The sequence below is a fragment of the Cucumis melo genome, chromosome 11 (genome assembly GCF_025177605.1).
Source record: "Cucumis melo cultivar AY chromosome 11, USDA_Cmelo_AY_1.0, whole genome shotgun sequence".
Taxonomy (NCBI): Eukaryota; Viridiplantae; Streptophyta; class Magnoliopsida; order Cucurbitales; family Cucurbitaceae; genus Cucumis; species Cucumis melo.
In genome coordinates, this window is record NC_066867.1 from 9474734 (window position 1) to 9618912 (window position 144179).

Here is a 144179-nt window from a genome sequence, read left to right on the forward strand (position 1 = left end):
GCCAAACCATATGTCATGAATGAATCAAGTACCTTCTGTTTGAGATTTTTAAGTGGAATTGAAACTCAATTTTCTTGGGATGACGAAACGATGATAACATTCCCAAGGATGAGATAGTTGGTGAGTTTGAAGTGTTTTTGCAGAAGATACAACCATTAGGCACGACAAGTTTAAGATCTCTATCACAAGAAGAGAAGCGCTAGATCCATTGGTACATCTTGAACAATGTAGATGAAATTGCTGAGTACTGCAAGTACTTCCAACTCTAAATACTTCACTAGCGCTTTATGTTTTCTTAAGTTATAATCGTCACAAACTCACAACAATGAACTTTAGGAAAGACTTGAGGTTGATACATTGTCAGACATCAACGAGCATTTTCTGATTAGTTTAAAGATCAGGTATGGAGTACATAAATCCATTTGGAATTTCCCTAAGCTTATTTCATAGACGTATATAGTTGTTAACAAAACAATTTCATATCATCAAAACACGTGAGAGGGACAACCTTTTGCATGATTTCTTCTCACTTGTGATGGGACCTTCATTTGATGTTCAATCCTACACTAGATGCATCAAGGGTGGGATACAATTTTACACGATAGATTACGATTCCCGATGCATAACACTAAATAGTGGACTCATAGTAGTTGGTAAAAGCATTACGAGTTGAAGCGACGATAATAATTATTACGGTGTATTAGAAGAGGTTCTTTCTGTGGCATATGCGATGGGCCGTCGTGTTTGGCTATTGAAGTGTAGATGGTTTGCATGAACAAGAACAAAAATCATAAAGCACACGTGGAATTGGGATACAAATCTATCAACACAACCACAACACCGATGCTAAGTCGTTTCTATAACAACAACACAAGCTCGCTAAACAGCAAGGTCATTCGATCGACCATATGGAGTTATTCAGGGAAACACCATATAGAGTTATTCAGGGAAACATACTCTTGGGGGTGGATAGTTGTTTCACAGGTAGATGTGAATGTGCATGTAAGTTTATAAGTTGTCAATTGTCCTATTTCACACAACAGTTGATTTACACATTTTATTTAATTAACAAAAAGTTTATTTGCAGAATCAAATGCTGGAAATCCAGTTCCAGCCTACCCGAGAGTGTTCTCAACCACTCATTGGGGATGAGATATGCAAGATCATTTTGGGTAGACAGTCGGGCTACTCAAAAGGTCTTGGACGGGGCCCAAGCCAAAGTTTCGACACGCTACAAGTAGTTTTTCATCTCCATCTGTTGAGCGAGAGTTGGCCCACGTCAAGGAGGTTAACAATGAGCTAAAAACTCGTCTTGAGGTAGTAGAAGAAGAGAGTAACAGGAAGCATGAAGAAAGTACTCGTCTGATAGCAGCATAGGTTCACCATTTGGAAAAACAGGCGTGCTATATGCAAGAACAGACTCGATAGATGGAAGAAATGAGGAAGATAATTGAAGACCTCTCTCGAACTTCGAAATGACCTTTATTTTATTGAGGTACGTAATTTTCAACTGTTACATTCTTTAATTTCATATTATTTGTGATATATATTTAAACTTAATTTCGTATTATTGTAGGTTTGAATGCATGGAAAACTTTCACTTCATGGCACACCTACATAGAAAATGTGTTTAGTTTTATGTTTTTAGGGTTTAGGTTTTTCATTTTTATTATGTATGTAATTTATGTACTGGAACATGTACTTTTGAATTATTTTTAATGTAAATTTCATTATATTTACGTTTACTATTTTTAGTATTTGAATAAATTTAAATTGAATTCAATTTTAATTTGCAAAAGAAAATAATAAAATTAAATAAAAGAAATTTAAAAAATATTATAATAAGGATTCCGCGATGCACATTATGCGTCACAATGGTCGTTCTGATGATGCGACATCGGCAAACTGTCTGCCGACGTAGCATCGATGGTTCATGTACGCCGACGCACCTGACGACATCGACAGAAACCTATTTGCCATGTCGCCACCAGACATCAGCAGTTCTCCAATGCCGACATGTTAACCATGTCGGTGAACAATGCATCGACAGTAACCTTGTGCCGACGTCAGCCCATTAACATGTACTTGAGAATAATATTGAAACCTTATTAGAGCGAACTCGAGAATAGGGAAAATAATCTCCCTCATGCAATTAAAATAAATCCTACTAAATTTATTTCGATTTTTTCAAAACTATAACAAACCAACAAAATATTTGCACTTTATAGAACAATCTCAAAAAACGAAAAAAGTCCACATGTCACAATAGGAAATGCCAAAAATACCCCAGTCAACACGCATTTATCGGTCACATGCGCGTGTGAGTAATCTTTTTCTAAGCGATCGTGTACTATAGTCTAAACAAATGGTCTATGGTCGTTTAGTTCATGATACACGATAGTGTAGTTTTTTTTAACAATGAACAAAAAACTTCTATTTTAAATGATCGTGTTGACAATACTAAACAATCATGTTAATTGTGGTAAGCAAACGTTTAGATTATACCTATACAATCTTATAGTTCTTTTTAAACGATGGGCAAAGGGCTTCACATCTAAATGATCATGTTGACCATGCTAAACGATCGTATTGACTATGGTAAGCTATTGTTTTGACTATATCCACACGATTGTGTAGTTCTTTTTATCCCTAAACCCTAAACCCTATAATTTTCTCTAGTGATGAAGAGGAAGAAGAAGGGGATGTTGAGAATGATGGTTTATGGGAGAACGAGTTGGACGATTTGAAAAAGTGGGAACTATTTGAGAACTGCAGTTTTGTAGTTAAAGTGAAGGAGTTGCCTTCTTTCATCACACAAGTTGTTGCTTATTATAGAATGGAATATGTTGTGAGCCCTCTTCTCTTACTAGCATTGATTAGTTCGAGAATTTTATAAAAGAATGAACCCTAAGACTGATACCTCAGTGGTCCGAAGGGTGTTGGTAAACTTTTTAGCAAGAGACATCAATGAAGAGTATTCCTTACAAGATGAGGATGTAGAAGACAATTTTATTAGGATGTATGTGCCTATTGAGGCTCAAATTCAAAAAGCTTTGAAAGTTGTTGAAGAGCTAGAGGTTAAATAGGTCAGGTTTTATCTCCCACACGTGTTGTCAAGCCATGAAGCCTTTGGAAATTCAAAAGCAGCTTTATATTAGGCTTCGTTTCTTCAAACATAGGGTGATGCCAACAACTCTTCGCACCACAGTCTCACTTGAATGGATGATAACACCAAAAATGTGCTATTTAGCTTCACTTAATTCAAGGTTGTTCCTATGTTTTATGTGTTTATTTGATTATTTTATAGGTTTTGATCATTAGAGAGATAAAATCGAGCATTACGAAGAAAATAGAGCTAACATATAGACCAATTTGAAGCCCTAACGAACTCGAGAAAAGAAATAAACTCACTTTCATGCATATTTATCACAAGCATCACAAAGAGAAACATTTAGCATATCTGTTAATTTTTTTGGGATTTGTTTGTATAATTTAAGGAAGCGTAAGTTGATTTTCATTATAAAGAAATGTCCCATGGTACAAGGTCTTGTCAAAGAAATGGGAGTTGTAGGTGAATTGAAAGGAAGAGTGAAAGCCATGTAGTGGCCTTGGGAAACAAAATGTTTTTGTTTTGGATAGAAGGTAAAAACTCAAAATTTTCTCTCTCACTTTCGTCTCTCTTTTCTTCGATTGATTTGAGGTTTCTTATGAGGCTTTTTAATAATGAATCTTACTTTTGTATGTAGTGATAAAGAGATTAAGAAGATGAATGACACAGGAAATTTTACATGGTTCAACCAAGAAGATACCTAAGTCCATGGTAAGGTTTTTTCACATCATGAAGATAAGTACACTCTTTAATTTTTCCTTTCCTTAAAAAAATGAAAAAACTAATTTGAATCTCTCCTTTTATATTTGTAAAGAGATGTCAGTTACAGGATTAATATTATCATAGAAAATTGTATAACCAAAATAGTTGTTGAATTCTATTGAAAAAAGAGACGAAAAACAAACACAAGTTTTACGTGGAAATCCTAGTTCAGGAAAAAAATCATGGTGTAAATCTCTCTTATTATTTCCTTATATTAACAAATGATGCAACGGGGAAAATAAATAGACTACAGTGAGGGATAAAAAAAGGAAAAAAGATTAGCTCGAATCTTCCTTTAGGCCAAGTCCATTAAATCTAACATTCCCCTTTAAGTCGGAACGTAGATATCAAGGAGACCCAACTTGCTTACACAAAACTCAAAGTTCTATTTGAGAAGTCCCTTAGTGAGGACATTAGCAACCTATTGGCTCGAAGGAATGTATATAATGCATATGCTACCATTTTCTAGTCTTTCTTTGATGCAGTATCGATCAATCTCAGCATTTTCAGTTCTATCTTGTTGAACTAGATTGTTGACGATGCTAATAGCTGCCTTGTTATCATAGAATAATTTCATTGTTATCTCACAATTCTGATGAAGTTCAGACAAAACTTTCAAAAGCAAAATTTTCTCACATATCTCCAAACTTATAGCCCTCTACTCGGCCTCAGCACTGCTTTGGTCACGATCCCTTGCTTCTTACTCCTCCAAGTTACAAACAAGATTTCCCCATGCAAAAGTATAATAACACAAGGTAGATTTTTTGTCAACAACAGACCTTGTTCAGTCTGAATCAGTATAAGCCTCAATAGTTTTCTTGTGGGTCTTTCTGAACATCAATCCTTTACCATGAGTCATTTTTAAGTATCTCAGAATTCTTTTTACAGCCTTTATGTGTTCCTCACAGAGAGCTGTTAGATATTTTATTTATTCATACACATCCTCTTCGCAAATCACATGCGAGATGGAGTATGTGAATTGATTTCACGCCTCTCATCTACTTAATAATAATTTTGTTAGTTTATCATTTAATATTCTATTTATGTGACTTGCAACACGTGGAGACAAGGTTATATGATAACAAAAAATGCTAACTTTGCCTTTAGGCAAGGATCATGTTATAAAAGGTACACTTCCTTGCCATCCGTTCTAACTCTGCGTTGAGTACAAGTTTTTCTCTCACTTGCCCAAGTGTTATCAAAGCGAGAGGTTTCTTGGGTAAGCTAGAATCAAACACAGGGAATTTCTATCAAACTTAGTTATAATGACTACTTCAACTTCAAGTGATAAAAATCAAGACAGTATAAAAGAAAAGTATACTAATACTAATATTTACACTGAAGATTCTGTAAAAGGTGGAATGGAATGGAATGATCATCGACTATGAACTATCTTGCATTAAGAATGTGTAGGAAATTCTCCGCATTGTAGGTGATTTAAGCCATGTGATATGCCCCCTTGATGGGATATAGATCGTTTAACCATCTTTTAATTAAGGCGAGCAACCACTCGTCGCCTAAACACCATACTTGTTCTCCTTCCAAAACACAAATGATCAGGATTAATCACGTGATTTATATCTAGGTTTTTTACTTATAAGCATGATATTTCTTCTTTATTTAAGGCGAGTAACCTCTCAGCATCTAAACACCAAACTATTCTCCTTTTGAGACATAAATGATGAAGGTAAAATGCCATAATGCAATTTATTTCTAAACTCCCTTTTACGCGTGTTTAGCGAGATCTTTGCTACTTGCTGTCTCGAGTAGTTTGCATGATTGCTTGATTCTTTCTCTCGAAGTGAATCAGTCAATTGAATTAAGCTCAAACTAAACACGATGATTCTCATAATTAAAGAGTTCTTATCAAGTACATAACACATACTTCAACCACTTCTAACACTTGAAGAAGATAATCAACAGTAAAGAGATAGGAGAATAACAGTTGATACATATGCATTATATTGATAAATGTAGGCCTCTCGACCATGGTAATAATAACTGTCAAATAATACATTAAAATATATAAAAAAAGGAAAGTAAAGGTATTGAGCAGCATAATGCATTCCTCTGCATTCCTTAGCTCTTTTACAAGTTAGGGGAATGAATGGTGAGCTTCTTTCTCTAATATCTCTATAAGCTCTCACTCATAAGTTGAACGAAGAAGAGGTGAAGGAAAAAGAACTACTACTACCTATGGGGAAAGATTCTAAAACTCATCCTTCCATCGGCTCTAGTCTAGGATCCCCTCAGATACTTGTTCATGGTGAAGTTGGAGGTACTTGTAGACATAATTAAGCAGCAAATTAATTACGCTATATTGCACATTCGTCCTTCATCTACAATTGTCAGCGTAGAAATTAGCTATTTCTTGTACATCAGTTCCAACTACCAGTTTTGTCTTATAGTGAATCATCTCGCGTGATGTGTTGGAATCTTACCAAGCAACTTCCTTATTGCTAAGTTCTTCCATGTGTTCTTCTTGCAATTTGCTTCATTTCTTCTTTTCGCCATCCTGCGTATGAAAACACTTAAAAACATAGTTAATCATGTGTGGTGACTTATGTAAGGTGCATTCTCTTAACATTATAAATTTGTAATAAAAACTACGCATTTTGGTCCTTTATTTCGTATTTTGACTCCATTGTTTTACCTAAAAGACCACAATAACTTGTATATCTAGTTATCAGGAGCCTGCATGAACTGGCTCACAGTACTCCCAGCAAAGGAAATGTTTGGTTAGGCATGGAACAAGTAAATCAACTTATTCACAAGGCGCCGATACTGCTCTTTATCAACTAGAACATGATCACCTGAATTTTCTAGTTTACAGTTAAACTCAGTGGGAGTATCAGCAAGACCAAACCCCTACATAAGTATGTTGGTCAGTAAATGACGGGTATACTTCTTCTGAGATACGAAGATACTTTCTTTAGATCTGGCTACCTCAATTAGAAGGAAAGATTTCAGATTTCCTATGTCTTTTATTTCAAACTCATCACCGATCCTTTTTTTCAGTTGGATGATTTCAACATTGTCATTTCCAGATAGAACGATGTCATCAACATTAGGGGTGTAAATGGGTTTGGGTTGGATTGGGTTGGAGAGCATTTTCAAGCCAACCCATATTTTTGGTTTGGTTCAGTTGGCAACCTAAATTCTATTCCCAACCCAACCCAACCCAACCTTGGGTTGGGTTGTCAGGTTGTATTGTGTTTTTTTTTCATTCCTAATGTTTATAAAGTTTAAAATTGTTGTACATGTTATATCGATAAATACACACATCCAAAAATTCAAACATCCATAAATTCAAAGTTTCGAACATTCATAAATATTAAATAAATAATAAAATATATGTAATATAACGATAAATATAAATTAATATATATATATATATATTAATTTGCGTTCGGTTGGGTTGAACCAAATTTTTTAACCTCCAACCCGAGACCCAACCCAACCCAATGAAAACCAAAATTTTCAATCCAACCCAACCCACATTTTAAACTAACCCAACTCAACCCATATAATATGGGTTGGATAGTCCAGGTTGTTGGGTTGTTCGGATTGTTCGGGTTATTCTTACACATTTAATCAACATAAATAATCAATACTACAATCTTCCCAGTCTTGAAGACCTTTGTAAACAAAGTATGGTCAAAGTGCCCCTGACTACACTCTAGGGACTTGACAAAGGTAGTAAACCTACTAAACCATGTTCTAGGTACCTGTTTCATACCATATAAAGATATTTTAAGTTTACACACATGATGGCATACCATATAAAGATATTTTAAGTTTACACACATGATGGTTGAGCTGAGCTTTAAACCCTAGGGGGGGGGGAGCTCATGTAGACTTTCTCCACTAGGTCCCCATTTAAAAATGTATTCTTAACATCCAACTGATAAAGAGGCAAGTCTTTGTTCACAGCACAGCAGAACTCTAACTGTATTCAATGTAGCAACTGAGGAAAAAGTTTCTGAATAATCAAAACCATATGTTTGAGTAAACCCTTTTGCAACTACCCTTCCCTTGTGTCTGTCAAGGGTTCCATATGCCTTGCATTTGAGAATGAACACTCATTTGTATCGTACAGTTTTATGTCCCTTAGGTAGAGTACATATCTCCTAGGCTTGTTCTTCTCAATGAACCTTATCTCTTCCATGACATCATTTTTCCACTCAAGACACTCTCAAGCAATGTGGATATTTTTTTGTATCACGGTGGAGTCAAGGTTGGCTATGAAGGCTATGAATTTAGGAGATAGGTTCTCATAAGAAAGATAGTTAGCAATAGAGTGCTTAGTACAGGACCCAGTACCCTTCCTTAGTGCAATAGGCAAATCAAGAAACGAATTATACTTACTAATATTTTCTTAACGATCCTCCCTACTTTCATTTTTAGTAACTCTTGCACTGACCTCATTATCATCATTACTGCCCTTTTCATCTAGGATGGCCTTAATATCAACATTACCCTATTCACCTATATTTTCAGAAATAGCTTTCTCGAACTTGCCAGTTTCACTCATTTTACTGTCAATATGTGAGCCAATAGAATTAGTTATACCTTAATCTCGTAATGGTTTAGAACCTTGGACCAGAGCCAACTAATTAGCAGGATACTCAACTTTCTTTCCAAGGTTCCTCCTATAGTAGGTTTTCTAAGGAACTCGATTCATAGGTAAGACCATGTTGTAAGGACTGGGCTAGGTATGGTAACGAGAGTATGACTAGTAGACTCTAAGGATATCACCAAGTTAGAGTTAGACTCTTCACTCTCACTCTCTTCTAAAGTAGGCTAACGGTAAAGAAATGGCGATTCTAAAGAAAGGTGACATCCATAGAGACAAAGTACTTACGAGAAGATTGATGAAAGCATTTATAGTTTTGATGGTGCAGAGGGTAACCAACAAAAACACATGCCTGAGCCCGAGGGGTATACTTAGATGGGTTAGGGCCATGTTATAAACATAGGGTTGTGCACTCGATACCCAAAGAGGAACATCATCAAAGAGGCGGGTAGAAGGTTTGAAGATGTTGGACATGAGAAGGCATTTGGTTAATAAGATGGATTGCAATGAGAACAACATCACCCTAGCTAGGGATAGAAAGGAAAGGAAGTAGATAACATATGAGAATGAGTGACTTCCAAAAGGTGACGGTTTTTGCGATCGACTACCCCATTTTGTTGGGGGTGTAGGCAAAGGAACTTTTGTGGACAATGCCTTTGGAGGACAAAAACTCATTGAGGGTATGGTTTTGGAACTCACGACCATTGTCACTTCACAAAATAGCAATCTTTGTATTGAACTGCATTTCTACAATTGTATAAAGTCTCCTAAAGACACAGGTAACTTCAAATTTTTCGAAGACGAGAAAGACCCAAGTAAGAAGGGTATGGTTAGAAATAAAGGTTACGAACTACCATTTTCTAGATGAGGTAGTTATCTTAGATGGTCCCCAGACTTCACTATGAACAAATGTAAAAGGGTGGGTTGGTTTGTATGGTTGTGAAGGAAACTTGATGTTTTTTAGCTCAAATACATACGTTACAAGATAAGGTAGAAACATCAAGTTTAGAGAAAATATAAGAAAATAAATGATTCGTATGTTGAAAATTAGGGTGGCCTAAACAAAAATGCCGCAGCATACAAACTTATTCAAAAGTAGTAAAATAGGAAGATAAAAGACTAGTCCTAGAAATTCTACTAAAAAGGTATCATCAACAAGGAAGTAGAGTCCCCTACTTTGTCAAGCAATGTCAATCATCTTCCTCGAGCTCAAATCATGAAAAGAGACATAATCAGGAAAGAATTCTACTTTGCAGTTTAATTCATGAGTAAACTTACTTATAGATAACAGATTATAAGAAATTTTGAGCACATGCAAAACATTATGTAAGGAGAGCCATACACAAGGAGAAATCTTCCCCTTCCGAGCAATAGGGGCCAAGGAGACAATTACGGTTCTAATTGTTTCATTGCCAGCACATGGGAAATAGGACACAAATGTTCAAAGGAACTAGTCAAATGATATGTGGTGCCAGAATCTGAGGGTTCTTCACATCAACACTAATAAGACCGAAGGACTGAGGTACACCTGATTGGAAAATGGCACCTAAAGTAGCGGGACTAAGATCGGTCTAGTTTCCATGTGGATTAGGTGGTTGAAAAGGTCCAATAGACACACTCACATATGCCAGCTCTTTGTTCTGTTTGTCGTTGGGAGAGCGTTTCTTACCTCTTGAGGGACGACCATGTAACTTTCAATATTGTTCCTTTGTATGCTACTGTCTTTTGCAATGCTCATAGACAAGAATTGTTTTCCATTGTGCTTGTCATTGTCACTGATAAAAGAGCTCGCACTAAAAGCAACGGAGTCAATAGTAGGAGTTTTCGAAAGACTCATAGCAATTGTACAATCCCCCTTAAGGAAGATTTAAGAACAAACTTCCATTAAGGAAGGAATTGGTCTCTGGCCTAGTATACGCCCTTGAACTATATCAAAATTAGAATTAAGACCGACAAGAAAGTCATAAATCCTATCAATCTTTTCAATTCTAGAGTATTTTAAACCATCATTAAGACTGCTCCTAACTAGGCCAGTTGAATCTAAACAAGATGGATCGATGCATGGACCTTTGGCAGCGGCGAAGACAATGAAAAAATTGCGGAATCAAGTTTCCTAGCGTTGTCTGAAGGTGGCGGAACCATTCATCCATGGCAGTGCTGATCCAAGCATCGACAACAACAATGGCGATGGCACTAATATTAGTGATCATCTCCTCTGCTTGGTTTCCATCACGAGTTTTGTTATATAGGGCTTGATCAACATCTCGATCTGATACCATATATTGAAAAAAGAAATGAAGAACAAACACAAGTTTTACGTGAAAACCCTAGTTCATGGAGTAAAACCACGGTGCAAATCTCTCTTATTATTTTCTTACATTAACACAAATGATACAAGAGGAGAATAAATAGACTAGATTAAGGAATAAAAAAATTAGGTCAAATCTTCCCTTGGGCCAACCCCAATAAACCTAACAAATTTAAATTTTACATGACACGGAGAAACTACTTTACGAATTCACACAAAAAGATATGTTTTTCTCTAATATCTCATATTTTTAGAGAGAACAACTAAGCTACAACCATTGAATAGTTATCTAGAGCAGAGATAAAAAACACAAATCTCATTATAAAGGTCTCTAAAGAATTTACCCTAGTTAGTTACAACGGTTCTAACAACTCCACTTCCTGTGGGTGAAGAATTAATTAACATAACAATAAAAGTCTTATTCCCTACGATTTCAGAATTCAATATGAATTTCCAACAAAACTTTATAGTAAACAAAAGAGAGTTTTCGACTTAAAGGTAAATTTTAAAATTTGTAACACAAAATAGTTTTTTAAGTGTATTTTAAACCATTTTCACAAAAATGAGTTTAAATAAAAATGAGTTTCTTGCAAAACATTTTTTTCTTAAGTTAATTCAAACGGACCTTTAAACTTGGAATCCCACGAAAATAGGATGAGTCGTTGAGTTACATACAAAGCTAAGAAAACATTTTTTTGAAAAACAAAAGAAAGAAACCCATAAAGTCAAACAATCCAAAGGACAGCAAAGACGGCAACCGGTACCTGTGTCGATCCTGAAAGGGGTGGCGACTGGAATTGTGGAGATGGTGAAGAGGTTTGCCAAGTGAAGGGGTTGGGTTTTTGGGTGAAAGGGTTTTGGGTTAGGATATTTTATAAAATACCCCATTTTGAGTTAATGAAAGGATAAACGATGATATTTAAAAAACGTCATGGTTCGTGATGCTTAAAAAGTGCCAAAATAAAGCATGGATCCAGAAGTCCCATCTTTTCTAGCCAAAAACGCGTATTTTTTACATTAATGACACATCTTTTTAGCTAAACCCATTTTTCCTATTTCATTGTGTAACTAAAGCCCAAATTGTAGTAGTGCACAATTACATAGCTCCAATGTCTTCATTTCAATCCCCTAATAAGAATATAGCCCTAATCTAATAGATTAACTAATAAAGTAAATAAATATTAAATTCACAGAGTATAGTAAATTTTCTTACATAGTTTAATTTATTCACTGTCCATGCAATAGTAGTACCAACAACATTGTTAATAATAAGAGTATCAAATGTGTAAGTCTTTATAATAACGAATTAGGTGATTTTACTATGTCAACCCGTGCATGAACTGCATGTAGGCCAAGTGGTAAACACTTGTGAGAAGTGTCGGTTGTAACTACTTCTCCATATTCGACCCAATTTAGTAACAAAAACAAGGATGGAAAGGATCATTAGAGGACCATCTTCCATCAACAACTACTTCTCTAGATTCGACCCAATCTAGCAACAAACACTTGTGAGGTGTGTTGGTTGTAACACTCTTTTTCGTCAATGTTATTAAAGAAATCCCAAACAATAATAATTTTGAATACTAAATGAATAGAAAAATTACATAAAGTATGATAGATGAATTTACTAGTGGAGAATTTAGATTTCGAGTCAGAAACAACGATTGAATGTGGTGGTTATTGTTATTACATTGTTTTAAAATGATTTTTAGAATGAGGAGATTGTTTATTATTGTTTTGTTATGAATAACAAAAAAAATTGAAACTATTTAGAAAATGATCTTTTAAAAAGTATAACAAAGCAGCAAAATACTTACACTATATAAAATAATTTTGAAAATGGAAAAAGCCCACAGGCCCACAGTGGAAAATGCCAAAAATGTCTCGTCAATCATGCCTTCAACAGTGTCAGTAATATGTTTGGTACACGATCGTTTAGATTTGATTATTTAGATTTGAAGCCAAATCTAAATAATTTTTTTTTCAACATTCTCTGTACACGATCATTTAGATTTGGGTAGCCAAGTCTAAACAATCTTTTTTAAGATTTGGTGCACGATCGTTTAGTTTTGTCTACACAATCGTTTATTTTTCAAGATTCTTTGGTACACGATCGTTTAAATTTGGCTAAATGGTTTTTTTAAACATTCTTTTGGTACACGATCATTTAGATTTGTCTACATGATCGTTTATTTTGTAACGCCCGACAATTTCGGTTTCCTTTTTGTTTTGACCATTAATATTAATACTAAGTGTGTTTATTATTAGTATTAAACTAAAGTTTTTATGGATTAATTTTGAAGTTAGGGGGTGAAATAAATTAAAGGCTTAGCAAATAAATGGCCTTGGAAAGGGTCAAAGGTGGTTAATGGAGGAGAGAGGAAAGAGGGTTTTAGGGTTTTCTTTTAATTATTTTTTTTATTTCTTTTAAAAAGAGGCATGGGGAAGTGTGAGACTCTTCACCTTCCCAAAGAAAAGAAAGAAAAAAAAAAATAGAAGAGGAAACCCTAGCCGCCGCCGCACGCCGCCGCACGCCGCCGCACGCCGCCGCACGCCGCCGCACGCCGCCGCCGCCAGCTGAAAGAATAACCCTCGGAGCCGGCCGTAGTAGAGCCGACCCACCGCGCGTCTGCAAGCCGAGTGGAAGCCGAGCCATCCTCCGCGCGTCTGCAGCCGAATCCGCAGCCGCCAGCCGAGCCGGAACCCGCCGCGCCGTTTCGACCTAAGGAAGACCGCCGACGCCGCGCCGCTCCGATCAGGAGGATAGCCGAGCCGCGTCGCGTCGCTTCGATCGAGCCGATCTGTGTAGCCGAGAAGCTCCGTCAGCCGCGTCGATCCGAGAAGCTCCGTCAGCCGCGTCGATCCGAGAAGCTCCGTCAGCCGCGTCGATCCGAGAAGCTCCGTCAGCCGCGTCGCTCCGATCGAGCCGAAGGGAGCCACTTCGATCCGCGCCCAGCCGTCTCCCGCAGCCGCCACTCGAAGCCGATCCGCCGCGCGTGCCTCCAGCCGACGAACGAACCCGGAGCCGCTCCACGCCCGCGCGCCCGAAGCCGAAACCGAAGAGCCGCGTCCGCGTGTGAAGCCGCGCCGCGCGCTTCGGTGTAGCCGAGCCGCGTCTCCCCTGTTGCAAGCCGAGCCGCGTCTCCCCCTGTTGCAAGCCGAGCCGCACGCGAAATCCCTGTACCGAGCCGAGCCGCGTCTGCCCAAGCCGAGCCGGTCCTGTCTTCTTCCAGCCGAGCCGCCAGGACTAAATTGGCTCCATCCACCTATATTTTGGTAAGCTAATTAATTATTGTGGTTTTTCCGGTAAGACTCCATGCTCGGACGTTAGTTAAATTAATTTGGATCTAAATTATATTATTTTCCTCAAGGGACGTCTTGGACCAAGAAATTACTGCAGCGCGGGATTTCTTCAGTAGGGGCTCGAGCACTGCAACCTCCTTCTAGGGTAAGTTAAATTCAATTGAGTCTCGAACCGTTGGTCGTTGGCGACCTATTTACGAATTTTGACTTATTAAACAGTTAGGACTTCGTCGCTTGGAAAGCGTACTGCCTCGCGGTTAGGACTCGACAAGTAGATCTCCAGGTAAGAGATTCTACTACTAGTTTCATGTTTGAAGTATGAGACTGTGTATGCCCTATGTTGCATATTGAGAGTTTGACAGTATGATGCCTGAAATAAATGTTAGTATGATGCAAATGACGATATAGTTGTGCTATAGCCTGTTATGCGTGGCAAGATTTATTATGGTTACGACGAATGTCGGGGCGGAGAGTGTAGAAATGATTTATGTGACATGTTATATGCTGATGCCATGTGTATGTATACTGCAAATTAGGGTACCTGTTAGCTTGATTCTGTTAGAGTCGTACCTGCATGGGTGTCCTTCGGGATCACCACCTATTGAGGACTGTGTGGTCCGACGGGACGCCAGTCTAGCATGATATAGACATGACTCGAGTGACTCGACGGGGTCCTCGCATCCCGACTGTCCTAGGTGTCCCCGGGCACCGAAGACCAGAGTTACGTTCCTACGGGAGCGCATGATTGCACGTGTTCGGGAACGTGCCAGAGATTGGGTACCAGTTATCAGGACTCTAACAGGAAGTTAACAGGCACCTAGTGGGACTAGTAGTGGGTCCCTTACTGAGTATTTTTATACTCATTCTCTCCATTTTATGTTTTCAGGTAGAGGACGGGGCAAGGGCAAGGGCAAGCTGGCGAGCGACCCGAAGTGAGACCGAGGAGGGCCATAGGGACTACCGCTTCCGCTTATTTCTTATTTCAGATTTTAGCATTTGAGTTTGAGTACTTTTTATTTTTCACTATCTTTTATGTAGATAGGGCCCGAGTAGGATTTCAGAACGTTTTTACATTTTTGCATGACTACCTTGTCTATGTTTTTATAAATGAATTTCTTGAACCGTATGCTTTTAATAAAATTTTTAGACTTAAACCACTTGTTCTATATTTAGTAATGACTTCGATTCAGCATAAGGAGTTGGGTCGTTACAGTTGGTATCAGAGCACAGTGTTTTAGGTTCTGTAGACTGACCTACGATGTAAGTCATTTTTGTTTGGTTTTACTTCACCCTATGGCTATACGGTCCTTCGGCACTCGCCAGGTATGTCTAAAGCCTTGCTAATGTTAAGATTACAATTTTGCCTGAATAGTCTAAGACCTAGATATAGGGTGTTAAGTTCTTGTGGTGAGAAGTTTGTTGGTGAATTTTAGGGAGAATGCCGCCACGTAGAGGTACACGCCGAGGAGGTGGTAGGGGAGGCAGAGGAGCCGGTCGTGGCCAGCCGGAGGCGCCACCTGTTGCACCGGCAGTCGACCCAAACGCACCGGTCACCCAGGCGGATCTCGCCGCAATGGAGCAGCGTTATCAGGACATGCTGCAAGCTGCTTTGGCGCCTTTCCTTGCCGCCCAGCAGAACCAGGCCGCCCCTGTTCAGGCCGAGGCCGCCCCTGCTCAGGCCCAGGCCGCCCCTGTTCAGGCTCAGGCCGTCGCTCCTCCAGCCCCTGAGGAAGCTCAACCAGTACCAGTTCAACTGTCGGCCGAGGCGAAACACTTACGGGATTTCAGGAAGTATAATCCCAAGACCTTTGACGGATCCATGGACAACCCCACAAAGGCCCAAATGTGGTTGACGTCCATAGAGACTATTTTCCGGTACATGAAGTGCCCAGAAGACCAGAAGGTGCAGTGTGCAGTCTTCTTCTTGGAGGACAGGGGCACCGCCTGGTGGGAGACCGCGGAGAGAATGCTAGGGGGCGATGTAAGCAAAATAACATGGGAGCAGTTCAAGGAGAACTTCTATGCTAAGTTTTTCTCCGCCAATGTGAAGCACGCCAAGCTGCAAGAGTTCCTAAACTTGGAGCAAGGCGACATGACGGTGGAGCAGTACGACGCCGAGTTCGATATGTTGTCCCGCTTTGCTCCCGATATGGTAAGGGACGAGGCTGCCAGGACGGAGAAATTCGTTAGAGGACTCAGGCTAGACCTTCAGGGCATTGTCAGAGCCCTCCGCCCAGCCACGCATGCTGATGCACTACGTATAGCACTGGATTTGAGCCTGCCTGAGAGAGCCGATGCGTCTAAGGCTGCCGTCAGAGGGTCAGCCTTGGGACAGAAGAGAAAGGTTGAGACGCAGCCTGACGTAGCACCGCAGCGAACACTGAGGTCAGGAGGTGTCTTCCAGAGACACCGACGGGAACTTGCAGCAGCCGGGAGGACTCTGAGAGAGCTACCCGCTTGTACTACCTGCGGGAGAGTCCACGGAGGTCGTTGCTTGGCTGGAAGTGGAGTCTGCTTTAGGTGCAGACAGCCGGGGCACACTGCTGATATGTGTCCTCGGAAACCCTTTGAGACGACACCGCCCCAGCCTTCTGCGGCCCAGCAGGGGAGAGTTTTCGCCACTACCCGGCAGGAGGCCGAGCGAGCTGGCACTGTGGTGACAGGTACGCTCCCAATTTTGGGGCACTATGCTTTTGTGCTATTTGACTCTGGGTCATCCCACTCGTTTATATCCTCCGTTTTCGTTCAGCATGTGGGTTTAGAGGTAGAGCCTTTGGGTAGTGTTTTGTCGGTTTCTACTCCATCTGGGGAGGTCCTGTTATCCAAAGAACAAATAAAGGCATGTCGGGTAGAGATAGCGAATCGTATGTTAGACGTGACCTTGCTAGTGTTAGACATGCAGGATTTTGATGTGATACTAGGCATGGATTGGCTATCAGCCAACCATGCAAATATAGACTGTTATGGCAAGGAAGTTGTCTTCAACCCTCCCTCCGAGGCTAGTTTCAAATTCAGGGGGGCAGGCATGGTATGTATACCCAAGGTCATCTCAGCCATGAAGGCTAGTAAACTACTCAGCCAGGGTACTTGGGGTATTTTGGCAAGCGTAGTGGATGTGAGAGAGCCAGAAGTTTCCCTATCTTCCGAACCAGTGGTAAGAGAGTACCCCGACGTTTTCCCAGACGAACTCCCAGGACTTCCGCCTCCCAGAGAGGTAGACTTCGCCATCGAGTTAGAGCCGGGCACTGCTCCTATCTCGAGGACCCCTTACAGAATGGCTCCAGCTGAGCTAAAGGAGTTAAAGGTCCAGTTACAGGAGTTGCTGGACAAAGGCTTCATCCGGCCCAGTGTGTCGCCTTGGGGAGCCCCAGTATTGTTCGTGAAGAAGAAGGATGGGTCAATGCGCCTTTGTATTGACTACTGAGAGCTGAACAAGGTGACAGTCAAAAACCGCTACCCCTTGCCCAGGATTGATGACCTGTTCGATCAGTTGCAGGGAGCCACCGTCTTCTCCAAGATCGACCTGCGATCAGGCTATCACCAGTTGAGGATTAGGGACGGTGACATCCCCAAGACGGCCTTTCGATCGAGGTACGGACATTACGAATTCGTTGTGATGTCTTTCGGCTTGACTAACGCTCCTGCAGTATTCATGGACCTGATGAACAGGGTGTTTAAGGAGTTTCTAGACTCGTTCGTCATAGTCTTCATTGACGACATCCTCATTTACTCAAAAAACTGAGGCTGAGCACGAGGAGCACTTACACCAAGTTTTGGAGACCCTTCGAGCCAACAAGTTGTATGCCAAGTTCTCCAAGTGTGAATTCTGGTTAAGGAAGGTGACGTTTCTTGGCCACGTGGTTTCCAGTGAGGGAGTTTCAGTAGATCCCGCAAAGATTGAAGCGGTGACCAACTGGACCCGACCGTCCACGGTTAGTGAAATTCGAAGTTTTCTGGGCTTGGCAGGTTACTACAGGAGGTTCGTGGAAGACTTCTCACGTATAGCCAGCCCGTTGACCCAGTTGACCAAGAAGGGAACCCCTTTTGTCTGGAGCCCAGCTTGCGAGAGGAGCTTTCAGGAGCTCAAACAGAAGCTAGTGACTGCACCGGTCCTGACAGTGCCCGATGGTTCGGGAAACTTTGTAATCTATAGTGACGCCTCCAAGAAGGGACTAGGTTGTGTCCTGATGCAGCAGGGTAAGGTAGTTGCTTATGCCTCCCGCCAGTTGAAGATCCATGAGCAGAACTACCCTACCCATGACTTGGAGTTGGCAGCTGTAGTCTTTGCACTGAAGATATGGAGGCACTATCTGTACGGTGAGAAGATTCAGATTTACACCGATCATAAGAGCCTGAAGTACTTCTTCACCCAGAAGGAGTTGAACATGAGGCAGAGGAGGTGGCTTGAGTTGGTGAAAGACTACGACTGCGAGATCCTATACCACCCAGGTAAAGCGAATGTAGTGGCTGATGCGCTAAGTAGGAAAGTTGCACATTCAGCAGCGCTAATCACCAAGCAGACCCCCTTACTCAGGGACTTTGAGAGGGCAGAGATTGCAGTCTCAGTAGGTGAGGTTACCGCACAGTTGGCTCAGTTGACAGTTCAGCCAACCTTGAGGCAAAAGATCATTGCTGCTCAGCTGAATGATCCTTATTTGGCAGAGAAGCGTCGCGTGGTAGAGACAGAGCAAGGTGAAAGCTTCTCCATATCCTCTGACGATGGCCTTATGTTTGAAGGACGCCTGTGTGTGCCGGAAGACAGCGCAGTTAAGACGGAGCTTTTGACTGAGGCTCACAGTTCCCCGTTTACCATGCACCCTGGGAGTACGAAGATGTACCAGGACTTAAGGAGTGTCTATTGGTGGAGGGGCATGAAGAGGGATGTGGCAGACTTTGTCAGTAGATGCTTGGTGTGCCAGCAGGTGAAGGCACCTAGGCAGCATCCAGCAGGGTTGTTGCAACCCTTGAGTGTGCCAGGGTGGAAGTGGGAGAGTGTGTCGATGGATTTTATTACGGGACTGCCCAAGACCCTAAGGGGCTACACGGTGATCTGGGTCGTGGTCGACAGACTCACGAAGTCGGCCCATTTCGTGCCAGGGAAATCCACTTACACTGCCAGTAAGTGGGGGCAGCTATATATGACAGAGATTGTGAGACTACATGGAGTACCCGTATCCATCATTTCAGACAGAGACGCCCGTTTCACATCGAAGTTCTGGAAAGGACTTCAAATTGCATTAGGTACAAGGTTGGACTTCAGCACGGCATTCCACCCTCAGACTGATGGTCAGACAGAGAGATTGAACCAGATTTTAGAAGACATGCTGCGAGCCTGCGTACTAGAGTTTTCAGGAAGTTGGGACTCCCATCTGCATCTGATGGAGTTTGCCTATAACAACAGCTACCAGGCTACTATCGGTATGGCACCGTTCGAGGCTCTGTATGGCAAGTGCTGTAGGTCCCCTGTCTGCTGGGGCGAGGTTGGAGAGCAGAGGATGCTAGGCCCCGAATTAGTGCAGACGACCAACGCAGCCATACAGAAGATCCGAGCTCGTATGCTGACAGCCCAGAGCAGACAGAAGAGTTACGCTGATGTACGACGTAAGGACCTCGAGTTTGAAGTGGGAGATATGGTCTTTCTGAAGGTTGCACCCATGAAGGGTGTTCTGAGGTTCGCGAAGAAGGGGAAGCTGAGCCCACGCTTCGTAGGGCCGTTCGAGATATTGGAGCGGATTGGCCCCGTGGCTTACCGCTTGGCGCTACCCCCATCGTTTGCTGCAGTGCACGACGTATTCCATATCTCCATGCTGAGGAAATATGTCGCAGACCCAACACATGTGGTGGACTTCGAGCCACTGCAGGTTAGCGAGAATCTGAGCTACGAGGAGCAGCCTGTCGAGGTCCTGGCAAGGGAGGTCAAGAAGCTTCGCAGTCGAGAAATTCCACTGGTCAAAATCCTTTGGCAGAACCATGGAGTGGAAGAGGCCACGTGGGAGAAAGAAGAGGATATGAGAGCCCAGTACCCCGAGCTGTTCGAGGATTAGAACTTTCGAGGACGAAAGTTTTTTTTTAGGAGGGAAGATTGTAACGCCCGACAATTTCGGTTTCCTTTTTGTTTTGACCATTAATATTAATACTAAGTGTGTTTATTATTAGTATTAAACTAAAGTTTTTATGGATTAATTTTGAAGTTAGGGGGTGAAATAAATTAAAGGCTTAGCAAATAAATGGCCTTGGAAAGGGTCAAAGGTGGTTAATGGAGGAGAGAGGAAAGAGGGTTTTAGGGTTTTCTTTTAATTATTTTTTTTATTTCTTTTAAAAAGAGGCATGGGGAAGTGTGAGACTCTTCACCTTCCCAAAGAAAAGAAAGAAAAAAAAAAATAGAAGAGGAAACCCTAGCCGCCGCCGCACGCCGCCGCACGCCGCCGCACGCCGCCGCACGCCGCCGCCGCCAGCTGAAAGAATAACCCTCGGAGCCGGCCGTAGTAGAGCCGACCCACCGCGCGTCTGCAAGCCGAGTGGAAGCCGAGCCATCCTCCGCGCGTCTGCAGCCGAATCCGCAGCCGCCAGCCGAGCCGGAACCCGCCGCGCCGTTTCGACCTAAGGAAGACCGCCGACGCCGCGCCGCTCCGATCAGGAGGATAGCCGAGCCGCGTCGCGTCGCTTCGATCGAGCCGATCTGTGTAGCCGAGAAGCTCCGTCAGCCGCGTCGATCCGAGAAGCTCCGTCAGCCGCGTCGATCCGAGAAGCTCCGTCAGCCGCGTCGATCCGAGAAGCTCCGTCAGCCGCGTCGCTCCGATCGAGCCGAAGGGAGCCACTTCGATCCGCGCCCAGCCGTCTCCCGCAGCCGCCACTCGAAGCCGATCCGCCGCGCGTGCCTCCAGCCGACGAACGAACCCGGAGCCGCTCCACGCCCGCGCGCCCGAAGCCGAAACCGAAGAGCCGCGTCCGCGTGTGAAGCCGCGCCGCGCGCTTCGGTGTAGCCGAGCCGCGTCTCCCCTGTTGCAAGCCGAGCCGCGTCTCCCCCTGTTGCAAGCCGAGCCGCACGCGAAATCCCTGTACCGAGCCGAGCCGCGTCTGCCCAAGCCGAGCCGGTCCTGTCTTCTTCCAGCCGAGCCGCCAGGACTAAATTGGCTCCATCCACCTATATTTTGGTAAGCTAATTAATTATTGTGGTTTTTCCGGTAAGACTCCATGCTCGGACGTTAGTTAAATTAATTTGGATCTAAATTATATTATTTTCCTCAAGGGACGTCTTGGACCAAGAAATTACTGCAGCGCGGGATTTCTTCAGTAGGGGCTCGAGCACTGCAACCTCCTTCTAGGGTAAGTTAAATTCAATTGAGTCTCGAACCGTTGGTCGTTGGCGACCTATTTACGAATTTTGACTTATTAAACAGTTAGGACTTCGTCGCTTGGAAAGCGTACTGCCTCGCGGTTAGGACTCGACAAGTAGATCTCCAGGTAAGAGATTCTACTACTAGTTTCATGTTTGAAGTATGAGACTGTGTATGCCCTATGTTGCATATTGAGAGTTTGACAGTATGATGCCTGAAATAAATGTTAGTATGATGCAAATGACGATATAGTTGTGCTATAGCCTGTTATGCGTGGCAAGATTTATTATGGTTACGACGAATGTCGGGGCGGAGAGTGTAGAAATGATTTATGTGACATGTTATATGCTGATGCCATGTGTATGTATACTGCAAATTAGGGTACCTGTTAGCTTGATTCTGTTAGAGTCGTACCTGCATGGGTGTCCTTCGGGATCACCACCTATTGAGGACTGTGTGGTCCGACGGGACGCCAGTCTAGCATGATATAGACATGACTCGAGTGACTCGACGGGGTCCTCGCATCCCGACTGTCCTAGGTGTCCCCGGGCACCGAAGACCAGAGTTACGTTCCTACGGGAGCGCATGATTGCACGTGTTCGGGAACGTGCCAGAGATTGGGTACCAGTTATCAGGACTCTAACAGGAAGTTAACAGGCACCTAGTGGGACTAGTAGTGGGTCCCTTACTGAGTATTTTTATACTCATTCTCTCCATTTTATGTTTTCAGGTAGAGGACGGGGCAAGGGCAAGGGCAAGCTGGCGAGCGACCCGAAGTGAGACCGAGGAGGGCCATAGGGACTACCGCTTCCGCTTATTTCTTATTTCAGATTTTAGCATTTGAGTTTGAGTACTTTTTATTTTTCACTATCTTTTATGTAGATAGGGCCCGAGTAGGATTTCAGAACGTTTTTACATTTTTGCATGACTACCTTGTCTATGTTTTTATAAATGAATTTCTTGAACCGTATGCTTTTAATAAAATTTTTAGACTTAAACCACTTGTTCTATATTTAGTAATGACTTCGATTCAGCATAAGGAGTTGGGTCGTTACATATTTTTTGTACACGATCATTTAGATTTAGCTACCCCAATCTAAACGATATTTTGAGGATTCAATAATTTAATTTGATTTGACTATTTTTTTTGTACACGATCATTTAGATTTGGCTACCCAAATCTAAACGACGTTTTTTTCAAGTCTTTTATATTTAGTACACGATCTTGAACAACCAAATAACATTTTGAAAAAAAAAAAGATCTTTTATATTTGATACATGATCTTGAACCAAATAATAGTTTGGGAAAAAAAAAAGACCGTAGAGGAGGAGCAGAAGAAAGACAATAAAAAGGAATGACAAACCTGAAATATTTAAAAATGCTAACTTCATGAGCGTTTACACATGCCATAAATATTTTAACGGTCTATTGTATTTATGAAATTTTTCCTTTACAAAATATAGTTAAAAAAACCTTAAGTTGACTATAAATGATTTGATAGATTTTACTATATTACATAAATAAGTTTAATATTTTTCTATATTTGAATCTTTTCTATTGCGTTTAGGTTAGTAGATTTTGTTATTAAAGTTAAGCGGTTAGATATTGTTAGGCGCGTAATTATCGATGTCAGAAATAAAATATACAAATACAATAAATATAAAAGAATCTTTCAAAAATGGTAAATTTGTTAAAAGTTTGCAAAATATAAAAACATTTCAAATTCTATCGATGATAGACATTGATAGACACTGATATGCTTCTATCAGTCATATTGATACATAGTAATAAAAGTCTATTAATGTCTATCACTAATAGAATATAAATATTTTTATTTATTTTACTATACTTAAAAATATCTCTAAATAGAATATTATGTATTGATTTTGATAAAGATTTGTTGACAAAGTTATAAATTATGTCATCAAGAGCTATAGGTTTGATTTGAGTGATTTGCATAAATTCAATTTCAAAATGCGATTGGTTTATGTTATAGTTGTGAAATGTACCTTTAATATGCATAATAAAATTTTAGAGAAGAGTTGATTATTCATGAATTTAATTGTTTTTCTTTTCTAAAGTCTTTGTAAATAAACATTTTCTAACTTAATTTTTCCACCAACTTGAATAACTTCTCTTTCAATCCAAATTCTTTATTATGGGTGTTGTGTCACCAAAACACAACCAATAATTGTATAAATATATATTTAGTCAAATGTGTGGGATAAATATATATCTTAGATGAGAACTTTTTTTTTTTTCAATTTGCAAAATTAATTAAAGGTTGGCTACATCTCAATTTTCATTATTCAAAATATACTATTAAGAAAAACATTTTAAAAAATCAACCAGCCATGTAAAACAACCATATGAGAGTTGTGGACTAAAGAACAAAATTAATAGTAAAATATTTGTTGGCTGAAGCAGGAGATTGTTGAAATTAATTTATTCAACCATATTAAGTACTTTTAACAAACTTTAAAATATTTGTCAATTAGATGATTTCCTCTCCTAAAAAGTCAATGTTCAAATTCCTATTTTGAATTTAAATATATATATATATATGAAGAATAAATAATTATTATACATGACAAAACTGCTAAAAATATCTATAAAATATAACAAAATTTTAAGTTCTATCAAAGATATACACTCATATACTTTTATCAATTTTTATATTAATTAATGTGATTGATAAACACTAATAAGTGGTAGAATTTGAAATTTTTCTATATTTTATAAATATTTTGATTTATTTTTTTATTATAAAATGTCTTCTATATTAAATATTTTAAGAATTCAACTAACTCATAGACATTTTGTAAAAGTTAAAAAAAACTTGAAGAAAATTTTTTTGACAAAAACTTGAAAACTAGATAAAATTTAAATTTTATTATAAATATTCTACGTATTATTATTAGATGTCCATAACTTCCTTAGGTTACAAATTCATCCAATAACCTCCTTATCAATTTCCATAATTTTCTTGTCTTCTAATTATGTTTGGTTTTGTAACCATTATTCTCACAATCCTATAAACATAGATTGTAGAGATCATTTGTATACACACCACAATTGAGTTCAATTGTCTTCTCTTCTTCTCTTTTCTATTCTTCCATTTGATTGTTTCTTTGTTCTTTATTTTATAACACGTTATCAACACGAGTCTCTACTACTTTAAAGGTTTTGTAGAAATTGATTTCTATTCTTGTTAAAGACCGGCTAGAATTATCTCCATAATTTTTTAGGTATTTAGAATTTCGTTCAAATATGATGAGTATTTTAATTTTGATGATTTTTTCGTATATGTATGTATTTGGTGTATTCATCATTGATCTTCTCATCACCGTCGTTCATATTTCTTGAATTTAAACATAAAGTTGAAAGAAGATGAATTTAAATATTTGATAACTAAGTATGCAATATATGTTAATTGTAACATTGTTTGCTAAAATACATTCGTTATTAGTTTTACAATTTGATTTGATTGAATTGAAAAACTTTATTCATATTTTCATATGTTCGACAAAAGTTGGTACTTTATCTTCATACTTTGGTAGAATGACTAAATAGAAAAATTTGCAATTGCATAGAGTTAATGAAAAAACAATTTGTGATTGTTGGTTTCAAGTCATGTATGACATTTCATGGTAAAATTTGTGATGTTAAATTTTGAGTGCATGAGATATGTATATCATGACATATGTGTTGAATAAGTATATATTCAAACTTAAATTCTATTTGAAGTATATGTATATATGTGTGTGTGGTTACTATTTTGGACCATAGACAATTTTTTTATTTATTGAGGAATAAAATTTATGTTTGAGAAACTTAAATAACCTTATTTTGAGTGATCCAATTTTAAGTGATCTAAAATAGAAGAGATATTGAATATCAAGTATTTCTTGATTTTAATTTTTTGGTTAGATCTTATAGATTTTTCAAACATACTATATCATTTTAGATGTATGCTATAAATGTTCTAATGTTATTTAGATTAAGGTGGTAAATCATGCCTTATTTTTAAATATAATTCTTATATTTGAAATATTTGATTGAGACGTTTTCTTATCAATTTATATTTTCTAGATCTGTAAATATGCTTGTTATATATATAGAAAGTAAAGTTAAGATATTGTTTTCTTAATTGAATTGCATTCTTCTTAACAAAAATTGTAATAATATTTCTTTTATTTTTCAAATATGAGAATAAGTATTCAATATTATCTTTAATTTTATTTGTTTGTCATGTTTATATCGAAACTTATTTGATTGTTGAATATTTAAATTATTCTCATGTGAACTTTGTGAATCTAAATTTTTTTATATATATTTGATTAAATTCTCTTATATGACAAAGTTTATGAAAGTTATGTATAATAGTCAATTACTTTTTGAGTTAACTCAATGTTGATTTGATGCACCTGAAGTTGCATAAATCAATTAGTGCTCATTGTTTTTGCCGTGCATCACTAATTGAACATATCAAAACATTTTTGCTCTTACAATAACAATTTGATAGAGAAAGTTTGAAACATTATATTATATATTGGGCATATGTTTCTATAAAAAAATGGTAAATTTTGATTAAATAATTTAATAGCATCCCCTAAAGTAAATGTTACAATATTTAGTAAGATCGAAATTATGTTAATAGAGAAGAAGGGTTTATTTGATTAGAACCATATGAGAATTTTATTTTCCAAATATGTTGGAAAAGATACAATAATCTTATACTTGTCGTACATTAAGATTCTATTTGAAAAAATAAAATCCTTAACGATGAAAAGGCCAGAGAGCGATGCATGAAAGCAAATTTGATAAATTATTTGTATCTCTTGAAGAGATCATAGTTTTTATTTTAACCTTATAAATATGATATTATTTGGATATCAAAGATTACTAACAATCTCCGGAAGAGATGATTATTCTTTTTGCCCATTTATATATAGATGAAATATTTGGATTTCCTTTTAATCTCTTAGAGATCTCTAGACAATAAGAATAATCGATATTTATGTGTTGCATATAGTACATCTACACATATTATACTTAAAACTAAACAATACATCTTTAAGATTTGATTGTCTTGATTGATAGTCTTGATAGTCTTGATATACTTTACTATCTTTGTAAATCTATCAAAGAGAAGTTTAGTAAATTGGAAAGATATATGTTGTAATCGATATCATATATAGAGAGGTTTATTATAAGAATAATATATGATATGCATATATTATATATAATCTTCTGCGGGTACATGTATAAAAAATTTGTCTACTTTTACTTCTCAATTATATTACTCACACATTCGTGTAATTGATATATATGCAACAATGAACCTGAAGTTCATTGATCCAAATATAATTTTATTTGACATGAGAGTCATTTTGGGTCAATAATGAAATTAATGTATGATTGGAAATATACATTGACATCCATTGGAGAACTAGAAGATTCTTTCATGTAATAAATTGTCAAGGGGTCTCTTGTTCTCAAGAGGTTAATTATCTAACCCTCACTAGCGAAAATTGAAATTGAAACTCTCATGCTTTTGGGAAGAGATTCATGGTTTATTAATTCTTGTTGGTGCATCCTATTAATGGCCATAAATATACTTATTATTTTGATTTAAGAATGCTAGTGAGTTTGCATCCCAAACATTTGATAATTGATTGAGATAAGTGAATGAACATCTTGTAGCTTATGTTTGAATAGAAAAGTTTTTAAATATGTATGAGATTATGTTTAAGATGATGGAACAATTAAACTCCGGATGGATGATATATTTACTATGAAATTTGCTAGTTCTCATTAATGAGACAACTTTTCCAACATTAGGGGGAGAAATTAAGAAAATGTTGGAAAAATAAATTGTATGAAATGCATATGATCATAATACAGATTACTTTGAACCAGAAGTTCAAAAGATATCTCATTTTGAATAAAATGATATCAAATCAAATGTAGATGCATTTACAGAACATTTATAATTGTAAGAAAGTAACTGAGTTATTGTGGTTACAAAGATATCATCTAAGAATAATATTCTAGTGCAACAAGTTGTTAATACTACACGCTTGGATAATATGAGTTCCAAAGAGAAAGATCCTTGAAAAAGAAATAGTCAATTAATAATCAGTTAAGAATATGGATATTCTAGAAGAGAAATCCTGAATATGAGTACCCAAAAGAATCTTAAAGTAAAAAAAAAATGGTAAAGAGATCTTCATAAAATTATATGTCATAACAAGAAATGGAACTATACTTAAATAACTTGACAACATTTTTGCATACAATGTTGCTCATGATATTATTTATGAAAATAAGTAATATGTACTAAGACATATTGAATAATGTTGCGACGACACAGAAAGGAATGACTTATGTGAAAAGAAACAATCCAATCAAAATAAACTTATGTTTCAAATCGTGAGAACTAGTAATTTAGACATTTAGAAAATGTCGAACATGCAGAATACAAGTAAGTATTTGTTAGAAAAACAAATAGAAAGCGAGAAAAGTTCCATAATAATTATCGCAAAGATTTGGTATTGGTTATATGAGAGATAAATATTCTCCTACGGTGGGATACAATACCATGAGATATCTAACATATCTTACTATGTATGAAAAGCTTAACATACACCTTATGGAATGAGAGTCATTATACATTTATATGAATCTATTAATAATTCTATCCCTGAAGGATTAAAAAGGTTATAAAATCATATGATTCAATAATAAGAGAGTTATAAAATACTCCAGACGTATCATCATCTTATTACTTTTTTGTTGATATAAGGGTATAAAAATAACCCCTATTTGTTCATACGCTTTTAAAAGAAATCACAGTTTGATGATTTGAGTAGAAACTCCTGAAGATATTTCAAAGACACAAGAATTTCTCTAGAAAGAATTTGAGATTATACATTTTGTCTTTTAAAAATAAAGCATAAAGTAAATGAAATCAGACTAGTTATATCATTGAACTTTCCTAGGCTGGTTCATTCACTTGGCCATATGAACAAAAAAAAGTTATAGCATCTGGTATCAGAAAGATAATGAAGAACTTGAGGTCTTGAAGAACCATAATTTTGAGAAATAAGTGCACTTATATCTTTACTAGTTTATACACTATCTATTGTAATATCTTTTGTAATTTTGTAACATAAAAAATAATATTTCTCCAACAATATTGAAGTAGAATTAAACTATCTGTGTTTAATTTAAGAATTATTAGCTTACTGTAATTTATTTTATTCTAATAGGTCTAATTGTGATCTAGTTGATTATGAAAATGCAGGTTATTTATCTAACCCATGCGAGCTAGATCTTACACGAGTTACTTAGTACATATAGAACAATTTTTATATTATGACAGCTTATGAAGCAGATCGGAACAACTACTTTAAATCATTCGGCGATATTGATGATGTACAAAACTAGCCAATTAGGTTCTTATGTGAAGACAAAGCATCAAATGATGACATCAATATTCAATAAAATTCTTCAAAAGACAACCTAGCAAACTTATTTATAAAGGCCTTTAATGTCGCTTGGCGACCGACATCTTTGCGAGCGTTATTAAAGGGCTTTAATGTCGGTTGGGCTTCAATGTCGGTTTATAACCGACATTAAAGACATCTTTAATGTCGGTTATAAACCGACATTAAAGCCCTTCAATGTCGGTTATAAACCGACATCTTTGAAGGTGTTATTGAAGGCCTTTAATGTCGGTTCATCTTTAATGTCGGTGGATAACCGACATTAAATATGCCTTTAATGTCACTTATGATACAACTTTAATGTCGTTTTTCCACCGACATTAAAGATGTCTTTAATTTTTTTTTAACCGACATTAAAGCTGTCTTTAATGTCGTTTTTTCAAATTTATTTTTATTAAATCCTTGCATTATTGTCCATTTTGTATGACACCAAATAGTTAAAAACGAAATCTTTTACTTGTACATATACAAAATGAAATCTTAATAATGTGACATTTATATACAACTTGGATCCAAACACAGAAATTATGAAGCTTAATTATTACACTGATCATCCTTTGGAAAAAAAGAAAGAAAAGTAGAACGCTTCACAAATGACCAACTTCAAGATCTTGTCACAAAGATGAGGGTCTGGCTAATTGTACTCACTTGCAACCATTTCTTCTATTGCAGTCATTTGTTTAGTGATAACTCCCTGTAAAAGACATGAAGATGGATGGTTGAATTGATAAGTAACAATGTTATGACCTAGTTGCTAGTAGAAATATCAAAATATCAAAATATCAGAACAAACAATCTCTCTTCTCATTAACATCTCGTCGATGTGGACCTGCCATTTCTCAAAACAACCCCATATAAATGGTCACAACAAAGCAAGGAATCTTTTCATGAACATGTAAAGCATAAAAGAAAACATATTGTTACGATAATAATAGGATTATTCTTTCCGCAAACAGATGATCCCAACAAGAAGAAAAATATCCAATAACTCGGAAGAAAAATAAAAAACAACAATATCAAGCTAGGACCGATTGCAAGAAAGGAATTTAATAACCAAAACTCCTCAGGACACATTCTGGAGGGTCTCCCAAGGAGCCTATGCTCACCCAAAAAGTTCACAGGAAAGGGGGTCAGATTTAGAATTAGGAGTATAGCAAAGTTTACAAGATAAAGCATAAAATTTTCACTAGCAGGAGGAATTATACAGACCTCTTGAGAAAATACAAGAAAATAGGTGAGGATCACTCTCAGCATCTCGACTGATTTTTTGGCTAGGATATTCAGATTTGCCTCCCAGCAAATTCCAAAATTGTTCAGATTCTGAGCCTTCCTTTTGTGATCTAGATTGCACATTGGGCTGCTGACAATTGAAACTCAAGTTAGAAAGCAATCAGAAAATGTAACGAGGTAAAACAATAAGTAAAATGTGAACCATTTGGTCAAAGAGCCAATTTAAAATGAATTTTGGCCAGTCTGGCTAAACAATACTTGAACTCACATGAGCGAGACTTCTCTTGCCAAAGTGAGATGTTTATAGCTAACCATAGAATGTCATATGGATGTGGAGAGATGCACCAAATTTATATAACCAGGTTTAATTCATACAGAACATATTTGTCAAGAATGTTAAGAAGCCAAACTCTGTGCGCAAGGTGAGAAAAAATTATGCAAACCTTTATCAAATCCAACAACCGCTCAACAAGTTCTTGATTATCTGAGTTTGTAAGGCTTCCAGACCATGTAAAGACATTGGAGCTACTGTTCAATATGTAGGAGTAGGAGGAATTCAAAGACGATGCAACCTGACAAGGGAAAAAAATAATAGAGAAAGGTAAGAAAATATATATAAACATAAATATGTCTATCAATTTAAACTTTCAGGTTCAATGGTGATTAACATGATACCAATGTAGCTTTTGAGTTACATTTAGTTGTGGTTTAACATGATATCAATCAGAGAATTTTCTCTATATATAGTTCACATATTGTGTTTCTTAAATCAAATTAGTGTTTGAACTCACATGTGGAGGAGAGTGAAGAGAATATGAGTACTCTATAAACTTTAATATTTCTGAAAGTTATGTCAAGAGAGAAGACTTACACCATGCTAATGGAGGCAGTAATGGTGTAACCAATGCTAACACCAACCAGATTACCATACTGAGCCAACCCACAAAATTTAACATTGTTACCTCCTGCAGTATATACCCTCGGTCCAGCCACCCAACCGAGCTGCGCTATCGCCCACGCCAACGATAGAACCCCCGACCCTATCACTGCTGTTATTATATGCGCACTAAGCTCCAAACTAACATATCACTGATGTCCCTTCATTATACACACACATATATATATTAGTTTAGTAAAGTAGAATCCAAGTCAAACAAGGGAATTCTGTTAAGTAAGAAGAGATATTGAAAAATCCAAGTCAAGTTTTGGGGGTTCTTCTCGTTCCACTCCTTGTATTCATGATTAATACTGTTACAAACAATGAAGGAGAGAAATTACGCTACTGTACTGATCAACATATATATTAACTATGAATAGGCACACTTGAATCAAATAGCACTCAAAGGGAATAAGAGAACGAGAGAACCAAATATGTATCCCTTGCATAAAATACATAAGTCATTAAATGGGGTCAAATATTGAAGGTGACAGATAAATTATGATTATCTACATCAGATGAACCAAAACGACCAGCTCTGTAGAAAGCAGAAAACCAGCAAACAACGTTTAAGATTCAGTTTCTAAAACAATTGACAATCGGCAAATACTCGCATCGATATGTTTTCTTTTGAAGGAAAAGAAATGGATATGGTATATTCGTCAAAAGAGCCAAATCTAATGGATATGGTATATTCGTCAACGTTGAATTTATTGATATGATGTATACCTACTCAAGAAAGTACAAACCAATTTTGGCAACAAAGAATGGATTATCAATTTTAACGTTAAATTATTGTTAATACAGAATAATCTTTAGGGTAGGTGACACATGAACACATGATAGTGTTGGGTGGTTATCATCATCTCTCCCATTTCTAAGCTTAAATCCTTTCAAACACAAATCTACTGAATCTTGAAGTGACACCTTCTAGACATTACAAGGGGTGTTATTTGAACATCAAAATCATGTAAATCATGTATTCAAATGAACATGATAGCTCATATGAATTTGAAATGGTCAAAATAAAATCCTTGAAATCTACGGCTGTGCTACTTTTCTACTTTAAGGAACTCTTCTTATCTCAGGAAAGACGAATAAAGGCCAAGTAAAATTTGGAAGAGGGAGGCCACTTCATTCTTAATTGAGGCCAGTGTGCAGGCTAGTTACCATAACTATAATCATGGCAATTTTCTGCTCCTTTGCGGCGAGAGTTAATTTAATTGAAAATAAGAAAAAAGCCAATAAATCCGGCACGTCTCCTTCCTACTTAATTTGAGGGGGCTGGTTTGAGACCCACCTTTTGTCCAAAAAGTAGAAATTGGGCACAATGAAATTAAGGTGAACAGTGACTCCGAAAAAGCTGCTTCTTTACACTCCTTTCAAATAATTTCATTTCTATGGAAAAGAAAATGAATATTCAAAAAATCCCATATTGATCTTTACCCTCCTTCTCAAGAAAAGGCAACTTTTCTCTTATTATTCCCCCATTATGAATCCAACTACAAATATATCTATCTACGATTCTAAAAGTTTTTGAATACACAAAATTTCAATGAAAACCTTCCACTTTGAAAATTGAATAAATATTCCACAATGTTAGTATCACAGCTGCGGCCGGAAGCTCTGTTCCTGCAATTGAACCAGTTTTCAACAGTAATTAGACTCACATTACAAATCAGTGCGGGAACGTACGTGGTGGAGCGAAGTTGGGGCGGCCATTCGTGGGGATCTACTGCGCGAAAGTCTGTTATGGACATCAGGGGAGGGAACGTCGTCTGTGGTGGCGCCGACAAGTCGATTGATATCCCTGTGGTGGCGCGGCCAAAGCTTGTACGTGAACGTCGTCTGTGATGGTCGAATGTCGTCTGTGCGTGAACGTCTGGTGGTGGATTGTCAGCCGAAGCTTGTGCGTAACATCATCTGTGCGTGAAATTGGAGGCCGACGAGCTTGGGTGGAGGAAGGACAGGAAGAAGAATGGGAAAAAGAAAAGATCGTATGGGAGGGAAAGACTACCCTAGGGTTTTTGCTGAATTAAATTGGGGAAAAAAAGAGAGAGAAACCATTGACTTTTTACAATATTAAAAAAAAATTAAAAATGAGCTTTAATGTCACTTTTAAAAAAGGGAGAATGTTTAATGTCGGTTTTAAACCGACATTAAAGCTTCTGCTTTAATGTCGGTTTAAAACCGACATTAAACATCCGCTTTTTGAAAAGCGACATTAAAGTTCATTTTTCATTTTTTCCACCCGACATTAAAGCCCACATTTCTTCTAGTGTAAGCACAACATTGAAATGTGACAACTCGGATAATTCAAGCGATGTACTCAAGAGGGGGAGTAAAAATGCTGCATTCTTTTCTTGACTATGGTTTTTTCCATTGGGTTTTCCTAGCAATGTTTTTAATTAGGCAATTATTAAAGTATATAAAATGATGTACTCTTTTTCCTTCATTAGGATTTTTTTCCCACCAGATTTTTTTCCTACTAAGGTTTTAACGGGACCTTTATTTTACATAATATGGACATCTAAATGGGGGAGTATTATGAATATTCTACATATTATTAGGTGTCCATAACCTTCTTAGGTTACAAATTCATCCAATAACATCCCCATCAATTTCCATAACTTTTTTGTCCCCTATTTATGTTTGGTTTTGTAACCATTATTCTCACAACCCTATAAATAGAGGTTGTAGAGATCATTTGTATACACACCACAATTGAGTTCTATTGTCTTCTCTTCTTCTTCTCTTTTCTATTCTTCTATATATTTGTGTAACATCCCAAAAAAATTGTGAGGTTTGTTCTCAACACAATTTTTTTTTTTTTTGTTATTAGGAATTTAATTTATTGGGTGTTAAGTTATTTAAATTTGGAAAGGAAAAGAAAGAGGAGGAAATAAATTTTTCTAAAATAATATTAATATAATATAAAATAAAATAATATAATATAAATTATATTATTATTATATTATTTATTTTCTTTTTAAAAACCTAAAATTTTTCCCATCTTCTTCTTCCTCCAGTCGCGCTTCCCCCCTCCCCCCAACTCTCATCTTCAATCTCTTCTCTTCTCTTCTCCATCCGCTGTCGCAGCCACCGAGTCCCTATATTTTCCCCGTGTGTCGTTCGACGAAGCCCAGTTGCCACTGTCGTGCATCTCCTCATCCGCCAGCCAGATTTACCTTTGTTTCTAAAGTTCGGCAACCTTGTGGTGGAGCGTTTTGCATTGCGTCTCTGATCTTCCTCTATATGTCGACCGCCGGCCATCTTAGTCCCTCTCCGTCCTTCGTCCACTGCATCCTTGATGGAAAAACAACAAAGCACTAGAGACATGCAGCAACGGAATTTAAAGGATCATGCTTTACTCTATATGCATCTAAATGATTTAGAAGTTAACATGCATCTACTATGCGATGGACTTAAACGAAAAGCCAAAAGGTAAACGATGTCCTTACCTTTGTAGTTTTAAACTTCTTCTTTAATCCAACGCTTCTTTGCCTGAATATCACGAATAAGGACAACCACCAAGCTAACCTACTATGCTTAGGACCAAGAACGGAGTTGTGGGACTCCGTTATGCAAAGAGAATTTTAGAGAGAGATGGGGAGTCAATCATTTAGGTGTTTTTTAGAGAAAACCTCATTTTTTTTTCTCATTCGGTAATGAGAAGTTTTATATGAAATTTACATGCAAATTAGTGGCTTTAATGAAATTAGTGGCTTCAAATTCATAATAAATTGCCACATTTCTCATTAACCTTAATTAATAAAGTAATTAGTCAAATGGGCATTTTGGTCATTTAACCAACTTAAGTCAAAGTCAAACTTTGACTTTTCTTAGTCAAAAGTCAACTTTTTGACTTTTTACTAATTTTCCTGTTTTGACTAATTCTAATCTTCCGAGTATGAATTCATATTCATTTTTCTAAAATTCAAATCATATTTGAATATAAATCCGATCAAAGTTCAAAGTTAAAAGTCAACATGTTGACTTTTACAACTTTGACCGTTTCTAAACTTTTTAAGCTTTTAAATATGAATCTATATTCATATTTATTTAAATCATATTTAAACACAAAGCTTAAAGTTTATATCTACCGACTTATATCTAATATAGTTGTCGGTTTCTCTCTCTTTTCTTAATTCAAACAATTCGAATTACTTCAACATACTTGTTCTTAGTTGAATCCATATGAGCTAGTAGGGGAACCTAATGGACCTATAGATCATGGGCTCCAACGATTCGAGATTAACTGGCTAAACTCTTTTAGACCAAAGTTAATCAATATTCGTTAACTAAAGAGTCATTCCACTAAAGACTCTTAGTTGCACTCCCCTCACTATAGATATATTTCTGTCCACCTGATATAACCATGATGAGTAAGTCGATCCTTCACAGGCTGTTCGTAATCTCGGTTGGATCAAAATACCATTTTACCTCCGAGACTACATCTTGTTCCTTAAGACCCACTGATCCACTATTGAACAATTGGTTTAAGGTCCAACTTATAAACCTGAATCCTTCTCGGGCCAATGAGAAGGTGGGGCCCCTTATTCAAGACCTGGATTCAGTCCTTAAGAGAACAACTTATCTACTATCCCAGAAGTGGGTAGGACTGAATTCCTTCTTGCACCCTATGTCCCTAGCTATCTACTCGGTCTTACCCCTAAAATGGGAGGCTTATTAGGCCAGCGATGTTGAGCTGCCCTCACCTATATGTAGATCTAAGGATACTACCGAATGAATAGAAGTTCATAGTTAGCTCAGGATTAAGATCAAGTTACCTAAGTCATCATAAATGAAATAGTTAGTTTATAGTTTACGGTGTTACAACTAAAAATGACTACTTCGTGGTTCCAGTCTTATGCAAACCATTTACATAGGACGCCCCCACTCCCATGTCTCTACATGAACGATTAAGGATTACATCGTTTGTACTTACTACGGAGCGGGCCGCATCCATAGTGTTTATCCAGAATAAGGCGTCCAACCTTATTCATACACTATAGACCATTTGGGCTATTAACTTGAACTTAATCCATGTTTATGTCTCTACATAAAGTTCAAGTATATATGACAAACTAGTAAATAGCCTCGAGACCTTAATTTATTGGTTTTATGATTATAGCATTCAATAATAAATTATATTGAATCAAATAATAAAGTGCGAGTTTTAGGACACAAATTCCACCAATCGTCGCAAGACCCAGCCATCGCTTATGTCTTTATCCGACCCGACCCGAACCTTCCCCTCTTCCCAGTCGAGCCACATTTGTTTCTCCCTTGCTCAATATAGTTTGAATCACTTAGTGTTCTGCTGCTTTTGTCTCATTGTAAGTTTCGAGGTAAGGACAAAATTTTGAGTTTTGTAGTTGTTTCCTTAGCCATTTTAAGTGTAATGGTCGGATTAAAATGTTGGAGTAATTGCTTGAATTACTATTAAATCTTTGAAGGTGTTCGCTGAACTACTATTAAATCTTTGAAGGTGTTAGCGCTCGAATCCCTAGGAATTCCGGCAAGCTTGAATTGGAGTCTGTTTCGCCATTTACTTGGGTAAGCTTGTGAACGTACGTTGATATGTTATAGATGAAAGGATTGGTTTAGAAGAGTAATTGATTTAATGTTGAATTCGTCATGTTATGTTAGGTTAGTTCGTTGGATCTTAGTATTGGTTTAGGAGCGTAGCTAAATCCAAGGTAAGGGCTACTACTACTGGACTAAAAAACGAGATTTAAACATAATAAATGATATGAAAGCATGTTCTAGAGGCTACATTAGATTAAGGGTTATGTGTTCATGTAAAAAGTAGTAATGATATGCTCTTGACTGGTTTTGAACGACACAATTGCTAAGTGTAGTTTGATTTACATTGATGGGTCATGTTGTTGACTTATTATTAATGATGGGGAATTGACTGTTATTCGTAATATGAGTTACCGTTGGTTTGTGTTGTCATTGGTTGGTGTTATCTGGATGTTTTGTATAATCCATGCATACTGCTAAGCTATTTTGTGCATGGACGATGGATTTCGAAACCGTTACGTATAGGTTGTGTATTTATTGATGAGCAGTGCTGCAGACTAAATATAGACTTTATGTAAGGTTTAGATCACTTGTAGTTCATGTTGTTACTTGGGCTGAGATGATGGAATTGTTAGGTGTAAATTTCATAGTGATGTTTTGTGTTGTTGATTGGATTTGGGTAGCATGATTGTTGATGTGATTTGAATGTATGTAGGCTGACAGAGAATACTGTTGATTGACCTAGATTGTTTGACCGATTATGCTTAGAGTCAGAACTGTTAATTGAGCTATATTGTGATGTGACTGTTGTACACTGTTGAGGCTGAACTTAGAGAATAACTGTTAGCCTTATCTATGGGGTAGCATACTCTACAGGCACGGTGTCCTACGGGATCACCCCATGTTGAGTATCATTCGGAACCACTAGACTAATATGTGGATCCGATAGGACCACTAGACTAATACGTGGATTCGAGGGGACCACTAAACCGATATGTGTATCTCACGGGATCACGAGACTCTTATGTTGCAGGGTACCCCTTAATAGAAAGCTAACTGTTGTTTTTCTTAACAGGACCAGTAGTGGGTCCCTTACTGGGTATATTTTATACTCACCTTTTTTATGTTTAACCTTTTCAAGTAAGGGTAACGTACGAGGTAGACAGGCGAGAGGCAAGAAGGATTCGTGAATGCCATACGGGAATGTCAAGTTTTATTGCTTCCGCTAAATGTCTTTGTTATTTTCGTTTGAGGATTTTAAATTTAAGTTTTGGTTAGAACATTTATTCATTTGTTCGTTTGAAATTTCGTAGACTATGTTCTAAAACTTTTGAAATTGATTTAAAATAGGGTCCGAAGACAATTTTATTATATCTTGAGTTTTAAATAAATTTTGAACAGGGTCTTTATTGAGTTTTTATGATTGGATGTTGTGTCTTAGTAGTAAGTAACGACCTCAGCTTAGACTGAAAAGTTGGATCGCTACAATTTGATTGTTTCTTTGTTCTTTATTTTATAACAATTAACCAAATTAAAATAAGAGAATTATAAAAAATGGTAAATTTGAGAAAATATTTATAAAATATAACAAAATTTCATATTTTATCAATGATAGATATTAATAGATACTAATATGCTTCTATCAATCATATTGATAGACACTAATAGAAGTTATCAGTGTCTATCATTGATAGAATCTAAAATTTTGTTATATGTCATAAATATTTTAGTTTTATTTTACTATATTAAAAATATCTCAATTTATCGGAAAGAAAACACCTCTCCTTTTTAATTATTATTCATTCTTGTTGCTTCTATTTCTTTCCTTTCTTGCCTCCAAATCTTGATATATATAAGAGGGAAAGAAGATTAAAGTTGGATTATCAAAATTGTAAAAGCAAGTGAATAAAAAGCATGGATTTTGATCACTTGCTTTACACTTTGCTCTCTCTCATTTCTCTTCTACTTGGCTACTCCTTTTTATTTAAACCTCATCGCTTAAACCTCCCGCCAACTCCACTTTTTGGTCTTCCATTCATAGGTCATCTCCATCTTCTCAAACATCCTGTCCACAAAACATTCCAAACCCTCTCCCAAAAGTACGGCCATGTCTTCTCTCTCAAATTCGGTTCTCGTCTCGTCGTACTTGTATCTTCTCCTTCTGCCATCCAAGAATGTTTCACAAAGAATGATATCATTCTCGCAAATCGGCCATCTTTGAACTCTGGAAAGTACTTAGCATACAACAATACCACCATGGTGGTGTCCTCTTATGGTGAACATTGGCGAAACCTCCGCCGAATTAGTACCCTCGAGATTTTCTCGACAACTCGTCTTAATTCGTTCTCAAGAACTCGGGAAGAGGAAGTCAAACGTTTACTACGTAAATTATGGGGTAATTATAAGTTGGAAGATGAGTTTAGGGTTGTGGAATTGGAGCCCATGTTGTTGGATCTTACATTCAATATTGTAATGAGAATGGTGGGTGGAAAGAAGTTTTGCGAAGAGAAAAATAATAATGTGTTGGAGGATGAGGGATATTGCAAAAGATTTAAAGAGTTGGTGACACAAATAATGGCACATGGTGGATCAACAAATCCAGGGGATTTCATACCTTTATTGAATTGGATTGATCCAAGTGGTTATACGAAAAGGATAATGAAGATTGGAAGAAAAACAGATGAAGTTCTTCAAGGATTAGTTGATGAGATTAGGAATGAAGAAGATGAAGGAAACACTATGATTCAACATTTACTTCGTTTGCAGAAAACCGATCCCGAATATTATAGTGACCAAATTATCAAAGGTCTCGTACAAGTATGTTTTTCTTTCTAAATTAACATCTAAGTTTGATTTTCCAATATATAAACAATTTTTGTCGATCGTCAAAGAGTAACAATATGATCTTTTCATTTTTTATTTTACACTTTTAGTAATTTCTAAAGAGATTTAAGCTTCTAACTACTTGGGTTTTTGTTTCAGAAGTTTTCCTTGTTTCCCATCATTTATTGCATAGAGTTTACAAATTTTCAATTTAAATATTGGAATCCTGAGTCAACATTTAAAAACAAAAGCTTTTTTTTTTCCGACTCATGATGTAATTATTTAGTTTATTTTTAAAAATTAAGTAGTTTTTTAAAACTTGTTATTGGTTTTGGAATTTTGTTAGGAATCCAATCATTGTATTTAAAAAATGCAAATTGGAGTAAGAAAATGGACAGAAAATTAATATACTTAATTTTTAAAGACCAAAAATAAAAAATAAAATAATTAGCCAAGGAAGAATTTAATTTTCAAAACTTAGATTTTTTATTTTGGAAACACCAACAACAAAACATGGAAAGTAATAAAGATAAAAGGAGTGTTTATGAACAATTTTGAGAAACAAGAACTAAAAAGATTTAACTAAGCAAGTGCATTAGATTCTGAGTTTTCAAATTTTGTGAGTTTTCAAATTTTGGTAACAATTTAGCTTCTGTACTTCTTGTATCTTTTATAGATTGATAAATTAATAAGAAATCAATTTTTTTATAAACTATATTTAAAGAGTAAGTTTGTACATGGTAAAAGTTGACAGTTAATTTGATGATCAGATTTTTCATAGTAAAAACTAAAATTAGAAATATACAGCAAATGACTTCTCTTTTTTCCATCCCAAAATACACCATAAGATTAAAGCTAAAATAGTTGCATTCCCTTTTAATCCAGGGCCCTTATGTAGCCAAATGTAAGATCACTTTGATCTAATTTCAAAGAATAAAGTTTGTGTGCATGGATCATTTTCTCAAGAACGTGCATGGATTCACCAAATGCTCAATTACTCTTGCAGGATATATTACTGGCAGGGATTGACACAAGCGCTGTGACATTACAATGGGCGCTATCCCATTTACTTAACAATCCAATCGTCTTAGAGAAGGCCAAAGCCGAAATAGATTCCTATATAGGACAAGAACGCATGGTGAATGAAGCCGATTTATCGAGTTTAAGTTACCTACAAGGAATAATTTCCGAGACTCTTCGGCTAAGTCCAGCTGGTCCTTTACTCGTACCACATTGTTCATCCGAAGACTGCAAAATAGGAGGTTATGACGTTCCACGTAATACAATCGTATTGATTAATGCCTGGGCTATACATCGAGATCCAAATCTATGGGAAGATGCTAGTAGTTTTAAGCCTGAAAGACATGTAAATGCGGCTGGATTTGAGAACTCATACAAATTATTGCCATTTGGAATGGGAAGGAGGGCATGCCCTGGTATGGCTATGGCCCAGCGTGTGATTGGCTTGACTTTGGCATCGTTGGTTCAATGTTTTGAGTGGAAAAGAATGAGTGATTTGTTGGTTGATATGAGGGAAGGTGAAGGGCTCACGATGCCTAAAGTTGAGCCATTAGTGGCCAAGTGTAGACCGCGTTTCATTATGGAAGCAGTTCTTAGTGAAAAAAATGGTCATATTATCATTTGAAACCCTATCAGTTTTTAGTTGAAGCTTGCAAAAGCTGATTAAATTACTTTGTAATCACCAAATGAGTCCATCCATATATGTAAAATAAATGAATACCTTTTCCTTTGTTATTCAAGTTCTTTAAATAGTGTTTGTTCAGTTAATAAATGTATAAAATTTTCGTGGAGACGGAAACTATAGGTGAGCAAACTTTATATTGAGTATTAATTTTTCGCATTTTAGATTAATCCAAAAGCGAGGAAACAGGTAAATCAACAAAAAAAAAAAAAACAGATGATCAGAATTAAAATATATAATATCATAATTATGTTATTGGCATGTTTGTTTAAGTTGTGCTTTTGCTCTTCTTCAACGAGTGTTCGTCGAAAAGTGTCTTAATTAACGTGGGTAATTTCTAGTAGCCTATTGTTAGTATAAAGATCATGTTGATCTTGCAAGTCTTTTTTGTTTCCTTATTGAAAAGATTATTTTGCTTTTTTCACGACGAAAATTTTGATTCATTTTAGGTTTGGTTCAAAATTTTCCTAGAGTTTTCTTTTTTCTATTTTGCTGCATGTTTATTGAGGTTTGTTGTGTTTTTTTTTTTTCTTTTTTTTCTTTTTTTTTTTTTTTTTTTGCTAGAGTTAACAATTTTTGTAATAGAAGATTTTCAAAAGTTTGTCCTCAGTAAAGGTTGTGTGTTCTCACCTTATCATTTATTATTTAGAGAATATTGATTTGGTTTGCATCAAAGTTAGAGAGATTTTTTGTTAATTTAGACGAGCTTAAATTTATAGAGTGGTGTTGAGTTTCACTAGAAGATAGAAAACTGTAAACTACTTGGTAAGTAAGAGTTTTTCATGCTTAAATAGAGCCTAAGGGAGTGTTTGGGCCAAGAAGTGACTTATAATAATCTATGAATTATAATAGTTTGGGTATTATAATAGTTTGGGCTTGGAGTGTTATAGTATGTCTTATATATTATAATTTACATTTAGGACCAGGCTATTATAATATGTTGTCAATAATCTGCGTTTGGGGTGTAGACTTATTATAACCTGTGTTATTATTGTTTGTGTTTGGGGTGTAGACTATTATAGTCTGTATTATTATAAATTGTATTTGGGATGTAGATTATAATAATCTGTGTTATTATAAACTATGTTTGAGGTGGAGGTTATGGAGACTATTATAATTTGAGTTTTTAACCACCGTTCTTTTCCTACATATATACTATACATAAAATACATATTTTTCTTAAATTTATTTTCTTAAATCTTTTTAATTATGATATTAATTTAATAAATTTAACAACAATCTTGATTTTTTACTACTCTTTTTTTCTCTTTGCATGCGTATATGTCGCCACGTATTCAAGACGACGCGGAGCAGCTGAGGTCCTTAAAAATGGTTTAATTTTAAAAACGAAAAAAAAAAAAAGGAATCGCCACCTATCCTTCTTACGGTGTGATTGGACACTGAAATAAAGTAAATCATTTTAAATAAATAAAAAAACTAGTCTACGAAAAAATTAGAGTCGAGTTCAGGAGTCATTTGTGTAGAGGAAGGTGTCAACACCCCGTAAAACCTCTTTAGAAAACGGTGACCAAATTTAATGTCTTGAATAAAATTTATTTTTTTAAAAAATTATGTCTTATTTCATTGCTCACCACTCCAATATTTGAAGCAATGATCCCATAAAATAAATGGGATACACCCGTTAATTAAACTATATCGTGTTAAAATTCCTCACCGTAAGAGAATGAAAAATTATTACAATTTTTCAAATAGTCAAATTTCTTTTTCCTCTCGTAGAGATTCTCTCTAATACAATTTTTTTCTCCCCCTTCCAAATGACCAAAGGTCCCTATTTATAAACCCGGAGTGTGTCACAAATTAGAAAAATTTAATAAGCATGAAATCAAATTAGATATTATGTAATTTTATTAATTTTTATTTTTCTAAAATACTAAAAATGTGATATTGAAAGATTTTGTCTAAAATAAATTTATTTGTTTTTCCGAAAATGATAAATAAAACAAATGTATAAATAAATTCATTTATCTTTTTTCTAAAATGATAAAAATAAGTCAAAATTGATTTGATTTTTTAAAATAATAGATATTCCCATTAATGGTTTTTATTTTCCCTTTTAATAAAAGATTTTTAAAAATTATTATAAGATTTTATATTATTGTTTTTTTTCTTTAAAAAATAAATAAATCTTAGCCAATATTACAATTACTATATTTTAAAGAATAATAAAAAAAAGTTGTAGCATAAAATTAGGTGGCTACAGCGTATATATGGCACATCAAATTAAAAAAAATCTTCAAATGATTTTATTTAATCTTGTTAATTACGATGATCATTTTATAAATTTAGCTTCAATCTTACTTTTTCACTAGTTTTTTTTTTTACATGCACATATATGGTACATGAAATAAAAATTGATAGAGGGAGCTTCCACATTGGTCATCGTTTTTAAAAATGACTAAAAAGTGTCCGGCCTAATTGCTTCTGTTCTAAGCATCATTGTTTTTAATTTTGTCACATGTAAGCACAACTAGCATGCTGTAAGTATTTTTAACCTTTAAAAATGTTTGATGAGTATTAATGTAACTTGAAAAATATTTTTTTAAAAAAATATGGTAAGTACTAACTTTTATAAAAAAAATAAAATCCAAGATAATTTTCTATAATTTAGTTAGAAAACAAAACCTTGATTAGCTAAAATTAAAATATTTGGATACGATTGATAAGAACTCAAAGATTGATATGTTGGTTTTAGGTTTAAACTTAGTTGAATAATTTAATAAACAAAAAATATATATATACTTAATTAAACACAATTCAATATCGAAATTTCTTGAACGGTTTCTTCCATATCCCATAATTGTTAAAGTTGAACTAAAAGAAGAATATATTAAAACAGTATGTAGTTTTAATTTATTTCTTTTGCAAAAAAAAACTCCCTTATTATAAATTAGTTTAATTGAAAAATAAAAAATGAAGAAGAAGAAAAGAGTGATGAATTAAAGGCTTTTTCAATTTTTTATTTTTTATTTTTTTATTTTTGTAAGTGAATATGTTTTTATAAGTGAAGCTGAAACACTACAAGGATTTGGAAAACTCTCGATGCCATAAAGTGTCGGTCTTTGTATCCAAAGTGGTTGGGACAACCTCTCCTGACGTCAGACGCGTCGTCGTGAAGTCCGTCGGGCATAATGCATCAGGGAAGCAATTCCCGATGAGCAAACGCGACAGCGGGGAATGCCTTGTTTCCGACGCCGTCAATGTCAAGATGGATATTGGACATCGACAGTGATGTCCCAACGTCCCCTCCGTGCGTTGGGCGTACATTTCTCCCGACACGACGTCGGAGCAGCTTTTCCCAACGCTTTCTCCATGATGTCGAGAAAATGACGTTATTCTCGACACACATAAAGGTCAAGAGAAATTATTATTATTATTATTATTATTATTATTATTATTATTATTATTATTATTATTATTATTATTATTATTATTATCTTTTTCAATTGTTTTTTCTTATCGTGAGATATTGTTTTGGATTCCGATTCCAAAGACAACAAACAAAATTAATAACAAATTATTAAAATAAAAAATCGTAATTTATAGAATTAAATACTAAATCTGAATGTATAAGAAAAATTACAAATTGTTTAAATTGTTCAAAACAATTACGTGAAAAGGGAAAAACTACATTATCTCCTAATTATTGCCGCATACGTCAAATTCAAAGAATTCCAAACCTACAAATGACATAAAAGTAAATTTAGATATATATCACCGATGAGAAATTAAATAAATTAAAAGTTGAAAAATACGTACCCCAAATGTTCACGGTCCTCTCTATGCCCGACCCATTTCCTCAATCATCTTCCTCTTTTCTTCCATTTTTCGTGCATTTTCTTCCATTTGTTGGCATGCAACTTCGACGTTATTCGTTGTTCTTCGAATTATTTGTTAGCGTTTTCAAGGTTAGCTTTTAGTTCGCTAACCTCTCTAGAGTGTATCTCTTGCTCATATGAAAAGGAAGAACTAGTAGCAGTACTCTTTTAGAACTTGGGGCTTGGGGCCCAAACCAAGACATTTTGAGTAGTTCAGTCGCCTACCCAAAACGGTCTCACATATCTCGTGCCTAGAGAGTGGTTGAGAACCTTTTAGGGTAGATTGGGACTAGAGTTCTAGCATTTGATTCTACACCAAAAGTTTTAAGTTATGAGCTAAGAGTTAAAAGTAGAAAATAAAAGAAAAAGTTTTCATAAACTTACATGCACATCTACTGCCGCCTATAAAATACAACAAGAAATTGGGATTCTCCCGACGAATAAATCAACATCAGAGAAAATAATGACGGGAGGCATGTATTCTCCCAACGCATTATCCCCTACGTGGGTGAAGTTCACATATCCCAACGATGTGAAATCGGCATCGGGCTAAGGTAGACCTCTCCCAACACCAGTAACATGAACATCAGGGAACGTGTGACAATTAAATATATATTTGATTTTTCCCGACGCCTTTTAAGAGACATCGAAATAAGCTTCTGAATTTGTAATGCATGTGAACAAGGCGTTAGGGAAAATTAAATATTATTATTTAATTGTCACACATTTCCCAACGCCACGCAGCAAATGTTATCATTTTGGCTCCAATTGTCAATGTTTTTAGAACAAACGTCAGATGATAGGAAACAATTAAATAATATGTTTTCTTTCCCCTGACACGGCATGCACAACGTCGGGACAGGGACTAATATATCTCGATGCCATTAGTAATGCATCAGGATTATTGTTCAATAGTATTGATGCATTACTAATGGTGTTGGGACTGGACATCTTCTCCCGACATTTTCGTGGTGCGTCAGGAGTGATCTTATAAAAAGAACTCTTTCAGTTCTATAAATCACATAACCGACAAAGAAAGAAAGAAAGAAAATGAGAGAGAGGTCGAGAAGAAAAAGAGAGTTGCCCGCCCATCACTCACCATCGTTCATCCTCTTTCCCTCTATTGCTCCTAACTCCAGTAAATAATTTAGTTTTTGTTTTGGTTTAGTTTAGGTTTATCTTAAGGTTTAGGATTAGTTTAGTTTAGGTTTAGATTTTGTTTTAAATTAGTGTTATGATTTAGGGTTTGAATTTATTTTGTGATTTAGTTTTTGAATTAGTTTTGAAACAAGTTTTAGGATACAATTTGAATTTTATGTGTTTTATGGATTTGAGAATTGAAAATTTGATAATTAAAATTTGTGGGGGGTTGTGTATTGAAATTAAATTTGAGGAATTTGAGGAAGAGGGTGTAACGATTTCAATATTTGTCTTTGTGAAGGTTGTTATTGTTTCATAATTACTGTAATTTGTAGTTGAGATTTTTTTTCGCTTTCATGCAGTTATGGTAGCACTTAGTTCAAACTTAGTTGTTTTTTCTTAGTAGTTTTGTTTGTTGGAATTGTTAGGTAGCTTGTAAATATTGAAGTAATTTATTGTTGATTTGTTATGGCTATCTTGCAGTTATGGTAGCCTATTCAGTGCAAACTTAGTTTTGAATTTGTTAATATTTCTAAGGGTTTGAAGCTGTGTGAGGGGAGGTTGTAAAGTATGCTGGAAGGGGTAGATAGGTTAAAAAGATTGAAGTTGTTTGTGGTTAGTTTGTGGTGGCTATCCTGCAATTATGGTAGCCTATGTAGTTTAAATTTAGCTTTAGTGAAAAGTTTGGGAGATTGAGCATGGCCCCTCCAAGGAAGTAAGTTTAGAGTTTGAGAGGAGGAATATACAACTAATCAAACCTATATATGTTTTAGGTCTTTAACAATGGACAAGGGTTGGATGAAAATTAGGAATAAGTTTTCAGTTGAGTATAAAGAGGGAATAACCCAATTTTTAGAGGTTGCCAAATTTCAAGTCAATGATTAGGTACTCGTATTTGTTTAACTAATGTTTGTTTTTATGTCCACAAGTACTATATCATCATTCCTCAGCGATTTCGAGGAGACAGGTGCTCTGTTTCTCGAGTTCGACAACGAGTTGAACAATGCGGGAGGGTCGTCCTCGGTGGGAGACAATTCGATGAGTCTCAATACTTTAACGATAATTGCAAACACGTAGATTATCTTAACTTGTTTCTTATATGGTCTTCTATACAAGATTTTGATGTTGACTTCTATACAAGATTTTGATGTTGACTTCGTAACTTCTTGATGTAACTTTGTAGTTATAGCTTTGGAATTAACTTTGGACATCCATTGACTTGATGTAACTTCATACTTAATTACAACTTAGGTTGACATTACTTGAACTATTTATGAAATTATTGAAGTTTCTTGACATATATTTCTTGTGATAAAGTTAGTGTTATTGCACGTTGCTTAGTGATAGTTCTTAAACTTATTATATTTGACATTTTATAACAGGTTTAGATAATAAATTGGATATTTTTTATGTAATAAAATACTTTTAATGGCGCTTTCAATAACATCGCAAAAGCATTGCTTTAAAAAAAACTATAGGAATTTTTAATGGCGCACTTCAATATGTCGCAAAAGATTTTTATAAATGTCACAAATTAATCTTTAGCAACAACATTATTTGTCACTAAAACATCACATATAGTGGCGAGTTCAATATGTCACTATAAAAAAATAAATAGTGACATAACATATGTTACAACATTTAGTAATGCGCAAATGTCACTAGAAGTATATCTTTTGCGGTGGGTAATTGTTGGTCACTAAAACTTTTAGCTATGCAGATACATCGACAGTTCTAGCTCTTCGTCGCTAATACTTTTAGCGACATGTTTTTATGTTTTAGTGGCATTTTTTGTGTGTCAGTAAAAATGCAATTTCTTGTTATCTTCCACGTTTCTTCATCTCCTCTTCAAGATTTTCATTCTTCTATTTTTAAACAATTTATCCTTCTTTTTAAATCTTCTATTTCATCTTCATCATTTTCGACAAGATTCTTTGAAGCTACTTCATCTTCCTCATATTCAAGAATACCAAAATCATTTAAATATCATTTTGACATGATTTAAACAATTGTTTACTATGGTCGACACGATCGTTTAAATTTGAAGCCCTTTTTTCCATTATTGCAAAGAAATACATTGTTGATATGATCTAAACGTTCGCTTACCATAGTTAACACGATCGTTTAGATTTGAAGCCCATTTTCCATCGTTTAAAAAGAACTACACGAACGTCCGAATATGATCTAAACGATCGCTTACCATAGTCAACACAATCGTTTAGCATGGTCAACATGATCGTTTAGATTTGAATCCATTTTTCGGCCATCGTTTAAAAAGAACTAAACGATCATATGGATATGATCTAAACGACCACTTACCATAGTCAACATATACATAATCATGTAGATATGATCGTGTGGATATGATCTAATTGATGACTTACCAAATAAAAAAAAAAAGTATCCAAAATCATGTTGATTAGGTAAGCGATCATTTAGCTCATATCCACACGATCGTGTAATTCTTTTTAAACGATGAGAAAAGGGCTTCAAATCTTGTTAACCATGCTAAATGATCGTGTGTTGACTAGGTAATAAGCGATCGTTTAGATCATATCAAAGTGATATTTAAATGATCTTGATATTTTAGAAAAGAAGCTAGGAGAAAGAAAGAGAAGATGAAGAAATAAATAAATAAATAAATAAATAAAGATAGATAGATAGAAAGAAAATATGAAAAAATAAAGGAAGAAAAAGAAGATGAATAAAAACAGAAGAAAAAAAAATCTAGAAGAAGAACTGAAGAAATCTGGAAGAAAAGATGAATAAATTGCAAAAAAGAAAAAAAAAGTGATGAATCGTCCACAATATCAAGGGCAAATTTGGAATTTATGAAAAGATTTTATCGGTTTCTTGGACTTTTTGATTTTTTTACATGAACCGTAAATATTTTGGTGTTTTGTTATATTTATGAAAATTAACCTAATAAGAAATCAATTAAAAAGTCAAGATTGTTTCTTTAGGAACTCGAATCGTGGGAAGGTGATTCCCGGATCCGGACTCCTCAAAATGGGGGAGAAAATCAAGGACAAGTATGTCAATTCTCCGAGGACGGAGATGGGAATGCTCCCTCACTCTGTCTCGACCTCGTTGCCAACTCTAATACAACTTTTTCTCTAATTCTCTAACACTGTCTGATTATCCCCGGTGAAAGATGTTGAATCCTTTGATAATGGATTAAATAAATACCTTAATTTGGTATAATGGTGTTATACAGATCGAACCATTGGGTTTCCTAATTACAATCCCGGGTTAATGATATTAATTGAGGAAGGTTTTGTTTGGTGTTTTCTTTTAAAACAATGTAAGAAAATAAATTGTGAACAAAGTAAAATTATAGACAATGGAAAGGAGAGAGAGTTGTGAAGATTATAATTAAAAGGGCTTAGTTTGGATTTATGTCGACGTTTTTCTCATTAATTTAATTGTTCATCAAACTCTAGATTTACACTTCTTATCTAATCAAGCCTACCCAACATGATTAAGCAACGGTAATCAACCATCTTAATTAATTAATTAGCCAACATGAGTAGATGAGCGCATACCAATTTCTTAAAATTAAAGTCACGCTGCAACATAGAAATAAGAAAAATTGCATCATATGACAAAAAAGTTTAGAAAAACTAGTCCATAGCACCTATTTTTTGCATATTAAAAATATGACAAATAATTAGATATATCATATAGCTATTAGAGAATTATCAAAAGGCTATTAGAGAGTTATCCGTTTTTAAGTTTGCTACTTTTGCAATTTAGAAAATGTAGTGACATGAACTCTATTATCATAAATTTTTTTACTATTTTTACAAACCTCTCTAAAAATAATATATATGAAAATGTAAGAACAAAAGATACCTAAACTACAGTAAAGAACCTGTTAGATTTAGCCTGTTGAAAAAATATATCAGTTATTGGATGATGATGATGAAAAATAAAATTAAAAGTTAGGTAGCTAATCACTTAGGGGGCGTTTGGGGCGAAGAGTTAACTTATAATAATCTGGTATTATAATTGTCTAGAGATTATAATAGTCTGTGTTTAAGGTTCAGACTATTATAGTCTGTGTTTGGGGTGCAGACTATTATAGTCTATGTTTGGGGTGCAGAATATTATAGTTTGTGTTATTATAAGCTGTGTTTGAGGTGAAGATTATTACAATTTGGTTTTTTCACTATTCTTAGTTTTGTCTATATATTGTACATGAAATACACATTTTTCTTCGATTGATTTTATTAAATCTTGTTAATTATAATATTCATTTAATAAATTTAGCTTCAAACTTGGTTTTTCACTTTTTTTTTTCTTTTTTTTTGTCATGCATATATATGGTACATGAAATACACATTTTTCTTCAACTGGTTTTATTAAATCTTGTTAATTAAGATATTCATTTCTTCACTAACATTTTTTGTAAGTCATTGATTACATGTCCTAAAAATAATTTTAGGAGAAAATTTAATTACTAATTATTCATTTTCATTATTTAATTATTAGTATTTTTCATTACTTTGTGTTTTTTTTTTCAAAAATGATTTTTAAAGGAAGTTGTAAGTTTTTAATTTTGTAAAAAAAAATTAAAAAATTTATATAAGTTTTTGCATGATTTTAACCACTACATACCGTCATTTTTTCTAAATGCATTTGGCATACAAATTTATTCTTTTTATGATAGAACTTTATTGTTTTTGTCTCTTTTATCATGCTATCATTCTTTTTATAACACAGGTTTTCTTCTTGAAAAAATGCATTATGATACATATCTTTTCTTCTTCAGATTTATAATACAAATTTGGTTATTCAAATTTTGTTTTAGGCTAAATCTTTTCAGAAACTAGCTTTTTAATGAAAAAAAGTAGAATCGTATTTTTTAAAAATTATTCTTTTGATTTATTTAAAAATAAAAGCTCAAAAAAAAGGTTTTTTTTTTATTATTATTCAATGGAAATACAAGTATACTTTCATTTTACCCCACCTATTTACCAATATTTATTTTTATTATGTTTATTTATTTTTGTAGCAAACATTGTCAAAAATTATTGATTGTCTGGTTTGTTTTTTTCCTTTCTAAAAACTTGAAATAAATTGATAAAACTGTGAATTACTATTTTTCCCAAGTTTAACACAATTGATTTTTCTCATTATGTTTAGGCATTAACCCTTTAAGACAAATTTTCTAAATTTTTGCAAAGAAAATTCTTCTAAGATATTTTTCCTAAGTAATTTTTACTACGTTATTTTTACAAATATATTTTTCGTAACTTATTTTTCCCAACAAGTCATACTCCTAAGTTATTTTTGCAAAGTAGATTTTTTCTAATTTATTTTTCCTAACAAAATTCATTAGATGAATTTTTTTTGGCATAATTGAAATTTGTGAAATATATAATAATCCTTGGAGGAGTGAAGAATGGTGATAAAAAGAAAAATGGGAGAGTGAGAAATAGTGTCATAGAAGAAACTGGAAGAGTGAGTAATAGTGACAAAAGAGAAATAGGGAAATGAGTATGATAGTTCTAATTCTAATCATTGAGTTATAATAACCCTTAGACCAAACATGGAGTGGGCTAAAACAGCTCACTCAACTTCTTCTTAATCTGAGGGCCAAACAGCCACTTACAAGTTTAATTTTCAAAAGAGTTTTAAATTTGTACCGCTAGAACTTTAATAACGGTATAAGTTTAAGGGTTTAATTTTTATCTTGTTTAAAGGTCCAATTTCTACAACGTTCTAACTTTAACATTTGTATAAGGTAAGAGTTAGAAGGAATAATCAAATTTGAAAAAGAAACTAAAGTTATTATACCTTGCAGTTAATTATTAAAAGGGAGATTGTTATGAATAGTACCAAAAATGAAACTATTTGATTTACAAAATATAGCAAAATTTTCAAATAAATTATAGAAAGTTGGATGAATTTTGTTATATTTTTTTAAATAGTTTCAATATTTAGCTATTTTGAAAGATGTCGTTTAATAAAAATTGCACTACCACCTAACTTATTATAAAAACAAAAAAAATGCAATTCCCTATAACAAAAAATAAAAATAAAAAAATAAATTAAAATAATGAAGTTTACTGATTTACCTTTAGAGCTAACAAATCCTATTTCAAATTCAAAAAAAACAAAACTAGTTTTTGCCACCCATTTTGAAATCAAATCCTCTACTTTTCGTAGGAAAATTGGAAGAACTTACGACCCACATATTGAATATTGGCCAAATTGAAGTTTATTGCTATATATTATTCATCGAAAGGAAAGACAAAAGAAAAGAAAAGTGGTTTAATGCTTTGGGGCTGTGTTTTGTACATTGTAATTTGAAAGGTTGTGCTTCTTTTGTGGATGGTGAAAGTCAATGTTGCTTGCACCAAAAGCACTTCCATTCATTTACCCCTCGGTGTTTTTATATGATACCTTTGTCTTCCCTATTCCCAAAAAATACAAATTCCTTTCTTCACATAAATATTCCACAGTTCTCTTTTTGTATAACGAATATCTTAAACTTTTTACAAATAAAAAAATAATAATAATAATATATATTCAAAATAAAGTTTCCTTTAACTCCTCTTGGTTCGTGTTTCTAATTCTATATCACTTCTTTTTCTCTTGCTCATTCTTGGTTTTGTTTGATTCGTATCCATCTTCTCTAATTCAAAAGTTTAAACTAATAGATCAAGGTAAATTTAATTATATATTATCCAACACTTATCTTTACCAATAGACATAAATAAATATTAATTTGGAGAACACCAATGTAGGTCTTCAATCTCACAACCTATCTAGAGCACCTACTCTATCACCAACTTACATAACCAATTGAAAAAAGTACTCCACTTATTGCCTCTAATTATCACGCGTTGTTAGAAGCCTTGTCCCATAGTTTGATCAAGAGAGATATTAGGAGAGAAAATATTAAAAAAGATATAAAATTTTGTGTTGAAACATAACATTTGTACTAATAATATTTAGGTCATACTATGGAACTACCCAACAATAAATCCAACGAAAGGATTTGTAATGCACATTGTCATTGGGAGTGAAGAAAGTGATTAGAAAGTATAATTAAGATTGAATAACGTAAGGGATGAGTGGATGTAGTTTTAAGAAACCTAAATTGGCCTTGGAAATGGGAACAACACACCAACAAAGAGTAGCGTTTAAGCCAAATTCCATTGGGATTCTCTTTCTTCATACTAAACTCTCTCCCGGTCATAATTTCAGTTCCCAAACTCCAAAAATACTATTCGTTGTTACAGTCTGTTATTAATTTACTTTTACCAACTTACGACTTCATTTCATTTAAGATCTTGGTCAACAAAACACATCATTATTGTCTTCTGCTTTTTCTTCTAATCATTTCGGAGATGTTCAAGGCTTGTTTTAAATTGGTTATTATAGTCAATTCACTTTGGAGATGGTTATCATGTTCGTTATCAAACCAAGCCTTAATCATAAGAGTTAAATGTTTAATCTATTAACTTTTGGTTTGGATGTTTGTTTTGTGTGTGTTGAATGAGAGTTTCTGTTGAACTGATTTTTGAACATAATTGATTGTGTTGCTTTTTGAAGATGTATATGGAAAAGGTGAAAAAAGCAATATAAAGGTTATAATTGTGCTGAAGTTTCATTTTCTCAATGCAAAGTGTTGAGGGAAAATAGTGAAATGCCTCAGAGCATGAAGATAGCAGAAGAAAAGGACTCAACATTTGAGATTATACATATCGACAAGTACTATAGAGGGCTAAAAGATGCAAATCATAACCAAAAAAGAAAGAAAAAGCTCTCTTCTTTTTCTTTCCCTTTCTTTTTTTTTTTTTTTTTTCAACTTTCATCTCTGTCACTGTACACAACCCAATATTTTGAATCTACAATGAAAAACAAACAGCACCTAATTAATCAACCTCAGTGTCTACCTTAATAAGGATAAAAGAATTTCCTCACTTTGTACAATACAAACAACAATATTTCAGATTAAGGAATTAGACTATGAACAAAGCCATGGCAAAGATTTCAGCTGACTATGATTTGTTACTTTAGATTTCATCACTTTCGTCATTTGAGTTTGCAGTTTCTTACAAACATGCTCTAACTCCATCACTCTCCATTGGATTCCTTGTATGTGCGCTTTCAGTTTCTCATTCTCTTCTGGAAAATCGAGCTTTCCGTCCAGTTTACAAGGCAAACTTGTGATGGACGTAGAGCTGTTAGCTGTTTGAAGTAAGGTTTTGAGCTTGAGTTCCTCAGAAATCAGGGCTTGTATGGAAGATGTGGATGGAAATCTTATGTTTTCTGAAAGATTTATGCAAGTTTCAGCTGAAAGCTTCTCGTAATCCAATGCACAACACATCTTAACCTTTTCTTCTTCTGACATTTCTGTATGAACCTGTAATCAACATGATTCAGTCAGACCATACGTTCTAAATTAAGGTTTCAAAGCCTAAAAAACTCCCAGGAGATTAAAAATAAAGTTGAAACAATTCAAAAGATATTACCTCTATGTACATATCTATGGCACGGTACATATCATCATGGGAGCTTCGAGCATAATCTGGCAGGGCTTTAGCAAGGGCTAGGAACTTTGAAGGCTTTAAACAAGGGTCAGGAGCTACTTCTGCCATGTACAAATCCATTAACCTAGCTACTCTTTTTAATGGCATCGGAGATGTTCGGTTCATTTTTTCAAGCAAAAACGCTTTGATGAATCTTAGAACAAGATTCACGTCATATAAATAATTCATTCCGGATGGAGATGGAAGTAGTAAATTGTCCAATGATCCTTGATCTAACCTTGCACCAATCATCTTCTCCAACTTATTTCGAATATATTTGTCTATGTTCAATCCCAAAGCAACTCGAAGAATGCTGAAAAGGCTCTTGCAGGAAACAGAACTGTGCTCAAGAACATAGAGCATTTCGACTACTACCTCAACAATCTTACGCTTTTCTTCTCTTGTAGCATTCGAAGACTTCGATTTCTGGTAATAAATAAGGAACCTACCAATGACACCTTCATCAAAATTTCGTTCGAGTATAAATTGAACCAACATTTTAACCAAATCAGGAGTGAAGACTAAAAGTTCCTCAAACCACCATAATCCATTAGAGAACCCTGTCTTTAAGCTTTCAGTACTTTTCGTATCACACGAAAACCGTAATGCCGAGCTATCGGGCGAGGATGTAGATGGACAAGAATTTGCTTCCACAGCTAAGTTCAGCCTTCCAACAAGAGAATCTAAGCATTTCTCAATCACAATTGGAGGGCTAAGAAACAAATCTTGACATCGTTTCAAAGCATTCAAAAGCTCAGACCAACTCCACTCGCTGATATCTTCAATGTATTTCTCTGTTTGTTCTTGTAAATTTTGGGTTCCTGAGATTGAACTGTTCATCTCCATGAATTGTGCTGCAGAATATAATAGAGGGACATTTGAAGGATTCAATTTAAGATTTCCATTGTTGTAACAGAACTTCAATATCAACTCAAATCCCTCTGCCCCTCCAGGAAAATCCTGGAATATCAGCTTCAAATTTCTTGAAGTAGCCTTTGATTTACCAAATAGCTTGCTCAACCTCCCAGAGTACGAAGCTACAATTTTCTACAGAAGTAGCCAAAAGAAAAAGAAAAAAAAAAAAAAAAAAAAAAGAAAGAAAGAAAGAAAGAAAAAAAAAATCAATACAAAATTAAACCAAAAACAAGTAATCAAAAAACATACGCCAGAGAATAGGTAAAGTAAAACAAAAAACAAAAAGACATAACAAAACAAAAAACCCAAAGGAGAATTGAGAAAACCCAGAATCAAAAGGGGGTGAAAAAGGAGCAGAGAATTAATTACCTTATCCACCATGAAAATCTCTTCGCCATTGACATCCACTTCAAGATTACAGCAAACCTCCATCACCCAGAAAAAGGAAAACTCAAGAGAAGAAGTAAAAAGGATAAATGGGTGATTTCAAAATTAGAATTGGAAACAGGAATTGGGTTTGTTGAAGCCGAAAAAGAAGAGTGAAGAAGAAGAAGAAGAAGAAGAAGAAGAGAGTTGGGGTTTATTCTGAAAAGAAAGAAGAAGACAAGAAGTAGAAAATGGGGGGGTGGGGGGGTGGGTTTAGCAGGAATTCAATCAACAACTTCACTGCAAAATGATTCTAAAAACTGAGATATATGATTATAAAGATTCTCAACGCCGGTGGGAAGAAACAAGCAGTAGAAAATGGAAATACAACAACCAAGTCAATAATATTATACAAATTCCAAGAGAAAGAGAGAGATGAGTGCAAGTGAAGTGTGTGTGACCACTGACATTCCTGCCCAAAAGTTAAAAAAAAAAAACAAAAAAAACAAAAAAATTTAATCTTGAGCTAAAAAAAGTAGTTAATAATAAACTCTTGAATGTCCAGCCAGACCCAGAACAAAAATAAATAAGAATTAAGTTCAGAAATAAATAGATATTGATTTTGTAGGGCACAGTGCCCTACCCTCAACTCCCAACTGGGTTTGTTCCCTGGTCCATCGCTAACATTTTTCTTTTAGTTTGGTAAGGGACTTTGGTTTTGAAATATTTATCTATTGAAATGTGCCCATATATGTTCTAAATTTTTTAATTTTCTATCTAAAACATTTTTGATATATTTAAAATTTGGTTAAGTTATAAAACTACCACAGTCTAGCATAATGGCAATTACATATTCTAACTTTCAATAGTAAAAATTAAGTACTCAAATTTGTATAACTAGATCTATAAGCTTGCCATTATTATAGAAATTAAACACTTAAATGATAAAAATTGAATATTTGAACTTAAATAATTATTACAACTTTTATATAAGTATATAAATTTTAGAATCCAATTTCAACACTCATAAGTTTGGGGCCTAATTCTTATAATACTTGTTGGAGATGGACGTGGGTCCCAAACTCCCAGCCCAATTACAATAAAATCCCAAATCACAAGATAGATGCGGAAGTGATAGGATTTATACATTCTCATCTGTTCTGCTCCTAAGCATTTATGAACTTTTATTTATGGACATTGAGAAGTTCATTTGTGTCGCTCTCATAGAAATTGTAGGCCTTAATTTGGACACCATGGGCATGGCCATGGCCATGGGAATACCCTACAAAAATTCTGGTGGAGAAATCATGTAAAATGGGAAATTATAGGAAGTGAAGTAAAGGTTGAATTTTGTAATAATTAGGGTATATTTAGTAAAAGATAAAAAAAAAAAAAGGAGAAAAGATTACACCTAATAAAAACAAGTAAGGAACAACCACACGAAAATGGAGACAGAGACAGGTAAATTAGGAATGCATTGACGGTTGGTTGGGTTCATGTCATGTACTATTTAGAGCCCAGCGAGAGCCATGTGATACTTCAACTTACTCTTTTACCCTCATCCCACGTCTCTATTTTCACTCTCCTATCTTTTCCGCTGTCTAATTGAGGGCGAAGAATTTGAACTAATACATCTAAGTATCAATTTTAGACTAAATTTTAGTGTAGCATGCTTCCCTTTTACAGCAAAACAACTAAATTAACAATATATATTATTAATCGAAGAAATGGGGTAAAAGAAAAGATTGGTTGATACTTAGGGATGGCAACCCGACAACCCTACCCAACCAACCAGAAAATATGGGTTGGGTTGAAAATGTTCCTCAACCCGTTTACACCCGTAATATATAGAATGTCCCTCAAATATTGTTTGATCTTTAAACTCTCATGGAAAATAATTTAGTCTTACGACTTTAGTTTTTTACCATTTAGTCTTTATAGTTTTAATTTCGTAATAATTTAGTTAAGTATATAATTATTTAGCTCTTTTACTTATCGTAACAGTTGAGTTCTATAATCTTTTAGCTCTTTTACTTAAAATTTGTAACAATTGAGTTCTTAATCTAGAAAATAAGTTATCAAAATTTGATGTTCAGTTTTTTTATTAATTTATGATGTAGATTTTGTATTTTATAAAAATTATTGGAATCTAATTAGTCTATCAATTTATTTACGTAAGAGATAAACTATCATAGCTCAATTGACATACCTAGTAACCACAAGATTTTTTATTCAAATCCTCCCCATTTCTGATTGTATTTACATATAGGATTGTTTATAAACTAATAATATATGGTCAAGTTTAGGACTAAGGGTGTGTTTGGTAGCCAAAATCACTTTTACACAAAAATATGATATTTGGCAACCTAACGAAAGTGATTTTAGAAAAATAAGAAATCACTCAAAGTTTCAATTTTGAAGCATTAGCTTTCTAGTGATTGTGGAAATGTGATTAACCGAAAATCACTACTTTCTTTTATATATTTTTTAAAACCTAAAATATTCGAAAATTTTAAGAAGCACCACACTTTTGGTATTACATTTCAAAAGTAGCACTCTTGAAAAACTCGTAATTTTATTTTTCTCGATCAATCTCGACCGAGCTTGACACGAGATTCTTCACAAATTTTAAAAAAATCTTTCAACGTAATTTCTCGGTCCATCCCGATCGTGATCGACACCGAGATTGTGTGTTTTTTTTTAATTTCAAAATAAAGGGTTTCATCAAATGACAAAAATACCATTGTAAGCTCGAACGTTAGATATTCTCACAAAATATTGAACCCTAAACATTGTGCTCATTTTAGCGGAGAACTAAACGAGTTTACTTCCAAAATCAAAAGAATTTCTCTAATTTTTGCTCCGTGAAATTTCAAGAAGTCATCCTCGAACTTAAATCTCCGAATGTGAATTACTTTGAACGATTTGATAGTTTAAGGGGTTAGTTTTTAGTTTATGTTAGATTCTTTTCTACGAAATCTGAGGCGGATGGAAAATTTTTATAGTTGGATGTAAAACATTATTTTAAGTTAATGCATGCAGTTTCCTTCGATGAATCTCAACAATTTCATCAATCTGGACCAGTGCAGAAGAGGAATCTCTGATTAGAGATCTATGAAATTGTCTCAAGATTCATTGAAGGAGTCTCGAGATTGTTGCGTTTCACATATGTATTTTGTGGGATAATCTCGAGGACGATTTCGTCCGAGATTGGACCGAGATAGATCATGGAATGCATATAAAATCCTTATCTTGTAGCATCTTGATGCAATGTTGCCCAAGTTCAATTGGCAATTCATGTTGTTCTCGGTCGAGATTGCCACGAGAGTGCCCCGAGTTTTAGAACAAAAGAATTATTTTTTTTTCTATTATGTGTTTTAAATTGTTTTACAGATGCCTCTGATGACCAAAATCTGCAGTTTTGACTTCTTCCATGCAAACTTGACATGTTGTTGGCATCTATTGAAGATCGTGTCAAGTATAAAAAACAAGTTAACAACCAGACAGCTTTATATGTTTAGGAAAACCTTCTTTGGACACTTCTTGGATTTAAAGTTGGTGTTCAATAGACCTATGTGTCATTACATTTTTTTAAATTAGAGGTCGAGAAGATACATGATAACATATATAATTAATTTTAAAAGGTGATAAGGCCTCCTTCAATCAAGAGGATTTTGACATAATAATGGGGTTGAGGTATAGGCCAAGACATGAGGTTCGGTTTGAACTGAAAAAGACCCTATGATTAAGAAGGTTATATTTAATTTGGAGGATATGACAAACATGAATGGGTCTGAGTTAGACAAGAATCACCCAACTCTTCAATTTGAGGGTGACGAGGATACGGTAAAGATGCTCATATTCTACTTCATCAAGCTTACGATGATAAGCAGAGAGAGGAGGCAATATATAGATTGGACAATGTTGGGCCTAATTAACGATTGAGAAGATTTCATTAGCTACAACTGGGATGAGTTAATATAGTCCATGACCATTGCTAGTTTGAAAGGGGGCACTTAATGAAAAAGTGGTCTTGTACAAGAAGAAACCTACGAATAATAAGTCCTTAGAGTCGTATAGCCTCTATGGCTTCCCTTTGCCTTTCAGATTTCTAATTCTATGCTCATGGTGTTCATTTTCGAGTATTTATATACTTGTGTTAACAATATCATTGTATTTGTAGGTATGGACTTACAAAGTAGTGCTGTCCATCAGTGAGTGAGTTGCTAATAGGTATTCATCATCTACGATACCATGCGACTAAGACTTTGAGCAACTCCTTTATGACCAATAACTCGATCGCAAAAGAGGACTCCATCCGATCCAATCTGGAGTTGACTCGATTCTAAGTGTGTTGCGGACTTAGTGAGGTAAACTATATTTCATAATGTGTCATTGATTCAAGATCAATGCATACAAAATGCTCCTTGTGAATCTCTTCATTATGTGTTCAGACATGATCATTGCATGCAAAATGGTCTCAATGTCCATATTTTCCATATTAAAGTTAAGTCCTTGTCGTGTATAAGTTTTTCTATTGCTTGCCCAAGTATAAGCGAAACAATAGGTTTATCTAGATGATCCAGAGTCAAACACAGGGAACTGATATCAATAATTAATTTTAGACTTTACTCATCAATTAAGCAGTATAAAAGAATAATGAATAATGGATAAATGAATATAAGCGGAACTAAACTACTTATGTACTCTAGAGATTCTATAAAGGGGAATTAGATGGATGTGAAATGGATATGCAAGCTAACTTGTATGAAGAATGGGTGAAGGAATATCTATGCATGATTACGCGATTAGACCATGAAAGTCTTGATGCAATATGGCTCCCATAACAAGTCTATGATTAAGGCGAGTTCCTCTTAGAGTCTTTATACGCCAAACTTATCCTTCTTTGGGGGTGTAAATGACTCAACCTAGTTAAACGAGATATATCTAGAAGGATTATTTATTTATAAAATATATAAGCTTCGCGATTAAGGGCAGCAACCTCTTGGCGCCTATTGCCTGCACTTGTCCTCCTTTTGGGGTACAAAAGATAGAAGTTATCTCACCAAGGTGGAGTTTGTCTCCAAACTCCTCCTGATGCGCGTTAGCCATATCGTTGCTACTTTTCCTCTCTGGTAGTTGGCGATAAGCACTGGCCAGGTGATAAAAATAATTCAACTAACACAATAAGAGTTATAAGCAAAGCAACTTATCAAGAACTTATACAAGACTAATTTGCAAATAACACATTGACAGATGAACAGTAAAGAGATGAATGGATTGAAAAGATATATATTAAAGAATGTAGACCTTCAACCATCGTACAATATGAACAATATATATTACAACGAATACAAAAATGGGAAGAATAGAAAATGGAAAATGTTTACAAGTTAGGGGAAGTGGGAAATGAACTTCCTTTCCTTCAAACTCTAAGCTCTCACTCACAACTTGGTTGAAGAAGAAGAAAATGACTTTTACAGACAACGAAAATGCTACTTCTTTTCGTCACACTCTAGGTTTTGGCCTTTTCGGACCCGACCAGACACAACCATATAGCTTTTTCACACAATCGACCACTTTTAGCATATCCAGACCTCCTTTTCTTAATGGTTATGGGGTTCTTTATATAGGCAACTTTTGACGGGAAACTTCTATCTTTCTAATCATGTCAATGTCGAAAGCCTCCATTGTCAAGTCACATCATCCCCAACTACCATTCTTGTCTTCTAGTGAGTCGTCCTCGTGTAATGATAAAGCTTATTGCCTAGCATTTGTTCTCGCTAGACGCGTTCTTCTCTAGTAGCTCTTGTGCAATATCCTCTGTGATTCACTAATCTCTTCTTTTGCTTTTATTCCTGCATTAAGACACTAAAACGAGGTTAAACAGACATGGATGCTGATGTAAAGTGTATTTCTAAATACTTATACTTTTTTTACATAATTAAAACGTTTTTATACACTTCTTCTACATTTTGGCCTCGTTATTCTATAAAAGAGGCTATAATAATCTGTATTTCTACAAGTTATCAGGAGTTCATATAGTCAAACTTGAACTCAATCTCGTCCATTCTAGAGTCCAAGTGGTCTGCACTGGCTTCTGCCTTAGGCTCCATACATGTTGAAGGGCTACCAATGTTTGAAGTAAAGGCATTGGAGTTATCCTTTCAAGGATGGATGGGAAGTGGAAGTTGATGTTGGGCATGAGGATAGGCGAGAAGTGGAAGTTCATATTGGGCCATGAGGATGGGAATAAGGAGAATCATCCTCTTGAAGAGGAGCAGCAGGGTTATCCTTGTAACCATCTGTAGAAGGGATATCAAGAACCTGATCTAGGTATGCAAGCTCCTCATCCGTCAGTTCAATTGCTTGTATATGAGTCTGAATTTGGAACATCAACCAACAAGTATTAGTTATTAAACCCTAAACTCTAATGCGAAGGTGAAGAATAAAAGAAACCACGATGTACCATTTGGGACCTGAAGACCTATGAATAACTCACCTTCAACCTAGGTGAGTAAGTGCAACTCCATTGCATGATGCGTGGTATTGCATCATGCGAAGCCCTATTATGGCTACCCACCCATGCACTTATGGTCGAAACTGTCTCATCCGTCCAAACCTAAAAGTGTAACAGCAACGTTAACAAAAGAACAATAAGCACAAAGAATACAACTAAAAAAACATAATAAGTTAGAATTTGGTTGATAACCTGAAAGGTAAAGGGGAAACCATATAGGCTATACGTCTCCGGGAGCTTTTTCTTGTGCATGACAACATTTTCCCTCAGTGCCCCTTTCACGCGTTCTTTGTCCAGCTCTAACCCATTCATATTGGGTCTATAGCCCAGGTACAACCATCTTAACCTCAACACTTTATCCTCTTCAAACTGAATGAGATGTCTCGGCCTAAACCTCAATGGTATCAAAATCCTCTCGTCTAATGGAGCCCTTCTGGCTGAGTAATTTAAAAGAGATTACGTCGTCTTGTTTGTTATCGACCTCTCTCAAGAGGATGTAGCGGCAAAGCAGTCCATTAAACATCAGCTTGACATCTAGGAAATGACCGAATAGGATTTTCCTAAGCATATGTATCTGCTTGGGTGTTAGCTTGTTGTTTATGTTTGATACTATATTTGCTAAGTGCGAACAACATGTCAAATTGGATAAGAAAAATTCTTTAGATTTGATTTTTGTGACAAGAGGATTCTAAAAAACAAAAACACACACGTAACAAAGAACAATCAGTATTTTGTGTTAAAACTCGATGACATCTCCGAAAAATCTCGGTTGAGAACAATATGAATTGCATATTGAACTAGAGCAATTGCACTGGGATGCCACGAGATAAGGGTTTTACATGCATTCTATGATATATCTTGGTCCAATCTAAAGCAAAACCATCCCCAAGATTATCCCATAAAATGCATATGAAACGCAATAGATATCGAACTCCTTTAATGAATCTTAGGACAATTTCATCGATCTCGTCTAAGATTTCTCATCTGCGTGGACCCATATTGATGAAATTTTCGAGATTCATAAAATGAAACCAACTAAATTAACTTAAAATTTAGTTCACATTTAACTACATCAGAACACCCAATACAAAATTTCCTATCTGCCTCATATTTCAAACTAAAAAGTAAAAATTAAACCCTAAACTATGGAATCATTCAAAGTAATTTACCTTCAAAGATTTAAGTTCGAGGATGACTTTTTTAAATTTTCCGAAGCAAGAATCAGAGATATTTCTACGATTTTGGGAGCAAACTCGTTTAGTCCCCGGTCGAAATAAGCACAGAGAATATCTAACGTTCAGGCTCTTCCAAAGGTATTTTGGTCACTTGAAATTTAAAAACAAAATCACACAATCTCGATATTGATCTCGGTTGAGATGGACCGAAAAATTACATTGAATTAGTTTTTAAAAGTTTGTGAAGAATCTTGATGTCAATACTAACCGAGAAAAACAAAATTACGAGTTTTCTAAATATGTGCTACTTTTCACATGAAAAACCAAAAGTGTGCTACCTCTCAAAATTTTCCAAAATATCCTGAACTTGGCATCTAATTTCACATTCTCCTTCTCAATTGTAACGCCCAACAAATTCGATATTTCTTTTTGTTTTGGCCATTGTCATCAATATTAAGTGTGGTTATGGGAATTTTTTTAAATTTATTGGAAGAACCTTACCATTTTGATTTTCTCGAGTAATTAAGGTTGGGAATCCATATTTGTTTAGGATAATAAGTATTACTTTTTATTTTATTATTTTATTTTTATTGGAAATAATTAGGGAAGCCTTATTAAACTAAAGTTGGTTGTTTTGGTGAGATTTGGGGAGAGAGAGGAGGGGTTGTTTTGGGCTTTTAAAAGGAAAAGAAAATAGTCATTTTTTTTTATAAAAAGGCCGTGGGACTCGTGCGTAAAGAGCAAGAGAAAAAAAAATCAAAGAAAGAAAGAGGGGAAAAGAAAAAGAAAAAGGAAATTTTTTTTTATTGAAACCCTAGCCGCCGCATGCCGCCGCCGCCGCCGCCGCGAACCCGAGCCGTCAAGCATCCCCCCTCTCTGTTCAGCAGTGCAGCCGAGCCTGCAGTCGAAACCGAGCCGTCGCCGAGCTTCCAGCCGCGTCGAAAGAATTGTCTAAGCCGGTCCGCGCAGCCGAGCGCCGTGTCTGCAGCCGAAACTCGCCGCGCCGCGTCGATCTGAGGAAGAGCAGCCAGCCGCATCGCGTCGCTCCGATCCAGCGCTGAGGAGCCGCAGCCGATTCGCCAGCCAGCCGTGTCCGCAACGCCGTCGCTCACACGCCCAGCCACGCCGCGCCGCTTAGATCCGACGCAGCACAGCCGGAACGTTCGTCAGCCAGCCGCCGCGCCGACTGAAATCCAGCAGCTAAGCCTCGCGCGCCTCCAGCCGTCGAACCCGAACCCGGAACCGCTCCACGCCCGCTCGCCCGAACCCGAAACCGAACCCGCGTCTGTGCCCACACGTGCCCAGCTCTCCCCGCGTGCACGCCGCGCCGCGCCGCCTGCACTGCAAGCCGAGCCGCGCCTCCTTGCTGTCGCGAGCCGAGCCGCACGCGCGCGCCTCCTTGCTGTCGCGAGACGAGCCGCACGCGCAAGATCCTTGCGCCGAGCCGAGCCGATCCCTGTTCTCCTTCCAGCCGAGCCGCCAAGCCTAATTTGGCCCCTTCCACCTAATTTTGGTAATTAAATCAACTATTTTGGCATTATCCAGTAAGATTCAATATTTTTGGGCACTAAATGATTTAATTTGGAATTAAATTAGATTATTTCTCCTTAAGGGACGTCCTGGACCAAGTAACTGCTGCAGCGGGGGATTTCTTCAGTAGGGGCTTGAGCACTGCAACCTCTCTCTAGGGTAAGTCATTTCAAATGAGTCTTGAACCGTTAGTCGTTGGTGACCTAATTACGAATCTTGGCATATTACACAGTTAGGACCTCGTCGCTTGGAAAGCGTACTGCCTCGCGGTTAGGACTCGTCAAGTAAATCTCCAGGTAAGAGATTCTACTACTAGCTCCATGCTTAGAAATATGAGACGATGTATACTCCAATTTTGCATGTTGAGGATTAGACGGTACGATGCCTGAAATCAATGTTAGTATGATGTAAATGACGTTATGGTTATACTATAGCCTGTTATGTGTGGCGAGAGCTGTTATAGCTATACGACGAATGTCGAGACGGAGAGGGCAGAGATGATTTATGTGATATGTTATATGCTGATGCCATGTGTATGTATACTGCAATTAGGGTACCTGTTAGCTTAATCTGTTAGAGTCGTACCTGCATGGGTGTCCTTCGGGATCACCACCTATTGAGGACTGTGTGGTCCGACGGGACGCCAGTCTAGCATGGATATAGATATGACTCGAGTGACTCGACGGGGTCCTCGCATCCCGACTGTCCTAGGTGTCCCCCGGGGCTCCGAAGACCAGAGATACGTTCCTACGGGAGCGCATGTTGCACGTGTTCTGGAACGGGCCAGAGATTGGGTACCAGTTACAGGACTCTGACAGGAAGTTAACAGGCACCTAGTGGGACTAGTAGTGGGTCCCTTACTGAGTATTTTATACTCACTCTCTTCATTTTATGTTTTCAGGTAGAGGATGAGGCAAGGGCAAGGGCAAGCTGGCGAGCGACCCGAAGTGACCGTGGAGGGCCATAGGGACTACTGCTTCCGCTTATCCTTATTTTAGACTTTCGTATTTGAGTTTGAGTACTTTTCATTACTGAGCATCTTTTTATGTAGACAGGGCCCGAGTAGGACTTTAGAATGCATTACACTTTTTTGCATAACTACCTTGTTTAAATTTTCATAAATAAAAAAAATTTCTTAAACCTTATGCGTCTTTAATAAATTTCATGACTTAAACCACTTGTTCTATATTTAGTAATGACTTCGATTCAGTATAAGGAGTTGGGTCGTTACAGTTGGTATCAGAGCACAGTGTTTTAGGTTCTGTAGACTGACCTACGATGTAAGTCATTTTTGTTTTGGTTTTACTTCACCCTATGGCTATACGGTCCTTCGGCACTCGCCAGGTATGTCTAAAGCCTTGCTAATGTTAAGATTACGATTTTGCCTGAATAGTCTAGACCTAGAGATAGGGTGTTAAGTTCTTGTGGTGAAAAGTTTGTTGGTGAATTTTAGGGAGAATGCCGCCACGTAGAGGTGCACGCCGAGGAGGTGGTAGGGGAGGCAGAGGAGCCGGTCGTGGCCAGCCGGAGGCGCCCCCTGCTGCACCGGCAGTCGACCCAAACGCACCGGTCATCCAGGCGGATCTCGCCGCGATGGAGCAGCGTTATCAGGACATGCTGCAAGCTGCTTTGGCGCCTTTCCTTGCCGCCCAGCAGAACCAGGCTGCCCCTGTTCAGGCCCAGGCCGTCGCTCCTCCAGCCCCTGAGGAAGCTCCACCAATACCAGTTCAACTGTCGGCCGAGGCGAAACACTTACGGGACTTTAGGAAGTATAATCCTAAGACCTTTGACGGATCCATGGACAACCCCACAAAGGCCCAAATGTGGTTAACGTCCATAGAGACTATTTTCCGGTACATGAAGTGCCCAGAAGACCAGAAGGTGCAGTGTGCAGTCTTCTTCTTGGAGGACAGGGGCACCGCCTGGTGGGAGACCGCTGAGAGAATGCTGGGGGGCGATGTCAGCAAGATAACTTGGGAGCAGTTCAAGGAGAACTTCTATGCTAAGTTCTTCTCTGCCAATGTGAAGCACGCCAAGCTGCAAGAGTTCCTAAACTTGGAGCAAGGCGACATGACGGTGGAGCAGTACGACGCCGAGTTCGACATGCTGTCCCGCTTTGCTCCCGATATGGTAAGGGATGAGGCTGCCAGGACGGAGAAATTCGTTAGAGGACTCAGGCTAGACCTTCAGGGCATTGTCAGAGCTCTCCGGCCAGCCACGCATGCTGATGCACTACGTATAGCACTGGATTTGAGCCTACCTGAGAGAGCCGATTCGTCTAAGGCTGCCGGCAGAGGGTCAGCCTTGGGGCAGAAGAGAAAGGTGGAGACGCAGCCTGACGTAGTACCGCAGCGAACACTGAGGTCAGGAGGTGTCTTTCAGAGACACCGACGGGAGCTTGCAGCAGCCGGGAGGACTCTGAGAGAGCTACCCACTTGTACTACCTGTAGGAGAGTCCACGGAGGTCGTTGCTTGGCTGGAAGTGGAGTCTGCTTCAGATGCAGACAGCCGGGGCACACTGCTGATGTGTGTCCTCGGAAACCCTTTGAGACGACACTGCCTTAGCCTTCGGCGTCCCAGCAGGGGAGAGTTTACGCCACTACCCGGCAGGAGGCCGAGCGAGCTGGCACGGTGGTGACAGGTACGCTCCCAATTTTGGGGCATTATGCTTTTGTGCTATTTGACTCTGGGTCATCCCACTCGTTTATATCCTCCGTTTTCGTTCAGCATGTGGGTTTGGAAGTAGAACCCTTGGGTAGTGTTTTGTCGGTTTCTACTCCATCTGGGGAGGTTCTGTTGTCCAAAGAACAAATAAAGGCATGTCGGGTAGAGATAGCGAATCGTATGTTAGACGTGACCTTGCTAGTGCTAGACATGCAGGATTTTGATGTGATACTAGGCATGGATTGGCTGTCAGCCAACCATGCAAATATAGATTGTTTTGGCAAGGAAGTTATCTTTAACCCTCCCTCCGGGGCTAGTTTCAAATTCAGGGGGGCAGGCATGGTATGTATACCCAAGGTCATCTCAGCCATGAAGGCTAGTAAACTACTCAGCCAGGGTACTTGGGGCATCTTGGCAAGCGTAGTGGATATTAGAGAGCCAGAAGTTTCCCTATCTTCCGAACCAGTAGTAAGGGAGTACCCCGACGTTTTCCCAGACGAACTCCCAGGACTTCCGCCTCCCAGAGAGGTAGACTTCCCCATCGAGTTAGAGCCGGGCACTGCCCCTATCTCGAGGGCCCCTTACAGAATGGCTCCAGCCGAGCTAAAGGAGTTGAAGGTCCAGTTACAGGAGTTGCTGGACAAAGGCTTCATCCGGCCCAGCGTGTCGCCTTGGGGAGCCCCAGTATTGTTCGTGAAGAAGAAGGATGGGTCGATGCGCCTTTGTATTGACTACCGAGAGCTGAACAAGGTGACGGTCAAAAACCGCTACCCCTTGCCCAGGATTGATGACCTGTTCGATCAGTTGCAGGGAGCCACTGTCTTTTCCAAGATCGACCTGCGATCAGGCTATCACCAGTTGAGGATTAGGGACGGTGACATCCCCAAGACGGCCTTTCGTTCGAGGTACGGACATTACAAGTTCGTGGTGATGTCTTTCGGCTTGACTAACGCTCCTGCAGTGTTCATGGATTTGATGAACAGGGTGTTTAAGGACTTTCTAGACTCGTTCGTCATAGTCTTCATTGACGACATCCTGATTTACTCAAAAACTGAGGCTGAGCACGAGGAGCACTTGCACCAGGTTTTGGAGACTCTTCGAGCCAACAAGCTGTATGCCAAGTTCTCCAAGTGTGAATTCTGGTTAAGGAAGGTGACGTTTCTTGGCCACGTGGTTTCCAGTGAGGGAGTTTCAGTGGATCCCGCAAAGATTGAAGCGGTGACCAATTGGCCTCGACCGTCCACGGTTAGTGAAATTCGAAGTTTTCTGGGCTTGGCAGGTTACTACAGGAGGTTCGTGGAAGACTTCTCACGTATAGCCAGCCCGTTAACCCAGTTGACCAGGAAGGGAACCCCTTTTGTATGGAGCCCAGCATGCGAGCGTAGCTTTCAGGAGCTTAAACAGAAGCTAGTAACTGCACCGGTCCTGACAGTGCCCGATGGTTCGGGAAACTTTGTGATCTATAGTGATGCCTCCAAGAAGGGACTGGGCTGTGTCCTGATGCAGCAAGGTAAGGTAGTTGCTTATGCCTCCCGCCAGTTGAAGATTCATGAGCAGAACTACCCTACCCACGACTTGGAGTTGGCAGCTGTAGTCTTTGCACTGAAGATATGGAGGCACTATCTGTACAGTGAGAAGATTCAGATTTACACCGACCACAAGAGCCTGAAGTACTTCTTCACTCAGAAGGAGTTGAACATGAGGCAGAGGAGGTGGCTCGAGTTGGTGAAAGACTACGACTGCGAGATCCTATACCACCCAGGTAAAGCAAATGTAGTGGCTGACGCGCTGAGTAGGAAGGTTGCACATTCAGCGGCGCTAATCACCAAGCAGACCCCCTTACTCAGGGATTTTGAGAGAGCCGAGATTGCAGTCTCAGTGGGTGAGGTTACCGCACAGTTGGCTCAGTTGTCAGTTCAGCCAACCTTGAGGCAAAAGATCATCGCTGCTCAGTGGAATGATCCTTACTTGGCCGAGAAGCGTCGTATGGTGGAGACAGGGCAAGGCGAAGACTTCTCCATATCCGCTGACGATGGCCTTATGTTTGAGGGACGCCTGTGTGTGCCGGAAGACACCGCAGTTAAGACGGAGCTTTTGACTGAGGCTCACAGTTCTCCGTTTACCATGCACCCTGGGAGTACGAAGATGTACCAGGACTTAAGGAGTGTCTATTGGTGGAGGGGCATGAAGAGGGAAGTGGCAGACTTTGTCAGTAGGTGTTTGGTGTGCCAGCAGGTGAAGTCACCTAGGCAGCATCCAGCAGGGTTGATGCAACTCTTGAGTGTGCCAGGGTGGAAGTGGGAGAGTGTGTCGATGGACTTTATTACGGGACTGCCCAAGACCCTAAAGGGCTACACGGTGATCTGGGTTGTGGTCGACAGACTCACGAAGTCGGCCCATTTCGTGCCAGGGAAATCCACTTACACTGCCAGTAAGTGGGGGCAGTTATATATGACAGAGATTGTGAGACTACATGGAGTACCCGTATCCATCATTTCAGACAGAGACGCTCGCTTCACATCGAAGTTTTGGAAAGGACTTCAACTTGCTTTAGGTACGAGGTTGGACTTCAGCACAGCATTCCACCCTCAGACCGATGGCCAGACAGAGAGGTTGAACCAGATTTTGGAAGACATGCTGCGAGCCTGCGTACTAGAGTTTTCAGGAAGTTGGGACTCCCATCTGCATCTGATGGAGTTTGCCTATAACAACAGCTACCAGGCTACTATCGGTATGGCACCGTTCGAGGCTCTGTATGGCAAGTGCTGTAGATCCCCTGTCTGCTGGGGCGAGGTTGGAGAGCAGAGGATGCTAGGCCCCGAGTTAGTGCAGACTACCAACGCAGCCATACAGAAGATCCGAGCTCGTATGCTGACAGCACAGAGCAGACAGAAGAGTTATGCTGATGTACGACGTAAGGACCTCGAGTTTGAAGTGGGAGATATGGTCTTTCTGAAGGTAGCACCCATGAAGGGTGTTCTGAGGTTCGCGAAGAAGGGGAAGCTGAGTCCACGCTTCGTAGGGCCGTTCGAGATACTGGAGCGGATTGGCCCCGTGGCTTATCGCTTGGTGCTACCCCCATCTTTTGCGGTAGTGCATGACGTATTCCATATCTCCATGCTGAGGAAATATGTCGCAGACCCAACACATGTGGTGGACTTCGAGCCACTACAGATTAGCGAGAACTTGAGCTACGAGGAGCAGCCTGTCGAGGTCCTGGCGAGGGAGGTCAAGAAGCTTTGCAGTCGAGAAATTCCACTGGTCAAAATCCTTTGGCAGAACCATGGAGTGGAAGAGGCCACGTGGGAGAAAGAAGAGGACATGAGAGCCCAGTACCCCGAGCTGTTCGAGGATTAGAACTTTCGAGGACGAAAGTTTTTGTTAGGAGGGAAGATTGTAACGCCCAACAAATTCGATATTTCTTTTTGTTTTGGCCATTGTCATCAATATTAAGTGTGGTTATGGGAATTTTTTTAAATTTATTGGAAGAACCTTACCATTTTGATTTTCTCGAGTAATTAAGGTTGGGAATCCATATTTGTTTAGGATAATAAGTATTACTTTTTATTTTATTATTTTATTTTTATTGGAAATAATTAGGGAAGCCTTATTAAACTAAAGTTGGTTGTTTTGGTGAGATTTGGGGAGAGAGAGGAGGGGTTGTTTTGGGCTTTTAAAAGGAAAAGAAAATAGTCATTTTTTTTTATAAAAAGGCCGTGGGACTCGTGCGTAAAGAGCAAGAGAAAAAAAAATCAAAGAAAGAAAGAGGGGAAAAGAAAAAGAAAAAGGAAATTTTTTTTTTATTGAAACCCTAGCCGCCGCATGCCGCCGCCGCCGCCGCCGCGAACCCGAGCCGTCAAGCATCCCCCCTCTCTGTTCAGCAGTGCAGCCGAGCCTGCAGTCGAAACCGAGCCGTCGCCGAGCTTCCAGCCGCGTCGAAAGAATTGTCTAAGCCGGTCCGCGCAGCCGAGCGCCGTGTCTGCAGCCGAAACTCGCCGCGCCGCGTCGATCTGAGGAAGAGCAGCCAGCCGCATCGCGTCGCTCCGATCCAGCGCTGAGGAGCCGCAGCCGATTCGCCAGCCAGCCGTGTCCGCAACGCCGTCGCTCACACGCCCAGCCACGCCGCGCCGCTTAGATCCGACGCAGCACAGCCGGAACGTTCGTCAGCCAGCCGCCGCGCCGACTGAAATCCAGCAGCTAAGCCTCGCGCGCCTCCAGCCGTCGAACCCGAACCCGGAACCGCTCCACGCCCGCTCGCCCGAACCCAAAACCGAACCCGCGTCCGTGCCCACACGTGCCCAGCTCTCCCCGCGTGCAAGCCGCGCCGCGCCGCTTGCACTGCAAGCCGAGCCGCGCCTCCTTGCTGTCGCGAGCCGAGCCGCACGCGCAAGATCCTTGCGCCGAGCCGAGCCGATCCCTGTTCTCCTTCCAGCCGAGCCGCCAAGCCTAATTTGGCCCCTTCCACCTAATTTTGGTAATTAAATCAACTATTTTGGCATTATCCAGTAAGATTCAGTATTTTTGGGCACTAAATGATTTAATTTGGAATTAAATTAGATTATTTCTCCTTAAGGGACGTCCTGGACCAAGTAACTGCTGCAGCGGGGGATTTCTTCAGTAGGGGCTTGAGCACTGCAACCTCTCTCTAGGGTAAGTCATTTCAAATGAGTCTTGAACCGTTAGTCGTTGGTGACCTAATTACGAATCTTGGCATATTACACAGTTAGGACCTCGTCGCTTGGAAAGCGTACTGCCTCGCGGTTAGGACTCGTCAAGTAAATCTCCAGGTAAGAGATTCTACTACTAGCTCCATGCTTAGAAATATGAGACGATGTATACTCCAATTTTGCATGTTGAGGATTAGACGGTACGATGCCTGAAATCAATGTTAGTATGATGTAAATGACGTTATGGTTATATTATAGCCTGTTATGTGTGGCGAGAGCTGTTATAGCTATACGACGAATGTCGAGACGGAGAGGGCAGAGATGATTTATGTGATATGTTATATGCTGATGCCATGTGTATGTATACTGCAATTAGGGTACCTGTTAGCTTAATCTGTTAGAGTCGTACCTGCATGGGTGTCCTTCGGGATCACCACCTATTGAGGACTGTGTGGTCCGACGGGACGCCAGTCTAGCATGGATATAGATATGACTCGAGTGACTCGACGGGGTCCTCGCATCCCGACTGTCCTAGGTGTCCCCCGGGGCTCCGAAGACCAGAGATACGTTCCTACGGGAGCGCATGTTGCACGTGTTCGGGAACGTGCCAGAGATTGGGTACCAGTTACAGGACTCTGACAGGAAGTTAACAGGCACCTAGTGGGACTAGTAGTGGGTCCCTTACTGAGTATTTTATACTCACTCTCTTCATTTTATGTTTTCAGGTAGAGGACGAGGCAAGGGCAAGGGCAAGCTGGCGAGCGACCCGAAGTGACCGTGGAGGGCCATAGGGACTACTGCTTCCGCTTATCCTTATTTTAGACTTTCGTATTCGAGTTTGAGTACTTTTCATTACTGAGCATCTTTTTATGTAGACAGGGCCCGAGTAGGACTTTAGAATGCATTACACTTTTTTGCATAACTACCTTGTTTAAATTTTCATAAATAAAAAAAATTTCTTAAACCTTATGCGTCTTTAATAAATTTCATGACTTAAACCACTTGTTCTATATTTAGTAATGACTTCGATTCAGTATAAGGAGTTGGGTCGTTACATCAATCCACTCCAATCAATCTCAAGCCTTAGCCATTCCACACGCCACTACCTCTCTCTAACGCTCCTACATTCATTATATTGCTCCTTCACCATTCGACCTCTGGCCTTCTATTTGCTTTCGTTTTCTATTTTTCGTCTTTCATTCAACAACTACCTCTACTTTTATTATCTTCTCCTCTCTCTCAACTTTTGATTCTCTAAGTTTTAGATATATTGTTTCTCTTTGGAAAATGGGGAGATTGTGCTTGATTTGTTGCCCTTGTTTATATTAATCAAATAAAAATAAAGAGAATGTGAGATTTTTATGCAAAATTGATTTTAGAATAATTAAAATTATGCAAAATTGAGAGTGCATAATATAGCTTTATTATTTACGAAAGTTTAGGAACAAAACTTAAAAAGTAAGAGCATTTTTAAATATACGATAATGAAACAAAATATAGCAAAATTTTAGATTGTATCAATAATAAGCATCAATAGATAATAATATATTTTGAAATTTTATTATATTTTCAATAATTTTGACATTTACAATAATTTTCAAAGAAAAAAATACTTAGTATACAACTATATATCACTACTACAAAAACATACTCTCTTGACAGTTTTAAACTATTATTCTTGACGGTTTTAAAACCATCATTGAAGCCAGTGTCAAGAAAGTCAAAGTTCTTGACGGTTGATAAAAACGTAAAGAATAATGAACGTTGACAGTTTTTAACCGTCAAGTATGCAAATTTTCATGACAGTTTAAAACCGTCAAGAGTACAAGTGTTCATGACAGTTTAAAACCGTCAAGAGTATAAGTGCTCATGACAGTTTAAAACCATCAAGAATATGAGTATCCATGACAAAAACCGTCAAGAATATGAATATTTATGACATTTGATAACTGTCAAGAAAGTGATTGTTTACCACATTTAAAAAACCGTCAAGAATTCAATTGTTTATGGCATTTTAAAACCATCAAGCACTTTTATTTTTTTTAATTGTAACTCGATTATATTTTTGTTCCTGTATTATGCTCCCATTTGACTTGTATAGTGCTCCAACAATTATTCCATAAATAGATATAAACGACAATATTCATCAAATATAAAACCTTTTACCATATCATTTCCAAAGCTTTGCAAATATTCCTATTATTTACAAAACCAATATACAATTCCATCAGAGTTTCAGAATGGCTACAACAACAAAGTTTCAGAATAATTTCCCTATCATCCCCCTCTATATGAACAATTCACCTATAAACAAATAACCTATCAACAAAGTTTCAAAATGGTGACCACAACATAAGGTTTCAAAAATATATCAATCAACCCCTCACCCTCCATATGAACAATTAAAAAAATCAGTCACAACAGAAAGTTTCTTGCTTCAAAATCCCAAATAAGTCGCAATCATGTGTACGAACCCAAAAATCAGCCAACTCAACCTACACCTCATCTAACTCGGCATGTGAGTACGGTTTTCGTGTATCAATCTGTAAACATGCAAAATAAATGAATTAGTATTCATGAAGATTATTATACCCACGAAAGAAATAGTTTGATATATAACATACCGAATCCGAGATGACAATGCTTCCCCTATTTACAATTTCTCTCATAAACTTCATGACATAGTATCTACACTCAGTGCTCCCGACTTGTAGTGGACACTATACAACAACAAATTAGGATAACATACTAATCCTAATTGCTAGTAGTCTACAAAATACAATTAATTTAAATATTTATACTTGCTTTTACTGTTCGCCATAAAGTTCGTTTCCTACTTTTATTAATATTCTTTTGCGAGTGAAACATCGCTATTGCTCTATTTTGCAAAGATAAGATTGCACATATTTTAGAATATTGTACATGCATTAAAATAAATTTCTACACAACATTAGGTTTCTTCAAGCCCCCATCATAAATTTCCTCCAAGAAAACAAATAAAGAAAATAAGGAAACATAGTAACAAAAGCTTCCATTTCATCCCTTTTCTTAACAACACTAATCTCCATTTATCAAAATCAGCATGGAATTGTATATTGCATTCTTGGTATATGAAGGGTGAGGGGTTGATTGGTATATTTTTTAAACTTGTCTTTCAATTAGTCATCCTCCTCATCCTCTTATATTTTGATAAACGATGAACATATGTCACCTTCCTCCCTCTACCAAGCTGGATTGGTCGATACAAACAACTTGGTTTTCAATTTAGTCATCTTCCTCATCCTCTTCCTCGTCCTCCCTCATCGTCGTCTTCTTGATGCTCCTACAAGTGGTTTAGTAGTCAAGTTTTATGAAACCTAATTCTACTTTTACCAAATCCACGCCCTTTCTATTGCATTCTTGTTATTGGCGTTGGTTGCAAGGGCACTCCCAAGAGAAAATAGCTCTGGGTATAGTCTTAAGCTTCTACAGAAGTAAAAAATTATTATCTAACCTTTAGTCAGTAAGGATAAAGATAGTTACAATACTTGCACTACAAGAAATAGGGGCTTTTCCGACGCCTAAAAGGACATCGACACAAAGAACGTCGAAAATAAGGTTATTCCCAACGCCGGACAGACGCGTTATGAAAACTGCATCGGAGAAAACTGTGGCGTCGGGAATGGCATTGGGAAAAGGGTATTCGCGATGCTTCGAGCATGCGTCGGCCAAACGGCGTCGGGAATAAGGCCAAATTAAATTTAAAATACACCTTATTTCCGAAGTAATGCACAGTGCGTCAAGAACGACATCGAAAATAAGGGGTTTTCCCGACACATTATTGTGCGTTGGGAAAACCTTTTAATGAGTGTCAGGAATACCCTTATTCCCAACGCCATAAAGGGGATCTCCCGACGTATTTGTGCTGCATCGGGAGATCCCCTTTATAAACGTTTCAGTTTTGTTTTACACATAACTGAAAACGAAAGGGAAAGGGAGAAGAGAGAAACGAAGATTCGTCGCGGTCTGTAGCTCGTCGTCGTCCGTTCCGTCGTCGTTGCCATCCCTCATCGTCTGCCACCTTAGGTAAGTTTAAATATAAAGTTTGTTTAGTTTAAATATAAGTTTTAGGATTTTTTTTTTAAGAAAATTGTTTTAGGATTTTGTTTTTGAATAGATTTTTGTTTGTTAAATGTATTTTTGTATAGAATGTGTGTAATTTGTGGTTGAATTGAAATTTGAAGGATTTAGGATTTAGGATTTATGGTTAAATTGAAAATTCAATTGGGGGAGGGGGGGAGTTTATAGTTAAATTGAAATTTGAAGGATTTAGGGTTTATGGTTTATAGTTAAATTGAAAATTGAATTGGAGGAGGGGGGTTATAGTTAAATTGAAATTTGAAGGGGGTTATACTTAAATTGAAATTTGAAGGGGTGATTTATTAGCTAAATTGAAATTTGAATGGGGGGTTACTACCTAAATTGAAATTTTTGTAGGGGGTTATGGTTGAATTCAAATTTGAATGTGTGTGTGTGGGGGGGGGGGGGGGTATTGCATTTAATTTGAAGGGGGTTTATGTTTTCAATTGAAAATATAATATGTGTGTTAAGATTTGTTTTAGCTATCCTGCAGTTATTGTAGCCTGTTTGTGTTGAATATCTTTGTTGTTGATTTGAGATGGCTATCCTGCAGTTAGCATTTTTTGTTTTGAATTTGCTTCTATTTGGGATGGTTTCAAGGGGTGGTAGTAGGATAGCTTGAAGTATTTTGTTGTTAATAGTTAGATTGTGTTGACTATCCTACAGTTATGGTAGCGTCCGTAGTTTGAAGTTAGTTATGATTTCAAGTTTTAATATGTATAAGAAATAGACAATATAATTGTTTTCATGCATGAGCAATCACGGACGAACAAGACTACTAGACAGAAGCAACCTTATAGTCATAGTAGCGGGTCTAAGTCGTTTCTACAACGACAGTACGAGCTCATTGAGAGAAAAGGAGAGTCGGTCGATCGTGTGGAATTGTTCAAAGAAACACACGTTCGACCTGGGACGTTCGTGTCGCAGGCCGCAGAGGATGCACATGTAAGTTATGCCCTTGTTAATTATTCTCTTTCATTATATATTTTTGCGCGTTACCTAACATAGTTCTTAAATTTGTTGCAGAATCAAATGCTGGAACTCCAATCCCAGCCTACCCTAGGGTAGTCAGCCACTCTCTGAGGATGAGATATGCAATCAGGTGTTAGGTAGACGATCAGGCTACTCAAAAGGCCTTGGTTGGAGACCCAAGCCGAAGGCCCGCAGGACGACGAGTGCGAACAGTTCCTCGACATCTTGTTCACAATCCACACAAAAAGAGATTGAATTACAAGCTAAACTTAATGAAGTTTTGGAATGGATTGAAGTACAAGATAGAAATTACCAAGCGTTAGCTTCACAAGTTGAACGAATGCAAAAGCTGATAGAAGACTTCACTCATGCACAACAGGGACGACCACATGATCTCTAGCTTTGTGGTACGTATATATGTCTTCATTATTCTTAAATTTTTGCAATGATGGTATACAGTGAACATATGGATATATGTACTAAACTTAGTTACTTTTATATCATTGTAGGACCGAAGGTGTAGAATGACGCGTACGCGCCTCGTCAGGAGACTTTTTTATTATGTTTGCGTCTTTTTGTATTATGAGGACTACGTTTTTTGTATTAAACTTACTAATATTTTTTGAACTTATTCGTATTATTAACTTTAAAACATCTTTTTTTAATTTGTGTTTGTATTTCTTAATTTATTAATTTATATTGAATTTGTCTTAATTTAATCCAAAACGTCGGGAAAAATATTTGAGCAATCCGAATGTGGTTGTGAATGTTTGAGGACAATATTTTAGGAAAAAAAATTAGAAATTACATGTTTAAAAAAAATATAAAAATGAATTCTCGACGCAATGAAACGTCGGGACTAGGATGCATTAGACACGTCGGAGAAGAGTTTCTCGATGCACAAAAGACGTCGAAAAAAGCATTCCCAACGCTGCGTCATGCATCGACATAAGGTCTGTTGGGAAAGGAACTCCCAACGCCACTTTGGCCGACGCATGTCACGGTATCGAGAGATGCATTCTTGACATCGTGTTGGTACGACGGGAATGCCTCTCCCAATTCATTTCTTCCAACGTTATTCCCGACGTCGTGAAAAACATCGGCATATCATTTCCTGATGTTTTTTTCACTTTTTTCGATGTTTTTGTGCGTCGGGAGTACCCTCGTCTCTTGTAGTGTTGTAACAATTTAGCCCTTGAACCTTAATAAGAACCAAATTAGTCTCTAAAATTTAGAATGACATGATCAAAATTACTTATAAACTATAAACTAGTTCTTTTAATTAAAATTGACAGTTGATGTTAAATACCTTCATGATAGAGAGTCTTCATACAAATTATAAATCAAAAAGATTAGATGTGTTGCTTATTAAAGACCGTAAACCAAATGGTACAAATTTAAAGGTGCGAGAACTAAACTATTACCAACTAATCCAAATGTGTTCTCTGATCTATAAACTTTTGTTACTTTCAACTTCAAAAAAAAAAATAAAATGACAGTAGAGAGGGATCTTAAATGGCTTACTATGAGCTGAAATGCATAGACTCTAAAAACAAGCGTAATAGCACTTCCTTAATATTTCAATATTATTCTTTTCTATTTATGTGAGAGTCTGAGTCATTTGTGTACATTGTCTACACTCATGGGACCCCTGTCTAACCCTACTACATTCTAAATAAAGCTCATAGTATATTAAATCTAAGGTAAGGCCATGCTGATTCAAAATTAAATATGACCAAGTGCCAGAACAATGAAGAAACAAAGGGTCCATCAACTACGGTTGATTCAATGTTGATCATAGAAAGAACAAGAAGAAAAGAAAAGGTGTGCAGTTCAAAAGATAAGAGATAGAGAAGCAACCTTATGTTGCATAAGCAGCCCAATAGCATATGACGTAGCTAGAGGCGGTTGTCATGAAGATGTCAAAGTCTGAACCAAAAACAAAATTTTATTGGTATCCACAAAAATACACTGCCAATAAATCAATCTTCTGTTGAATATAGTACACGAAAGAAATAGCCCATGACCAATTACTAGGTGAAACATGGTTAAGTTGATAAAGTGAGAACAAACTCAAGAATAATACGACGGTGAAAAAAAGAAAGAAAAGAACATAGATTCAACTAGAAATTGCTACTGAATTCGGTTTCAAAAAACTATCACTCTTTATCTTTTGGAAAAATCTTAAGGAATGTAGCATGTTTTTTCAAGTTAACCCTGACACGATCTGCAAGTTCAATCATACAAATGAACCAAACTTGAAATCCTAGTAAATCCCCAAATATGGATGAATTCACAACAATTTAAATCAAGAGAAAAGTAAAAGAAGATACATGCTTCTTCATATGGAATGTGCAATCAGGTTTGCTGTCATAGTTATTGGATTCAATATCAACATTCAGGTCGATTTCCACTTCTACAGTGCTAGGTTTAACTCTTACCTGTTGAAACTAAAAGAGTACAGTTCAAATTCTTTCAGAATGATAAGGAATTAAAAAAAATGCTCACCTCATCACATCGCCCCTCAAATTCAAAGGGCCTCCAACGTGGTCTGAGAGGATATTGCAATACATATAACTGGAAATAGATGATAAAGATGATAAAGATATTTTTATGCCTTACACATCAAAACCGACAACGTTCGATAGTTACTCAGTTCGAATCGAGCACTTGCTCAGTTACGACATTCGGCGAGCAAGGGAGCGGCAGCGTTCGGATGGTAGCGGCGACCTTTGACAACATTCGGATGGTACTTAGCAAGTAGCAACAGCGTTCGACAGCATTCGAAGGGTAGCAGGTTCGATGACGTTCGGATGGTAGCAGATTCGACGACATTCGGATGGGTGAGTTGTGAGAAGAGGGTAGTGGTAGCGTGTGGGTTGTGAGAAGATCAGCAAGAGGGAAATTGGGGTTGTATGGAGGGAAAGGGAAAAGGTAAAAAATAAAGGAGGAAAATTAGGTGTTTTTTTAAAAAAAAAAAAATTAGTTTTTTGTTTTTTTAGTTATTTAGTAAAACGTCAAGGGAAAGCATCTTACTTGACGTTTAAAAAATGTCAAGAAATTTGAAAATTAACTCCCCTCCACCTTTTTATAAAAATTTTTAAAACGCCAAGAATTTAATAGATAATACTTGATGTTTTAAAAACGTCAACAAAATATATATATATATATATATATATATATATATATATATATAAAGTTTCTCCTAACATGTTTAGTATATTCATGGATTTTTTTACTTCACATGGATTTGAGAATGACATAAAGTCGATCAATATTTACATTAGTTATGAGACAAAAAAGATAAATGAAAGGATAGTTATGTTGGGTAGTAATTTTAGAAACAATAATTAAGTGTATAACAACATTTTAAAAAATTACAAACAGAGCAAAATTTATCATTAATGAACCATAAGGGTTTATAAGCGATAGATCAATTTTGCAACATAATCTATGAATGATAGGAAATTCTGCTAATGATAGACTCCTATCATTGATAAATTTTGATAGATTTTTCTATATTTGTAATATTTTTAAAATATTATTATATACTTCATTATTTTGAATATAATCACTATATTTGTACCTATACCAAATCTTAATGTGATGAGAAAAATTGTTTTAACATTTTAATTTAAAAATAATATCGATTTATTAATTTAAACATTATCTTTATTCTTTTACAAACCTTTTACCAATATAGCCAATTTTAATATTTTTTATCGACATTTTCATGTAATTTGGACCCTAGTAGTTTCGTCCACGTAACATTTAAAATAGTATTTATGTGACAATCTACCATCACATCAAATAAGTATCCTATGGAACCTCCATTTAACGATATTTGTCATATCAACATGCTTTTTTTTAAAAAAAAAAAATGATTTAGACAAAAGACTTATTTTGACAATAAAATTTCACATATATCCTAAAATAACATTTTTATTTTAGTTGATTAGGAATTCACATATTTTTAGGGGCAATTTTATCCTTATAATTAACATTAATTATATAGGTAATTCGAAATTAATAAGTATTTTTTTACCTTCTTTACATTATATTTATCATTATTGTCTAAAATATAACTTTCTTAATTATGTTTTTAATTAATGTAAAATATTTATTATTCCACAAAAAACGTTACCTTATATAATTGATTTTAAATTATAATCAAATCATATATTTAATTATTTTATAATATATCTTTGAATATGAAAATATTTTTCAAAAGTCTATTTCTTAATCAAATCATCTCCGCTTAATTTCTCATCTCCATCGTCTGCCGCCTGCACATTATCCAATTTCTCCACCAATTCCTTTACATCCTCCGCCAGAAATCAATTGAATTTCTTCACCAATTCCATCTAGTTTCGTTATTCGTTCGCCTGCACATTATCTCAATATTTTCATCAATTCCATCCGCCGAAAATAAATTGAATTTCTTCACCAAATCCATCCGCCTACATATTATCTCAATTTTTTTCGTCCTTTTGTTCGCCCCATACATTCGGTTAGTTGTCTTCATCAATTCGTTATATTTTTCTGTACTCCATTAAATCATAGTATTCCTAGCACTGATGGATTTAGTATAGGCCCAGGGGGCTCGAGCCTCCCTCCAACTTTATTGTCTTTATATAATATATATAAAAAAATTATTTAATTTTTAATATTTATAGTTAGCTTAGTTGTTACTTTGATTGTTATTATGCCTTCTGACCCAGGTTTGAATCTTATTTCCTAGAACGTTAATGTTTTATTCCCAAATAATTGTTTTAGACATATACCACTTCATATATATAACAATTCATATATAACATCGTAGATTTCCTAGAACGTTTTAAACTTTGATTCTGTAATATTGCATTTAGATATATACCACTTGATATATACAATTTATATAAATATATGTTGACATACAGTTTCCAAAAAATATGATATACCGGTTATGTTATTTAGTGTATATATACCCCTTCATATATATAATAATACATATAAATTGACTTACATTTTTTGAAGAATAGAATATATTAAATTGATTTATGGATAATATATATGAAATAATACATTGTATATTTTATGAATAAAAAGTTGTATTTTCAATTTGTTAAATTGATTTATGTATTTTATTTGAAATATTCATATTATATTTAAAAAATAATAAGTTATGCTTGAAACAATAGTAACTATGTATGAACGATAGTATATTAAATATAATATATTGAGAAAATTTGATTAATACGCTAAAAATTTATAGAAAAATATGCAAATAAAATAATTGAACTAAGAACTGGAATATGAATATTTCAAATAAAATTATGAAACAACATACTAAAAGTCTAATAATAAAAATGAAAAACTAATTCAATAAGAAAAAACTTGTATCTTTTTTTGTTATGGCCAACACGTCCACAACGACCACATTTAACGCGTCTCTTGAACTCTATTTTAGAAGGAATTCTAATCTTCTTTGATCAAACTGAATGTTTTACATTCGATGGGAGGATGACAACTTCAATTTCTGTATTATTGAATATATGTAGTAGTATCATAAACGTATTATGCAGTAGTATATATGTACCAAATCAAAGAAAATACTAATCGAATCGAGAAAAAAAATAAAGAAAACAATACGAAACATGAAGGAAAAGAACTGAACTATATGTGTCACTAAATATTTGTTATTGTATATATATAGATATATATACTGATAACATCATCTGTGTATGTAGTGATATATAATGAAATTTAACTACAATTTATGTATTATTGAATATGTGCAGTAGTATATATGTAACAAATCACAAAACATAAATATGAATAAGATGTATATATATATATGATAAAAACACATAATAGAAGTATACAAAACAATTGTATATAAATGTATATATTGTTCACGAAAACTTTACTAAACAAAAATATAAATAAGATGATTGTAACATGCGGTAATTATTGAATATATGCAGTAGTATATAAATTAAGTAAAAAAAATTATAAAACATGAGAAAAAATTTGTGTATGTATTATTGAATACATGCAGTAGTATATATGAAACAAATCACAAAACATAAATGTATTATTCAGTAGCATATGTGAAAAATCAAAATAGGAGGAACATTACTGGAATATATGTTACAAAATGGAGGAAGAATGAACAAATTTTTTAAGAAAAAAAATATATGCTACGGAATGGAAGAAGAAAGAACAAATTTTTGAAAGAAAGAAAATATATGCTACGAAATGGAAGAATAAATAATATTAGTATGGGTGGAAAAAAAAGACTAACCATATCGCAAGAAGCAAATCGGAAGGAAAGAAGAAAAAACAAATTTTTTTTTGTAATAGAAATCGGAGAAGAATGTCGACGTGGGAATTGATGATCGTAAGAAAATAACTTTTTGTTGGACATGAAATTGAAAATATTTATTTTGTAGGATAAATAAAAATATTATTACCATATAAGTTAATAATTTATACAATATTTAAATCATTCTAAAAGTAATAAATTTAAATATATATATATATATATATATATATATATATATATATATATGAGTATTAATAATTTAGGAAGTTACAATTGATATAATAAATATGGTCGTTGATAATTAAGGAAAATATTATTCAAGATTAATGAAATTTGGGTAATAAGGTAAATTCGTTCATTTTTTTGTGAAAAAATGTTAGGCTCATTTAAGTTCATTGTGTAATATCATGTAGAAATTTAGACTACTCTAGTTAAAATTCATTTTAAAAATAGTAATTTAAGGTTTGTTAATATTATGAAAATAATTTTTTACTTTGAACTAAAAGATATACGGTACTCATGATAGCACTATAAATTTCTCACCGAAGAATTAAATGAAATGTAAATATATATGTATGTTTAGGTAGTATGGGTATTAAAAAAGACTTGATAACCCAAAAAAATCGATCAACCCAACGCTCAAGTTTAGGTTGGTCATTTGGGTTCAAATAAACAAAAATCTTATGAATTAGGTTGTTTTATGGGTTCACTAAAATAACTCAATCCAATCTGAACTCATTATTAATCTTAAAATGATACATATAATTATTTTAGTTTTATTTAATTTTGTTAATATTTTTTTAAAAAAGAATTATTCTCCAACAAATCCTAAAAATTAGTTTATTTAATCATTGAAAAAAATTATTATATAAATTGAATTTGAGTTTTTATCTTAATTTGATGGATAAAAATAATTAAATCAACATTTTACGTATTAATTTTTTATTCTTTTTAGAATAAAATTTCGATAACTTAAATATTTCACGGTTGGATTGGATTGGGTTTATTTTTCTAATAAAAGTTTTATGGATTGACAAAATTTACAACTTGAACAAATTGAGTTGGATGTAAAGATTAAAGTCGTTCAACTCAACCAAGTCCAACCCACGAACACCTTTAATAGGTAGCTTAAGATGTATTAAGTTTTTATTTTATTTATTTATTTTTGTATTTTCTTATCCTAAGGATGGTGTAGTAGTTTAACAAAGTGGCATTGATTATTATCCTCCTTTTTCAATTTTTTTAAATCATTGTTAAATCATATATTTGAACCTGGAAAGTTCAAAAAGAAAAAAAAAAAAAAAAACGCACCGTTTTGTTGATGAAGTAAAATTTATATTGTGAAAATAATTGGAAGGTGTGTGTATATATAAAGTAATTTTGATGAGGGTTTGGCAACACACAAATAATGCAAATGGAAAAAAAATAAAATCATACAAATCCATGATTGTGTTTGTGTTAGCAATTGCACATTGTGGGTAAGGATTTATATCCGTCTTTGTTTTCCTAATTCTTTTTCCAAATAATTGAAACAATTCCACTTTTTAAACACACCTCTATTATCATCAAAATCTTTCTTATTTTCCTTTTGTTTTTGGAAACATCCAATATGGCATGCTTACCAATAATCAATAATAATAAATGTATGTTATTTCATATTTATATATATGTGTGTGTGTGTCAGAATTAATTTTAAGAAAATGATTATTTTGGGGTGGTTGAATTATTAGAACAAACCTCCATCCACCCTCCAAAAATAAACACTGATGTGATATTTTTGTCGATGGATTTAATTTCGAGGAAATGTCGAGGGATCCTCCTCCAAATATTTTCTATATATTTAACCAAAAATCACAAAAATTGGATTAAGTTCCATGTATGAATTTTTTTCTTCTCACTAACAACACCTTCAATAACATATAATATTTATTAGGGGTATTTTCAATAATATAACAAAACAACAAGTTATTTACACTTTATAGAATAATTTCATAAACGAAAAAAGCTCATAAGGCCACAATGCGAAATACAAAAAATACCCCAATAAACGCGCGATTAATCATCAGAGCGCGCTCGACTAATGTTAATAAACGATTATTAGATGGCATCGTGTAGAATAATATACAATTGATATACGATCTTGTAAATTACCAAATACATAAACGATCAACAATAAACGCTAAACAATAACAAAATACTTTAACGATTATCTTTAACGATCGCGTAAATTATCTTTAACGATTATCTCATACGTGCGTCTGATCAAGTTTGAAAATATAAACGATAATCATACACGATTCTCTACATTATATAAACAATAATCATATATATAAACAATAAGGTAATAAACAGTAAAAGATGACGAAAAAGTTTAAGTATACACGATCATGTAGAGAAATTTCAACGATCGTTTATATAAGTATAAAGGAACATTTACAGAAACTCCAATAACTCGTAATTACAAATATGCCATCAAAATGAAGGGGCTATAAAAAGATGAAGGAACTTGCTCAGACTTTTTCGCTCATCATCTTCCTCGTCAATCATTTATCTCCTGGTAACTACTTCAACAGAAATGTCATTGATCTACTTGCATACAAAAATGTCTGAATCTATGTTCATTTCGATCTATCTCCATCATCTACATATATCTACCACGATCTATATCGCATACAAAAAGGTTTGAGTCTATATTTATTTTGATCTATCTCCATCATCTACATATATCTACCACGATCTATACTGCATACAAAGATGTCTTAATCTATATTCTTTGCAACCAATCTATATCTATCATGATTTCGTCCCCCATACAAAGACATCTGTTTCTATACTTATTGTATATATTTCAAAGAAACCTGTCTAAAACTACCTATCGACGGTAGGGGTCGAGTTATTGATGTGAGATGGATCCAGAAAAAAAGGAGTTCGAATTATAATCCAGAAATGATTCGTGTATATATTTCACAAAAATTTATTTTAGTCTTCTTTTTCACAAATAGATGGTGAGCAAAACTCAACAAGCATCGTGTAGCAAATCAATAAGGTGTAAAGCAAAGACAGAAGAAATAAAAATGAAGAAAGAAAAAGGAATAAAGGTAACAAACTAGAATGTGAATATTTGTCTGTATAGCGTTGTATATTTGTGTACCTTTTTCTTTATAGCGCTTTGCATTTGTAAATTTGTTAAAACTTACCCTTGTTTGAAACATACTATTTATTATGTCATTCAACAGGTGAAACACTATCCAAATGACATTATTATGGAAGATGAACAAAAAAACCTTAGAATTACTGTATACTACAGTTTAGAAATATTGAATCAAATCAAGTCAAAAATAGACAAAACAATTCTTTCTCGAGTTTTGACAAGCAGTCCTTTTGGCCAGTTCCTTAACATTAAAATGGCCAAAATACCAACACAATTCCTGAATTTTCTATTAAGAAAACAATGCCATACAAAAAAAAAACTAATGTCTTTGCTTTTAACTTCAATGGACATATAACAGAATTTAGACTGAAAGACTTTTGTTTTGTGACTGAACTAAAAGGTCACAAATTCCCTGAGTTAAATCTAGGAGAAAGAAAAAAAATGATCTGAAAAATGTCATTTTCCATCATGGTGACTTTATAACAAGAAGAGATATAGAAAGAACTTTCAAAGCGTTGTGAAACGATGAAGACTTATTGAAAGAAAAACTAGTTAACCTCTATACCTTAGAAGCATTTTTAATTCCCAAGCAGCAACACAATCACGTAAATCTCCTACATCTAGACATATTGGATAATGAAGGAATCTTTAAAGGCAATCCATAGTGAAGGTTATCAAACATCCTAACATATCAGTTCTTGAAAAAAACATCGTACAGGACAAGGATGTTGTATACCTTCAAGGATTTCCCCTAGCTTTAGTCTATTGGGCTTTTGAGAAAATACCAAGACTTTCTAATTTAGATGTTGAGTTTGGAAGAAAGCTTGCAATAGAAGGGCCACCAATTGTAACATGGGAATGTTTGGAAACAAGTGATTGAAGGACTCTAAACATCGACATTTTTTAATCTGAGAATGTAAGTAAACTTAGAGCATGCTTTATATATGTCTATCTAGATAGACAATGAAATATTTTCTATCCATGTCTATCTTGAATAGATGATGATATAAATCTATCACTGTTTATCAATACTTTTGCTACTTTTTCACTAATAATCTAATATCATTTTATTTGTAGTTCTCCATGACACCTCTAGACTCATCACAAGAATAGTCTCAAACAATTTTGAGATATTTCAAAAACATTGAGAAGCAAAAAAGAAAAAAAAACAGAGCAACAGGAAAAAAAAGAGAGAAATGAAAAAAAATAATGAAACAAATAAAATATTAAATGAAATAAAAAAATCAGAAAAAATCAAGAAAAGATAGAAACAGAACAAATATTATTAAGACAAGGAATAAAAGAAATAAAAAGCATGTTGACAATGGTTATGACAAAGCTTGAATGTTTCACCACCATCAGCTAAACTTCAACAACAACAGAATGAGAAAGAAATTGCATATACAAACGTCGTGGAGAAAAATAGACTACCTACTTGTAGCCTTGATCTTCTTGATGATGACGAACAAGTTAATACAATGCTGAAGTATGCAACAACACGTTGCTCTACGGTTAGTGCCTTATTCATTATGTACTCCTTTGTTTTGTTTTGTTTAATGTTTAAATTTAACTTTCGAAAATTTCTTGAGAAATCTGTATTCTATTTCACTCTTTATATCCTACACTATCTTATAAAACGTATAAAGGGATCGATTATATTTATTACCACGATCGTTTATATTCAACAATACCATCGTTTAATTTTATGAATACATAGTCGCTTAAATAATATACTTCACAATCGCGTAAATTGTACAACATCATCGTTTAACATTATATGTTTTTCCCATCGTTTAACAATGCGATCAATTACATCATTTAAAAGATCATTTTGACTTAATTACACAATCGTTTATATATATATATATATATATATATTAAACAGTAAGGAATGCGATTCAACATTTTAAAAAAAGGCACGCAAATTTACAATATTGCCCTTTCGTAAAAACAACCAATATATACGTAATACCTTCTTTGTTTTCCGTCACTTCGCAATATGTAAACGCACTGATCACTCAGCTTTTCGTCTCAAAGATTTCCTATTCCATTTTTCTCTTCAATGTCAAAAGGTATTTTGCTGAGCTTTTCATACTATAACGTTACACTTCGTCTTCTTTATATTTCAAACGTTTCAACTTCTGTCTTGAAAACTATCGTTCTATTCTTAAATTCTTATTCTCAAGCGTTTAGGTTTTCGGATTCGTTTAAACTTCTATTCTATAGATTGTTAAATGTTTCAATTTATCATTACTTGTCGATTAATTATATTACGAATGTCTTTCTGTTTGGATTCAACGATCTGTTACATCAAGTAAACGATAATTTAATTTTAGGGTTTATGGTTTAGTGTTTTATAAATGATCGAGTACATAACGAAAGTATATTATGATCATTATTTTCAGGATGGCTGTACCTAACGACAAGTACTCCCAGACATTGTCTCTTGCCAAGTGCACAAGATTAGCAATCTTATTAAGGATAAATTGACCAAGGAACAGTTGTAGATGTTTGACAAAACAATTTTTAGTCCATTGCTGAATGTAAACATGGTCTTCAAAGGCCAGTTAATCCATCATTTCTTGTTGAGGCAGATACCTAAAGAAGCCAACGCAAATGGAATCTGTTTTTCAGTTTTGGAAAAAAACGTTTGTTTCACCCAAAAGGAATTCAACATCATAACTGAATTGTGGCTAACCAATGTAACATTAGAGACAGATTATGATAATAAAAGCGCCTACAAAGCCTTTTATTCGGATCAGAAAATAAGAAAATAATAACATGCTTGGAAGTTGAGGAAATTTTAAAGAATTTTGAGCTTACAAATGATCATGATGCTGTGAAGGTCGCCTTGGCCGTCTTTATTGAAACTGTGATGGTTGGGAAGGATAAGAAAACACAGTTTGATATGGATATTTTGGGAAGAGTTAATGATGAAGAAGTTTTTAAGAACTTTGATTGGTCAACTTTCTTCTACACTCTTCTGCTCAATAGTTTGAAGATAAGTCTATAAGGGAAAAAAGAAACATACAAGTTAAAGAAGACAAAAAGCTCCAAAGCAGTGGCATACTGCAACATCAAAGGCTACGTGCTTGCTTTTCAGGTGATTTTTATTTGTTTATACACTTTAATTAAATACAAACTAAACATCAAAGTTTAACGTATTTGTTTAAATGTTTTAAGTGTGGGCTTATGAAGTACTCTTAATTACAAGTGAGCACCTAGCCACAAGAAACAGTAAGGGATCAATCCCTAGGATATTAAGATGGAATTGTACACAAGCTCCATCTTACAAAATGTTGTAGAAGAACATATTCGACAACAAAAATGTAAGTAAAACTTGTCAGCAATCGTTTAATACAATTACACGATCGTTTAATTCAATTACGCTATCGTTTAATTCAATTACACGATCGTTTAATACAATTACACGATCGTTTACATTTTAACATAAACGATCATTTAGCGTAATGCAATATCGTTTATATTGAATACCATATGTAGTATCATATTATTTTATAAACGATCATTTATATTACCAATTTTTCAATTGTAATATTGCAGCATGTTGTTAAACCTAAACTGAAGCTATCAACCTAAGAGAAAGCTTTCATGGAGAGTCGAATTCGAGGGGATGATAACATGAAAATTGAGGACGATGAAACCATTCCAGATATTAACAACAGTGATACCAATACTCCTGATGATGCAATGAACAATCAATCATTTGAGCAATTAGACTCATCTCCACAACTGTTACCACGAAGAAAACAAAGTCAAACAGTGGCTGACCAGTCTGAAATGCATCCAATCACCAACAAAACGTTGCAGATCAAAGAAGTCCAATGACAAAGAACAACAAAATCATTTGAAATCCTACAAAAAACTAAAGAAGGAAATAAAAGAAGTTCGTAAAGATTTATCCACACTGACTTCTATAGTCTCTAGGATGGATGACACAATTAGAAAGCAATCATTAGAGTTGTCTAAAATGAAGCAGATGCTGAAGAGATTGGTCTAGGTAAACTTTGTTTTCAGAAAGTATTTCGTTTATCAGTTGTTTAAATAAACGATCGCTTAACTAAAATATCTGATCGCCTATCAAATTTCAACGATCGTTTATCAAAGTTACACGATCGTTTAGATAGGATACATCATCGTTTACATTTATATACACGATCGTTTAACAATCCATTTTTTTATTTTATTTTTGTTTTTATTTGTTTATTAGAATCAAAATCAAAATCAATAGAATGATCATACACATTAGAATGACAATGATGATCATCAGAATAGAGAAAATATGATCACCAATGACCAACTATATGTTGAGAACAATATATTGAACATCAAGAGAAAACCCAAAGGTTAACATTTCATTCATTGTTTACTGTTTTATATTGTTGAAAATTCTTTACATTCTAAATAAATAACTGTATTTTTTCTTATTCTCATTTTTTTCTCATTTTGTTTAGGGAACATCAAGAGGAAGGTAGTAATATTAGCATAGACGATAGAGATGCAGACCTTCTATTGACTATAAGACATTTATCGGATAATATAAATGCTCAAAGTCAGAAAGAAAAAGACCTGCCAGAAATGATTACTACCTTTTCACTTATGAGCCAATCTCTTCCACTTTGTGAGATACTACCATCATCAAGTAGTACTCTTAAACAACTTGCAATGGCTCCATTGGATCAAACTGTACAAATTCATGAAGTGCCACAATCAATTTCAATTGTAAATGAAGAATCTCAACTGATATGTATACAGAACAACTATGTAGTCCTTTGAATTAAGAGTTTGTTTCTTATCTAATATTATGCATTGTAGGAAATAATTAAAAAAAAAAAAAAGAAGTAAGCAGTTACTTTGGTTGAGATAGAAAAAGAAAATTAACAAGTAACTGAGAATCAAACAGTTGGAAATGTGCAGCAATCTACCTCAACTGAAAAAATAGAATCTCAATTGGTATGTATACACAACAAAATGTATAGTCTTTTAAATTAATAGTTGGTTACTTGTCTAATATCATACATTACAGGAAAGACCAAAACAATAGGTTGAGATTCAAAAAATTGATGAAGCAGTTACTTTGGTTGAAAATGAACCAGTAACGGAGAAAGAAAGTTCTACAATTGATTTAGAATCTATATTGGTATGTATATAAAAGAACTCTGAAGTACTTTGCATCAATTATTATTTTTTTTATTTTTTCTTTAGTTAACAACATTGTGCATTATAGAAAATAAATGAACAACAAGAACTAATGAAGAGAAGGAAGCTATGTAAAATAGCAGATAAAAAGGTGCCTAATTAAGATTAACAAGTTAATCCACCCAGAACATCTACTGAGGTCATATCAGAACCTACAATACCTGCCCCAGATGTCGAAATTAGAGATGTAGATAGATATGATCCCATGTGGCAAGTGGATCCAAAATTATGGTAGACATACTTATCTTGGAAAAGATATAAAAAAAAAACAAATCATGAAGAAAGGAAAATAGTCTCCACAACCAGAAAGAAAGAATTTTTCAAAAACCTCGAAGAAAACACATGAATACTAGGAGACGTAAATACTCTTTCCAAATTTCATTTTATATATAAAAATGCACGATTGAGTATAATATACTTTATCTAACCAAACGATCGTTTATACATATTACACGATCGCTTAGTAAGGAAAAGAATGTTGTAAACGATCACTTGTATTTGCTAACCGATTTCTTAAACTATCGCTTCTATTCACTAAACGATAGTTTATATACATTACACGATCGTTTAGTAACGAAAAGAATGTTGTAAACGATTGCTTGTATTTGCTAAACGATTGCTTAAATTATTGTTTCTATTCACTAAACAATCGTTTAATTTTTTTTGTAGACCATGGATTTGCTATTGTCTCACTTGCAAAAAAAAAAATATTGCATATCAAACAACTTTGCAAGTATACTTTTAGAGTAATAGATTCCGCGTTTATAGTAAGTTGTTATTCTTTAATTTTTTTTCTATAGAAGTTAAACTGCATAATTATATTTTGACTAATTTTTTTTACTTGTTCTTTAAGACTAGAATCAATAAACAACACTGCGTAGTTTGGCAATGATTTTTTGATACTCATGTGCTGACAACAGACAATAAAAAGTTGAATGGACAGACACAACAACACACTTAAACTATGGACAAAATCAAATTTGAAATACTATTTTAATACAACTCTTGGTGATTTCCAAGATAAAGACGGGTGAGGAGATGTCAACTACGTGATTGGCTGCATCAACATAAGAGAACATTGGTTGGCTATTGCAGCTGATATGAGGAAATGCAAGATCTACGTGTTTGACTCAATGCCAAAATATGTTGAGAAAAAACTTGTTGATGAAGCTCTTGTAATGCCTGCACGATGCATCCTCTCACTCGCAATTGCAATTGGAATGAATCTCCATTCAAAACGTTTCAAATATAGCCCTTGGCCAGTAGTCAGATCGAATACCACATTACAAAAAGGGTGTTCATTAAATTGTGGCATTTTTTGTTCAAAATTTATTGAATGTCTTGTAACAAATGCTGACCATGATTGTCTAACTATGGAAAACATGAAACTGTTTAGACAACAGTATGTACTGGAACTTTGGGCAAATAAATACTTTTGGTAAATAAATATATATTTGGTTCTTGTACTTTTGACTGAATGTTTATATTCGTTTAGATAGATATCACAAAATAATTGTATAAAGATATAAAAATATTCGTGTAAAGAAATGTTCATCGTGCATATATCTTTAAGTGATCGTTTAGTAAAGTTTAAACGATTTTCTTAATATACATAAACAATATTGAACGATTGTTTATATATACCACACTAATATCTAAAGAATATTAAGTAATTTCCTAAACGTACATGTGAAGAATATTAAACGATCGTTTATATGTACCATACTAATGTAAAAGATCGTGCATATATCTTTAAGCGATCGTTTAGTAAAGTTAATACACACAAACAATATTAAGCGATCATTTATATATACCACACTAATATCTAAAGAATATTAAGCGATTTCCTAAACGTACATGTGAAGAATATTAAGCGATCGTTTATATGTATCAACTAATGTAAAAGATCGTGCATATATCTTTAAGCGATCGTTTAGTAAAGTTTAAATGATCTTCTTAATACACATAAACAATATTAAGTGATCGTTTATATATCTAATATCTAAACGATATCAACTCTCCATCAAATTTAATATCAAACGTGTATACATAATAATGAAAAAGAGTGAGTACGCATTTTTCATTATTTGTTCAAACCTTGTCTTGCTTACAAGTCCTACTATTATGTCCTTTACGATTATAATTGGAACATCTGGTTGAACTACTAAATTCGCCAACAAATGGAATTCTTTGTTTTCTTGGTCTTCTAGTCTGCCGTGTTTAAAGACTGGAGGTAATATTTTCATGACAGTAACTACAACTCTCCAATCAAAATAAGATCCAACAGGTTGAATACAACCATTATATGTTGCTGATAGTGTTTCTCTATAATAAAACTTAGATGCATAAAAATAAGTATCTAAATTAAGCATTCGTAGAACAGCAAGAGCATGTGCACAAGGAATTTCTTCAACATCCCATACTCGACAACTACAACATCCCACGTTTAACTTCACAATAAACTGTTGATTTTCATCCATTACTTTGTGTTCAGTCGTACTTATTCGATCAATCTAATACATAACACAAATAAGGATAATTAATAAAATAAGAAGAAATAGATTTCAATCTCTGTACACATCAGATATATATAGATATCAATCTATCAGTGCCTATCTGAGACAGGAATAGATAAGTTGCTATCTTTATCTATTGGATAGACAAAGATAGCAATTTATCTCTAACTATCCGAGATAAAAAAAAAATCTTACTAATAATCTTCTCGACTTTTCATGTTCTAAACGCAGAACATTCTCAGCCCAAGAAGTCAAATGACTCTTCATTGTAGAAGCAGCTTTACTTCGTTCATAAAACCACTTTTGCAATACATCCCTAATTGAACAAAGCATCGTAGCCACAGGTAGTTCTCTAAGATCTTTAAACACTGAATTTACACTTTCTGCACAATTTGATGTCATCATTTTATACCTTCGTCTACGTGAATATGTCCGAGACCACTTCTCAAAATCAACACTACTAAGATAATCTGTAATATTTGAACAAACAGACTCCATGCATCTCATGTGGTACTCAAATTCTTCAACAGTGTAGACATAAACACAGCTAAAGAAATACTTATCAAGTAGTGGATCCTTAAAATGGAGTTTCAAGTTACTTAAAAGATGTTTTGTGCACACACAATACTCAACACCAGGAAACACTCTTAAAACTCCTTTGGAGATGCTAAGATGCCTATCAGAAACAATGACTAAACTAGCCCACTCTGAAAAACTACCTCGTATCTTCTAAAAAAACCATATCCATGATACATCATTTTCAGAATCTACAATGACAAAAGCAAGAAAGAAGATTTGATTGTTACCATCTTGTGATGAGGCTGTTAATAGGATGCCACCAAACTTACACTTCAAAAATGTCCCATCAACAGAAATAATAGATCTACAATATTCCCACCCCTCTATTGATGCACCAAAAGCCATAAAGCAAAACTTGAAATGACCACTATCATCCATTTCTAAATCAGTGCATGTACCTATAATAATTAAAAACACATTTCTATTAGCACAAACAAAAAAGAACAGAAAGAATATGAAAGATTCCAATATTGGTCTTTCTAGATAAACTGTGATATTAGTCTATCCACATCTATCTGAAAATCAATTTAAATTTGATATACAAAATCGATCATACCTGGGTTAGATTCAATCAATTTATCAAAAAATCTTGGAATCAATGCATACGATTCAATTGTCACCATGTAATCCATATATAACAATTCATATATAACTGTGTTACCATTTTTTCTATAATGTTTTTTTTTTCACTTTAGAGTTTTTATAACAAGATTTAGATGGAAAAAGAATCAAAAACTTGAAAGAACCTTAAAACTTTTGTAGACTCAAACTGTAATTGAGCCACGTTTTTTATAGGTATTGTTCTAAAGAAAATTATTCCTTTTGCACGGGCTACAAGCAAAATACAACATCTTACTCTAGTAGAACTACAATCTCTAACTATACTCGAATTTGGTAAAACTTTTGGATATTTGCCTTTCAAATCAACTCAAGAACAAAATAAAGAAAGAAAGAAAGAAAGGAGAGAACACTTTAATTTGGAATGAGATACTACAAGAACCAAAGTTATTGTGTTTATAAGCTAGCAACTTAGGACCCATTTGATAGCATTCTTGTTTCCCAACTATTTTCTGTTACTATTTCTCAATTTTTAAGAAACAAACATGTTTGATAATCATTATGTTTTTTTAATAAGATTTTATTTCTTCTTATAATCTAAAATCTTTAATTGGCTTATTGGTTGGAAGATGTGTTTGTATCCACTTTTGATCTTTAAAGATCCTTGTTCAACTCTCAACTTTGATTAATTTTATATTATATAATTTTTTTACTAAGATAATCATTTATGTTATATTTAAGATTTTATGTTGATAAAAGCTATTGTACTATAGTTATTAATTTTGTAGGAATTTATGTGTATTTAATGATGTTAATGTTCTACAATTTTTTTAAATAAATTATAATGAATTCTAGACATTTAAACTAAAAAAAATTAGCAATAATGTTATAAAAATTAACACAAAAAATGAGAAACAAGAAATGATTATCAAACAAATTTTGTTTTTGTTTCTATTTTTCTTTCAAAAACAGGAAATGGAAATAGTTATCAAACATAATCCAATTTCTGGTTCTAAAATCAAATAAAAAAGAAAAAACCTAAAAAACGAGAAACCGAAAACAAAAAACAAAAACAAGAAAATAAACAGAAAATAAAAAAACAAAAATATTATCTAACAGGCCGTAGGTATCTCTCCAAAATACAACATAAAATCAAATAGATACAAATTTGTAAAATTAAACTTAACTTAGTTGTAACATATTTAACTAAAATTAAACATGACTCATCCAAATTGAAACTACAAATTTAAATTTAATGCATATTAAATTTATAGGAGAAACATGGAATTTGAATCCAATTTAAAAATTGAAATAAATAAATTTAATCCATTTTTATATTTGGATATTCAATTATTTCGTTTTGGATCACTGTGTATACATGAAATAATATAGTGTGGATTTGTAAAGTTTGGAGGAAGGGATTTTATTTTATTCTTGTAATAAAGTTGTGAAGTACGACGTTGAGAGAACTTTGGGCCTGCGCATGACGTCTCCTTATGCCAATTTTTTAATTTTCGTTTTCTTTTTTGGATCCTTTTGTGTTCTTTTTCTATTTAAATTTAATAATATCTTAAAACATTAAAATAAATATGGTTATGTTCACATTATCTTTTATATATCTAATGTAATTATTAATCGTAACCGACCTTAGCTCAGTTGGTAGAGCGGAGGACTGTAGTTGGTATAATCCCATCAGACATAATCCTTAGGTCGCTGGTTCGAATCCGGCAGGTCGGAATTTCCCTTTTCCATCCACCACTCCTTTTTATTTTATTTTTTTCTTTTCAAATTTACTTACATATTTTAGTTCTTTTTCCTCCACTGCATTGTTGGCACAAGAAACTCCCACCCATTTGTTGATTTCGTTGCCTACAACATCGATTCGCTTGTTTAATCTTGACAGTGACCCTTCGACGAGTTAACTTGATATTGAGGGCCAAATTGTCATCTTCTTGATTGTTATCTTAGGTTTGGAAGTGACGATCTTTAAGATAGCCCATTAAGTCACATATCAAGGCTCACTATTCCATTGTTTTTTGTTGTTTTTTGGCTCATTGTATAATTAAAGGCTCGTTCCTCCTATTTTTACTCTTTTTGTTCTTCTAGATAGTGTTTGTTATATGAGGTTTTATTATATATAGTGTGTGTGAGTTTAGAAGTCAAGAGTTTTTCATCCTTGCTTTTCTATATATTTGACGATTGTATTCAATATATATCAAATAGAACGGAAGCCATGGTTTTCTAGTCTTGCGTTTATATCCTCTCTCCATAACACCTGGTCGTATTATAAAAGCGATGTCATAATCATTACTCTTCACATTGTTTACAATTCTCAAGTGCTAATAGACGATTGTGTGAGTCTTGCTTCTTGAGAATATCAGTTTTTGTTCAATGTCTAGGTCATTGGATGATCATTCACGCTCAATGCATTGAAGGGCAATGATTAATCCTGCACAGTGATATATAGGCACATCATGGGGTCGAAACCCACTTTTTTGTTGAGGCCTATGTTATTTGTTGTTTATAAATCAAAGTGGGTCTTGAAGCTTAAGGATGATTTTATATGTAGAGGGATGCACTAATTAATTAGAAACATTGCTCCAACAAGTCCTCAAAGAATGATTAATTTTTCATGCCCAACGATTAGCTGATCTTGCAGGATGACCATCATCCTTTGTGTAAGATGTCAGTCAAGTTCTAGAGGCCAGGTAGGTCATCTTCATCGTAGTTGGTTCAACTTCTTCCCATCTTTGCAAGTGGTGTGATGGATTGCATCTAGTCTTGCAAGTAGGGTGATCAAAATGTCGACTTCCTTCTTGCCGTCCCCACCAGATTAGCCAACCTCAGCTTGTTGATTTCCATACATTGACGCTTCTGCGCCTGCAGGTTTTGCCACTTGGAAACTTAGTACATGTTAGATTAGTCTAGAAGTTCTACAAAGAGATTGTCGATATCTCTTCCAGCTCCATCTTCCAACGTGTGCAAGTTTGATCCCAACGTCCTTTTGAGTAATGCTACTAACAATAGATGCATTTTTATATTTTGTTAAGACCAGAAGTACAAACATAATTTATTAAAATTTAAGAATTCTTTTAAAGAGTATTAATTATTAGCATTCATATTCAAACGACAAGCGTTTTTTTTTATATAGATTTAAGTACATTTCAAATACTTTAGAAAGTTCAACTATACTTTTGTCCAAAACTAATGTCCCAAATTAGTTTTGAATTGTGTTGGAAAGTTTAAAGATAATTTTTAATGGCATGTTTGGAGGAATGGTTACAAAGGGGAGGGTTGGGTTATGTAACCCATCCCTTGTTTGGGAGAAAGGTTATCATAACCCTAGTTTTACCTCGTCAACCCTTTCTCCCCTCTTTTTCAATTCTTCTTCAATTCTTTTTTATATTTCTCATTTATAATTCTTTTTCAACTCTTCCTCACTCCATTTTTCTCTAATTCATAATTTTTATATTTATGAGTTTTGTTAATTTTGATCTTTTTATTTTAAAAATATAGCTTAGCTTTCAGTTATGAATTTGGTACATTTACATTATTAAAATTTTAATTTATTCATTTACTCTTGAATTAGATAATTTATTGTGATTACACAATTAAATTTTTAATTTAATTATCTTCAATCAACTCTATGCTTGAATTCATATCAATATATTTGTGAAATTAAAATTTTGATATCAGTCTCAAGTTCTTTTTTTTTTTTTGTCAATTAGCTTAAATATCTAAGAAATGTCAATTCAATAAAAAAAAAGGTAAATTTTTAACAAACTACCATAAATTGATTACAACAATTAGAAAACCACAAAGACTATTTGATTAAATTAAAAATTGGTGGAGCTGTAATTTCAACAAACCTATTATTTAGAGACAGTTTGTTTGTATTTTCTCACTTTCATAATGTTATTTTGGTTATTAAATTAAGCTTGGTTAAATTAACATAACAAATCTTTTGCTATAGAGGCGGTAGGTTCATGAGTTTTCTACCTAATAATTGTTGCAAAATGACTCAAATAAATATTTTGAAAATGCATAAATCACTATTAAAAAGAATAAAAATTAAAGTTAATATTTTAAAAGTAGACTAAAATAAATCGAGGAGAAACCTAAAATTAGATTCATTGTAATTTTTCACTAGAAAACAAAACTAGAGTTGGTAAAAACGTTAGATTGTTATTTTTTGTTTTCGGTACTTCGTATTTTCAATTGTTATTTGCACTTATTTACATATTTACGAGTTGCGTAACATTCATAAACACCAATTTATTGAAACGTAACATATACTTCAAAAATGTTGAAAATGAACCATGTAGTTAAATAAATTAAGGTAAATTGTTTTACTAAACTTAGAACGATTTGGTAAATTAAATATACTAAATTTGTGTATTGGATTTAGAATATAAAATTTTTAAAAAATTATTCTCACATAATGATTACTTGAAAATTGTTGAAAATGAACTTCATATTTAAAGAAATTAAGGTAAATTGTTTTACGAAAACTATGACAATTTGGTAAATTAAATATATAAAATTTGTGTATTGTATTTATAATACGAATTAATATATATATATATATATATATATATATATATATATATATATAAACAAATTCCATAATTCTACCTATATAACCTTCCTCTCAAACATATTTTATCATATAACACTATTATAACCCTATTCACATAATCTTTCTCTCAAACACATTTTATACTTTATCCATAGTCCTTCTCCCAAACACTCATTATCATAATCATAGGTTTATCATAACCTTAATCTCCATAACTTAACCCTTTCTCCAAACGACTCCTAAATTTTTAGGTTAATTAATTGTATTTTATGACTTTTTTTTTTACAAAAATTAGAAATTTAATGTTGTGTATATGTTAGCCTGAAAGTAAATATATAAATCAACTCATAAGTAATTGTTGGAATATATAAATCAACTTATAACTAATGGAATGAGAATATAATTTAAACAAAAGCATCTTTTTGCAATTATTTGGCATGAAAACGACTTTAATTTTTCCGATTGCGAATGTTTAAGATTAATTTACAAATGTTACGTGGACAAAATAGAAAATTATATTGATCATGCGATAAATCTAAAAAGGCAAAAAGAAGAAAAAAAATGCAAAATTTATAGAGTGCAAACAAAAAAGAAACATGACAGGTACTTGTAGGGACCATAAACACACATAGTTGTGACCGAGAAAGACACTCAAAATTGAAAAGTAAAATGGGAAGTTTTCTTCAAAAAATTTCATAAATATAACAAATTACTAAAATATGTACTATCCTTATAATAAAGTTCATGAAGTTAGTCATTTTTTAAAATATTTTAGGTTTGCCCTTCCGTTTTTTTCTCGTGTTCGCTGCGATTTTTTTCTATCGTTTTTCTTCTTTTTTTCTTCTTTTTTTCCTCTGCGATTTCTTTTCATCATATTTCTTTTTTTCCTTTTATTTTTTTACATCGTTTAGATTTGGGTAACCAAATTCAAACGATTGTGTAAAAAAATGCTAAATCTAAAACATCGTGTATACAAAATCTTAAAAACAATCGTTTAGATTGGAGTAGCCAAATCCAAAACGATCGTATACTAAAATAATCTTGAAAAAATTCATTTAATCAAATTTGAATGATTGTGTCAAATTTTGAAAAAAAAAATCGTCCAAATTTAAACGATCGTATAACCAAATTAAAATATAAAATTAAAAAAACAAATCATTTAGATTTAGCTATCAAAATCTAAATGAATCTAAACGACCAAATCTAAATGATCGTGTAGCAAACAATAGCCAGATCTAAACGATCATGTATAAAATATATTATGCGCGTTGCTGACGGTGTGGTTGACGATACATTTTTGGTATTTTCTATTGTGGATCTGTAGGCTTTTTCCATTTTTGGAATTATTATATCCAGTGTAAATATTTTGTCGTTTTGTTATATTTTTCAAAAGATCCCGATTTTATTTGTACCTTCTATATCTAAAGTATTTCTAAATTGAGCACTCGACTTACTAAATTAAAACTTTAAAAACCAAAGGTTAATTTTCATGAACATAACAAATAAAAAAACTCATGAAGCTGGTCAATTTTTTTGATATTTCCGGTTTTCCCATTCTTTTCATCGTCTTTCTTCCCTTTCTCTTCTACAATTGTTTTTACTTTCCATCGTATTTTTCTCTTCTTCTTTTGTCGTTTTTCTTTTATATATTTTTTGAAATAATGATTTTTTTTTCAATCAATCATAAATCTTGTATTATTTAGTTCAAGGTCCTTTACCAAATATAAAAGATCTTGAAAAAAATCGTTGGAGCTCAAAACACGATCGAACAATCGTGTACCAAAGAATCTTAAAAAAAATCATTTATGTTTGGTAACAAATCTAAACGATCGTATAGACAAAGTATAAACAAGTGTAGATAATTCTAAACAATTGTGTACAAATTTAAACAATCGTGTAGTCAAATCTAAATGATCGCGTAGCCAAGTCTAAATGATTGTGTACCAAAAAATCTTGAAAAAAAATCGTTTAGATTTAGAAACGGCCAAACCTAAACGATCACGTAGCTAAATCTAAGATCATGTACCAAATATATTATGGGCTCGAGTGGCCAATTAATCGTATGTTGACGGAAGTATTTTTTATATTTTTCATTGTGAACCCGTAGTTTTTTCGTTTCAGTTGATTATATTTTTGATCAAAAATCCAAAAACCAAAATGCACCACTTTTGTAAAAGAAAAGATAAAATTAATCTAAGTACAGTCGAACCATTTAAACAGCTCATTATTACAATTGTTCATATCAATATATATTTTGAGTATGCATTATATTAAGGTTTAACCAAATGGCCAAGCCATTGCCATATTATGTGGGCCAATCAAAAAGTAACTAAACCCAAATGAACCAATTATTTGTATATTTTTTTCTTTACCACTATTTCCTCACACCTCACCTCAAGAATTGGTCTTTTTCTTGATCTTATTAATCATAAAGTTAAAAGAGGTGAGGAGGGGAATAAGATAGGAATAATAAATGATTATTTAATATTAATACACGCATAAATCTTGCATCCTATTCCATTAATTCCTTTTGTAATAGTGAAGCCTCATGTTTTCCTACAAAATCTGCCAACTCTCTCATGTGCTACATTCCTTCTTCTGCCCCAAACATACTACTGATCTCTACTGTATTTTCAATTTTGAAATCCGATCCCAAAGCACTTCCTATCATCTGGCTACCATTTCCCTACAGGTGACAGTCTTTTCCATTTTCTCCATTTTGAGGCTAATTAAGAGTTCAGTTGAACTAATCCTTTTAGCAAACAAACAAACCAAACTCAACTTAGATAAAATAACAACCAAAAATATCCATTTTGGTTCCTGTTTTTAGATTTTTTTTCAACTTTTATTTTTTTTTAATGATTCGGAAAAATTTTCTTTTTTCTTTTATAGATTTAAACTATTCTTTTTAAAAAATATTATTCTAAATGATAAAACTATTCAAAATATTTTAAATTATAATAAGATTTTAAATTCTATCGGTATCTAGATTTTATTAGTAATATTAAAAATTGATATAAAATCCAAAATTTTATAGAATATAAAGTCTATCTGAAAAGTTTGGAGCAACGACTATTATAAATACCTTTTACTACCATTAGAACTATTTTAGAGTCTCAATTAACACTATTCAAAACTCTCATTTGTTACGATATTTACTATTTATATTATAGTTTTTACTATTTTACATTCATTCTTTATTACCTACTTCAATGTTATAATAACTGACTTCTTTTCCAAACGTTCCATCAATTTTCAATCTAAAATTTTATTATATTTTATAAATCCTTTTATTCATTTTACTATTTGAAAGGGTTGATTTTTTCTTTTTATTATTAGTTTTATCAAACATGAATGCACTATAGTAATTTTTAATTCTTATTAACAACAAATTCATCCCAATAATTAAAATATTAAAAGGAGCTGATTATTTTAAAGCTATATGCTCTCGTTTTAATTTTTACTGGATTTTTTAATCAAAAACCAAATTGAACCAATCATTTTTTTTTTTGGCTCAAGCAATAGGTAGCACCTTTTAGACTAATCATTAAATATATAGTAAAATGTATGTACGATAGAATCTATCGCTAATGACCTTCTAATAGTAATTTGATAGATTTCTATTAGCTATATAGTCTATCATTACATTAATAATATTAGTGGACTACATAATTTGTAACAACTCCTATTTCTTTTTTCTTTACTTTAAATACAAATAAAAGATTTCTAATTTTATACCGAAAAAACAAAACTAAGAGATAGACTTAGATTTTCGATTTTGTTTTCATTATTATTAATATTGTTATTTTCAATCCAATCTAGCAATTTCCCTTGAGTAACAAATATCTATACCAAAATTATTGCATTGCATGCAATGATTGTAAATAGCAATAAAATCATGAGTAAATGGAAGAGTAAATAGCTGGGATGCAAAAACTATGATTACAGTGAGCATTGTGAAAGGTCAAAAAGTCAAAAAAAAAAAAAAAAAAAAGTCTAGCCAAGAATTAAGGAAATTATGGGCACCTAATTAACTGGGCCATGTCTCTCAACATAAACATGAGCTGTTTTTATGCCCTACTTTACTTGTTCCCAAATGAAAAGAATCCAACATAAAAAGAACCCCCCAGAGTTAAAAGCTTTTGTAGTGTATGTGTAAAGAAGCTTTTCTAAACTTAAAAAGAAAAAAAAAAAAATTGACGAACCACTACTCTTGTTTTTAAAAGGCCATAAATAGTTCGTTTTTCCCTTGCCTTCCACTGCCTTTGCTTTTGATATCCCTCTCATCAATAGTACCATGAAGTTGGTTGGTGTGTTGATTTGCTTGTTGGTTGTGGCGATGGATATTGTTGCCGGGCTGCTCGGGATCGAAGCCGACATAGCTCAAAACAAGGTAGAAATAATGAATTTTGAATTGAGTTTTGCTCAGAAGAAAACCATTTTTATGTGAAAGTGTAATTGTGAGATTATTATTGTTGTGATGTTGTATAGGTGAAGCATCTTCGATTATGGATATTTGAATGTAGAGATCCAAGTGAGCAAGCTTTTAAATTGGGATTAGGAGCAGCAGGGCTTTTGGGATTGGCTCATATTATTGCTAATTTGCTTGGTGGTTGTAATTGCATTTGCTCTCAAGATGAGCTTGAAAAATCTCCTCCAAATAGACAAATCTCCATTGCTTGCCTCGTTTTCACTTGGTATTTTACGTACTTTCTCTCTTTTTCTTTTTCTTTTTCTTTTTTTCCTCAAATTTCAAATTTAATTTAAACTTGTTGTTTTTCTTGAAAGGATAATTCTTGCTGTGGGAATGTCTATGTTGGTGATTGGAGCAATGGGGAACAACAAATCAAGAGCAAGTTGTGGATTCACACACCATCATTTTCTGTCAATTGGTGGGATTTTGTGTTTTGTTCATGGCTTGTTTTGTGTTGCTTATTATGTTACTGCAACTGCTGCTGAGTAATATTGGGAAATGAGAAAAATGTTCAAATGGGAAATTTCTTCTTCTTCTTTCTTTTCTTTTTTTTTTCTTCTTTTAATCTAATTAAAGTTGAATGATGTAAGATATATACTTTGACCCCATTTTCATTTTTATTTATTCTTCTTTTGATTTGGCAAATCAGACAAAAACTTACCTAATCATTCTTCTTTTCTTCACTGTTAAGTATTCTCCACAATTCTCTATACCAGAGTTAATAATATGTGATTCTTTTAATGGCATGTATCACTTGACAAACAGGGAAATTCAGGAGCTTCTCATTTCTTTTATCGATCATACACAGTACACACACTCACTTTTAACCACACCAACATTATATATATCCATTATACTTCAAATTTTTATTTCTTAAAGCAAGCAAAACCACAACCAAATACGCAAACGAAAATAACAAAATTAGAAAAATCTCATTTTATAATTAAAGAAGAACAACTTTAAGAGGAAGTTAAAGTTTCGATATCATGAACAAATATATGTTCTTTCGAGAGAGGTGACAAAAATGTAACCTTAAACATATTTCGCCAATAAAAATAATATCTTTAATAAAAACATCAATATCTATAAGCCAACGACAAGAACTTTTGCTCATGTCAATACAAAACAACTCAGCAAATCTTAATAAAAATGTAAGCTTCTGTTAGACGTTTTCTCACGTGGATAGAAGTTCATCGACGCAAATGTTTCGTTTACACATTTTGACACCACTACAAGAAATCTGGCCTTTAATGTCGGTTTAAAACCGACATTAAAGGCCTTTAATGTCACTTGGCGACCGACATCTTTGCGAGCGTTATTAAAGGCCTTTAATGTCGGTTGGGCTTTAATGTCGGTTTAAAAGCGACATTAAAGGCATCTTTAATGTCGCTTTTAAACCGACATTAAAGGCCTTTAATGTCGGTTTTCAACCGACATCTTTCATAGTGTTATTGAAGCCTTTTAATGTCAGTTGGGCTTTGATGTCGGTTTAAAACCGACATTAAAGAGGCCAACAATGTCGGTTTATAACCGACATTATAGATCCCCAATAATGTCAGTTTAAAAACGACATTAAAGCCTTGTTTTTGGATCCATTTTTACAAATTTATTTTTATTTAATTGCTGCATTATTTTCCATTTTTTATAAATTGACAGCCGATCCGTGTAAATAAATATTTTTTCTCAGGCCAACAAATCAATAAAATTAATATTATTTAGAAACTTTAATATTTGTCTTTTACATTTGCATACACAAAATGAAATCTTATTTAACAAAATACACATTCTACGTAATCTTATTTAACAAAAGCCTTGTTTTTGGACAACTTCTTGATTCACTTCACGCATTCTACGTAATCTGACCACCCTGCAAGCAAAATACACATTATCGGTAACTAAAATATCATCCAACAGACAAAAGGCTTTGAGCTTGCCAAAGAGTATTCAAGGGTAAAAAACTGAAAAACCAGAGTTCAGAAGCTAGAGAGTATTTAATGAAATGTGTTTATGATTAAAATTTTCAAGGGTTAAAAACAAAACAAAAATGTAAAAAATAGAAACCAACTTATTTAACAAAAATATAATAAACTTACCTTCTTTCCACCCTTCATAAAATCTCTCCAGCTTGAAACCTGATAATGACAATACAGTACCAGATTCTTTTGGGATTAGAAATATGGTGGGTTTGTTGTAACTTACCAATATTAAACTTTATGGAAAAATAAAAGGCAGCTGAAAGAGAAACGTACTAGGAAGAAAATATTAGAGAAAGGCAGAGAGAGAGACCGTTACGAATAGCTTTGTCTCGGAAAAACAGAAAGCCCTCTCCCTTGATTCTTCTCCTCCAGTCAGCAAGAAGATCTTTTCCAAAATTCCTTTTATCATACAAGCATTGTAACTGTGTTGTATAAAATCTCAAGGAAACAAAACAGCAATAGAAGACTGGAACGATTGCACTGCATGCAAAGGTTCATAAAAGGCACAAAACAACAGAAACTTCATCAAGAAAATAACCCCACCCCCTTCAAAATCACCAACATGCAAATTGGAAGTTGAAAACTTGAGACAACAAAAAACACCACAGCTACCTGAAAAGATGAAATAACTTCCGGTAAGAAGGTAGAGATTCAAAGACCCAAAAAAGCAAATGGTACAGCAAAGCTGTCATAGCCATGAATTCCTCTTAGAGAACCAAGGGCCTGAACCCAAATAACTACCCAGAAGCCAGACCCATTTTTCTACAGAAGCTAGAAAAAAAGGTGATGAGAAGAGCCTCCCATTTTAAGCCATTGCAATAAATTCCTCTCACTGGGAAAGTTTCAGGCCTAGCACAAAGCTATGGACCTTTCCCTGACATTCCCAAAGATATCTAATGGGTATTAAACAATTGTCTCCTCTAAGTTGACAAAGCTAAAAGGTTCACCTTCTTCTTCTTCTCCCTATCTATTTCCCCATTATCTGACACAAAATCAGATATCAAAAGTTACAGATTTTTCAAACAACCCCATTAAACAAAAATATTCAAGAAACTAAAAACTAAGAAATGAGAAATCCAAAAGAGATGGCTATTATGAATGAGCAGATGGGCTTTGGGTTCGAAGGTGGGGTTACGCCCCAATGCACTCTCCATTCATTAAAATAAAGAAACCCCACATAGAAAATCTCAAATCAGAGCAGAAAGAAAGTAGAAATTAATGGAATTACCCAACAGAATAATAATGAGAATACTAGAGTCCATTATTTTTCATTACTAAATCCATCTTCCAAATGTGTATTATTGAAATAAAGACTATGTAAATAAAGAATGAAGAGCAATTGGAATATTTCTCACAAAGGTAAGTAGTTGCAGTAATGTGCAACAGCAACAAAAATATCAGACATTTAGAATGTGTAATAGAATCCATAAGGAAATGAAAAGAAAGTTCTTGGTTCGATAGGTTTACCACCTTTGTCAAGTCCCAAGGATATAGTCAAGGCCACTATGATCACACTTTGTTCACAAACTCTCCAAGGCTGGAAAAAATTGTTGTTTGCTTGTCTCCAAGGCTGGAATAATCAATTTTAATTGTAGAGGAAATAACATTGCGGAGCTTGAACACATAGCCCCCTCCCTCCTAATTCACTAATTCAATCCAAAAGCCTAAATTGACAGGTAAAAGCAAATTTAATATAATATCTAACGCTTTGCATTTCTTTCTCAAAAGTTAATGATAGAAGTAACATGCTATTAGTATGAGAAACAATAGCAAAGTACCTCAGTTCTTCCCTCACGGATCATATTTAAAGCAGCAACCTCAACTATGTTTGCTAGTTCTGCACCAACCATTCCATCTGTCATACTGGCTACAGCCATGTAATCAACATCTTCAGCCATAGGTTTCTTTCGCGCATGAACCTATAATCACAGAAGAAAAGGGATAAATATTTGTCTTGTAACCTTAAATAATCTTGTTTGTACGTTTACAATCATCAAAGAAGTGAGGAACCAGTGAAACAGCAACACTAGTAAAATTGAAAACTATATTACTTTGAGAATCTCCAAGCGACCAATAAGTCCAGGCTTAGGAATATAAATTTTTCGATCAAATCGTCCAGGCCTCACAAGTGCTGGATCAAGAATATCTGGTCTATTAGTTGAAGCAATAGTGATCACTTCACCCCTGCCTTCAAATCCATCCAAGCAGACAAGAAGCTGAAATGCATAAACCAACAACAACACAGACCATTAAGCACGAAGCAGGACCTTTACAATTTACAAAAGCAGAATCAATAATTCTAGCCCAACCTGATTAAGAGTAGCATCACGTTCTTGCCCTCCAGAACCTTTTATCAAACCACGTTCCCTTCCAACAGAATCTAGTTCATCAATGAAAACAACTGATGGAGCCTATCATGACCAACATAATATTGAAGAAAATGAGAAACCGACAGCACATTTTAAAATTCTACCACATGAATTGGGAAAATTAGAAGACAAGATTGATATTTATAAAAATAGGAAACGGAAATATGAAACCTGATAATAGTTAGAACAGGGATATCATATTAGAATTATCTCTCTCAACCAAGTCGGTTAATCGAATGCACCAATATATATATATATTATATTCATTTTATTTATCATGCTGTGGTTATGCACAAATATGAGTCCAATAATTTTATTTATACATCAAATGGTGTAAGGTACTAATACAAAAGCTTTATCACATCTTCCAAATTTAAGAGAGAATACTACAAAAATACTCTCAACCAAATAAAGAAACCTAAATAGAAATACTCGGTGCCCTCTCCAAAATTTTAAAAACGGTTTTCTTAGATTTTGAAAACACTCCACTCACAGGTATAAAGGCTATTTAAAAGTAAAACAACTGCATATAATAATGCCAACCTTGATATATTCTTTGATCTATACATCTGCCATGTTAACGAGAAAAGATCCTTTAGTTATGAACTAACTATCCTATAAATGAACCTACTTCAAACTATGATTTTTCATGTTCTTACTTTTCCAACTTCATGAAAAATCTTGTAGACCTGAGTTGGCTTCTACTGATAAAATCCTAGTTAGTCACATCACAACATAATAGCCACTAATCTACGATCATACCTCTGCTATAACTTTGTACAAATTCGCATAGCTGCACGAGTTGTTGAAATGCTACTAGGAGTGTGGTTTCGGCGGAAACAACTGTTGTATAGCTTGGGGTAAATTCAACACAATCTCTGCATAAGCTGATATGGGAGAAGCATTAAAAGAAAAAAAGAAGTGAATATCAACGGTGAGAAACACAATCTCTGAGGCATTGGCCATGCAAGCACGCTGATTTTCGTTGGCAGCACGTAGATGAGATCAGCATATCTCAGACTGACAGTCACCGTGCTGGAAAAAAGTCATGTTTAAAGTTAAATTCGATAAAAGTTGTCTGAAAAGATGGTTAATTGATTTTAGAAAAACAGGACGGAGAAATATAATGCAGAGATCAATATCTCAAAATTTCAGTTTTAACAACATTTTCAAAATCTATGACAAATTTTGTAACTAAAACTGGGTTTATATTTGTGGAATTTGACTAAGAATTCAAAGGTTTCTTCCAACTAAATGTAGTCAGAATTCCATTTTCATAATCTCTATCAACGTTCATAGGAAAACGGTTTAAGGTGTATAGCTGAGAATTAAACAATATATCTACAAGTGAGTTTCAGTGAACTAACCAGTCAGAATCATCGACCACAAACTCAATCATATGGAATGGAAGGCTATGATACAACTCCCTGATTTGGTTTCCATATAACTCCTTGATAAGCCGAACCTGAATGATTTATGAACACAAAATATAAATCTTATATGTGCGCACAGAAGATGCACCATACAAACCGTAATTTCAAGCAAGAACAAACAAGGAGAGTTCACCATTCTACAAGTTCATCGTCTTTTCCAATACCTTTCTTGCCAAGTTTCATGCTTAAATAAAAATAAAGATGTGAGAACTTTCAAAATAAATTGAGATGAACGATGTAACAGTACTACGTAAGAGTGAATCTAGCAAAATGTTTGATAGTGGTTTAAAAATCATTGTTGGCTTTCTTACGTAAATTCACAGGTGGGGAGTATTTTTGTTCCTCTTTTTTTCTTTTTAATTAATTAAAAAAATGCTCTGGATCAAATAATAGGCTCAAGATTTAGATTTTTTTTCTTCCAATTACTGGCGTCTAGAAAGCTTGTAACGACCTATTGGCTGATGTTATGGGTAGCTAGCTCCCATTCATGATTTTTTTACCCTAAATTGCCTCCAAAATAAACCTCAAGGAAGGTAGTACGACCAACATGCTTGGCAATTCTAAAATTTTTATTTGCCAATAAGGCAAAAACAACCATAAAAATGGTTATTTTCAAATATAGCAAAGTGAACCAAAATATTTACGAAATATCACAATCTATCCGTGATAGATTCAGATAGACTACTATATGTATCTAAATACACACATATAGGTCTATCTATGTCCATCTAGGTCTATTATATTTATAAATAGATTGTGATATTTTAATATATTTATAAATATTTTTCAGAAATTTAATCATTTAAAATAATTTCCTCCTTAAAAATTCTAAATTTTCTATAAAATTCATCAGTGGAATGATTTTAGGCTTCTCATACTAAATGGCGGTACTAAAGCAACTACCAAGATGCACAATCAAATTACTCTCCGCCCCACATAACACGTGCCAAACCAAAGGCATAAAATAATGCTACTCCAACACCATCTTCGAATGTGCACAAGAGTCTGTGTTGTGAAAATAACAGAATGATAGAAACAAGCATGCTAAGTTTAATAGCCCAAAAGTTATCAACTGCTTTTGCTAGTAAAGTTTTCCCCACTCCAGGAGGACCGCAAAGCAGTATTCCACCTGATTAATAAACATTTAAGCCTTGAAGAATCCTAATGAAACAGCTCCAGTTACTTTGCACAAAGTGTGTTCGATGATTCAAGTTAGTTCCAAACGAAGGAAATGAAAAGAAAATACCGATAAAAAATGAAGCAGAAGAAGGTTTTTCTAGGACACGCCCATGAACATGACCTTTGAGGAGGAATGAAAAGTTAGGCTTCTTTCTCTTGGTCGTGGAGCAGGCCACGAGGAAGGCTTACGGTGCGTCGGGGTTGATCTTACGACAAGGTAGCGATGTTCCGACAAGGTAGCGATGTTCCGACGGGTTTTTGTGCAAGATCGGTCCCAAATCTCTTGGTTTGTGAGCACTTCAGTTTTCCCATTAAAAAGAGGTTAGGGATGCGGACTACAAATAGATCCAAAGCAAAAGAAACACAAACAAACACATTACATATTCAAAAAGGGATGGAAGAATTTGATGTATGCTGGTGGTGGTGGCGGCAGCTGTCGAAGAAGAGAGGGAAGAAAGTGATGAGATTGAGAAAGGTGAAAGAAATTTGAGAAAGATGATTGAGAAGGGTGAAAGAAATTTGAGAAAGATGAAAAATAGTGTGTAGGAGGGTTTGAGAAAAGAGTAAAGTAAGAGAGAGAAAGTTGAATTTTTACAAATTTAAAAAATAAAAATAAAATAAAAATGGGCTTTAATGTCAGTTCAAAAAAAGCAGGGTGTTTAATGTCGGTTTTAAACCGACATTAAAGCTCTATCTTTAATGTCGGTTTAAAACCGACATTAAACATCCGCCTTTTGAAAAACGACATTAAAGCCCATTTTTCACTTTTTTCACCCGACATTAAAGACTAGATTTCTTCTAGTGCACGTTGCATATGCAAAAATGTCCATGCAAGTAACCGCATGGGTAGAAAATTCTTTATGTCCATGCAACAATATTTGTGGATAGAAAAACACATTTCTGCCCACACATATTCAAAATATATAATGAAAAAACAACGTAAAAAGTCGACAACAAAATTTTGAGAAGAATATAATCCTCAGTTAATAACACAAGATATAGCAAATGGTGCAATAATAGTTAGTAAAGACGGTAGAAACACAAAACATTATCAACTCAATTCAATCACACAACATGTACGTTTGGGGATCCTTGACCCGAGATTAGAGATTCTATTACTTTGAGATATGAATCATGATTATATCATTATGATCACATAATCTTTACTCTGTACTTGAGCGATAGAACTTTACTGCTAGTAAATTAATTACTAATATGTTTTAAAGATAACATTAGATAAAAATCTCCCCCTTAATCGTATATTTTGTCAATCAGTAGATCAAGGTGTTGTAGGTGAAGATATCTGATCCCTTAATCAAGTTGCTTATCGATCACTTGATTAAGATTCAATATATGTTTCTTTATCACAGTGAAGTTTGATCTTCTTGACTAAGCCCCAAAGCTTTTCTTCAAAATAGGAAACAACAATTCAGTCCAAGCAATCTGGAGACGTAACTCACGCACACGCCAGGATACCAACCAACATAAAATATAATGGAACCCACGAAAGAAGGGAAAACGGAATCTTCAAACACCAATCTTCCTTGAAAAATAAAATCTTGAGATAAATCATTTAATTAAAAGAATATCTTCTATTTTAAATACATAGAATGTTGGAATAAAAAGTTGAGAAGAAAAAAAAAAAAAAAAACAAACACAAAAACTCAAAACATGCAAAAATAACAAATAACAAATAAAGTTCATATGTTTGGGAGTTTATATATAACATTATAATTAACAAAAATCACATATGAAATTTATATGTTCGAGTTTGGGATAAGAAGTCAATTATTATAGTCCTAAGTCATTATAGTTTAGTTATAACAGTTTATGGTTGGGACGTAGATTATTTTAGCTTAAGTTGTGTTTCTATGATATAAATTATTTTAGGGTTTTTTTTCAAAAATAATAGAACAAAGCGTGAAAATATAGAACGATTTTGAAAAAGGAAAAAGGTCACAAGCTCATAACGTGAAATGATAAAAATTTATATCCTCGCATTTAATAGATCACACACGCGTAAATAACGATTTTTTACCCAATCTAAACGATCTTGTACCCTTATACCTAGTCTAAACGATACTGTACTAAATCTAAACGATCTTGCACACAATCTAAACAATCTTGTATCTAATTGAAACGACCTTATACCTAGTGTAAACAATTTTGTATCAAATCTAAACAATCTTGTACCATTGTACTTAGTCTAAATGATCTTGTGCCCAATTTAAATGATCTTATACCAAATCTAATTGATCTATTAATGATAGTGGTTTATCTTTGTCTATCTGGGATAGACAATTGATTGTTTAGAGATATTGGTATACGATCATTTAGATCCTGTACCAATATCCTTTATATCTTATACAAAGAAGAAAAAAAAGAAGATGAGAGATGAAGAATAAGGAAGAAATTCTAGAGGAGAAAATGAATAAATTACGAACAAGAATAAGTGAGAATAAGAAAAAGGAGAAGTAATAGTATGAAGAAATTAATAATATGAACAAGAGAAGAATAAATAGCAAAAAAGAAGAAAAATAAGTGAAGTGAAAAATGATCTTGCAATATTCAAAACCAACGAATGGCAAATATGAAATTTATGAATAAAAACGATGGTAGCTTCATGTGGACTTTAATTTTTTGTTATACAGATCGTAAATATTTTTTTTTGTTTTGTTACATTTATGTAAATTATACTTATTTTAGTTTTAGAAGACAATAGTAAAACACTGTAGTAAAAAATAATGAATGTCAAATAGTAAAAAAATTGTAGCAAACAATAAATATTGTAGCAAATGAAAGGTTTTGAAATGATGTTTATTGTACCTAATTGAAAATTTTAAATAATAATTTAATGTAGCTAGAGGTGGTTATTATAGTCTTGCATAATCTTTGCTCTAAACGGTTCCTTAATTGTAGTCTTACAAAAAAAAAAAAAAAATTTACTCAACCTTGCACCCAAACACAGGCATATGAACTCAAACAAAACAACTCTACACCTCCAAATAGAGATAGATGAACTCTCCACAAATATAAACTCTTAAATACATGAACTTCAAACATATTGTATTAACTCAGCGTCCCAAACCTCCTTATAATCTTACCGGTAGAAAGAAATAACTAATTAACTTGTTCAAATTACTAATCATACCATATTATACAAAAAAAAAAAAATTAACAATTCTCCTCATCAAAATGTAACGTCTGTATAAATCTTTATTCTATTATGTGCTGGTGAACCCAAAAAAAAAAAAAGGAAGAAAAAAAAAAGATGAGGTTAAAATTCAATTTTAGTCCATATATACATCATTTTGTTGCATACTACAATGTTTCGAATGGTTTATTTAGGGGACGTTTTGGGTGGAATGTGGGTTATTATAATAATTTATGGTTATTATAGTTTATAGTTTATTATATTCTGTATTTGGGATGCATAATATTATAGTTTGTATTATATATCATATTTATTGTTTTTTTGCTATTATTTGTTGGCATGCTTATATTAGGTACATGAAATGCCATTGTTTGAAAACGTAGTTCGAATTATATCGTACCTTCCACTGATTTATACAAACTAGTTGGGATGCATGTCTTCTGCACTTTTATGTCATAACATCATCTTTTATAGAAATTGAGATGTGATTTAATTAAATATTGTTAATTAAGTTAATAAATTTAACAACTAAAATCTGTACATATGACTATTAACAAGTTTAACAAGTAAATAAAATAGTTTTCACGTTTGTTCTATATTGTGTTTTAAATTATGCAAGAGGTAATTCTCTATCGATCATGGACGAATAACTTTAGATAAGAAAATAGCTCAAGAATGTGGAAATGTGGTTAATTAAATATATAATGCTACAACACAAAATTAGAGCGAACATGTTCAAAAATTAAAATTGAGCTGAAATCAATACAAACACGTACAGAAAATAGAAATAATATCATTTTCTATTGGATAATAATATCACTTTCTATTGAATTAATAGTTCAAATCACTTGTTAGTCAAACATTATCATCCACAAGACAATGTTGAAACCGAAAAAACATGAGAGAAAGCGTATATTAAAAAGTATTATAATCAAACTAAATGTGTATTTTGGAATCAACTTTTGAAAAACCTCTTTCTAACTCATTTTTATTCTAACACTTTTTTATAAGAAAATTTTATAACAAAAATACAAATGTGTTTTAATTTTTTCTAAAAAATATTTGTATATACAATTTTCCTTTAGTTGTTATATATACTAAAAATATTTTTATTAAAAAATTTTAAGGTTGATCGGTGGCGACTTTCACTTGAGTTAATTGTTGAAAGTTCGTCCTTGGAGTCATTGGACATTAGCCTAACCCTTAAAAATATTTTTATAAAAATTTCTCAGAGTTGATTGGTGGGGACCGAAGGTTGGTTGGCAACGATCACAAGAATTAGGTTGTTGGAAGTTCGCTGGTGGAATAACCAGAGGTGGTGGTCGGAGATTGGCCGACGACGATCACTAAAGGTAGTGTCCGAAAGTTTGTCGATGAACTTTCCAACCCTTAAACAAATACCCCTAGAGTTGGAAAATAGCAAGGTCATATGAGTTATTTTAAATGTTAATTGTGATATCCTGACTAAAACTAAACATTGCTCCAAACAAGAGGTGGAGTACTATTATAGCACACTCCACCTTGCTCCTAGCCCCAAACATGCCCTTAGTATCTACGCTTTCGATAAATTTTAAAATGAGATAGAGGCAAATATCTCATTTTTAAGTATATAGCAACATTTTTAAAAAATTACAAATATAGCAAAATATGTTAAAGTCTATCAATGATATAAATCTATCACTGATAGATCATATTGCAAATATTGGTCTATTACTAATAAACCATAAAAATCTATCGGCAATAGAAATCTATCACTAATAGATTTTCTATATTTGCAATTTTTTAAAAGGGTAATTAGAATGGATAGCAATTGTTAGAATAATTATTAACTATGTAGCAACATTTTAAAAAAATTGCAAATATAGCAAAATCTATCGGTGATAGACTTCTATCGTTGATAGACTCCTATGGTTTATCAATGATAGACCAACATTTGCTACATGGTCTATCGCTGATACATTTCTATCATTGATAGATTTTGACAAATTTTGCTATATTTGCAATTTTTTAAAAATGTTGTTATAAACTTAATTATTATTCATAAAATTGCTAACCATTCTAAATATTATTTTAAAATTAGTCCATTGCAATTAGTTTTTTTTTTGTAATCATAATGGGTAGCAATTTTTATAATAATTATTAAGTATGTAGCAATATTTTAAAAAAATTGCAAATATAGCAATGTCTATCGGTGATAGATTTCTATCATTGATAGACTCTTATGGTTTATGAGTAATAGACCAACATGTGTTATATGGTCTACCAGTGATATACTCCTAACATTGATAGATTTTGACAGATTTTGCTATATTTGCAATTTTTTTAAATGGTTGTTATATACTTCATTATTTTGAATATAATTACTATATTTGCAACTATCTTTTTTTTTTTTTGTGATGAAAACTCATATTATTATACTACATAGTATTCACTGAGGGGGTGTTGGGGGGAAGGAAAGAATAAGGACGGAAAGGAATAAGGAAAAAGGAGGATAATGAAAAAGAAAAGATTATAATAATCTTTGTTTCTTTTTTTTTTTTTTGGAAAGATATAATATAATGAAAAAATGTAATGAATTATAGTCACGACATTAAAAAAATAAAATGGTAAAACAAAACAAACATACAAGAGTAAGAGTTGACAACTCAAGCACATAAGCACGATAAAGGACAAGAGTTCACTTCTTGAGCCAAAACAAACCATAAAAATTCACAATAAATGAAACTATTCTAAATCTTTTGACATGTCAAAGGGGTCATGGAAGTTTGCTAAAAGTTTAGACTCATTAACTATAGATCGCCAATCGATCAACAACTGGAAGACAACATCTCAAGAGAAAATGCCTTAATACGACACTAACTTCCTATTACCACTAGCTAGCCACATGATTAGACTTAAGAACACAACCCCAAGCCCCCAATAGGAAAAGAACCTTCAATAAAAATAATAATTATCTCCTTAGATAGAGAATCAACTACACATCTAAGACTTTCAACAAGGATAGGGATCAAACAATCACTAGCAGAAACCTAAGGTATCGAAGAGGAGTACCTCATCAAACCCCCCACCCCACAGTTTCCATTAGCATTACCAAAACCAACACACTTAACGCACTTGTGTAGGAATTAAGCATATTCCATTGAGATTTCAAAATTCCCTCCCTTCAAACTAACCATCACGAAACGAGAAAAACGTCTTTCACTCCCACCCTCACACACAAAAACAAGGCAAAAGACAATCCTTGATATATCTTAGTAGTGTTATCCATACAAACTAGTTGCCAGACAACACTCGTCATTACATTTAAGCCCAAGAAGTCCACAATTTCAAAGAAAATTTGAAACAACTTCACCCAAATTGACTTTCAATCAAACACAAAAGATCTCAAGAACGAACAATATATGCAACCTACTTCTCTTCAATTCAATAAATAAGGATGAGTATGATAGGTTAAAAAATCGAGCTAATCGATCAAACCGAAATCGGTGGGTAGGAGAATGAAAGGGATCAGTTTGAAAAAGTTTCAAATCAAGAAATTTTTAAAAATTATTTTAAAGAGTTAAATCGATTGACCAACCAACATTTACTCAAACAATGGATGATGTCGGTTTTGTCATTTATTAAACCAACTATAATCGGTTCGATGACAGTTCGGTTGAAAAATCGATTTCGATTGACTAATGGTCACCCCTATAAATAAGGTATGTCCTTACTATGACAAAAACCAAACCATCAAAACTTGAGTCTCTTATTTCTTAAACTGAAAAAGAACCAAACCATTGTTCAAAGACAATAATGGACGAAAATTTTACACAACCTCACACCTTGGTAGGGTTAAAGTTGACCATTAATAAAGCAAAGAAAACATTTTTTTTGGTACAATTGGAAGGTGGGGTTCTAAGATTTGGGTAGTTCTTTTTTAAATAGTTTTCAATCAAGTGCATCAACACTGCAACAAATGAATGTATCTTTTTTTCATCGGTATAATGGGTTGCATGATTGATAACTTTTTGAAGAATATATCATTTTAAATATATTGACAAGTAAAGTATATGAATCATTACATTACCAAATATATGAGTCAAGTACATGATTATGATTATCAAATACAAGTGAGGTAAAGTTGTTTTTTGCAAGCAATCCCGGACTATAAATAACTTTGAACACCCTAAATAAATTTCTAGAATTTTCCTTTCTAAAAAGTATATAGATTTTTTCAGAAATTGAATTCAAATAAAACTTCTACTTGATTTAATAGTAACCAAATGGTTTATAAAAATGGGAGTTCTCCTATCTTTTGAATTCCACAAAACGCTTTTTACCATTTCTACTCTAAAGTAGAAAGGGATCAAATCCTTAGTACAAACACCAATTCCGTTACATCACATTACTCGCAAAATTACGCCAAACGATTTTCCGACAAATTCCGTTCCGTGAAATGAAAAACCACTTTCACTGGAGCAGAAATTCTAGGATGATGATGAAGATGATCTCTCGCCATCATCCTCGTCCGAAGAACTTGACTCGTCATCGCCTATCCGTCGTTCTACAATCGCCGGAAATAGCCTCTGCCGTACATCTGAATTCTGTTGACAAGTAGCCGACGGTGTCGCAGTTTCTTTTTTGGAATTCTTTGCTTGCTTGGCTGCAGCCTCAGCTGCTTCTTTCACCTGTTTACAAGTCTTGTCCAACACAATCAAGAAATCGCGTACTATCGTAAACAATCTCAATCCTTCATCCTTTCCTGAATTTCCATGGAAGTAATCCACTGTGCTTCTCACCAAAGCCATTATCTTCTTTTCTTCCTCTGCAATCCACGCTATGTCCGCTTCTGCTCCTTCTACAAATTTCGACATTGATTGGTGGAATTTGCTGTCTTCGTCTAAACTCTTCATCTCCGCGTTTATAAATGCTTTTGTTTTAATCAGAGATTGGCCAAGTTTTGATATCGTTGTTGTTAGCCCATCTGCATCTACGGCAGCCGCTTTTTTCACGTCCTCCAGCTCCGTGCTCAAACCAGAAACCACTTGTAGACCTAATTGTCGATAATGTTCCGTTGAATCGTCGGCGAAGTCCTCAAAAATCGTATCGGTGGAGATTATGCTGGATGAACTCCGGCTTTGTCTGTCAGAACGAGCTGCTCGTATGCCTTCCGAACGAATAATCTCTTGTACGACGAAGTGTAAGAGCGTAGTCTTGCCGTCAGTTCCTTTAACATCCGCCAGTTTCAAGAGCGTGTCGAGCTTGAACGCCTGAGCACCACCACGGTACGTCCCATCGTTCATTCGGTTTCCAGTTTTGAGAACTGCTTCTAATAGCTTGAGAAACAGCCTGCTGTTTCTAAGATTGTTGCAGGCGACCTAAGATTTAGCCAATTAGTGAATAGTAAATTGAATGTTAAGTTTTAGGAAGTTAATTTTGGATCTTGGTATGCTCACCTTTAGAGTAGCGAATGATTCCTTAATGTTAGTGACATCTTCCGACATGGAGAGCATGAAGAGAAGACACTCTAATCGTTTAAAAGCAAAAGGAACATCCACTAACACTTTGAGGAATCGTTCTGCTGGACCTAACTGAGAAAGGTCCCCTGAAAATAATCTAAGTTTTAGTTCCTCTTCTGTTGTTGGTGCCATTTTCAACAAGGTCTGTAAAAGCTCTGCTGGAAGATCAGGATTTCCTGGTACATAGTTTGTTATAAACCCTTTGTTAGTTTCATCAATTAGACCAACTTTAAAGCAAGTTGGATTAAGAGAAAGGTAAAGGGCGAGTGCCTTCTTCAAGAGCATCTAATACTTCTGCTGTTGTTACATTTAGTGCTCGTAGGAGAATTGAAAGGTTTTGAGCTTTCTTAGCATCAATGATTTGAATGTATTGTAATGAAGGGTCTGAAACTGAATCTTTCTTGCGGTCGCCTTTGTTAGTTTCTGCTGCTGTATATCCAAACAAGGACTCCATCATCTCCTCATTGAATCTGCCAATTGTATAATGATTAATTTTGTAGTATACATCAAATCCCTCTGCATAATGAAATACTATTGAGAGAATTAAGAGTTTATGTTTGCTTACTGGAATGATCCAGCACTAATCTCGTGCCAGACCATAGATTGCCCAGGGTTAGCAAGAACCTTATCCCAGAAAAAGGGCTTTAGCTTGGTCTTTTGGCTTCCTGAATCTGCATCCATACTTGAGCCACTAGATCCTCGTCGATGTGGCCCAGTAGGTACTGCTTGAGATTTACCAGGGATTGCTCCCGGTGGTGCAGGTGGGGGGCGACCAACTTTTAGAGGTGGTGGTGGTGGGGCTCTAGGAGCAGGCGGCGGAGGCGGTGGAGGTGCTGCCGCTGGTGCTGGTGCTGGTGCTGGTGCAGGTGCAGGTGGAGGTTGAGAATCTAATCTTCCAGGAGGGGGTTTTAGATGCGGCATTGCTGATGATTTACCATCAGATGTTGGAGCCTCAGCCATAGAGGTGCCATTTTCAGGATTCGCAGATAAGTTGCCAACAAATGAGTGTGGTTTAGTTCCATTATCAGCATTTACGTCTTTGGTACCTGAATTTCCAAGGTTGTATGACTTCTGTGAAGAACCTGAAGGCAATTACAAAGATGATTTGAAAATTCATCAATGGAAAAACAATGAGAGAACATAAAAATAGTACCTTACCTGCTGATAGTTCACTCAAAGATATGTTTAAGAGAGGTCTCTCATCCTTTTGCCCATCCTTTGGATCAACTTTACTTTTCTCACCTCTACGACAGCAGAACAAAAGCAAAGCAACCACAAGAACAACTCCCAAACCAGCTGCTACAATACCAGCAATTATGACTGTCTGGTCTTCTTCATGCTTCTTTGGAGGCCGAGACTTGGAAGAAGCACGTGGAGGAGGTGGCGAGCGAACTACAGATGGTGTAGGCAAATCTGGAACATCGGTGTGGTCCGGTGGCGGTTCTGGAGCCTCAACAGGTGGATGGAGGTCTCGTGATGGAGACTTGGCTGGGGTAAGACTTGGAGACTTGGCTGGGGCAAGACCTGGAGACTTCTCTGGGGAAAGACTTGGAGACTTGGCAGGGGCATGACTTGGAGACTTGGCTGGGGCATGACTTGGAGACTTGGCTGGGGCATGACTTGGAGACTTGGCTGGGGCATGACTTGGAGACTTGGCTGGGGCATGACTTGGTGATGGCATTGGAGCATGACTTGGAGACGGTAACGGAGAAGTTACTGGTGATTCTGCTCCAGGTGATGGTAAGGGAGGTGCAGGTGGAGATGGAACTTCAGCAAGATGCCGTTTTGATGAATCTTGCGATGATCTAATTAGACGTTTCATATGAATATTGGATCCTCCAATTAATAACAACTCGGTTGGTTTGTTAAACCGATCAAATAAACTAGAACTTGATTCAGAACCACGAGAAAGCATAGTTTTCTTTCTTAAACAATTCAACACGTCCTGTTTCATATCAGGTGGTAGAATTCTTATAACTTTTTTACCCATGTTTTCAGTTTTGATGCGAGGAACAAGAGATTCTTCATCTTCATGTTGATATTCTTTCTCTGCTAATTCTTTCATGCATGCCTTCTCTCCCTGTCATCACACTATTATTATATCAGAAGTTTGTTGTATTTTGCAGATGATGAAGAGGAAAGCAAAAAAGCAGAAACAAACAAAAAGGTACGAATCACGATTCCCTACCCACATATGTCATCATCTATTTTTCATTTTATGATTCTGGGTTGAATTGAAAGGAAGAAGAAAGAAAGTTGATTCATAATAATTAGAGAAAAGGGAAAATTAGTTACCATATCTGTATCCAAGTCCGATGATGCATGGCAATTGGCATTGGTAAGAACCATTTCGACCGTCTTCCTTCTGCCTTCTGAACTCGCAATTGCCAATGCACAGAGGAGAGTCACAAAAACAACCACATAACCAGCTCTTCTTAATTCCATTTCTCTCTGAATCACCATCCCATCCGTTTTCTTCTCTTCTCATTTCATCGAACTTGAAGAAATCTCTACTCTTCAATCCCTCTAAAACCAACCAATTTCTTTGAATTGCAGAACCTTACCCCTTCCTGTAAATGTATTTACCCAACTTTGCCAATAATTCACATAAAAGTTTCCCAATCAATGTTAGAACGCTCAGAGTCTCATTGATTGAAACGAGCGTTCACCATGATAAATGCCCAAAGAACAAAAAAAAAAAAAAATCAATCTAATCAACACCTGTTTGTCAAATTTACAAAATTATGACAGTTTGAGTTTGAATTCTTGATATTTTTGTTATTCTTCAGCCGAATTTGTCCTGGATTTTCTTTTCTGGAACCAAAGTCCAAAACCTTTTTCCCTCCCTGATATTCCGAAGATATCTTTTCTTGATATCCGGAAGGGAGGAAAAAAAAATGGATGAGTTAAGCAAACGTGGGGAGAACTATGTGGAAAACCCATGATTCTTTTAATTTCTTTTAAATTTATTTTATGCCCTTCTCTTTTCAAAATCTTATCTATTTTCACCCCCAATTATCTAAATTTACTTTATGAAAGATATACTATTATTATTATTATTATTATTATTATTATTATTATTATTTACTTTTCAATATTAAAATTTGAGTGGCTAATGTAGCGTGGGTTTAGAATGAAAATTGAGGTTGTCAAGAGGTGATTGGGCAGCCGTTGGTAACGAAAAATCCATTTAATTATTAAAATCCTATGCCACTCTGTAATTAGGAGGAAAATCTATTAAACAGTAATCGGATCGCACAATTCCAACAAACATGAGCTATATTTAAATTGTGTTTTTATCCTTTGACACCTCAAACTCAACTTATTGGAATAAATTGAAATTTAGGGGAACTTTAAAAAATTTTACAACCCATTCTACTTCTCTCTAAAGCAGAATTTTCAATCATGAACTTTCATTTATTTATGACGTTTATATTATTTTCTTAAATGATTGCATATTATGTTAATTGACTAATAGTTGATAATATGACCTGATATGACAGTATGTCTTTTTCTTTTTCTTTTCTTTTTTTTTTTCCAAGTGCATGACAATATTTATCTGATAATTGTCATATCCATCTTTATAAAAATTAATTTGCAATAAAATTTAAATTTTAAGATTTATTGGATGAAAAATTTGTGAAAAGAAAAAATAATCTTATTTTATTCTCTCAAGCATTTCCACATCTGTTATGAAGCTTCACTCGTTGTTTGATCAATGGATTTGGGTCCTTAAGACACCTGAGTTTTAGAAAAAAAAAATAGACAAATGTGAATATACCTATGTCTCTTCACATGTCGCCGTCAGTCGGGCAAGGAGACGAGAGATAAAACAATAACATATATATTATTTTTGCTAAAAAATTATTTTTAAATGTCTAAAGTGTTTTTACCGTTTAGAAATAAATTATTATAAACGCTTGGAATTAATTTGGCGTTTATTACTGTTTGGAATTAATGTCATAATTTACTCCCACGATTTTAATATCATTACTCTCTCTCATAAATTTGTTTTTGTAACCGTTGGTAATCCATCACTATATATATCTCGTTCCTTCTCTCATTCCAAAAAAACATGTTCTTCCCTTTCTGTTTGTTCTTCCTTCTTTGTCAAAATTCTCTTTCTGTAAAGGGTTTTCGAGCTCTTTATATTGTGTCTTTCATTTTGAGTGATTTTGATTTCAGTTGATTTCTATGGAAAATCGATTGAAGAAGAGACTGTTTTATCCTGGGGACGACGGGGCAATATTCTGTTTGCATGATTCAGAGCGGAGTCATAAAACATCTTAAAGAAAGCGTGTTTCGCAACTCAGTCGTCTACTAACCTTGTTTTTGTTTTGCAGTTTTCGTTCCAGTACCAATCTGCCTTGCAGTTGCTGTTCTATTTTTCTACTTACCAGTTTGTCGGATTTGAACAAGTTATGTATTAAAGTCAGAAGTGCAACAATAATTTTAAGACGTTTTATTTTCCTGTTGTAGTGGTTGGATAGTTCTAGTCTGATTTGATGTCTTTCGATCTCAGCCGACTGTTCTGATTTGAAGGGGCACACTTCAAAAGGTGGAAACAAAAAAGCTATTTTTTTCTCACATCGAAGAAGGTGACTGCTGCTTGTACTACTGAAAAGCTAAGTGTCCCAGAAGAAAAACCCTACAGAAGAACAAATGAAGGAGCTCACCACGTGGACAAAAACTGATTTCATTTGTAAGAATTAAATTCTTAATGAACTTACTGATAAAATCAGTTTTTGTCCACGTGGTGAGCTCCTTCATTTGTTCTTTTGTAGGTTTTTTTTTCTTGGGACATTCAGCTTTTCAGTAGTACAAGCAACAGTCACCTTCTTCAATGTGAGAAAAAAACAGCTTTTTTTGTTTCCACTTTTTGAACAGTCGGCTGAGATCGGAAGACATCAAATCAGGCTGAAACCCTAATAATTTAGCCACTTTGATGACTAACAAATTATTTATACTATAGGTATAATAATAATCGAATAATCACAAACAAATGATTTAAACATAACACAAAAAGATAATAAAATATAATTTATTAGATCAAGTTTTATGGAATTTAATTTAAATATGCATAATTTATTATATTTTAAATTTAAGTTATTCAATCATGAGAAACTAGTAACATTAATGAAGCAATTAAGGAATTTTGGAAAACTCTAATCTTGATAATATGATTATCTTTTGATTATCTCTTGATGATCTTTATCTTCTTCTTTAATTTTCATTTTCATAATAAAAAATTTCCATAATAAGAAGATAAAAGATTTTTCTTTAATTTCTAAAACTTATTTGTTCTCACCGATTAGCTTTCATTTTATATCTATACAACTCACTAATTTGTCACTTTGGGGACTAACAAATTATTTCTAACATATCACTGTCAAATAATATAATTCTCAAATGATTTTAATTGCAAAATTTACAAAAATATTAATATTGCAAATAATTTTATCAAAACTTTCATTCAATCTAAACGGTGTAATTTATACCACAAAGATAAGTAGATACTTTAAATCATTATCCTTGTATATTCATAACACATGAAAATATAATTGATACAAAGTTTATGTGATCATCGTACTGGCTTTTCTACGATGACCTTTCTATGATGATGGTTTTATAAGTAGTTGCACAAATTTTGAAAATTTAAGAAGATTTAAACCAACTAATTCAATTTTGAAATCCATGGGGATTCTTCAATATAAAAAATAATAATAAATTAATAAATAAAAACAATCATACCACAAGACTTAATCCATGCTAAAGAAAACTTGATCAAACTCATTTTGTTGTGATCACATTCAATTTATTTATTTATTTACTATTATTATTTTGTTAATTTTTTCTCATCCAACGGAGTTCTTTATCTATTAAAGAAAAATCAAACAAAATTATTTTGCAGCACAAATATGAATTTGTACCTTACACGTCAAATGAAAAATCATAAATTCTCAATCAAGACTTTGATATCACATGTAAGTTTTATTTTCATGATTACACAATAAAACCAATAAAACCTTAACATTGTATAAAACAATAAATATCATGACTTTTGAGCTAAATAATTTTCACAAATTAAATTTAGTAAGAGAATAACATACCTTGATCAATGAATTGTTTTCTAAGAGTTGTGTTTCTCTCCCTTCACCTTTCTCTAGAACTTAATTAGGTTTTGACTTTTCTTTAGAACTTAATTAGCTTTTTTGTTACTTGAATAAGATAGTAAGAAGATCAAGCCTTAGGATCTATTTATAGACACCACCTTTTAATTATGGTATTATCTTTTTACCTAATGAACCTAATAAAATAATATGTCCGTAAGAGAGAGAATAGCATATAATGCACATGGGTCACATTAATAATAATATTATATTTAAAATAAATCTAACATTCTTTTCAATGGTTTGACTATTAAAAGATATTATTTTAAATGATAAAATTGCTAAAAATATTTACAAATATAGCAAAGTATCACAATATCTATGTTAAACTATGAGGAACAAATAGTAGTCTATTGTGGTCTATCATAGACAAATTTTACTACTATTGAATAAGAAATTTTGGAACCAATCACAAATTGTCACATCATTTACTAAAATAATTATATTTAGGATTAACTAAAAATTGGCATACGTCCTAAATTAAATTTAAAAACAAATTGGACGATTCTAATGATGTCACATGTCTTTTTTATAACAATTGGATCAAATTAATTATTTTGGTTCAATTAAATATTATTTACTTGGACTAAAATTCAATTGAGGAAAAAAAAAAGCTTAATTTAGCCCAAAGTTAAATATGACCCAATTCATGTGATCAAGCCCATGGGTTTGGTCCATGTACAAACTAGGCCTAAGTTCATAAAAGTCCACCAAGGAACTCTATAAATAAAGGCGTTCTCTTCATTTGAGAGAGTTGGAAATTTTTTACTCTAGAAGGTCTAGAGAGAATTCTCCTAAAGAGCTAGAAGACTCCCCAACTTCTGAAGTCGACCACCCTCGAAGATTGAAGCTCCTTTTAAGATACGTGCTCCGTTCGCTTCCTCAAATCAAGCGTAAGCATTTAGCTGATAAAGAATCAGACGATTAAATTCTAGAGATTGAACCACATTCGCATCAAATCAACGTAAATACATGAATCGATACAAAATTCAATTTCACGAATTACATTTCTCTGAAATCTCCTGTAAAAAAATTGGCATGTCTAGTGGAACCTCTTTACCTCTCATCTCTCTCTCAAAACTCAAAACAAAAAACCAGCTAATGGTACTATGGAAGGTTGCATCCAAAGCTACTATCGCAAATGACACTAGACTTGTCACCTAGAGTCACTCAAAGAGGAGCATATAAGAACAAGAACAAAGTTCTGTCCTCACAAAGAAAAGTTAAGAACAATTGATGGAATCTCCTAAAAGTAGAATCATCATCATAGAGAATCCTTTGTTGGACAACTCTACTCCTGCTTCTGATCTATTAGAGAAAGAATCACACCTTAAAGTACTGTCTGTCATGATAGCAGATGTGAAATCTGAGGCAGCCATGACAAAGATGGAGAGGAAAATAAATTTCCTCATGACAGTTATCGAGGAGCGAGATCATGAAATCACTGCCTTGAAAGATCAAATGAAGGCTTGTGAAATTGCTGAGTCGAGCAAAACTTCTGTTGTCAAAACTGATGATGATAAAGGAAAATCTGTGTTGCAAGAAAACCAGATGCAACAGTCCATTTCTTCGCCTCCTTGTCAATCCAACAACTACAAGATATGATCACAAGCTCCAAAAGAGCTCAGTATGGAACCACAAACTTCTTTCATGTACTCTAAGCCATACACCAAGAGAATCAATGACCTGCGAATGCCTGTTGGGTACCAACTTCCAAAGTTCCAACAATTCGACGAAAATGACAATCCAAAGCAACATATTGCTCACTTTGTTGAGATATACGAGAACGCAGGATCATGAGAAGACCAACTAGTTAAGCAATTCGTTTGAAGCTTGAAATGAAATGCTTTCGAGTGGTATACCAATTTGGAGTCTGAAGTCATTGATAGCTAGGAATAGTTGGAAACATAATTTCTCAATCGCTTCTATAGCACTAAGCGTGTCGTCAGCATGATAGAATTGACAAATACTAAACAACAAAAGGGAGAGCCAGTCATCGGCTACATAAACCGATTGAGAGTTCTAAGCCTGGATTGCAAAGACAAGCTCACAAAACTGTCGGCTGTAGAAATGTGCACCCAAGGCATGCACTGGGAGCTTCTTTACATTTTACAAGAATAAAATCTCAAACGTTTGAAGAGTTGTCGATTCGTGCTCATGATATGGAACTAAGTATTGCCAACAAGGAAGCAAAATATTTCTTGATTCAAAAAATGAGGAGTGACAAGAATGAAATCAATGACATTAAGAAGATCACAATTAGTGTCATAAATGAGTCTATGGTTGTTCATGCGACTCCTTTAAAATGTTTTTCTAAAAGGTCGGAAACAAAAATTGAAAGAAAGCATGATGACGATGAAAAACGACACCCAACTCTTAAAGAAAGGCAGGAAAAAGTTTATCCATTTCCTAATTCTGATGTTGCAGATATGTTAGAGCAGTTGTTAGAGAACCAACTTATTCAACTGCTAGAATGCAAATGCCCAGAACAAGCAGAAAAAGTAGATGATCCTAACTATTGTAAGTATCATCGGGTTATTAGTCACCCTGTTGAAAAGTGTTTCATGTTGAAGAGGCTGATTCTAAAGTTGGCTCGTGAAAAGAAGATCGAGTTGGATATTAATGAAGTGGCTCAAACGAATCATGTTACAGTTGAAATGACTTCAAGTGTTTTGCCATCAACGCTGCTTTACGATTAAAGGGAAAGTTTGATTCAATTTGAAACTTTCGAACCTATACTTGTTCAATTCCAACAAAAGATCATGACAATAGACTCCCAAAACAAAGAAGATCCTATTAAAGATGATGGCGAAGGATAGATAGTCGTGGCTCGTCGAAAAAGGAAGCAAACAAATTTCATTCAAACGAAGTCGCACTCTCATAAAAAACATGCAAAAGGAAGCATCTCCTATAAAAAGAAGACGAAAAGAAATAAGATGTGGAAGCCTAAACCTATCAAAAGAAAAGACGATGACTTCCTCCGACCTCAATAGTCGATAAATTTGACAGAATTCCTCCCAAGAAACTTCCTTGATGATCATCCAGAGGAAGTATTAGAAGTTACTACATGTCATGTTGTCAGCATAGAAAAAGTCGATAACAATTATGCATCTTCTGAAGAAATCAACAATTTAAATGAAATTAAGCAAAGGACTTCTATCTTTGATTGTATCAAGCCTTCAACTACTCGATCTTCAGTGTTTCAAAGATTGAGTATGGCCACAAAAGAAGAAAAAAATCAATGTCCAACATCTACTTCCACTCGAACTTTAGCTTTCAAAAGGCTAAATATTTCCACATTGAAGAAAGATTGACCTTCAACATCTACTTTTGATCGTTTAAAGATGACAGGCGATCAACATGAAAGAGAGTTGAAAACATTGAAGGCAAAACTATTTCATGAAGAAAACAATGTTGATGGTAAGATCCACAGTCGTGTCCTATCACGCATGAAGAGGAAGTTGTCTATTGACATAAATACAGAAGGTTCCTTGACGGTGAAGCTAAGACTTGTTATAATCACCAATCCTATGAACAAAGCAGGTGAACAAAATCTTGATGAAAATATGAGTTGTTAAATATGCAAAGCTTCTTATCGTAAGAGCCTATATTGGCTGGTGCTCTAGCCCACAAGAGCTTAAAAGGTGAATGGCAAAAAAAAAAAAAAAAAACTCAAGTTGAACTACGTTATGACTTGATCCCTATATTATAAAGGGTATGTAGGCAGCTTAAGGGAAACTTTAAGTTTAGTCCAGTAAAAAAAAATTGAACTACGTTATGACTTGAACCCTATATTATAAAAAAGGTACATAGGTAGCTTAAAATTCACTTTAAGTTCATTCACATGTGAAAAAAAAATTATGTTTCATTGTCATCTCATATGTAAGCGATGCAAAATAAATATAAATGCAGCCACACTAGAATAAAAAAGAAATGCATTATCATTCAACAAAACTTTTACATATACAAGGATTGCAACAAAAGAAAAAGGGCAAAGGCATAAATCAAAGCTTTCACTTGAAGTTCTTAAATTCTTCACTTGCAGCTTCCATGTTCTTGTGAACCGTAGCTAGAGCCTTGATTGCTTATTCAGTAATAGCAGGTGTGCTTTCAAAGGTGCTGACTTCATCCTGTAGCTTGGCAACTTCAAGTTTTTGCTAGTCTATGGCCTTTGCTTTCTCACAAGATAAGATCGATAGTTATTCAAACTCAGCCTTTATGCTCTGAAGTCTCCTCTCCAGTTCCTTCTTTTCTAAAGATAATTGTGCGACTCTTTCCTGAATAACTTTGGCATCCCATCGTAGTTGGTCCATTAAAGTTAAAGCTTCCTTGATGATAGATGTCTTCTCATCTAATTGACAAGCTTTATCTGTTGACAACAACTGTGCATAATATGAAGGCACATTGTTGAAATTGTCTACCCTCTTAAGGTAACTATTTAGATACTTTTCAAGAGGAGTCAAGCCGTCTGCATGGATCTTCTCAATCTCCGACAGAACCATTGTTATTTCTAGCCTAAGTCTTGGGATATATTCAAAGGGAGTTCGCATGATCCTATCTTGAATATCCTCCCACATACATAAGACTATTTTCTGGAAGAAATTTGAAACCACCTTTTCACCAACCCATTGAGAAGGCTCAGGGTTTCCCGTAGTCTGTCTCTTAGAAGTGTCTAAAGGTGGTTCAGAAATCTTAAGAGGTGCATATGTCGAGTTGATCTTCTGTAAGGGCACTTTAGGGCAGGGATCTTCTTTGGATGGAAGACTCCCAATGTCTTTTCCTCCCACTTTCATCTTGCCTCAATGAATCTCCTCGAGAAGAGCAGATGGACGTAGGGACTGTTTGACTGGTTTAGAGACGAGAGTCTTCGAGGTACCAACTTTCTCAATGGCTGAATCAACTGCATGAGGTCCCGTCAAAGATTCATCACTACTTAGCTCTATAAGTCCTTCAAGATGATCGTTCAAAGGTGACTGCAGAAGTAAACAATGAATAAATCATTTGTGAAGAAGATGAACAAAAACAAAAATTTAAGAAAGGAAAATGTGCAAACTAGTGGTGGAACATCAGGGACTCCCAAAGCCCTTGAACCCCTTCCATTGGGATCATCATCCAATAATTTTTCTTTATTCAAAGGTCTCTACAAATGACGATCACTTTTGCTGCTATCGCTCTCATCTTTATGCTCATTCACCTCCTAGAGTAGGAGCCATTGCCTCAACCAAGCAAATTTCTTTATCACCCAGGTTGCTCCCTCGATTCTTGGGTAGTTTGGGTTGTGAAGGGAGAGGAATGACATTACTCACCAAATGGTGTCTGTTATCCTTAAAATAGGTTCCGTGCCTTGTGGCCCACCAGTTTATAAATCGTTGTGTCACATGCTTGCAAGGCTCTAATGAACGGGTGAGCAAGTATAACTCTTATAAAGTATTGTGCCTCGTGCATATTCTCTAGTGATAAAGTATTCTCGCTCGTACATATTAGACATATGTACATGCTCACCACGAAGTTGGTGCTTCAAGTTTCCCTAACTCCTGTCGTGTATTAAAAAGAAATCTATAAATGAAGAAATATACACACACAGACTTCTATATACAAAAAGAATAGGCAACAAAAAAAAAAAAGAAAAAGAAAAGAAAAGAATTAGAAAAGAATAGAAAAACATGATTTTTTTTTCACCCTTAGCATTTTGTTGTGACTTGTGAACATGAATGGAAAAAAAGGGGTATTTATATCCAAAGATTTGAAAAGGAAGAATTTGAAAGGTTGCATACAAAAAGGTTAAGTATGAGGTAAAAAAACGAGAATAGTTGGAAAATGGCAGATTAAGGGAGGGGGAGGAATGTGAATGGATTTGGATAAATTTAAGTGACATAATTAATTGGAAAGGAAATTTTAAAATTTTGAGAAAAGTTATAATAAGGAGATAAAAGTCAATTTTATCTCGTTGAATGTGAAAAAGACAACAAACATTATATCTATGTGAATGGCAAAATTGCCACCAATACAAGACTAAAAAAAAGCTATAATGAAGGGTAAAATGGGGCTAAAAAATTTCTCCACTTCCATCCTTTTATATATACTATAGATCTAATGATATCACATGTCTTTATTATGACAATTGGATCAAATAAATTATTTTGGTTCAATTAATAAAATTCAATTGAGCCCATAAAAATAAGCTTAATGTAGCCTAAATTTAAATATGACCTAAATCTATGTGATTGAGCCCATGGATCTAGTTAATGGACCAACTAGGCTTAAGTTCATAAAAGTCTACCAGGAAACTCTATAAATAGAGGAGTTTAGAAGGTTTAGAGATAATTCTCCCAAAGAGCTAGAAGACTTCCCAACTCCCGAAGTCATCAACTCTCGAAGATTGAAACTTCTTTGAAGATATAAGCTTTCTTGCAAGACTCCAACTTCAAGAACATCACGTGCGTCGCTCGCTTCCTCAAATCAAGCGTAAGCGTCTAGTCGAGGGAGAATCAGATGATCAAATTCTAGAAATCGAACCACATCGTATCAAAATCAACGTAAATACATAAATCAATACAAAATTAAATTCCATGAATTACATTTTTCTAAAAATCTCGTGGGAACAGCTACATTTGTAAATATTTTAGTTTAATTTGTTATATTTGGAAACAACCTTTATAAAAGATATGAAAGAAAATTTTTGTAGTAAGCATATAGGGGAGGATAAATGAAGTTTTCATTTTTTTGGTAATATTTATAATACCTACATGAAGTAGGAATGATTTCAGGGGGAAGTAGGAGAAGGTAGAATCCATTATTTGAACTTTTTTAATCAACCGTTAGCAGAATTAATGACGCCACTTCGCCATAAAAATAAATGTATAAATGAGAATAAGGTAAGAAATGCTCTTTTCTCTAAACAGTTTGATGCAAATGTATAATTAGAACAGCTTATGATCTCAAAGGGGGATGTAGCTCAGATGGTAGAGCGCTCGCTTAGCATGCGAGAGGTACGGGGATCGATACCCCGCATCTCCATTATTAATTTTACATTTTAATATATGTTTTCAAATAACGGCCCAATTGCGTAAATTTATATTCGGCCTCTCAAGCAGAAACTGTTCTTGCTTTTTTATTTGTTTGAAATAATCTTATTTTGATATTTATTCATCAAAATGAAGGAGGGAAGAAAGAATTCAGAAAAGTAAGATAGTGAAGTGATTTAAGAGCTAAATCCATTGATATTACTTTCAAATTATGTTTCCTTCTTAAAATTGACTTCACCATTCCATTCTCTATTTCATTATCTGCTTATTAAAATTTACTTTCCATTTACAATTTTCTTTTTTGTTCTTTTCTTTTCTTTGCCTTCCCACTATTAAATAACTAAAGGAAATAAAAGAATTACAATTTTCTTTTCTTTTCTTTTTAGTTCTTTTCTTTTCTTTAGCTATTTAAAAATTCTCCCTTTCTTTTTTCTTTCTCTCTATGTTTAAGAAAGAGAATAACAGAAATAAGGGTTTAATCTCGAAAGAAATTACATGAGGTTAGAAGTAAATCCTTATCTAATCCAACCTCCAATTAAGTTTTTCCTTAGTTATGGGATTAAATTTGTAGTAAAAAAAACAATGTATAAAATAAATAAAAATGAACATAAAATAAAAACATTAAAGCGAAAAAGTTAAAAACCCACATTTTGCAAAAGAATATGTTTTTTTCAAAGAATTTATTCGCAAAGATTTTCTCTTTTTTTTTTTTTTTTTTTTTTTAGAGATTTTCTCTCTAAAACAATTTTTTCCTCCTTAAAAGATTCTCTCTAAAATCAATTTTTTCTCTTTTTCCAACCAATATCTATAGACCCCGGGATGTGTCACAAATTAGTAAAATTTAAATAGTATAAAATTTAAATTAGATATTATGTAATTTTATTAATTTTCTTTTTTCTAAAATAGTAGAAATGTGATATTGAAAGATTTTGTCCAAAATAAATTTATTTGCTTTTTTCCAAAAATGATAAAGATAAATCAAAATATGAAATTAAAAGAATTTTGTATAAATAAATTATTATATTTTTTCCTAAAATGATAAATCAAATATGATATATTAAACGATTTTGTATAAAAAAATTATTTTGTTTTTTCCTAAAAATGATAAAAATAAGTCAAATGTGACAAATTGATTTTTAGATAAATATTTTCATTAATTTTTTTTTTATTTTCCCTCTTAATAAAAGATTTTAATAATAAAAAAAATAATAATTATTATTATGATAAGATTTTATATTATTACAAAAATTTTACCTTTTTTTTCTTTTTTAACAAAATGAATAAAATCTTAGACAATATTTCAATTATTATATATTAAAAGAATAAAAAAAATGTATGATGGAATTAGGTGGCTACACTCTTGAATAACACATAAGAAAAATCTTTAAAAAAAAAATACAATATCTCTTCAGATAATACAAGTTCTTCAAAATAAACAAATCTCTAATAATCATCCTAGCAAAATCAAATTACCAACTATCAGAAGCAACAAGAGCTTTCTCCCCCTTTGCGAATAAAACAGAAAACTCAACTTTCCACAGCATTTCCAGAAGGACTAGATGATGAAATGATATGATCGACATATTTTTCCTTCTTAAATTCGTACAGTACATACCTTTTTAAAGATAAAAGATATTTAAAAATATCCTTAAAGATGATGATGAGGATCTTTTATAACAATAATACTCTTCAAGAGCATATAATTCCAAGAGGAAATTTCAGCGATTAGCAACAACACCACTCAGTTCAAAATTTCAGCACTAGCACCTTCTTATGAATTCAACAAAAAAAATTCAACAAACCCCATTTGGTTCAACATTTCATCAAACAACACACTAAGTCAATTTCTTTCCCAATTTGGCATTCTCCACAGATTGAATCAAAGTTTATTTACAACGGTGGTATCTCCAAGGATAGCATCTTCTTTTAAATTTAAAGAAAAAGGCTCTATTTCTCATCATATAACATGAACATCCACGGTCAAAATACCAGTCGTCAGCAGTTGATATGTGGATGCTGGTATTGCATTTATTGAAAGTGGATTTAATTCTCCATTCCATTTTTGGTTGTTTTGGGTTTGTAAATAATAGAATTTGATGTTTAGGATTTTTTTTATTTTATTTTGAATGGAATCGTAGACATTCTTTTTAAGAAGTTTATAGCAAAAAGGTCTAATATGTTTTTGTTTTCCACAATAATGACAAACTTAACTCTTGGGTTTCTTCTATTCTATACTATTTTTGACAGAGTGAGCTTTAGAATTTTTAGTTAGGTCTTTAGTTTTAGCTCAAACAAAGACAATTTTCTGAATCTTTTTCAAATCTTCTTTTTGGTTGTTATATCCAATACCTTCTTTATTTGAACATCTTCCAGTCTCAAGAATTTGGTTGAGATTTTCTGTTCCAGAATTGAGCATTTTAACAGACTTGATAATGTTGTCATACTCAACTTTTGTATTCTTCAGCTCCTGTTTCAAAGAAGAAAACGTGGTTGATAGCAAAGTCAAGTCCGATCCGAAGCTAAGGCATGGTAGGACAAAATGAGTCAACTATAATTCAAATCATGGGAAGGCTTCGTAGTACAGCGAGAAAACTTGGGATTTCATTCTTTCCACAGGCTCAAATTGGTCTCAAACTCGAACTCTCAGTATGATAATATTGACTGATAGACCAAGGTCGGAACTGACCTGATAAGGAATTTTTCTACTGCTCCGTGGGGATCGTTATAGTGACGGTCGCCGTTCACCGGGGCTTCAATCTTAGGCTCCCCTGTCATCAGGTCACCAACTTCCTTGACCTTCTGGCACTGGGCAGGCATCAGCCCCCATACATGGTCTTACAACTTTGCGTAGACTTGTGTTTTTGGTAAACAGTCGCCAAATAATATATAACAATTTATGATTATCTTTGATTAATTTTTGAAGCATTTCTTTTTGAATTACAAGTACTGATAAGTCTTCCTGCCATTGTTGGTGTGAAGCTGATCATAAGATAGTATTTGACAGAAGAATCTTTAACATTTGACTCTAAGTTGCTTTTAGTAAGGATACTGATAAAAGCTCGCTTATTTTCACCTTTACTGCTATTATTATCTGATTCATCATCTGATAAGGTTGCACTAAAACTTCTTTTATGTCTTTTTAAATAATCACTACAACGAATCTGGCCTTTAATGTCGGGTGGAAAAAATGAAAAATGGGCTTTAATGTCGGTTTTCAAAAGGCGGATGTTTAATGTCGGTTTTAAATCGACATTAAAGAAGGAGCTTTAATGTCGGTTTAAAACCGACATTAAACGACCACCTTTTGAAAACCGACATTAAAGCCCCTTTGTAAATTTTTTTTATTTTTTTAATTTGGTAAAAAATCAAGTTTCCTCTCTCTTACTTTACCTTTTCCTTTTCCTTAAAAGTTTCTATATAAATTCTCCTCCTCTCTTCTTCCTCCTTTTAACTTTGAAATCTTCTAACCCTAAACTCTGCAGCCACCAATCAAATTTTCTTGGATGATTCTTTTTTCCATCGACGATTTGAAGATTTACTATGGTCGGTAAAGGAGAAGGTCCGGCGATCGAAATCGATCTTGGAACCACTTACTCTTGCATCGGTGTGTGGCAGCACCATCGAGTTGAGATCATTGCCAACGATCAGGGCAACAGGACGACGCCGTCGTATGTTGCTTTCACCGACTCTGAGCGCTTGATCGGTGATGCAGCTAAGAATCAGGTCGCCATGAACCCGATTAACACTGTTTTTGGTAAGTTTTCTTTTTCTTTTTTTTTTCTCTTTTTTTTTTTTTTTTTTTTTTTTTGCGATTTGAGTTCTGGTTCTATGGAGTTCTGGTTTTGTTGAAGTTTTTCTACTTTCTAAAGGAGTTATAGATTATTCTTGTATTGTACTTCATTCAGTTAGGATTATTCTTGTATCTTTTTTTTTTCTCACTTTGTTTTGATATGCAACAGACTACTCATTCTTAAGAGTGTGATTGAGAGTGTGATTAATGGTTCATAGACCCATAGTTTGCACTTGTATAGGATCGTTATTGGTAGGTATATCCTGCTAGCATGGTTGCAAGGCGGTCTGACAAACTTCAAAATGTCTTTTTTGTTGCTAGTGGAATTTAGATTTCACCTTGTGCTATGTGAAAAGACGAGGAAGATGCATTCTTGAGTTATTAGTTTATGCTCATAAGATATTTGATGAAATGTCTCATAAAAGTCTCTTTTTCTTATGCATTGAGTGAACGTTTTGGTTGGTTTTTGAGTATTATTTTTGTGAATGTAGGTTGTTCGAAAGATGCAAACTCCTAAGGAATGTTGGTTTTAACATAGGAAACATATTGTATCATTGTATTATTTATTTCTTTTGTTATTGAACTGAAAGGTTTTGGTTAATATTTATATTCTTCATCTAAGACTTGCTACTATTCTGGTATATAGGTGATTAAGGGGGTTTCCCAGGTACAAAGTAGAAGAATGGGCAGTAAACTGAAGTTTGAACTTGAGAGATTTCTCAGTTTTGACAAAGTAAAATGAAGTGAATGGAGCTGAGATGGACGAGAGGGAAAGTTCATTATTGGCATGTTGAAAAAAGGTCAGTTTGGAGGCACCACTGATGAAAAAAGGTCACTGAGGAATGTAAGTTTCATTTTGCATATGCTATGTTTTATTGTAATGAATTACACCAATATAATTATAATCCTGTGTGGAAAAATGTATAAATTGAAATCCTGAAGAGATCAAAAGAAAGATATAGCAAAACTCATTTGAAAATCTCTCTGCGTTGTGAAAAACTCTTGCTGCTGCTTTGAAATGGATGTAAGCTAGCTGAACCACTGTAAATCGTATGCAGTATTCTCTTCTTCTCCTTCGATCTTTCTCCGTGATTCTTCCATTTTTGCCTCCAAGATGTGTTAATTGGCAACAAGCTAAGGTGAGTGCTCTTTCCCATTTTCTTCTTCGAATGCATGTCAGAAAGAGAAGAAAAAATTTGATTCACATTTTGTTTGATAATGAACTCTGAACCTATGGCTTACTAACCATTTGTTGAATGTTTGAGCTATCCTCCACGTATCTAAATTAAAGTTATGCACTAATTGATTACAATAAACTTAGTAAGAGAGAGGTTTAAAATTATCTTTCATCCAAATCCTAACTATTACTTTCTTCATCCATTTCATTAAACCTTACCCACATTTGATGAACTAATTTTTTTTTAAAAGTAAAACCTTCCTTAAGACTAGACCCATTTACGATGGATTTGGCCAAACTCCCACTTAGCTTTGACACAGAAACTATTCAAGTCTGATCAGTTAGGAAACATATAATGTGATTGTGTAGGTCCATTAGGGTGTCCTCATTTGTTTTTTGTTCCTTCAATAAAGTGGTATCTCTTATAACATGTATATATACATAAATATAGTTGTGGACAAATTATATTCACAAGTCTTGTTGTAATATGGTGCTGTTCATAGATGGGTATAAGCTCAAGATTTTTTTTTTTATTATGTTAAGCTAATTAAGTCACCAAAATTGTATCTTCAATTTCTACCACAAATGAAAATAAGGGAGTTAGTATTACCAGATCTCATGAGGTTCATGGAAAATCTAGTACAGATGGGACATCCTCAACTGCTGGGAAAAGTGGAAATCTCTCTCTTGATGCTTTAGCAAAAGCTAAGAAAGCTTTACAGATGCAGAAAGAATTAGTCGAGAAGTTGAAGAAAATTCCCCTAGTAAGTTAGGCAACAGAGATACTTCGATCCATGTTAGCTATTTTCCCCGCACTTTGATGTTGTTTTTACATATACAACTAGTTATACAAAATATTGTTGCCGACATCAAAACTGCAGTTGAAAATGCATGTCCAAACATTGTCTCCTGTGCTGACAATAGTCATTGCATCAAATTCAGCCATCGTCTTGGTAAAGTCGTTATTTGTCACTTTCTTAATTTATGGTGAATTCATTTTGGGAAAAATGTCTAATATGTGAACGAAAAGCTCTAAATTCGTTTTCTTCAATGCATATATAGGTTTATATTTGACTTTGAATTTTATTGACATATGCAAGTGGTACTGCTAGGATTTATCTTTTTGAACATTATGATTATTATTATTATTTCCAATTTGTGAAAAATCTTTTGTTATAAGATTTTGCATCATTTTGGCCAATTTCACTTCTTCTGCAGATGGAGTTGGCATCTATGTTTGAGTATGATCTGAAGTAGTGGAGAAATAAGATCTAACAATTTCCATTTAAACTTGACACATCACTCAAGCGCATAAGATCTAGAAAGGTCTGCCTTAATCAATTCACTAATTTGCAGAACCAACTAATGCAAATGATTTTGGGGTTACTTTGTTGCAGAACCAACTAATGCAAGAATCTATTTCAATATTGCACAAAAAGGTGAATAACTTAGTTTTAGAGTAATTAATGTTTTGGCATCATTAATTATGCATACAGGACTATAAATTTTTATTTTCCATGGTGTAAAATTTGGTTCATAAAATGATTGTAGGAAAAGGCATTGCAAGAGGAGAACGGGCAGCTAGCAAATAAGGTATAAAATTAATTGTTGCATATATTTAAATCTTAAACTCTGCATCAATTTAAATCTTGATTTTTTTTTATATACATCCAAGTAAAATATAATAAAGTATTTAAATTAAATGGATATAATTATTTGTTTAAAGTTTAAAGGGATAAAATAGTAGAAATTGAAATTGAGATAATTGAAGTTCACATGTTCTGAAATACTACACCCCAATTCCATGGTTTGTTTTTGGCATTTTGGGTTGTGTAATGTAAAGCAACAATGTACTGAGTATTAAACTCTCTCTGCCTCTGTCTCTATAACTTCACCCTCTCTACCCTTTGTTGCTGCCTAAATTTGCCCCTTTTAGTAACACATCAAAGTCAATAGCTACTTAAAGTCTCTTTAATTCATAACAAATTAAGATCCCACAAGTGAGCTCTAAATTTCCATAATTTCTAATAGTCAAGGTTGGTTATGCTTTCCACTTTTTATCCTTCTCTGCAATTTTAGTGCTTCAAACAGCTTTGCTATTCTAAATAAAATGGTTTATTTGGATATTGTTTGTAGATAATTGAAGTCATATCGGGTTGAAAGCTAAGCGAGTGTGCAGATGGCAAGGCGACTGTTGAAAATTGAAGACTGAGAAGGTGTTTAGGATTTTTAATTATTTAATTCTTGTATTAGGATCTTTTTTCATGTACTTTTTGTAGAATGTATATATAAACACAATATTAAGATTTTATTTTGTGTATTCAAATGTAAAAGACAAATATTATAGTTTCTAAAATAATATGAATTTCATTGATTTGTTGGCGTGAAAAAAATATTTATCTACATGGACCCAATGTCGATCTATAAAAAATGGACAATAATGCAATAATTATATAAAAATAAATTTGTAAAAATGAACCCAAAAACTACGCTTTAATGTCGGTTTTAAACCGACATCAGAGTTCAACCGACATTAAAGGGCTTCAATAACACTATCAAAGATGTCGGTGGAAAACTGACATTAAAGAGGCCTTTAATGTCGTTTTTAAACCGACATTAAAGCCAAACCGACATTAAAGGGCTTCAACAACACTATCAAAGATGTCGGTTGAAAACTGACATTAAAGACCTTTAATGTCGTTTTTAAACCGACATTAAAGTCCAACCGACATTAAAGACCTTTAATAACGCTCGCAAAGATGTCGGTTGCCAAGTGACATTAAAGCCTTTTAATGTCGGTTTTAAACCGACATTAAAGGTCAGATTTCTTCTAGTGAATTTGGACATTTAGCTTGATAGTGACAATAGCCTTCACATTCTCTACACTTGAGTTGTCTATGAAGATATCAAACAATCTTCATATAATATCTAAAATGGTAATAACTTACCTTTTGCAAAGATTCTTCACGAATTGTAGCTTGAAAAACGTCTTCGAAGAATATAGAGAATTGCAAATACCTTCTCCTTTTATAATGAGGAGAAATATAATCGGTAGATTTGAAACTCTCTTCTTGAAGATGCGCATGACAAATTATTTTAAAAGATAAAAGACATATAGAAAATATCCTAAAGATAAGGAAGATCTTTCTTTAAATAAAATAAAAAGAAAAAGAAATCTCTAAAGATAAGGAAGATATTTTATCTTTCTTTTAAATAAAAAGAAACTAATTCCATATTTATAAAAGATGATTGTAATTATTTGTTAGCAATTTTGTAAAAAAGAAACTTTGAAAGGGGTGAATGGGGTGAAAAATCTGAAAGGTATGGTGGGGAGTTAGGTGCAAGAGTGAAGTTGAAGTTCTCCAGGATGGTTAAGAGAGGGAGAGAATAATGAAAAATGAAGGGATGCAACCATTCAATTCCACAGCAGAAGAAAGAAGAAGCTATTTTGAATTTTGAATTTGCATGCTTCGGTTCTTTGATTGCATATATATATTAAAATTTGGCAACATTATTCCTTCCTTCTTTAATTTATTTTATTAGGAGCCTTCAAAAAATTTCACCATCAACCTAACCTAACCCAACCATATCTCTTTTAGTTAGTTTGGGTTAATTATGAACTTATTTGATTAGGTTAAGTTCAAATAAATGACTTTTTTCTAGTTAGGTTGATTCATGGATTCACCTTAACTCGGACTTATTATTAATTTTGAAATACATTTTTTAACTTTTAATATTGTTATTATATTTATTTGTTTATTCTAGTTTTAGTTAATGATCGATAATTTATTTTCCAACAGCCTCTAAAATATAGCTTTTTAAACATTTTGTAAGTAAATTTATAATATGAAATAATTTTGTATTTGTAAAAGCTCAAAAACTAAAATTATAATTTTTTTTAAAAAAAATTTTCAAATATAATAAAAAATCACAAAATATTTACGCAAATATACTAAAATATCACAAGTCCAAAAATGATTAACACAATTATGCTATTGTGTGTGTGCCAATTTTTTCATTTTTTCATTTTTCTTTAAAAAATCTACGTACCAAGAATTTTAAATTCCAACAACTAAATTTATAACCTTGTATTAAATTTATCTCTTTTATGGTAAGATCTCAAAGAGGAAAATAAAGATGTTTTTGACCTTTGAAGTTTGAATTCCACATTTATTGATAAATGTATATCATTGTCTATAACATTATCAATAATAGATTATAGACTTCTAACAAAATCTCTAAGTGATATTTTGTTATATTTGTGAATATTTTTGTTAAATTTATTTTATTTTTTTTTAAAAATAAAGTTCTCAATTGTTGGCATTAAAAAAAAAAAAAGAAATAACCAATGGGAGGAAAAAAAACCAATTAAAAAGAAAAAGGGAATCTAAAAATTGGATTGTGTCATGAAGGAGACAGGTAGGAAGCTCCTGGGTAGTTGGTTCTTTCCTTTTCATTGCATCATACAACACACCATTTTCCTCCTTGTTCTCTTCTATCTCCCAAATCCCTTCTAAAAATTCTTCCTTTCTCTCTCTTTCTCTCACTTTCCCATCAACCTTTTAAAACCAACTCTCTATTTATTTTGTCGACTCTTTACGACTATCATGTGATTTTTATATTTGGATGATTATGCTTAACATAATTACTATTAAAACTTTTAAAAATTTAACATTTTAATTTTTAATTAAAGACTAGATGGTAACTTTATATTTTATTGAAAAACTCAAAAAGATCATTTTTCCTTCAATATTTTGATCATCATTATTTTGGTGCATTGACATTCTATTTTCACTTTTTTAACTCATATGTTCAATGCAATTATATCCACATCCAAATTTTTTAGAGCCTTAAGTTTGAGATATTTTGTGATTTATTGAAGTGTTTTTTTTTTCTTCCTCTCAATTTTTTCTTCTTCTTCTTTTTCCTTTTTTTTTTTTTGGTTTTTTAATTCATTGTGAGAATATTCCATAGAGTTTATTTTATATATACATGTGTTGTACTTGTTTTATTTTTTTAGTTTGTTTTTACCTTTTCATGGATGTTAATACTAATATGATAGCTTTATTTATGAGATACTTTGGAAATATAACAATTAAATTCAAAATATTAACCTATGTCAGCACTTTAAAACAATTATAAATATAGCAAAGTCTGTTGAAATCTATAATTGATAGATCATATTGAAAATATTGGTCAATCACTAATAGACCACAAAGTCTATCGACGATAGAAGTTTATCACTGATAAATTTTGTTATATTTGCAATTTTTGTAAAATGTTGCTATACGCTAATTATTATTCCTAAAATTGCTACATATTATAATTACTCTTAATTTATTTATTTATTTATTATTATACTCAATGTTTTGATTTGCTTCAAGATTCAAATTTTTTAAAAAAATAAATAAAGAGTAGGAGAGTGGAGAAGGGATGTGAGAGA

General features: G+C 34.3%; 6 protein-coding genes, 3 long non-coding RNA genes and 2 other non-coding genes across 20 annotated transcripts; 5 read left to right on the forward strand and 6 right to left on the reverse strand.

Moving 5' to 3' along the window:
• Positions 1-29341: 29341 nt before the first annotated feature.
• On the reverse strand, positions 29342-32757 carry LOC127151708 (villin-5-like). 4 transcript variants are annotated; one of them, XR_007824834.1, is made up of 4 exons: positions 32745-32757; positions 30581-30709; positions 30117-30264; positions 29342-29601 (listed from the first exon to the last, which is right to left on the reverse strand). XR_007824834.1 is itself a non-coding variant. In XM_051091685.1 (3 exons), the coding sequence occupies exons 1-3, from the start codon at positions 30758-30760 to the stop codon at positions 29588-29590; spliced, it is 342 nt and encodes a 113-aa protein (XP_050947642.1). In that variant the 5' UTR covers positions 30761-30797; the 3' UTR covers positions 29490-29587. The 4 variants fall into 4 exon arrangements, 2 of the variants coding, with proteins under 2 accessions (XP_050947642.1, XP_050947641.1); XR_007824835.1 differs by having other exon boundaries at positions 29490-29601; positions 30117-30267; XM_051091685.1 differs by lacking the exon at positions 32745-32757 and having other exon boundaries at positions 29490-29601; positions 30581-30797.
• A 5760-nt stretch (positions 32758-38517) lies between these two features.
• Positions 38518-41196, forward strand: LOC103495924 (cytochrome P450 81Q32-like). The gene is made up of 2 exons (XM_008457602.3): positions 38518-39420; positions 40433-41196. Exons 1-2 carry the CDS (start codon positions 38518-38520, stop codon positions 41069-41071), a joined length of 1542 nt encoding a protein of 513 aa, XP_008455824.2. The 3' UTR covers positions 41072-41196.
• Positions 41197-53859: 12663 nt separating this feature from the next.
• LOC103495925 (BTB/POZ domain-containing protein At3g22104-like) lies at positions 53860-56510 on the reverse strand. Its single transcript, XM_008457603.3, has 3 exons — positions 55935-56510; positions 54594-55697; positions 53860-54484 (listed from the first exon to the last, which is right to left on the reverse strand). The coding sequence occupies exons 1-3, from the start codon at positions 55995-55997 to the stop codon at positions 54086-54088; spliced, it is 1566 nt and encodes a 521-aa protein (XP_008455825.2). The 5' UTR covers positions 55998-56510; the 3' UTR covers positions 53860-54085.
• An 18119-nt stretch (positions 56511-74629) lies between these two features.
• On the reverse strand, positions 74630-80493 carry LOC103495926 (uncharacterized). Of its 5 annotated transcripts, none has more exons than XR_539010.3 (4): positions 79912-80493; positions 79439-79507; positions 75112-75207; positions 74630-75030 (listed from the first exon to the last, which is right to left on the reverse strand). It is a non-coding gene; the product is annotated as an uncharacterized LOC103495926 (long non-coding RNA). The 5 variants fall into 5 exon arrangements; XR_007824836.1 differs by having other exon boundaries at positions 75112-78779; XR_001763467.2 differs by lacking the exon at positions 75112-75207.
• A 17057-nt stretch (positions 80494-97550) lies between these two features.
• Positions 97551-97646, forward strand: TRNAY-GUA (transfer RNA tyrosine (anticodon GUA)). Its single transcript has 2 exons — positions 97551-97587; positions 97611-97646. It is a non-coding gene; the product is annotated as a tRNA-Tyr (tRNA).
• Positions 97647-104688: 7042 nt separating this feature from the next.
• Positions 104689-105626, forward strand: LOC103495927 (protein VASCULATURE COMPLEXITY AND CONNECTIVITY). The gene is made up of 3 exons (XM_008457605.2): positions 104689-104881; positions 104980-105185; positions 105277-105626. Exons 1-3 carry the CDS (start codon positions 104786-104788, stop codon positions 105449-105451), a joined length of 477 nt encoding a protein of 158 aa, XP_008455827.1. The 5' UTR covers positions 104689-104785; the 3' UTR covers positions 105452-105626.
• A 1032-nt stretch (positions 105627-106658) lies between these two features.
• LOC127151709 (uncharacterized) lies at positions 106659-109383 on the reverse strand. Its single transcript, XM_051091686.1, has 7 exons — positions 109248-109383; positions 108990-109154; positions 108717-108857; positions 107472-107550; positions 107249-107347; positions 107056-107094; positions 106659-106829 (listed from the first exon to the last, which is right to left on the reverse strand). The coding sequence occupies exons 3-7, from the start codon at positions 108834-108836 to the stop codon at positions 106798-106800; spliced, it is 369 nt and encodes a 122-aa protein (XP_050947643.1). The 5' UTR covers positions 108837-108857; positions 108990-109154; positions 109248-109383; the 3' UTR covers positions 106659-106797.
• An 870-nt stretch (positions 109384-110253) lies between these two features.
• Positions 110254-111080, reverse strand: LOC127151710 (uncharacterized). The gene is made up of 3 exons (XR_007824838.1): positions 110874-111080; positions 110675-110772; positions 110254-110342 (listed from the first exon to the last, which is right to left on the reverse strand). It is a non-coding gene; the product is annotated as an uncharacterized LOC127151710 (long non-coding RNA).
• Positions 111081-119296: 8216 nt separating this feature from the next.
• Positions 119297-123037, reverse strand: LOC103495929 (formin-like protein 3). Its single transcript, XM_017046388.2, has 6 exons — positions 122870-123037; positions 121733-122654; positions 121140-121656; positions 120845-121044; positions 120512-120750; positions 119297-120433 (listed from the first exon to the last, which is right to left on the reverse strand). The coding sequence occupies exons 1-6, from the start codon at positions 123035-123037 to the stop codon at positions 119543-119545; spliced, it is 2937 nt and encodes a 978-aa protein (XP_016901877.2). The 3' UTR covers positions 119297-119542.
• LOC127144026 (uncharacterized) lies at positions 120191-125538 on the forward strand. 3 transcript variants are annotated; one of them, XR_007815574.1, is made up of 4 exons: positions 120191-120340; positions 122701-122741; positions 124760-125276; positions 125359-125538. It is a non-coding gene; the product is annotated as an uncharacterized LOC127144026 (long non-coding RNA). The 3 variants fall into 3 exon arrangements; XR_007815573.1 differs by having other exon boundaries at positions 122701-125276; XR_007815572.1 differs by having other exon boundaries at positions 120200-120340; positions 121336-125276.
• Positions 125539-133688: 8150 nt separating this feature from the next.
• TRNAA-AGC (transfer RNA alanine (anticodon AGC)) lies at positions 133689-133761 on the forward strand. Its single transcript has one exon. It is a non-coding gene; the product is annotated as a tRNA-Ala (tRNA).
• The last annotated feature ends 10418 nt before the right edge of the window (positions 133762-144179 follow it).

Excerpts from the sequence above, each read along its gene's own strand:
- LOC103495927 (XM_008457605.2), top strand. The coding sequence starts at position 104,786 with ATGAAGTTGGTTGGTGTGTTGATTTGCTTGTTGGTTGTGGCGATGGAT. Across the intron at positions 104,882-104,979 it reads CCGACATAGCTCAAAACAAG|GTGAAGCATCTTCGATTATG; the intron begins GTAGAAATAATG and ends GATGTTGTATAG. Across the intron at positions 105,186-105,276 it reads GCTTGCCTCGTTTTCACTTG|GATAATTCTTGCTGTGGGAA; the intron begins GTATTTTACGTA and ends TTTTCTTGAAAG.
- LOC127151709 (XM_051091686.1), bottom strand. The coding sequence starts at position 108,836 with ATGGCTGAAGATGTTGATTACATGGCTGTAGCCAGTATGACAGATGGA. Across the intron at positions 107,348-107,471 it reads TTTGAAGGGGGTGGGGTTAT|ATGATAAAAGGAATTTTGGA; the intron begins TTTCTTGATGAA and ends TACAATGCTTGT. Across the intron at positions 107,095-107,248 it reads AGACAAAGCTATTCGTAACG|GTTTCAAGCTGGAGAGATTT; the intron begins GTCTCTCTCTCT and ends TGTCATTATCAG.
- LOC103495929 (XM_017046388.2), bottom strand. The coding sequence starts at position 123,037 with ATGGTGATTCAGAGAGAAATGGAATTAAGAAGAGCTGGTTATGTGGTT. Across the intron at positions 121,657-121,732 it reads TTTGAGTGAACTATCAGCAG|GTTCTTCACAGAAGTCATAC; the intron begins GTAAGGTACTAT and ends AATTGCCTTCAG. Across the intron at positions 121,045-121,139 it reads ATTAGTGCTGGATCATTCCA|ATTCAATGAGGAGATGATGG; the intron begins GTAAGCAAACAT and ends TACAATTGGCAG.
- LOC103495925 (XM_008457603.3), bottom strand. The coding sequence starts at position 55,997 with ATGGAGGTTTGCTGTAATCTTGAAGTGGATGTCAATGGCGAAGAGATT. Across the intron at positions 55,698-55,934 it reads AGATTTTCATGGTGGATAAG|AAAATTGTAGCTTCGTACTC; the intron begins GTAATTAATTCT and ends CTACTTCTGTAG. Across the intron at positions 54,485-54,593 it reads CCATAGATATGTACATAGAG|GTTCATACAGAAATGTCAGA; the intron begins GTAATATCTTTT and ends TGTTGATTACAG.
- LOC103495924 (XM_008457602.3), top strand. The coding sequence starts at position 38,518 with ATGGATTTTGATCACTTGCTTTACACTTTGCTCTCTCTCATTTCTCTT. Across the intron at positions 39,421-40,432 it reads TTATCAAAGGTCTCGTACAA|GATATATTACTGGCAGGGAT; the intron begins GTATGTTTTTCT and ends TTACTCTTGCAG.
- LOC127151708 (XM_051091684.1), bottom strand. The coding sequence starts at position 30,760 with ATGTTTATATATATTTTCTTACCTTTCTCTATTATTTTTTTCCCTTGT. Across the intron at positions 30,268-30,580 it reads GGTTGTTGGATTTGATAAAG|CAGCCCAATGTGCAATCTAG; the intron begins GTTTGCATAATT and ends TTCAATTGTCAG.